The sequence below is a fragment of the Bacillus rossius genome, chromosome 7 (assembly GCF_032445375.1).
Source record: "Bacillus rossius redtenbacheri isolate Brsri chromosome 7, Brsri_v3, whole genome shotgun sequence".
NCBI lineage: Eukaryota > Metazoa > Arthropoda > Insecta > Phasmatodea > Bacillidae > Bacillus > Bacillus rossius.
Genome location: NC_086335.1, coordinates 41,206,328 through 41,350,506, shown reverse-complemented (window position 1 = coordinate 41,350,506; position 144,179 = coordinate 41,206,328). Strand labels below are relative to the sequence as shown.

The window sequence follows — 144,179 nt, the reverse complement described above, 5'->3', positions numbered from 1 at the left end:
TGTAAGAGGTAGAAATTGAGGCAGGTTTTTTAAATGTGTAGACAGTAACATTCCTCTAGTTTCAAAGGTTAAATGTGCAAAACTTTATTTGTGTAGAATAAAATTGTACATTTGTATATAAAAAAAAACAGCATGCAAACAAACATATACACTTAATTTGTATCAATATAAATTTTTATTTACATGTTCGTAATTAATCTCCTTGATTGTGTTTGCAAGATTAATTTTTTGTTACAAGTAAAAAATATATAAATGTTGTAAGACCACCTAGTGAAAAATGACCAAGCTAATAGTAATTACAACAATTATGTGAACAAATAACCATCAATAATATAATACACTATAACTCTAGTGTGTTAAAATGTAGTAAAAATTTATGTACCTACTTAAAATAATTCTTAAGTGACAGGATTTAAACCTGGAAACTTGTAATCCATAACTACGTACAAACCACTGAGCCAAATAAACATAATAATTTACTGTGAAAAATATTTCATTGTAGGTAAGTGTTTGTATCCTAGGAGTGTAACATCTTTTAAAACTTGCAATATTTATTTTTGTGACTATTAAATTTATTACTAAATGTACTCGTGATTACATTGATGATTTGCATTTCAAAGTCACCATTAATTTAACAGATTTTCATTATTTTTCATACACATAACACATTTCGTTTTCATTTTATTAGATGCAGTCTGTATACTCTCATCATAATTCTTTACTGCTAGAAACAGTAACAAGGTAATTTTTCTCAAATAATTCATCAGAAATATTTCAACACTCCAAATCTGATCCCAGAACATATTTCATCACATCAAAATTCAGTATTTAACAAAATATATAGGTAATTCATAATAATCTACATTTACTTATGCCTATTATAAATTGTGGTGAGTAAGAAGCTATAAAACAAATACAATTAGTCACTATGTTCTGTCATACAAACTACATCAATTGACATGATTTTTTTCTCTAAATATTTCATCAACATAAATAGGCACTTCAAGTATGTTTTATAATGAACACATATTTGAAAGCTAAATAAAAAGCTGACAAAAAATACACAAAACTTTATTTTTTACTACAGGCATTATCTCATTACTATTTTGCTTTAATTGCTTTTTTCAATGCAAATGTGTAGGAATTGTTTTCCCAACTTGTAGCTGATCATTTATTACATTAATTTACATAAAAAGTAATTTAATATTTTTTTCTGTAATTTTACATATTTGCGAAGTTTCAAATGGTTTAGAGTTAAGTCTCCTTAATGAAATATGTACATAAATAAATTTTGTTACCAAGATATTTATGTAAATGATATAACATTATTTACATGTTGGTTAATACCACCTCTATTAAATGTTAAATTTATTTATTATACTGTTGCCATTAGTTTTTTTTTTATATAAGTCATTTTGCACAAAATCCTGGATAAAAAGAATTAGTGTGGCAGCTAGCCATGAAAATTAATACCATATTTTCTTTATCTCTGAAATTTATATGGCATATGTATGTGTGTGTGTGTATATATATACATACACACACACATACATTACTATATATTTGTACGAATAAAATATAAACTGCATGGCTTTCAATATCATCACACTTTAATGTGATTGTTAAATGGACAAAGTCACAAGACCCACTTGGCTGACCCAGCCACAGGCTGGAAACAGTGGATGATGATGCTTAGTATAAATTTTGGTGTGTGGTAGACAAATACAGGTTATAAATTGAGGTAAAACTAAGCATGACTCCCTAAATACTTCATTTGGAGCTAACAAGACATATTTTACATCACTAGATTATTACTTGTTACCATGGGCACCCATACCTGGGGCAAAGCACCCCCCCCCCCCCCCCCCTTGATAGAGAAAGACAAAAATGTAGTTACGTATAAGTCGTCCAACACTGAAATATTTTCACGTAGAAGATTTTAAATATATGTACCTACTTACAAATCACCATTTGTCTTCCAAAATATTTAAAACACCATATACCTCCAGATCTCACTTCCCCCCCCCCCCCCCCCCTCAAAATATCACATGGGTGCACTTGCTTGTTACATAAGTATACAAACACATTTGTAACTTTTCCATGCATCTGAATTACTTAGTTTGATATGCTACATATTTTCTATTCATGTTGAAAACAACTGTGGTTAGGTTCAGGTTTTTTTTTGTTAAACTGCATTAAATCACTGTGACCCAATTATGACCACAAAACATATTAAAAATTATAAAATGCACAAATATGTAAATATAATAAGAACATAGACAATTACTTGTGAATGTAACAAGGGACAACTCTTTGCAATATGACCAGAGTTATTTATTTAGTTTCAATTTAGTGAAAAACCAGAGAAAGAAAACAATACAATGAAAGAATGAGTGATCTGACAAGCTATGGAATGTTTGCTAATTAAAGATAAACAAAGCAATGACAAATTCATTAAACCAGAAAATGAAGTTCATTAGGTGTGGTTCACATCAAACATGCTTTTATTCAATAAACGATGAGCAATATCAGGAGCCTTATTGTTTTCCTACAAACATAATACATCCAATAACATTTAGTCCTGTCAAACAGTTTTAGAAGTTTTATCTTGCGAAGTCATAAGTTTTTGTTAAACAATTCTGTAGCAAACACACATTCTGAAATTATCCATGACTGCAATTTACAAGTAAATTATTTCATATGAAATACAAAAGATTACTATCACTCCAAACACACCCCACAATTTATTTTTTTGCTAAATCTAAATTAAATGACACTTCCTTCAAAAAATCTATAAGCCTACTATTTATGTTACAATTTTTTTCCTTTTCTTGCACACTTTGTTGCTGCTTCTTCCAACACGTTTTTTACTTAGCTGTCGATTGAGATGATTCAATCTTTAAAAAGTCCTTATTCTTACAAATGAAGCAACCAATTTCTTCTCAACAGCAGGCATTTTTACATTACTAAACCACAGCACGAAAACAAAATCAAAACAAGCACGCAATTTCACAGTTTTGTTTACTTTGAAGGTCTAGCGGATACGTCATATCACGGAAATACCCGAACGACCAAACTCGTTTTTCTTCTGTTGAGACGACCTGGTATCTAATGACCTTGGCGTTTGCTATACCCTATGAAGTGTCCCCACCCCTGAAGCTGTGTTCAAAATGTTTGCTATGTTGGCAACGTTGCCAGTATTTGGTTCTCGGCTATTTATCTAAATCATCGCTGACTTTGACGCATGCGCAGATAAACAGCAGCACTTATTTTAGCGCGGAATTGTGCTGTACTTCTACGTTTGATTTTTATAAAGTTTAGTTTCTCTCAGTATTGTGCTTTAAATAATAAAATCGATGGCAAATTTAGTTTAAAAATTACGAAAATAGCCATGTTTATAGAATAAATCGACCGAAGAATATATAAGACTGTATTTGCAGGACAAATACTGAGATTTGATTCAAAGGGAATACTATCAGAGTTCAATTTATCCTGAAATAATCCATAAATTTGGTTTCATCCTGACTAGCAACTGCTTCATTAAATGAAAATCCTCAAATTCTTTTGCTTTATATTAAATTCAGGAACCCATTGCTTTTTACGTTCATATATACTGTGAGAGCCAGCAGAATATTATCATCGTCGGAATCATCAATATAATTCCACGGCATGCGTCTCCCAACATCGCGAACTAGACTATCCTGTGTGGCCATCTGGCACAGCGAACATAGCGAACATCGCAAACGTAGTGTACCTTGTTGAGTGTAGCACTCGCACAAGGGGGCCGAGGCCAAATGCAGGACACGACAAACTTTTATATATAAATACTAGGTCATGTAATGTCATCTATTCCAAGCCACTATAAAATGATTTTAGAGTAAGAATTTAAGTATATATTTATATACTCGTAAATTAGTAATAACACGAAAAAATCAGAATAATTAATTTTCGAAATCAAAAAACAAATTGAATGTTCCAATCAGAGCTTTTAAAAAAAAATTATTTTCTTCCAAGTATCTTAACATTTAAGATGATAATAGTTATTCCATATTCTCTACTTAACCAGGAAGGCTCCTGGAAAGGGGAAACTATGACAACCAGCAAGACCCCCGAGTCCAAGATAAATTACTCCAAACTCCAAGCTCCCTCGGAAAGAAACCCTACTCAGGGTATTAAGTAGTGCATAAAGCACGATACACACCAAGAACTGCTACGAGTTGAGGTGCAACTTAACCCTCAGCCAATTCATTCTCTTATCGACTCAGTAGCTAACACCAGTTATGAGTACAAAAGTTTTATTCTTGCGACAGGTACCCCTATAAAGTCGTAACCCCAAACTGCCGATCTGGCCAAACAGGGAATCACCCTCACCCTACAAGGCTAAGCCAAAGTGCAGATGTAGAGATGGAGATTCCCTGCTTAATAGCAGAGATCCTCTAAGAAGACTTCATACTAGGCAGAGAGGAATTGGCTCACACAGCAACAGGAGATACTGTACTTCGAAGCGAAGACTATTCACTTCGGATAAACATCTCGCCAAGCTGTTGACTGAACCACCAAAGAAATTGGTGTCTAAAATCCCTCGAATGAAGGCAACATGGGCCACCACATTCAAGAAACCTATGTGGAGCCACCCGCAGACAAGCCTACATTTGTGCTGGACTGGAGGTAAGCACCCCCAAGAAATTTCCCACCAGATGCTGCCACCACTACACTGAAACAAACTAACTCAGGCAGTTGTTTTCAGTGGCACAAGGAAGGGGAAACCCTGAAGGTGATGTCATCTATGCTATAATGGTGACAACCACAGAGTATCACATCTCTCCATCCAAAGTTCAATTCGAATCGAGAGCTTTACCAACACCTGACACCGGTCCGGCTGCCTCCCCGTCAAAGCTATCAAGTTTTTGTGGAATGGGTCTCGGGGTTTGCGTACGGCCAAGTGGCGGGAGGCAGGGGCGTGTCCGTGGAGGTGATACTTGGGCTGTTTAGGTCACTACAAATGATACACTCCGCTACGTGAGGTGTGTTTTTATTACATATCAACCTTTACATGGTGTTATCGATCCCCTGGCCGCGACTGTTCGAGATTGGTGAGCTCTGTGCGTGCACGGCTGTTCAGTGATGACCCCGCTTATAATGGTGCGAGGGGGAGTTTAACGGAGAACAATATGTTGTGGACGTTGCTGCTGAGATGGGGCTAAGCGCGCGACAGCTTTTAAGACCTGCACGGTGATGCACAGCTGGTGGGGGTCATAACTCCCGCTCTAGATGAGGCTGCGGAATTGGCGCGAAGTTGACCTCTCAACGTTGTGCGAAGACGACCAGCCTCTTCAAGCTCCTGGTGGATACTGCCGACTCCGTGTAGTGCGGTGCTACAGCGGGCCTGCTAATTGCACGCCAAAAGTGCAGTGCGCGGGGAACAGATGCGGCCAAGTTAGGACATAGTTGCACGTTGAACAATTACAATAATAAGTAAAAATGTTTTAAGAATTATATATTCCATAGTTTATGTCTGTGGGAGAAAACATGAGCCCTTGAATGCTATAGTCCGGCAGGAGCACATTGCCACACCCGGCGGAGTGCTTCCACCGATGTTGCCGGTAGTGGTGCTAGCTGCGGGTCGTTCGGTGCACTCACACTCTTTGCACCATGTTGCATGCGCGGGCGTGTTCATGGCACACGGCTTTGAGAGGCGTCGGTGAGGCATCGCAGCATGTGCGACTAAGAGGCGCACTATCGGCTGGCGTCACACCTTGGAACAATGACCTCCTGGAAAACTCTTCACCTTCCACCATGGAGGAATAAAATGAATCTTTCCAAGGACTTCTTACCCCAACACTCCCTAAAGCATCCCGAATGAAGACTGTGGAGTACAGTGGCTGGTGTAGAGGGGTCAACCCTAGGAAAGAAGACTAGTGTGCTTGCCCCAGGCATGTGCAACGATCCGAGCCAACACCACAGAGGGATGGGGGCGAATTGTCATGAACATCATTTTGGCCTCTGCCAGCACGACATAACTAGCACCAAGTGTGTGGTACATATATTCCTTCACTATGGGAGAAGTAGTATCACCCCCTGCCCACAGATGGCAGGTCTCTATTAGAATATATTAAGCAGACTTATAACATTGTCAATAGACATCTAGAGTACCTACCTAAAAATGTGATAATTATAAGTATGGTTATAATTTATTATGTGTTTGGAGAGATGTACAAGACCTAAACTTGTTGTGTCCTATATTTGACCTCGGCCTCCTCTCTCTGCAACCAACATGGCCGCTTCACAAGGAAAGCTGTATCCCAACAGACTTCTCTACACCAGCCATGGGATATAGGCTACGAGTGGTGCCGCAAACATATTATAGATGGCAGCACGCATCTTTTCGAACGTTTATAGCAGTGCATATGAATTTATTAAGGACTGTATAATATAAAATGTGTGTCAGTGCTATATATGTTATAAGTAAATAATATCCTAGTGTGTGAATTACTGTGGAGGGCACAGGATGGTCTGTTTTTCTGTATTGGGGAAAGATTGTCACTTTGTCAGTGTCCAATGTCTGAAGAAGCTGTATATAAGCTAGGTCGAAATGTGCCTAGCCAGAGATCCTTACCCCAGAGAAATCTGGGGAAATATAGCAGTATTATTGAATTGGTGTTTATTTTCTCCTCTCCTCTCCTCTCCTCTCCTCTCCTCTCCTCTCCTCTCCTCTCCTCTCCTCTCCTCTCCTCTCCTCTCCTCTCCTCTCCTCTCCTCTCCTCTCCTCTCCTCTCCTCTCCTCTCCTCTCCTCTCCTCTCCTCTCCTCTCCTCTCCTCTCCTCTCCTCTCCTCTCCTCTCCTCTCCTCTCCTCTCCTCTCCTCTCCTCTCCTCTCCTCTCCTCTCCTCTCCTCTCCTCTCCTCTCCTCTCCTCTCCTCTCCTCTCCTCTCCTCTCCTCTCCTCTCCTCTCCTCTCCTCTCCTCTCCTCTCCTCTCCTCTCCTCTCCTCTCCTCTCCTCTCCTCTCCTCTCCTCTCCTCTCCTCTCCTCTCCTCTCCTCTCCTCTCCTCTCCTCTCCTCTCCTCTCCTCTCCTCTCCTCTCCTCTCCTCTCCTCTCCTCTGCGGCCTTCGGGATTACGCTCTAGACTCCTTTCCCCCCCCTTGGAGCGGCCTTTCGGGGATTTCGCTCTAGGCTCCTGTTACTACCCCCCTCTCCCCTATCTACGCTCATGCCAAGCAAGAGGGCAGGTTAGACCAATATCTGTGTGTCAAGGAGCAGCTGCCAACCTACCATTGGGACCTGTCGCCCCACCTCATGCCACTCCATCACCCGACGCTGCTGCCGGGACACGTCAAACTCTTTATCTATACATAATATGTGTATGCAATTCCATGATGTATGGTGTAACTGTGCACACACACATATATATACATATATACATATACATACACACAATTGGTATCAGAGTCCCTTGTTAACACTCTCCACAGGCTTCATGCATGGACTGATAGCAATGGATTAGAAATATCCCCGGCGAAAAGTAAGATCATGTTTTTTACGAGGAAATATAAACCACACAATTTTCCACCCTTCCAACTGCTGGGTACAACCTTACCGATTGTGACAGAAATTAAATACCTCGGAGTGGTATTAGATCATCGTTTGACGGGTAAAGCCCACATTAAATATCTAACGCGTAAATGTCGAAAGCGCATAGATTTGTTAAAGCTCTAACACACCGCACGTGGGGTGCAGAGGCGAAATTATTAAAATTATTTTATATTACCACTATTCGGTCGGTGCTCGACTATGGCTGTTGTGTTCTCTACAACCTCTCTCCCACCAGGAGTACTGAACTTGAGAAGATACAGAATAATATTATGCGGATAATTTTAGGTGCCTTCCCTTCGTCACCTATCCCATGTATGCGATTCGAACTGGGACTTATGCCACTAACCCTCCATAGAAAGCACTTACTGGGGAAACTTTGGATACGCTCAAGGGAATCTCATGTTGCCGGTTATATGCGGGCGGTAGACAAACTGGATTTGGATATTCCGGATGCTCTTAAACGAGCAATGTCCCATATCGTTTCTACACCCTGTTTAAACAAATATGATATGATATGATATTACATTTCAACCGCTGCAAACACAGGTCATAGGTAGTAAGGAACAACCGTCATATCTAACCACTCAGGAGTTCTACGAAAGCATGAATCAAGTGCCTTTGCATCGAACCATATATACAGATGCTTCCAAAACAGACAAAGGGGTAGGAGCTGCATATTATGACAGTCACAATAAAACTACAGTGTTATATAAACTGCCCCCTATAAATATTATTTACTATGCTGAGGTGTATGCGGTATATAAGGCGTTGCAATATGTGCTACGAGAAAAAATTCAACAATCTATTATTGTGACAGATTCATACAGTTTAATTCAGTCTCTTAATACCACCCCCCTTACGAGGGAACCTGTGGTTTGGCTTATAAAGGAACTTTCGCTTACCTTGTGTAGACTTCACATCAGTGTACAATTTTTCTTCATACCTGGTCATATAGGGATTCATGGTAATGAAATGGCAGACCGCCTGGCCAATTTGGCTCGATGCTGTGGTAGTACGGTCCCGGCGGTATAATATAATGTCCTTCTACCTTACCTCGGCTGGCTCATTATGAAGGAATGGGATGCCGTATGGAGACGCTATGCCAGGGATAACGCAACAGTTTACGCGCCCTTATATCAACACAGACCTGTAAGCACGGATATCGTCTTTAACAATCAGCCGCATCACCTCGCTGTTTTATCATTTCGACTCCGATCCAATCATACCGCGGCCCCAGCCCACTTGCGTAAATTCGGTATTCAAGACAATGCTGACTGCACATGTGGTGCTGTACTGGCGGATGTTAATCATTTACTATTTGACTTTCGTTGTGCCCATTCGCGGGATCACCTCTATGCCCAACTTAAGGATCTTAACTTGCCTTTGCCAATGGCGTACCTCTCCTTGTTGTATACGTCTACTTGTGAGGTCTGTATAGTGCTATCCAATTTCCTATTAGAGAATGACATCCACATATGAGTTAATGGTAACACCATTGGGTCCCCTGTCCTTGGTGACCGGTGTATTATATTAACATTTGACCTTATTCCATGGTCTTCTTTCCATTGGTCGATGGGCCTCGACCGAGAAGATAGTTAGCAATGAATAGTTCCTGCTAGGTAATCCTACCATGCCCCTCTGCGTACGTGTGCTCCGCCCGGTATAGATTTCAGTTGGATAACGCCGGTATTGCTCTCTAGAAGAGGCGGCTTCAGCAGCGAGACATTGAAGATATTCTGGTTGTGAGGAACCATAAGCCGTATTGACCACGTGTGAGTATTGTTCTGGTTGTGGGCGAAAGCCGTTAACCAAAAAAAATCCTTGTAAACAGACAAAACATACTTCTGCTGTGTAGGGAGGCAGTTTGCAGTCTGCACTGTAAGTGTGGCATGGTCGAAGATTATTGACAGGCAAAACATACTCCTGCTGTGTAGAGAGGCAGTCTTTAGTGTGAGTGTGGCAATGCGTGGCATGGTCGAAGATTACTAACAGGCAAAACATACTCCTGCTGTGTAGGGAGGCAGTCTTCAGTGTGAGTGTGGCAATGCGTGGCATGGTCGAAGATTACAAACAGGCAAAACATACTCCTGCTGTGTAGGGTAGTAGTCTGCAGTGTGAGTGTGGCAATGCATGACATGGTCATAGATTATGATAGGCAGCTACCTAGTAACAATATACTTAGATTTAGGTATATGCTGGCTGGCAGCCTGGCGGGAAACGACCAGTGCCACCCAATGCTAAGCAGACAGCAATGTCCAAGTTCCCATCCATTGCTTAGTAGTTTATTTCTACTCTGTCCAACTCTTCTTCCAGAACCAAGATGTTTCCTGTAACCAACCTGCATGCATGAAATTTTGCATCCCACATGTAAGTGACCAGGGTTTCCCTGTGTCTACGCAGGTTTTACCTGGGCCCAGCTCAGGGACGCAACAACAGGGGGGGAAGGGTATTTTGCCCCCCCTCTGAAACCTTAAAGTGGGGGCAAACGGGGGCAAAGAAAGTACTGTGTAATCAATTTTTAGATAGTAAAACTCCTTAAATAGTACCATTTTCCACCTTGAAATACAAATTTTCCCGGGGATCCTTACCCCAGAGAAATCTGGGAAATACACCAGGAATCTATAATTGGGTGTATTACTTTCTGCTCGCCTCTTCTCCTCTCTCATTCTTTCTCTCTCCGCTTCCTCTGGAGTAGCCTTCGGGTTTACATTCTGGAATCCTTCGCTGGAGCAGCCTTCGGGATTACACTCTAGAATCCCTCTTCCCCTGGAGCGGCCTTTCGAGGATTACACTCTAGGACCCTCCTCCTGGAGCTGCTTTCCGAGGATTATGCTCTAGGACCTTTCCCCATCCTTGTTCACCTGCCCAGCAAGAGGGCAGGACGCAGGCATCTTAGACAAGCGCCAACATCCGAAAGACAAGGAGCAGCTGCCAGCATACCAGCGGGCTTTTCACCCCACCTCTAGCCACTCCAGCACTGGATGCTGTTGCCGGGACACGTCAACTATTTCATAAAAATTAAACAATATTACTGAAACACAATTATGTAAGGATCACTTGTATGCACTGTTCTCCTGGAATAGAAGGAAACCTCGAATAATGGAACAGTGATATATTCCGTTGGTTGGTCTCGGTAAGTTGCATCGAGAAAATTAACACTGAGATATTCAGCTTCGTTGATAGCAGTGGGATACAAAATATTCTATACGATTGGTAGGATGCGATTGTTAGGATAAAGATGATTTAATTAATAGTCTGTGAATTTATGTTAAGAAGTGAGCCTGTAATCACTAAAGGTTCGGTGGTCGTTTCTTAAGTTTTTAATAGTTACTATAGTTAGCTTAGGAATGATACCTATAGTAACTATAAGACACTTTGGTAGTAAATGAATGTTCAATAATCATATTTGTTTCTGTGTAGGTATATGCTTGAAATACACCTTATAGTAATCAGTACATTAGGTTTAGACCATACTATGAGTCTGGTAGTTCGGTACGTTTATTGTTTATGTTTGAAAGAGGCCTTTTATTAAGCACAGAGCATATTGAGTATATCTGCACTGTAGGCCTTTTGGTTTGGAGATACTTGGCATATATGCCTGGCATTGTACATAACCTGGTTGAAAATTATATCAGGTATCAAAAAAGAAGGCCTTCAGGTTTGGAGACCCTTGGTCTATATGCCTGATATTGGGCATGACTTAGTTGAAAGGAATTCCAAGAATAGAAAAAGAAAGCCTCGTGGTTCGGAGATGCTTGGTCTATATGCTAGTATTTGAAAGTCTAGTAGTAATAAGATGCAACGAATATAGCCTCTTTAGTAGGCATAATATATTGAGTAACATAGTTATATAGTCGGGCAGTTGTCTTGTACAAAGTTCTTGTTTGCAGCGAGGATGAATTCTTAAATAAATATTTCAGAGTCTAAATTACTTTTTTTTGCATCGATCTCTTTGCAGGCCAGGAAACACCACTATCTAAGTAAAGGGGGTATAATCCTCTTGGTAACCTAACGAAACTCCAGAAGAGTGCTTTGTATTCTTCGCCTAGGTGTGTACACACACACACACACACACACACACACACACAGACTTAGCAGCACCTAGGGATCGCCAATCTGTAGGCTCAGCGTGGCAGATATCATGGCGATGTAAGTACCACCACAAAGTATTTTTAGTTATTTTATTTTGTGTTAGGCAAGGATTAATCCAAGGATGGTATTGATACGAATCAATCAATATTTTATTAGGTAAAATTTGTTATGATTCTGGGAATGTTTTCAATATGGTGGATGCTATGACATTTGACAATCTAGGAGGGGGTATCGGTAGGTGCAGTAAACTGAGATAACTGAAGGTCCAGGTATACGAATCGGTATTTAAAGGGTAAAATTAGGCGAGGGGGTAGAAGTTAGCATACAATAATTGGAGAATCATAATTGCATGGAAACAAATAACATGGCTAGGGGTGGAGGAGGGTTCTTGTAGCAAGAATAAAATAATTTAGGGGGAGGGGGACTGGGGTGAGGGTGTTGTCAGTCGAAAGGAAAAGACTTGCGAAAATAAAATAATTTTTGGGTATGAGGTGGTAAGGGGGTAGGTGATGAAAGTGGTGGAGTGGTAAGGGGGAATAAAGTTCACATATGCATTGGTAATAGTGGTGGGCATCAGTCTGCTGGTAGCCTCCATGTAGGAAGACCAATCAGCATTTTTTTCCCTAACCATGTTCGAACCAAGGTCTCAAAGATACAAGACCAAAATGCATTTTTGTTGGAATTTTTATAAAATTGTAATTAATAATTTCTTATACATTTTAGATTTTTTCTGATTTTTTTTTGGTTTATTATACTGATTTCGATATGGCGGATATGATATCAATAAAAATGTCGGAATTTAAAATGGTTGGATTCAAAATGGCGGAAATTTCTAGAAAACATTAGTGGATTTGACATCATAATTAAAAGTAGCAGAATTCAAAATGGTGGAAAGTTTTAGAAAACAAAATGGTGGAATGTGACATAATTCTAAAAGGTGGAATTCAAAATGGTGGCCGGGGCCAAGGTCATCGAATATGGTGGTCGTGATGTAAAAGTACATTATGGTGGACTGACTATACCAATCCTCACTCTGAACCCTGGCGCAGAAACCCCAATTATATACTAATGTGCATTGTCATCATCTTCACTTACAGTATCTTCTTTGGGAGGTTTATGCAGGTTGAAGAAGAATCTGCATTCTCCACAATGATAATTTATTTTTCCTTTCAACTAAAACTTTATATTAGTACCAAGTTAATGCATCGCCGAGGAGGTGCTAAATTACTTTTCACTGATTACTTTTTATTTAATGTAGCTAATTTTTGTTTGGCATGCTGATTAAAACCATGATTCTCTTTTTGGTCAACGATTGTTTAGAATGGAAATACTTAATCTTGGTATCAGACACGTTTCTTCCCCACTCACATAACTTTTAGTACAAATTTGTTTGCTGAAAAAATTTAAACTTACTTTCGGCGACCAGTTCGCATAAGTTTATACTTCAGGTATATTCTGAAACGGCCTTACCATCACCGGCCATGTTAGTCCCTCTAGGAACAATGTCAGCCCCTTCATTTGGGAAATCATAATCACGAAAGCTGTCTTAATTCAATGAATCGATACTGGATATTTGTTTTGTCTGTAGTGTAGCAGCCCTTACGTAGGTTTTACCAAATATATCAGAAAATTGGTTTCGTGTGACTGGTATTAAAGGTTTATTGTGAATTTGTGATTACCTAGCCACTTCCGAATTTTGTTCGTGTAGAAATTTTATCAGAGGGTGCATAAATTGTAAATCTAGTGACTGTAATGTATGATAAAAACATGAATGGCAAACATACCATTACAACATATGAGCATACTCTATGACCTCTGTATTTTGAGAATGAGATTAATGTTCATCGAGCACTAACATGACACGGTCATCAACACTCGGTTTTATTATGGAAATGTATCGTCTAAATCAATTCGTAATCATATCCACCTGAAGTCATCCTGACTTATGGCAGTCAAAAATTATTGACCAGGGCGTATATTGATTCATTCTCAGTGACGTAGCCAGGATTTGGGAAATGGAGGAGGGGGGGGGGGTTGGTGATAAGAAGCATTGTCCCCCCCCCCCCTATTAAAGCTATTAGTGCTATTTTATCAGTTTTCGGTACTTAACTTTAAATATTTAAATGGTAAAAATATTATTAATTTTTTAATAAAAAAATGTTTGAGTGATGAAGTAAGAAATTAATTAAAGCTATTTTAATCAATCCAAGTGCCTTGTCCACGTCCACTCAAAATCATAAATCATGCTCGAAGATCGACAATACAAAAAAACAAAAAGGAATGAAAGGGGTTGGGTTTCGGTAGAACTGGCCTATACCTGGAAACAATAAGCTTTAGTTTGAAGAGTTACATGACACCATGTCATCACCATGACATGTCGTCGTCTCAATTCTATACACACACAGCGATCCTTACACTTTTGGAAGCCCAGGCAACACCTGCTTATAATTAACGCGCTGGTTAAATACAATAGGTGTAAGATATTTGAAGCTTGGGACCCGTCACGGCGTCACAACCTTATAGGTTCTGCTCGCGACAGGGATAGGGGAAAGGAAGGAGAATCGGTACGTACATCAAGTTTTACATTAATTATTTCCTTTTTATTCATTGTATGGAATTATAAACATTTAATTTAAAATTACGAACACTGTAGCCCCTTGCTTTTCGAGCAGCTGTAGTAGCTACATTTAAAGTTGAAGCATTTTTATTAACTTAAACTAAACATCAAATAACTATAATTTTAAAAATACTTATTTTTAATATATTAAGGTGTTGCTGGATGTACATATTTGTAGAAATATAAAATGTGCAATGTGAGAATATTTAAATTATTTATTAATTTGAAAAGTGACATTTATTTTATTTTAAAATTGTGGTGAAATCAAGACCTAGAACTACAAATGATAAAAAATAAAAGTTTTGTTGGAAACAAGTCCAGAGGGAACAAGGTTATTATTTTCGTGTTGGGATATACAGAGTTGAGCCAAGTAAGTTGAATGAAACGGAACTCATGACGTGATCTCGCGATCTCGCAGTCTTGTTGTAATGTCGGTGACCGCCAGGGGCGCGGGCGGTCAGCAGCCCGAGGTATCGACGTCCTTCACGTCGGAGGCGTCGAAGCCGAGGCTCGCGACGACGGACTTGAGCGCGGCCAGCACCTTCTCGTCGAGCACAGGGGTCCTCGACAGCACCTCCGACACCGTCAGCCTCTCCACCAGGTCCTTGTCCGGGTTGTAGCTCTCCTTCGTGAACGTGTCCACGGCGAACTGCTCGTAGTCCGTGGCCAGCACCGTCAAGTGACCCACTCCTGGAACACGGCGCAGCGTCGTTTCGGCCTGTAGCTGGTTCACCGATCTTTGTGAAGAAATATATATATATAAAAAAAAATGGGACTGACTACACAAGTGTTTGTGTTACCCAGCTGTGGAACACACAGATAAGTAACTTCTAGTTTATAGTCATTAGTAAGAAAAAAATTTAAATTTTAATACTTGAGTGCTATGCAATAATATCAGACAGTGTGCATGCATTCATAGAAACCATTTTCAATTATTTGAAGACATTTTGATCTTGTTCACTACTTTTCTGATGGTATACAGCAAGCCAATTCAAAAACAAATATAAATGAATAAGATTTTGGCTTTCCAGATGATCACAGTTAGTTTTAAAAAGCGTCCTATGTAAAAGAGCCCCATGATAATGACGGCGGAGAAGTAAAGAGAATGATATTAAAATCTGAGCTTCACAAAAAATTGTAGTAAATAAGCTCAATATTTTACAAATGTTGCTGCCAAATGAGTTAAATATTATTAATTAATTAATATACTATGCAAGCTTCAGCATCGTTGGGAAAGTTTTCTCCCAGTGCTCGGACTCCGTAAGTATCATTATGTGGTGCCAGCTGCAAATGGCAACAGTGCTTTGCTGTTAATAAATTCAGTATTTTCTGGACGGGAGAGTAATGGCGTATGTTGTGAAATTTTTAAAAATGTTAACACTATACTATCAGGAAACGATGAAAATTCTCCCGAGATATCGTCACAAGAAAGTATTAGTTTGGTACCTGAAAGCTCTAAACTAAGTGAATGAAAATTTGTGCTTTGCAAAGTAATTTCTAATGAGAACTCCATGTTTTGTTACTAGTGTATAATTAAAGAATTGTTATCTCCATGTGTTTTTCAAGTAATGGGATTGAAGGCACTAGAAAAAAAAGGAATATATTTGGACTTGGGCATGTGTCGTTTTGCCTAAAGGCGTTTTTCCTAATTTTAGGCAAAACACCGTTTAGGCAAAACGCCGTTAGGCAAAACGCCGTTAGGCAAAACTCCGTTAGGCAAAACGCCGTTAGGCAAAACGCCATTAGGCAAATCGCCGTTAGGCAAAACGCCATTAGGCAAACCGCTGATAGGCAAAACGCCGTTAGGTAAGGTAAGGTAAGGTAAGGTTAGGTTAGCTTAGGTTAGCTTAGCTTAGGTTAGGTTGTGTTAGGTTAGGTTAGGTTAGGTTAGCTTAGGTTAGGTTAGGTTAGGCAAAACGCTGTTAGGCAAATCGCCATTAGCAAAATGCCGTTAGGCAATTCGCCGTTAGGCAAAACGAGGTTTTGTCATCATAGTAACATTTTAGGCAAAACACCGTTAGGCAAATCGCCGTCAGGCAGAACTCCGTTAGGGAAAACGCCGTTAGGCAAATCTCCGTTAGGGAAAACGCCGTTAGGCAAATCTCCGTTAGGCAAAACGCCTTTAGGCGAAATGACTTTAGGCAAATCGCCGTAACGAATTCATGTTTAGGCAAACCGCCGTTAGGCAAATCACCTGTTACTCTTGGACTTGACTTGATTAAAGTGATATATTTACAGTTTCAATAAGTGATGTGTTGCTTTTACTCCCTGTCCGCTAATGGAATGTCGAATCGGTAGTGATAGGGTTATTTACAAGTTTAACTCTCCTACTGATGTTAATAAGCTTAATTTGCTTCTAGCATGTGTTTGTTGATTTTGCTGTGTAATATTAACAATTATTAAGCCCTTGAAAATTATTAAACAATAATGGGACCAAATTTCCTTCCGTGACAGTTCTTGAAGTGGTTTCATAACTGAAATATGTACAGTTATGTACAAATTAACAAATATGTTCGTTTACATGAATATTTATGATCCATTTACAATTAAAATTTACGGTGCACAACGGCTAACAAAGTAACTCAACGATTAAATTTAACATATAAAAATTAAAAAAAAAAAATAAACAACGGCTATACAGAGACGCACAGATGAACCCAGCGATGTGAATAAACAGCGACGACAGCACAGACGAACTCCGTAAGCCACAGTTGAGCGAAAAAACAGATATTTTGAAAACTACAACGATGATAGCGCATACTAACACTGTACATGATTCCTAAGATAACAGTTGCGACGTTTCGGGAAAGATCTATTCCATTATTAAGGCACAAACAGACTGAGGTTTGTTATGACGTATAGTTTTATGAGTAATGGCGTATGTCCAAAACTACTATTTAAAATGTCGTTTGTCAGTTGAAAATGTATTTAATGAACAACACTGAATTTGTTGAAATTCACATAGATACTGACTTTCTTTAAACAGATTTGTGTTTTGTTTGTATTATGTGTATGTTTGTTTACACTTATATTAACAAGGCACAGGGATTAGTGCAGAGAAGCTCACTCCAAATAGGAACCTGTTCCTGTAACAATACGTGTCAATATCGTAGTAAAAAATTGGGGGGGGGGGGGGGGGGGGGAAGTAGGATTGCCAGATTTATTTAGACAAACAATTTTATTTTACAAAAATTACAGTGGCAGGAATTTCAAAAAGCACTTAAGGGATCGTCAACTAGCCTAAAAACGAAAAGGCAGTCATGGGACTGTCGACAGAAGTGAAAACTTAAAGCTTTATTTTAAAATGTTCAATATGACATCATTTTTACCTCAAATGTACGCAAGAAAATGATTTTGGTATTATATCACTAGCATGTCGGTGACGCGAACCCATGCGTTTTGCCCCTATAACTTTAAAAATTAAAGAAATTAAGTTTTAAAATTGAAAAAAAAAAAATATGATCTTAAATCCACAAATTATCAACATTCACTACGTAAATAAATAAACAAAAGAAAATAGCTCAACGCGGTCAATTTAACTTCAGCATGTCGGTGACGGAACTCACAAGATTTTACCCATCCAAAAAAAGAGTCCAACACGCACATAATACAGTCGAATTTATACAATGTATTAGTGTATATATGTTTATACAAGTACACAGGCCGCTGGCGTCGCCAGTCTGGCGCAATACATCACTAGCATGTCGGTGACGCGAACCCATAAGTTTTTCCCCTACCAAAAAACGCTCAACAAGCGGCTAAAGAAGTTTTCACTTAAAAAATACTGTGGCCTGACGTTAATACGAAATGTACAAAAACACAACATAAATAGCAAACAATATCTATTTAAATTTCCGAAAGAAAAAAATGAATTGTTGGCAGTACTTATTTGGAAAAATATTCTGACGGACAAATGAAGTCAAGTTGTTAATCGCTTGGCCAAATGACGGACGAAAGAGTGACTAATGGACGGAGGCGACAGGCTAATTTAATCCCGCTCTAGCGTATTCAATCTATCTTCCAAATCACATTTCATAACAGCAAAGTTTCCAATGCCTATGTATTTAATATATTGATAACTGTGAAATTAGGGACAAGTTACCCTGCGCCAGGGCCAGCGCGTCCATATAAGCGAACTAGGCAACCGCCTGGGGCGCCAAGTAGCTGGGGGCGTGCGCAGCACGACACATAACAGATGATATAATATGTTTTAACGATTATTGAAACTAGATGAAAATGGATTTTTGTAACAATTTGGAATGTTTATATTATTGATATAAGTAATTATTTAAAGTCCACGGCGACCTGTTTATGATTTGTAATAAGAAAAAAACACAAGCCTGCTTACATTTGATTGTTGACAAAATATTAGGCTTACGTGATGTATTTTGAGGCAAGGACAATTTTTTTTGGGGGTGTCCGGCCGGGGGGGGGGGGGGGGGTCGCATTAATGTTTGTCGCCTAGGGCGCCAATTGACCTTGCACCGGCCCTGACAGTGGCGCAGACTTTACCTATCCAGGTGTCCTGGCCGGGGATCTGCCAGACGATCTGCATGGAGGACTGCGTGCAGGGAGACGACTGCGCCTTGCTGTGGAACTCCGCCTCCGCGCCGTCGGCCGTCTTCATGGTGACGGTGATGTCGGTGCGCGTCAGGTTGTCGTCAGGGCGCGGCGCGAAGCTCAGCTTGGAGCACACCACGCCCTCCGTGGGCAGCGGCAGGGACCCGTCGACCGCGCGGGCCACCACGTGCCACGCCCCGGAGAACTGCCGCGCACAACCACGTGACCTCAAGCAGGGGCGTAGTAGCCAGGGGTTCAAACCTCCCCCCCCCCCTTCCCTTAGCACCAAATCTTTAATTACCGTAAAACGGGGTGAATAGAAACAGTCCATTTAGAGATTCAGAAAAACGAAATCTTCAATGAAAAATCATTCTTAACAATGTTGGCGAATGACTTTAAAAATGTAAGGATTAAAAATTAATGGTTTTATTCATAAATACCTTTTTAGCAGACTGTTTCTATTCACCCCGCTGTTTCTATTCACCCCGTTTTACGGTAATTTCTTATTCATCACTCAAAACAAATTTCATATTAAAATTAATAAAATTTTTACCATTACAATATTTAAATTTAAGTACCGAAAACTGCTAAATTAGCACTATTTTACACCTTAAAATCCAAATTTTCCCGGGGGAGGACCCCCCGAACCCCCCGCTTTAATACGGGGGGGGGGGGGGGGGCGGCATGCTTCTTACACCCCCCATACACAAATCCTGGCTACGCCACTGACCTCAAGGAAGGGCCGCACGATCATGCGCGATCTCACTCAAACGTGAAAACATTTTTCAGAAAAACACTTCCGTACTAAGGTCCCGCCAGAGTTAGCGATGAAACACTTTCGTTATCGCAAAAAAAAAAAAAAAAAACATTTTTTAAATATATTTCGTGACTCAGGAGTTGTATCGCCAAGTGTTGTAAGAATTATTAAAAAAAAAAAAAAAATAGACCACTGTACGTTGACTGTTGTTGCACTTACGCCATCGTGTGCCTAAGTCATTGAGCGGGAACGGGGATTGAAAAAAAAAAAACCCTTTGAAATTCACTGTGCGCGACCAAAGAATTTGTCATAACTTCGCAAAGGAAAGGGTTACACGAATTACTTGTGCGTCGCCGTCGTGTGTATGTTGAGGTGCTCTAAAAGGTTAACTAAGCAGAAAATAAATACGTTGTCGAGTGAAAAGTTGTGCTTGGTGACAGTTTACAAAAGTTCTAAAACTTCTTGTTTCAGGCTGGGGGAAGGAACCGAGGGGGACAGGGGGGACGCGTTTCCCTGAACTTTTTGGGTGGAGGGGACTGTCCCCCCCAACTTTCTAGACCGTGATATTTTTATTTTATAATATTATTCTGCCCAACTTTATTTGTAATTACTTCACTCATCAAATTTTATCTTAAGGAAACAATAATAATTTTAACATCGATGTATCCAATGGTTAGATACAAAAACTGCTTAAAAAGCGTTATTTTGCACTTTTAAAATCAAAATTTTCCGGTGGAATGGGTTTACATGGCATCAAAATCAATATTTGTCCCCCCCCCCCCCCCCAACATTATGAACACAGCTTCGCCAATGGTTTCAGGTAACGCCGCGCAGTTACAGAAGCATTCAGCGCTAGAGGGAGCGGGAAAGGTCAGAGCGCTTAGGCCGGTTCGTGCTGAGTCAAAGAAGCGCCAGAACTTACAAAAAAAAAAAAAAAAAAAAAAACTAGTGTGGCGCCTTCGTAAGCTAGAAACATTTAGAAATAGCCCTTAAATAAAAGTAATTGTAAAATAAAAATGAAAAAAATCAACATTTTTTCTGAGGATGAGTCTTAAGGGGAAGAGATAGGAAACCGAAATTCGGCACGTTATTTAAGTTGTCTTTCCAAAAATTAAAAATAAAAAAAAGAATAATTTCTAAACGCCCTTGATTTCACAGGGTAACATTTTGTAAAGGCAAGTAACTATTAATTTCAGGCACCCCATTAAATTATATACTATGCTTTAATGAAGCTAAATTTTGACTGCGGAAAGATAGAAAATTGTTATGTCTGAAAAACTGTTGAAATCAAGATGATGTATTTTTGGTTTTTATCCTTTTCCGTTTTAGGTGACGCGACATCCGCTATTATAGTAGTCCGAACTACTGGGTTGCCAACTAGGTGCTCACAAAGTTGAGGAATGCCGGATTGTTGGGCTTAAGCAATTCATATACCACAATATTAGTTATAGCCACACCCCTGTCTCATCTGAAAAAAAAAATTGTTTTTGTTATAATATATTTTATCGCCAATTCTTAGCTGATGTGTTGTTAACATTTTTGTTTGACATTACTCATTTCATGATGATATTTTTACAATTCTTCCTAGTACAGTCCTATCAGGTTATTAAACTAATTTTTGAAATTAGCCTTCACACAAGTATAGTTTGTTTTAATAACAAAATTCTAACCAGTGTTAAATTAACTACAGGACAGACACCCGACCCGCTCCATGATTTAATTAAATATAGGTTGCCGGAAAATCAATTTGTGGAGTTGCATCGATGAAATGTATTTTTTTTTCTTTATCAGAAAAGCTACTATTCTTCAGAGTTACCAATGTTTTAACCAATTTACTTAAAACGTCTAACCAAGTACAGCACATATGCAATAAATAGAATTTTAATTTCAAATTCTCGACGCTCGACGTATTGATTGCAGGTAAACAGACAGAGAAAAAGCGAGAAAAAAAACACGTGAGGAGTCTTTCAGTACTCGCCAGAGATGTGTAACATCCAACCTGGTAACAAGCAAACTAATGGATTATAATGTTGAAAATACACTTACACTACGAAACTCGGACACGCATTTCAGCATTGAATATTCTTTAAAACAATGCCGAGCGTGATAATCGGATGTAGGCACGCAAATTGACGCGAATCACTAGTAGTTTCCCTATCCGCCGCCTATAATTCGTTGCCAGAGCAGCTATGTCGACAATTGAATCGTTTTGTTAGCAGACCTACTGCTAGAAAGACTTTTAAAAAAATACCAAACCCCGAACTTGAACTTTATTTTCGACAAGGAAGTTTATTAAAACCCCGACCATCTTGTTTAAACAGCCAATACTATAAAGTTTCCCTTTGGCTTTGTGAACTTTGGTTCGCGCCATCCACCACAGATGGCAGCACCGTTCGCGAAACGAGTGCTACGAGACGCCGTACACCGGGTTGTGGGATGTTCGCGCGTGAGAGGGCCCTGGGCGCGAGTCGCGCGCGGGTCGTTACCACAACGCCGAACGTACAATAACGCCGAATACCATAACGCCGAATGTCAAAATTGACCACAACGCCGACAGCTAGAAAACTGCTGTGTACCACAACGCCGAGAAATGATTTTGCGGGGAAGGGGGGCCACAGGAGCAAAATGAAAAACAGTTGAATGAATTTGTGTGCTAACCTTACCTAACGTAACCTTTGTGGCAGTCCTGCAATGACATATTTCGGCGTTGTGGTATTTCGGCGTTGTGGTATTTCGGCGTTGTGGTGCGTCCCCACCGCGCGCAGGGCGGGCACCCACCTGGTCGACGTGGAAGGGCGTCTTGCCGCCGAGGCGCGGGCGGTGGGTCGGCGGCGGGCAGTGGGCGCGCGCCGCCCCCAACACCGCGAGAGCCACGAGGAGGGTCGCGGAGAACTGCATGGCGCTTAGCGGGGGACACGGCGTCGGCGGGCCCCGACACCGCCTTAAGTACCGCGCCTCTCCAAGGTCGCGCTCGTCGCCCCAGGGCGAGGTGTGCCTTCTCGCACATCGCAATTACGTTTCACACTGTAAAAAGTTAGTAATTACGCGACACCTTGCGCAAGTTAAATTTCCCCCGAGGAACTGCTACGCTAGCTGCCTGCCTCCACACACGGCATGGTTTCAATTGTATCTGTTGTTTTTTTTTTCCTTCCTTAATTTAACGTCTCGCTGAGAGCGATGTCATTATAGGCGGTAACACAAACGGATGTTTATAAATAATTACCGGCCATGGCCTACAGTAAGAAACCATCCCATAATTTTCCTGTGCTGTATTCCATTCACAGTATTTATTTTTTCATCCACAAGGGAAACTCTTAAGTAGATCATTAGATCACTATTGCTACTGCAACAGTGGTTCAATTTTAAAATCCCTATAACTTATCTCCATTGTACAACTTTTTTAAAATTTTTACGTAATGTTTTCAAAACTTTTACACAAATAAAAATATATATTCTTAATGATTACATTCAGTTTCTGTCCAAGAATGTTTTATCTAAAATATAAACAAAAATTTTAGGAGACCTACCCACAAGAAGAACAGAACTGAGTAATTAAATCAAAATTTCGTGAAAAATTTTTAATACTGCTGGTTACTTCGATATGGTATTAAATTTTTGTAAAGTTTATTTTTTTTTTAAGCTAAACGAGCTGGGTCCGCAAAATCGTTCACATTGGAATTTATAAATTCCGTTAAACAATATTTTACAGCAAGGCGCGCAGAAATAAAGGCGTGCGTCCAAAGGGCACTTTGTAACTTATGGAGATGGAGAATGTCTTCAAATGATACTTCACAACACACATATTTGTGCTATATTTGTGAAAACAAATTGGACAATATTTTTTGATGGTAATGTAATAAATAGTTAAAGATACAAAAGATTATTTTATAAAATCTATTTTGTAAAAATATTTAATTTACTGACACAGTTCCGTCACTATTTTATTAAATGTGTGGCTTAGGCTATAAACTTTTCATCCTTATTCAACCCCATTGGGCTTGCCTTTCAAAACTTAAATGTAAAGCCAATGTTTATTCATTTATTTTTACAATGCTTTCGCGATTTTTGGGGGTTAATAGTGCCATATATTCAAGTTCACCTCCCCCCATCCTCCCTTCTTTTAAAAATTGGAATTTGGGAATATCCCTCCTTAGTGGTCAAGTACATTAAATAATGACTTTTTACTAAATTTTTTAGAAATTTCTAATACCAAATATTTTATCCTGGGCATTGATATGTGTTAAATATGTATGTGTATATATGTATAAAATATTAGAGATGCTTAAAGCTTGTCGATACTCTTTATATACGTAAACTTATAATAGTAAAAAAAAAGATAATTATTGTGATGGTTCTGTACAGAGCGTAACTTAAGCTTTTTTTTTTTGTTGTTAAAATGGGTAATAGATGATATATGATGATATGTGTAAATATGTGAGGGTTGTATTCTCCGCGTTACGAAAGAGTAGGCTTGATTATCGCAGCAATTGTTTGCGAAGAATGATGCTGTTGGCACGTTGGCAGACATGGACTTATCTGCCTCCGGCAGTAGGGTCCTCCGGAGTTGTCTCCCGCACTGGCATCATTGTCTGTTTATTCCCCAGTAACAAATCAACACTTGATTTTCTTTATACATATCCTAAGTAACATAAAATTATTTGTTCTAAATACTCTGTAAGCTTGGCTCACACTTAAGGGACCCGCCAACCTGCGCTAACGTACTGTGTGCAGAGATTCAGAAAGAAACCACGCGATTTCAAAACTGCTCTAGATATTCGAGTAGTGCCTTTTTACGAAAAAAACATTTAAGAATACGCTGATGGAGGGTGAATAGTTTTTTTTCTCTCCTGATTTTTAGGAGATACAAAAGGACTAAAACGCGTGTTTTTAGAATAATTACAGCCGGTACAGATTCTTGAAAGAATTAAAAGGACTTGCATTACATATCTTAATTTCTCCGCTATTTATAATGTAATGGTCACCGTTGTAATCTCACAGTTGACCTATGGACGACGAGAAGACTGCGCGCCAGTCCACAGCCTTGCGCTTAGATGCGATACCGCGCCAGAAGCAGCAGCGAGCGTTGCACTTATCCTCTCGCCTAACTCCGCCTACCCGGACACACATACGGTGTGTAGAGCTTCAGGAAAAACAACGCGATTTCAAAACTACTCAAGATATCCGAGTGGGATCTGCTTACGAAAAGCATTTAAGAGTTCGTTGAAGGCCGAAAAGTACTTTTGATTTCGGATTAAGTTTTTAAACCGTATTTTTCGAAGAGTTAAAATGGCTAAAACGCATGTTTTCAGAGTAATTTTTAGGCGTAAAACTACCAGTACAGATACTTGAAAGCACTCAAGGGACTTGCATTACACCTTTATCTTCATTTCTCGGCCATATTACGTTTGGGTCACCGCTCAAATTTCACAGTTATCCTGTGACGACGAGAAGACTGCGCGTCAGTTCAGAACCTTGCGCTTAGAGGCTATACCGCGCTAGAAATACCAGCGAGCGTCGCGCTTATCATCCCGCCTCACTAACATACATACATCCCTGACGAGGCGGGCCCCTTAACAAATATGGGTAAAATATGAGTAAATAGTTTTTTTTGTTGTTTTAATTGAAGTTTACACATACACACAACAATATAATCTGGGATATTTGGGACATAATCGGTCCAAAACATGCTTTAAAAAAATATATAAAAATATTTTTCGTTCATTTTCATTACTCGACGCGTATAAGTTTGACGTGTTGAGTGCGCAGCGCGGGAACGCTTGGCTCTCGGCAAGTCACTGTGGCGAGGCTGGCCACACCAAGGTGAGACCGCTTTGCGTCGCATCCTGGAAGTAAATGTGTTTGTAACCTGAAGCGCTAGGTAGTTATCTTGGCCGTGTCATTTCGCGGTCGCGGTTCCCACCGCGGCTGAGGGGGAACTTCCAGTGACGGATCCGGTAGGCTATAGCTAGTGAAGGAAAATAAAAAACAGGGGTGGATGAGGATCGTGTTTACCTATACACTACACTACAGTTTAAAAAAAAAAAACTAATGATTATCAAGTATGAGTAGCGATTAGAAGAAAGATGAGTCCATTTGTTAAAAGCTTCCACGCCTCCCCTTGCCGCTTTAAACACTTGTACCCGCCAATGAAACAGGTTCCAGAAGTAAGTGTGCCGAAACACGTGTTCACAAAAGATGCTTTGAACTTGAAAAACTTCCATTAAAAATAATGTATGCTTTTTTTTTTCACAGCCAGAATAATTTAAACTTTAAAGTATTCGCCTCGCTCGGCTGATGAATAAAAGTTACTATGTCCATGGAAATGTTATTTACTTACATAGTCAGAGAGGGTGGCTTAAGGGGAGCTTTATTTTATATTTAAGTTTTTAAACTTCAGCCACAGCATGCCATAGATAATGTGGTAGCTGTTCTTATACATATAATTAATTACAAAGACTATATCACTCAATCTGTTACAAAATATATGTCAGTGCTCTCATGTGCTTTGATTTTCAATTTTTATTCATTTAAGTGGTTTACGATAGGATTTAAAAGTATTCACGATGTAAGGAATCTCTCGTGCTGCGGGCTGTAACCTGGGAGCAAACACGAAAGTTCAGCTTCACAACTACCTATCCACAGTTGATAATTTCGGAACTGTTTAGTGTTTAAGGCACAAAACTCAAATGCGTGGACATATTCACAACGACAGTCCTAAGCAGACAAACTCGAGAAGACGGCTCGCTCGAAACGTGGACACGGAGGCGGAGGTGCCAGCAAGGCTGGTCACCCGCACGACGTGGCGTTCAACGGAAACACTTTGCGTCAGACAACTGCAATCGTTTGGCTCTGATGGCGCGTCCAGCCATCGGCATCGACGACAACGGGTCAGGCACCCTTCTCCGCTCGGCTGCCCAATAGGCTTGCAAACTTTCAGCCAATGGCGGATACAGAAAAATCTCAAGGGGGGGGCGCAGGTCTACCTCATCCACACACTACCTTGTTACGTCACCTTGGTTGCTTGGATGCAGTCAGAGATCTTTTTCCAAGCTCTATCCGTTTCATTTACATCTCTCCCGAATATTTGCTGTTGTTGGTGCATAATTGTGTGCTATATGTAGTTAAAATGGCCAATTGTGCAGTATACAAATGTCAAAATCACTACAGAAAAACTAAAGATTCTAGTCACATGCAAAGCTTAATAAAACTTTATTCAAACTGTTTCCAAGACATGAAGTCGTTAAAGGTAAGTGTATGAATGTGTATTGTATAACATCGGCAGCCGGGTGCACGCCCTCCCCTTGCCGAGAACCATGCTTGGTGCTGGGCTGCCCTGGTCAAGGGAAGGGGGGGGGCGCCCCCTTCGCCCCTCCCCCCTATGAATCCGCCACTGCTTTCAGCCAGCCGTGGGACGGGAAAACTCCAGGAAAACTCCAAGTACAGTATCATCTGGGGCCTGTCTCACAAAGGTGCCAGCTTTGTTAATTACTACTATAAAATTTTAAGCTAGTGCCATCACAAGTTCATACGAACAGGTATATCAAATAGATTTTGAAAATTTTCTACTCACAAGTAAAAGTTTCATTTATGAGTGACAAGTGTATAAATTACAAGATTTGGCAATATAACATCATTTAATGGGGAACCATTGTAATTTTTTTTTTAGTTGCAGCATAAATTTGTTTCTGATTTTTTTTAAACAATAAGATATAAACTATCCCCCAAAATATTTGTAAAATAATTAATAATAAACTTATATTTGTAAACTACCTAACTTTTGAGTACGGTAGAAAATTAGTAGTAGATGATAACTGTCAGCTACAAGTTTATTAGCTACAATTGTCAATAACCCAGAGTATTTAGGTAGCTTATAAGTAAATAACTTGTAAACGTCTGAAAATTTACTTGTCAGTGGTATGCATTGGCCAGTGCTGACCCTGGAGTTGGAGTGAGGTTGGAGGATGTGATCAATGGCCAACCTCCATCTGACATCATGGTGGCCATATTGAATGACCTTGGCCTTGTCCTTGACCCCAGAGACCATTTTTAATTCCGCCATCCCGAATTATAACATCACACTCGCCATCTTGAAATCGAGTGTCCCACTCCCAAATATGGCACACTGTTGTTACGGTGACATCACCATCGAGTTCCACGTCTTGTTTTCGTCTGCTAGAGTCTGATATATTGAATTTTAAAATAAAATCCGTCAGCTTGGATTCTGACATCACACCTACCATGTTGTTTTCATCTGCTAAAGGTAGTCACCTTAGATGGCATGTTTGCCACATTGGTTTCTGATGTTTGTTCCTATAGTGCATGCACTAACCTCGCTCTGTCTCGTACATGTAAAATCGATGTTCCATTACCTACCCTTGTTGTCAAGACCCTTATAGATATATTTAAATTAAATTTTTATACAAAATACATTGAAAACGAGGTGATTCCAACCATGACAGCTCGGACATCTGGAATGGAAAACATACGTTTTTGACCATACGGCCATCGAGACATTTACCAGACAAAAATTTAAATATTTTATAATAAAAAATAACATATTCAGACTTGTAGCATCTCCTGCTAGGGGGTGCTGCCTTAATCTTTGTTTTCAATACTTGTTACTAGGAGCACTAGTGTCACATGTAGTACATACATCCTCTGACAGAGGGTGCTGCCACTTATTGGTTTAATTTTTATCCGCTACAGTACAGAAGTATTTATAACCATGACATCTGCCATCTTATTGGACATCTTGGTGGTCATATTGAAAATATGGAAATCTCAATCTAAAAATTCGGAAAAATGTCAAAGAATCATAAAAAATAACCCATTAATAATTTGATTAATTCAATCGATCGAACTTCTTCCTAGTCAATGGAAAAAAGTAATTATGTAAATATTACCTCAATTGAATTTTACACCATAAAAATGCCAGATTCAAGAAATTAAAATAAGAAACACAATTTCACAGGTACAATATTTATTACATGTAATGTATACACTACTGCAAGTACAGAGACCAAAAATTATAAATTACTTAGCATTACTAGAGTTCTGCATCTGCTAACCACGAATTAAAGTGTGGCGGAAAGCCCAAAACATGATGTAGGATCCTCTATTTCTTCGTTTGAGAATTTTCTCCACGAAATACGTGTTGGGATACATCATAGGCTGAATCTATTCGTAATAGAAACCACAGCGAATAGGTATGTGGCACAAATCTTCGAGGTAGTAGTTCCTAGGCTCCGATTCGTGAACTTGGGTCAAATACTGTAGAGGGAGAATACAGGACAGCTCGCTCGTTTTCGCGAGAAGCCTACGGTGCTGCGCTCTCGCGGCTCGGCGTGATGACTACCCCTAGCTGCCGCGACCACGGCCGCGCCATACGAAAACCTCTGAAACTAAACTCGCTGAAGTACAAAGAGTAACGGTCAGAATTGAAAGGAATTATTATTAAATATTTTTTTTAAAATTCTATTGCCTTATAAAACGTAAAATTTTTCCCCAAGTCAAAATATTTCTCTTAGAAAAACATACTATCGTGAGTTGTAATATTTCCCACTTCCCGCATCAGTGCATCGCATTCATATAGCTATGAAACAGAATGATTATGCAAAATTTTTGTACCCTAAAAAGCCTATTCAATATTTCTTGCAGGAATGTCAAATTAAAAATGATTATATTGATTGAGAAACCCACTGAAATCGAAATGTGTGACGAATGCTTCAAACTTTTTGTTAACAAATATTTTAATGTCATAATCAATTGGTTTATAAAAGGTGTAAACGATGAATGCGGGAGAACCCGGAGTAAAGAAAACAAAAAAGCAAAAAAAAAAGTCATGCACATGTAAATTGTATGGAATATCTAGCATAGCAGTGGTTATACGGTATGATCGGGGAAAATAAACTTCTTGCTACCTATTTAGGTACAGCTGGATAAAATTTTACAAGAATATTTGTCTCTTGTATATTATTTGCCTTTTTCATTTACAATGGAAGTGAATCTTGTAAAACTTGTTCTAGCTCTGGTACCATTGTAATAATGCATTTATTTAAATATTATTATTTTAAAGTAACGCGGTATTAATACATATTTAATATTTATGGTAGCTTAAGATGGTGCAATTGTAAGTTCTAATTTAAGGATTATATTGTTTATTTACATTGTGTCAAACACTATGTACTTCTACATATTTATGTCATACTGAAATTATGTATTTTTTCATATCCCTTTAATTTTCAATATTATTTAAATGCCCATTTTTATTTAATTTCATAATATCGTGCTCAAATCTCTGTTAACTGTACATATAATTATTATATACTTATTATACACTATATGAACAACTGTAGGCCTACTCATTATATTGCACATATTCATAAAAAAACTTTTAACCAATAGGCTGTTGAACGATAGCAAATAAATAGTATTTAGTGGCTAAAAAATTTGGATAATTTAATTAATTCATTAGATAATTCCCTAAATGAACGAGGATTAACAATAGAATGCTTTGAAAATTTTTACTTCAATTTTCCTTGAAAATATGCTGTTCATTGTTAACTATTTTTTACATCGAAAGCAACTAACTTTTCAGCAAATATATTTACATCTGCATGGCCGCAAAGAATACGAGGGTCAACACAATTTTTTTCAAAAGAATCTGTTGATTAGTCTAGGTGCAATGACGAGTTGAATTTAATACATTTTAGCCTTGGAATGCATGGCCGTGGGTGCTGTTATCACGCCGAGCCGCTAGGTAGCAGCGCTGACGCTCTTCGCCCGCGCGGCTGTGCTATTAGTATAGAGCTGTCCTGTATTCTCCCTCTACAGTATTTGCTTGGGTCACATGGAAATGTTCTAGACACCAATTAGCAGTGAAACCTTTCTTAAAGATGTCACCGACGTTAACTTTATGCTTCCGTGTATCTTTTTTCTTTGTGTTGTGAAACACTGTTCGAAGCAGGTGATCTTTGGCTTTCACTTTCGTAGGAAAATGAACAGTGGAATTATATTCACTTAATAGTTTCGGCAAGATATCCATCCACTTGTAATTTCCGTTAGTCGTGAACTAGCACTACATCTTGGCGCGCAAAGTTCTGTTAAACCATTCGACTGCAGAGGCTTTACTATTACTAATTATAAAGTAGTTTTTGATGCCAAACCACTTCTTCTTCAAAGCCTTGAAGGTCGCAAGATATATTATTTGCCGAGTTCCGTCTTGCAGATGCCATTACGAAAATGTTTGCCATGGCCTTGGTTACATCGGTTGCATTCTCCGATTTCATAGGTCGGGCCCAAGCAAACATGCTGTACACCTCAATGACCATCAACATGTACTTGAAGCTCTTATTAATTCGGGAATATAGTTTCGTATCAACAAGGTTCACCTAGAACAATTGATCATGTCCTTGCACTACGACTTTGTGTCGAAGGTATTTCTGTCTTGCAGGAGTATGACGTTCGCGAGCAATTTCGATTGTATGTAACCAGCTTCCCTCAATTTTTCGAGTGTGGAGACTATTTCGTTGATGTGCGAATAGTTTCCTGCACTAAATGAAGCAAGTAGAACTACAAGATGACAGACCAATTCGTTTGGGTTGTACCAATACACATAGTCAAGTTCTGGATCTTTTCTAGCATTTTGAACCTTCACTGTGCAGCGCTAGTTCACCAAATAGATTAACGAGAATTTCTTTTTTTTTTTTCTTTCCATGATAATGGTTTTTATGTATGCCAATTTTTTTGGAACATTTTTGCGGTTATTTTTACTCTTTCAATTCTTTGTGAGGAATAGGCTTTAGGTTCCCTACCATACAAGTCGTACAGGCCTGGAGTTCCGTATATTTTTTAATCCTCTAGACAATATGATATTTCTTGGTAAAAAGTATATTTCTTAAGCACCAAGGAACCATTTTTTTGTTTTCTGTACACTCCTTGGTTGAGTAATTTTCCGACTCGTGAAAGATCTCAAGTATGTTCGAAACATTGCATTAACTTGGTGTCCACGTTTCCATAGTTTTTCTTATGCATAAACTGGGCACTCGTAAAGTCCTCTTCTTCTCGAGCTGGTTCGTATTTCCCCTTCTTTGTAGTTGACACCTCGTCATATAAATTCTGTCTAAATGGTAATGGGTGGTTCTTTCTTATTTTTAATTTTGTTAAAGAGACTATTGATTGGTTTAAATGTCGTTAATTTTACAATTCGCATGAGAGTATGGCTCTTCTAGAAAGTTATTTCACACTATCAGACTGTACAGCACGATAAAGGTTACTGGCCAAGTATTATATTGTACTGGCTAAAAATAGGTAGGATGACTGACTTTAATACTTTTTATTCATCCACAGTAACTTTATCGACTAATTCCATACACGAATCAATCACATTATTGCTGTGTTTAGGAATATCTGTTTTCGTTGCCAAGTGGAATAATGATGCATTCTGACTAGTTATGAAGGCCCTCAAATCGTCGTGCCTTTGTGCATTTGAACTTCGATCATGTCGCGAATGAGAGAACCCGAGGCCTCCAAGTAGTATATAAAAGCAGGGCTCCGGTCACTGGTTCGTGGTTGTGGAGCCTTGAAGCTGGTCAATCATCTTGTATTGTGAAATTACAGCTAGTGACTTTTTGGATGACCTTGAACACTACAGCCATCTTGGATTCTGTCATTTTTTTTGCCATCTTGAATACTAGAACTTCCCACCATCATTGATTCTAGAACATTGCACTTTTCGTTACAGCTGCCACCTTGGATGTTTATGATGTTATCATTGAACTTTTAATTATGGCTGCCATCTTGAAAATCTTTCATTATTATCCTATTTTAATGGGAAAAATTGTAAAATTTATAAAAAAAAATATTTAATAATATAATAATATAAAAATACCATTAAGACTTTGAAATTTATCGGCCATATTGAAAATCCTAAGTTTTATGCAAGAAATTAGGGGAAAATTGTAAAATTTACAAAAATATTTAACAAAATTTTAATAAAACATTTTCTGGGTCACAGAGTCCTTGGTTCGAACCCAGTGATGGCAATTTAATAAACCTACCTCTCTGATTGCTCATGGCAGACTGACCTCCACCACTTTTTACCTTGGCATGTATTAACATGTACCCTCTTTTTTCCTCGGAAAATACTCGTTTCTCGTTACCCCATTTTCCCAGAAATTACTAATTTCTCATCCCTCCAACTTTTATCTCATTGGCTACTACCCCACCTTATGCTTATTCCTGATTGGCCAGCACCCCACCCTTTTACTACTTGCAATGCCATTGGCTACCACCCCCTCTATACTTATTCCTCATTGTCTCCCCATTTATGCCGTAGTCTCTACATGTCCTATTGTCTATACCTCAACCCCGTCTTAATTTTATATTATAAATACAGAATATCTGGCCTATGCAACAAGCGAGATTTCCACATATTCCCTCAACAGCTTCTTAGGTGCATGTAGTCGGACTTAGTTTGATCTGCACAACTGGCAACCAGACTTAGCCTTATTATTCTCAAAACCAACAGTTTGACTTCCTATATTCTAGTGTATTTGTTCTATTCTCACATCATGTCATCCGGTCAAGATACCAACGAAGAATTAGATATGAGGTAGCTTTTAAGTTCCATAATATGAGGCCCTGCCAGTGGCAGGCAGAATCTAGCACCTATTCCAGCACCCATGGCAGTGGCTAATACTATATACGTGGAAAAAAGTGAAAATATTTAGTCTCTCTTAAGGCCCTGTCACACTGTCAAATATTTGTCTCCCATATATTTGACAATAGCATTGGAGGGGAAGAATTGAATGGAAAATAGCTTCCAATTATCTTCATTAAAATAATAACATGAAATTTTTTAATCACAATAATGTTCGTTACATAATGAAATACATTTTCAGAAATTTTTTTGAAGCTTTAAAAACATAATTTCAATTTTACTTATAAATTTTTTCTCATACGACAATCATATTAACATTATTTTAGTTTTTTTAGCTTTTCTATTGGAAGCGAAAATTTGACTTTGTGACAGGTTCTTTATCTAAGGTCTCGTATCTATGGTTGTTATTGTTTTTAGTTCCATTGGACGTCTGACTTTTCTAGTTGGTTACATTTTTTGTAAATAGGTGTTCGTAAATCAATGTATTTTTTAAGAAATTTGTTTGCGTCAGCTTGGCGCAAATTCTTATGGCTGCAATTGACAAAGTGAGAGTAATTGTCGTTGGAGATTCGGGTGGGTTGCAGATTTTTTTAATAACGGAATTTAAAAAATTATGTTCGTATGTAGGAATAATTCTTAAGTATATGTATGTTCTTGTGTACGTATCACGTACTTGGTAATGTGGGTTAATTTTTATAAATGTGACTTCATTATCAAAAGTTCATAAATAACTCCTAAAATTGGTTCACCAGGTAGTCTGTATGTAGACATCCTGTAGCATAAAATGTATAATATAAACAAATTTTGTAGCATAGTTTTTGAATGTCAACTGTCTATTTTTAAACATTTGTGGACAAAATCATTGTGGATTTCTATAGTGTAATTGCTCTTAACAGACAGATCATGTCAGAGAACTATGATAAACTAGGAACAGGGTTCGTCAAAAATATAGTATGAATGAATCACAGTTTTAAATATTTTTAATTTTTCTAATTTGGGCTTTATGCTAAAAAGATTATAAAAATCTGAAAAAAAAAAAGATATAAAATACTTTCTGTAGTTACTGCTAACTATTCTGTGGAAGAGCATTGCAAAATTTCAAGTAGTTTACTGTTTAATTGGCTTGTTAGGTACAGTTTTGCATCACATGCACATTCAACTGCTTACTTTATTAAATTTTTTAACATTAAAATACACTTACAACAGATTCTCCTAAGGACAATGTTCCTTATCATGTATCTGGTTTATATCAAAGCTTTATAATGTTGATCTTCAAAATTATAAAAAAATATATATACCTATATATATTTTTTGGTAATTGTACAGTTTCAAATCAGTAATACCTTTAACTGCATACTTTATTTTAATTTTTAATATTTAAATATAGGTAATTTGATATGTTTTTCAGAACAATTGTTTCCAGTAACAATGTCCCTTAATGTTTTATAGATCTAGCCTATTTCCAAAATCAAATACATTATTTTACTGTACAAATTTGCATCACAAAGACATCCAATTCCTTTCTTTATTTTAATATTTTATTTTTAAATACAACTGGAAATGCAATAAGGAACGATTACATACTGCCCTTTCAAATAATAGTTACTCATAACTATAGGAGTAATAACGTTTTCAGATTTTTAGAAATATTTTTAGTACGAAGCTGTACTTGTAAGTTCTTATTACTTTTTTTTTTAATAAGAAATCCTCTGAGTTTGAGCAGCTATTTTAAAGACATGTGTGTAAGTGTACAATTTGGCACACCTCGTTGAGGGCCTGCCTAGTCAGGGTTGTATTTGTATTAAAGCGATGGGATAAGTGCAATACTCACTGGTGCTTCTTGTCATTCATAGGGGACAACTATGAAATTTGAGTGGTTAACTATAACATTATATGGCAGAGAAATTAAGATAAGGTTGTAATGCAAGTCCCATGAGTGCTTTCAAAAATCTTTATTGGGTTTTTCATGTCGAAAAATTATTCTGAAAACACACATTTGAGCCATTTCAGGTCTAAAATTACAATTTTAAAATGAAATACGGAAACAGAACTACTCATCCGCTTTCAGCGCATTCTTAAAGGCTTTTTTTAAACAGACACCACTCTGATATCTTGAGCAGTTTTGAAATCGCGTGGTTTGTTTTGAAGTTCAGCACACCGTATGTGTGGCCCGTAGGCGGGACCTTAATGATAGTCATGCTCCGTGTTGCCTACGCAGGTGTGGGTAAGTCTTCCCTGACGCACCTCGTTTGTCACCAAGAGCCCATCCACAGCCCCCTGTGGACCATCGGGTGCTCCGTGGAAGTGAAGCTGCACGAGTTCAAGGAGGGAACGCCCCTGCAGAAAACTTACTTCGTCGAGCTTTGGGACGTTGGAGGCAGCAGCAGCCACAGGAACACTCGCTCCGTGTTCTACACTCCGACGCACGGTGAGTCACGTGAGCCAAATTTGTGTAGCTGTGCTGTACTGATTCTAGTACATCAAAATTGACGGTTTCAGGAAACTATGTAATGTTCCATCTACTGATACTTCAGTAGCCCCTTGTGCCTCTTAGCTTCGACAAGCTGAACCCAGGTAGCAGCACTTGAGCATGCTGTTCCAACAAATGTAAATTGTCACAAGAACTAACTTTCTTTAAAATAAACATACTTTCAGGATTGTTATAATAGTTGGATACATGCATTATGTGCTCTGTGGAGTTATGAAGCTGTAATTATATAGTACGTATACACTGCACATTCTGCTAATATTTACCTATTTCTAGCCTCTGATTGTTTGTACAGGTAGGAAAAACTGTACAATTTTAACTTTAATATCAGGGTTGTTACAGTCACGAAAAACTGAGAAAAGTTATGGAAAAGTCAGTGAAATCATACAATTTTTTGGAATTGCCTACTACGTATATGTAATACAAACCACACACTTTATCACGCACTTTTAAAATATAAAATGTTCAATTTGTTTATGAAAACTTGTTGGTTTCTCCTGTAATTTTTAATTATGTCATGTAGCACACACGACAGACAAGACAGCATTTAACAAACCATAATAGACCTTATCATGTGTCCCGCGATTTCAACTAATCAATAGGCACTGATATTGGAATAGTATGTCACTGTGATGTGTATTGAGACCGATACTTTAGTGATTTCGACTAATCTATGTGGGCAATGGATGGAAAATTTCTGGTAACTTCTATGGTGCGCTGAAATTATTTCATTATTATTTTTAGTTATTGATAAGTTAAAAAATACTGTTTATTTATTTTTTGTACTTTATCAAGCATAGAAACTACAATAAGCTAGAACTTTTAATAACTTTGAATTTTATAATTTCTGTTTCATGAAGATTCATATTTAATTTGATGTGGGGTTAACGAGGTTAAACAAACACATAGAAGAAGAAAAAACCAAAGTAAAATTACTTCCTTGTAAACATGGGTAATAGGCTATTGAATACCAAACCTATTCATTCAGATTATTGTCTTGCAGTTGGAACACCATAACTGTCATTTGTCTCCAAATGTTCCGTTGCAGTGTTTTCTGGTTAAATTTATTTGCATCGTGCAACACAAGTAAGTTAATATGGAAATAGAAAGGATATAACAAATGTAAGAACCAGGTATGTTAATTATTGTATTAATGTGTGAGCTAAACTGTTTAATTAATAAGTACTTAAAATATATACCTACAAATATAATATACCATGGGTCCACCTGACATGTATAAACAAAGATGGCAAAAATTTTGCTTTTTGTTATTTGTGTTTTGTCTGCTTCAAAAAAAAGGTAATACATGAATCGTCGATCGCCAAAATACATCAGGGTTTTTGTTGCCAAGACTGGGTCACGTGACCTTTTGTTTTAAAAAAATGCCAATTGTAATAAGGCCTTAGTTAGCCTAGGTCTATTTTGTCTTACCAGTAAGAGAGAGTGCTTTTCATTGTTCGCCTAACTATAATCAGAAATGTTTTAAGCATCGCAAGTAAAGAAACAAAAATTTTTAGCAGGGGCTCAGAAGTAAACCCAATTATCAGTTTAGATGAAATCTCTTAAATTGCCAAGCAACAGCATTAAAATGTTGTGAATGTTGATTTTTTTTTAACCTACTTATCTCATATTATTATTTTAATTGTTGTGTGCTTTACAAAGAGTACTTAAGTTAATGCTAAGACATGAACTTTCTGAAACATCTCTTGTACAAATTATCAGATTGTTTGTGCTGCATATATGTTTGATTAAAATTGCAGTTTGTGAACTGTCCAGAATAAGTTACCAAGTACAATTACAGTCATATGTAATAGACTGAAAAATGTTTTATATGAAATGGGAAACTTGGAAAAATCAGGACTTTTCATATTCAAAAATGTGTAGCAACTGTGAATATTAAACATAAATGGAGTTTAAACTTTAATGAAACATTTTATTAGTTTCATATATAATATAGAAAATATAATATTGAGTTGGGGAGTAAATAATATTTAATCCGTAGTAAGTACTTATATTACATGTTCGAACATCTATGATTGAAAAAGCCTGTGGGGTAATTACGTTCACTTGCTGGTTTGATAGTTCAGAATTACAGCATCTATTTCACTGACAGTTTAATGATTTCAGAGTAAGAAAACAAAAACTTGGAAATCATAAACAATAATATATCTTTTCATAAATATCCAATTATCTCAATACAAACAATGTCAGGTCTTGTGGAAATGTTTTCTTTTGTGTTCAACTTATAGCAATAATTCATTGTTACATCAAGTTTTTGTTATGTACATTATCTTTCAATGTACTAAATTAAAACAAGCATCATGTACACAGGATAGTTATACATGATCATGCCGTATGGATCAAGGAATGAACTTGGATACATGCTACAGAACTATTACCAAAATAATGCATAATTTAAAATGTACTTGCATAATAAAAGTATATGTCACATTGAAATACATTAGTGCCAGCCTATATAATTCATCATTTTTACATTGGGCCACGGTGGTATACGTTCTGGTCAGATCAATTGCCTTCCATCAAGTTGATTTGGGTTTAAGTCCTGCTGGGATCAAACTCAGAATTTTTGAAATGGGAAACATGGTGGATGATGTTGCTGTGGCCAGTTGGTTTTCTCAGGGTACATCTGTTTCCCCCTCCTATTCATTCCATTAGTGCCCCATCATCTTCGCATTACCTTTCATGGTCTCTAATGACCTTAGTGTTGATGAGATGTTTAATCCATTATATTTCATTTAATATTTTCATTCATGTTCGCCCGTATATGTTTTTCAAGTGTGTAGCCAGCTTGTGTGCCGTGCCAATAAGTAATGAAGGTTGATCTCCGCAGGTATAATCCTGGTTCATGACCTGACGAACCGGAAGTCCCAGCAGAACCTTCAGAAGTGGCTGGCAGAGGTGTTGAACAGGGACAGCAACGCTAAATCCCGCAACTCCAGTTTTGATGACTTTGACCCAGAGCAATTTGTGGGATCAACACAAGTATGCATTAGATGAAAATACGTTTCCATTTTTTTATTTATTGTGATTGCCATTAATTACTTATCTTTAGTTCATCAAATAATATAATTTGTCACCAGGTTTAAGTTCAAGACTATAAAATGGTCCTGAACAAGAGTGTGTTTTCTAACATTTAAGGTTTCCCAAACTTTTCATTTAAGACACGTAGCTCCCTTAATCTACAGATTATTTTTGGTAGCACACCCTCAAACTGTCATGTCTAAATTTAATTTTTATTGCTTTATAAGATTTAAATTTTTAAATTAAACTTTGGCAATCTTTATTATTAAAGCTATTTTATAAATAACAAAAAAAGTACTTTTCTCTTCCTGCTTCACCTTATTTTTCACTGATTCATGTGCCAAGACATTAGTTTACAATTATTCTTTAATTGTTTTTCATTATTTGGAGGAATTAAAACACTCTTGTTAATACCACAGAAACTTAAGGTAATTTTAATATTTTTCAGGTTCCGATTCTCGTCATTGGCACAAAGCTAGATCTGGCATTTGAGGTTCGAGCACATCCTCACAGACGAACATCAACCATAGCTGAGGAGTGTGGTGCTGATGAGATTTTTCTAGTGAGTTTGAGTATGAATATTAATGTTGGCCTCAGCAGGAGCTAGGCATGTGAACAAAGGGCATGAGATAGGCATGCAGTGGAATCAATCTGTTGTGTACTCCTATTTAATATTATTTTTGGCAGTTAAACTGCCTTTGCTTGATATTGAAGAAATATTTCTTCCATATTATTATTCCAAAAATCCTATCATTGATTACACTGCAACTTTAAGTGTGTAACTTATATATTATATTTGTGTTGGATTAAGCTGACGTATTGATTAATTATGCTGGGAATACTGTTGGTTATGGTATAGATACTGGAATGGAAATAGAATACGTACTAATAGTTCCTTCAGATTACCGTAATTGCATGCAAACATGTATGAATGGTTATTTTTATATATTTATTCCCCCAGGATTGCTGTCAGTCACGTTCGCTTGCTGCAGGAACGAGTTCCTCTGTGAAACTCAGTCGTTTCTTCGACAAGGTAATTGAGAGGCGCTTTTACGGCAGGGATGGCCTGAATCCGTTCTCGGACAAGCGGCGGCCAGCATCAGCGCTCAGCCCTAACTCCAAATATCACCATAATGACTAAATCTGTACCGTGTACAGCATAGCGTCATTAGCGTCTGCTTCTCCGTTGTTGAAGAGGCACTCGATTGTGCGAGCTAGTCTTCACAGCAGTGGCTTCAAGATGATGCTGTTCTGCCCCAACTGCGGCACCCTGCTGGCCTTGGACGAGGGTGCTCAGTGCATGCGATTCTCCTGCCTGACCTGCCCGTACATCTATAACGTGGTGCAGAAGGTGACCAGCCGCATCTACCCCCGTCTCAAAGAGGTGGACGACGTGCTAGGAGGGGCCGCGGCCTGGGACAACGTCGACTCGACGGAGGAGCGCTGTCCCGCGTGTGCCCACCCGCGAGCCTACTTCATGCAGATACAGACTCGCTCGGCTGACGAGCCTATGACCACATTTTACAAGTGCTGCAATCACGAGTGTGGCCACCGCTGGAGGGAGTGACTTCATAAACTTTATAATGGTTTACCTATGCGTTTGAGTTTCCATAGCTTTCCTGCAGAAAACATTGGGTATTGTGATTTTGAAAATTGAATATGCTTATGTTATCAAAGTGTTTTACGTTTGCAACATTGTATCTCAATGTTTGTCTTTGAAGGATTTTGTTTTGAACAAATAGAATTTCCATATAACAAGTGAAAATTCTAGTTGATCATGTTTTGTAAAGAAGTGAAGGTAAATTCAAAAATAATACAATAAATTTGTACTCAAATCATTAATTTAAGTTACAAGTGTATGGGTTTCCTTTCCTGAGATACGAGGTTTTTTTTTTTTCAACCTCCGATCGGCTGTAATAAAAAAAGGGAATGAATTGGGAAATTATTTTAATGTCAAAAGAAACGTACATCTTTTCTCTATTTTTCCACATAATCACCGTGCAGATTGAGGCATTTGTCGTACCGATGCACCAGCTTTCCAATACCCTCTGCATAAAATGATGCCTCCTGCCTATTCAGCCACGTTTTAACAGTGCTCTGCAGTTCATCATTGTTGTTGAAGCGTCGTCCTCCAAGCCACTTTTTCAACGTGGGGAAAAGGTGATAGTCACTCGGTGCCAAATCCGGACTGAAGGAGGGTGATCAAACACTTTCCATCGAAATCTTGCAAGGACTGTTGTGTTACTGCGGCACTATGCGGTCGGGCGTTGTCATGAAGCAAGACAACACCAGATGTCAGCATTCCTCTCCGCGTGTTGCGTATCGACTTTCTTAGCCGTCGTAGTGTCGCGCAGTATGCAGCAGCATTGATTGTTGTCCCTGGCTCCATGAAATCAACCAGTAGCACACCTTGGTGATCCCAGAACACTGTAGCCATCTGTTTCTTGGTGCTGAATGTCCGTTTGAACTTTTTCAGCTTGTTTGGAGAATAGGTGTGCATCCACTGTTGTGATTGAAGTTTTGTTTCTTCATTATCGAAATGAATCCATGTTTCATCACCTGTCACAATTTGAGTCAAAAGTGTTCACCATCGTCTGCGTAACGCAGCAAAAACGACAAGGCTGATGCCATTCGCCGCTCCTTGTTGATGTCAGTCAACATCTTGGGTACCCATCGGGCACAGATTTTCCTGTATCCGAGATTGTCTGTAACAATGGCCTATAGGGCTGACCTTGAAATGAGCGGAAATTGTTCAGACAGTTATGAAATCGTGAATCGACGTTTCTCACGAACAACTGCATCAACACTCTGAACTGTTTCATCTGTTGCTACCGACTTCCTTCCTTGGCCACCCTCATTATGAACATCAATACGGCCTTCGCGGAATTTCCGACACCACTCTCCCACAACGCCATTGCTCATAAAGTTTTCACCGTACACAACACTCATTCGGCGATGGATTTATGCTGCAGTGTGCCCATTCTGCCTGTAAGAAACGGATGACTCCACGCAGCTCGCATTTCGCAGTAAAGTTTATCGTTGCAGCCATGTTGACATTCCCATAACCAAGCTTCAACTGAGGTGTGAGTTGGCCGCTCCACATGGTTGGTGGAAGGGGGTAAACACTATGAGATGTGTCGATTCGTGTACGAGCGATTAGGGTATTGATTAATGGGCATGCCATGGAGAAATGAAACTGTAATCACACTGCAGGGCACTGTTAAAACGTGGCTGAATAGGCAGGAGGCATCATTTATGCAGAGGGTATTGGAAAGCTGGTGCATCAGTACGACAAATGCCTTAATCTGCACAGTGATTATGTGGAAAAATAGAGTAAAGATGTACGTTTCTTTTGACATTAAAATAATTTCCCAATACATTCCCTTTTTTTTATTACAGCCGATCGTAGGTTGAAAAAAAAAAAACCTTGTAGTTTCTTTATTTTGTTATATGTTTAATCCCTTAAAACTAGGATTTATTAATCATTCCAAGTATTTGTAATCATCATATGGAAAAAAGTGAGCCAAACAGAAAAAATCCCTTTCAACTTGCGTGCAGGTGCAAGTTGATATTTAAGTTTTTTTTTTGAACATTCTATAAACTTTTGAAACATTGTGAAAACTATGTACGAAACACCTTGTGTGTTTGTGTGTCTATATGTATGTATATATGTGTGTGTATATATATATATATATATATATATATATATATATATATATATATATATATATATATATCATTTGAATTGAACTCGCAGTTAGGTTAGATGCTGTGCCTATAGTGAAAACTCGCAGGAAAATAACATACCCATTTACTTCTATAAGTTAAAGAAATAAATAAATTTATTCACCCCTTGGCGCTACTGCTAAGGGTAAACTTAGTTTTACACAATTTTAAACTAGCTTAATATTTTGTGTATAGAGGGAGGAATGACTCTATTTTGTTATTCAAATTTTATCTTTTTTACCTCTTTCAGAAAAGGTTGGTTGTGTTAAAACATTTTTCTGACACAAATTTTAGAATATTTGGGAAAGTTTAACTTAAAAGGGATTTGATATTGTGCCTACCAAAGGAGTTTTTGATTTTTTTTTCAACCCCTATTTTAAAAAACCCTTGAGCTATGGGTTTGTGTAATCACACCCCAGACCACCCAGCTAGCAATTGATTAGCCTAGAAGTAGACATACATGTTTCATTAATGAATTGGGTGCTGAAAACTATATCAGTTCCAGGCAAAAAAGTTGTTACTGTCAGCGATTTGTCTACTGAGTAATCTCTCTCGGACACAAACTGTATTAACGTATTTTTATTGGTACTCAAAGAAAATTCAGTCATCATGGCAGCATCTTGCAATCACAAAAGCAAGTACGTACATGGAGAGTATCCGGATTGTAACCTCTTCACAGATTTAAATATATATATATATATATATGTGTATGTATATATATATATGTATATATATATGTTAACTGTTCGCAGGTACAGAAGGATGACTATTAACATACAGTTCGCAATTAAGACCGTGGTTTCACATGAACTCATGGTACAGCCAAAGGACTACAGATATCAGAACAAAACAAAGTTCACTCAGTCCTTGTGGTGGGCTGTTACTGATAACTGGTTGAAAAATTCTGCTTATAAGTTACAAAAAAAACTAACAAAACATGTTTATTTTAAAAAGTAACGCATGGTTCAGAGTGCTGCAGTTGAATGACAGCCTTGGGTGTGTATGTGTTTTTTGTCATGTCCAGTTTTGTTTCAAACATATACACAAAATAAGATTGAGCATTGTTAAGTGTACATAGTGTCTCCTCCCCCCCCCCCCCCCCCCCAATTCCCAAGAGTATGTAGAACTAGACTGGCTTCTAGACTTTTTTTTTATTTACTTGTGTTATTGAAGTGACTTCTCCATTCCATGTGCATGAAAGTGGCATCCTAGTGAAAAGTCTATTGCCCTGCGCTCTGCCGGCTTGAGGAGATGACACGTTTGTTTACCTTTGATGGTGCGTGTTTTCTAGAAGAATTACTTGCTGATTAATGTTTCTAATGGTAATGGATAATACTGTTAATTAAAATATAATGTCAGGTGGTATTTGTGCAATGTATAACTGCTTCAGTTATACGGTTGCAAACTGTACAAAGTCGTATTTACGTTTTCCAAAGGACCGTCACACATCAGTTACTCTTTACATATTTAAATTATTTATTGAAATAATTAGAAACTATAATGATTATTACAGGTATGAGCGTAAGAAATTTATTTGATTTGTCTTCGCAGCTGCCAAAAATGGGTTTTTAAATGCAAACGAGATGATTGCATAAAATCTTTAAAAAACAAGGACCGGAACACTTGTACAAAAATTACAAAGTTTGCTCTGATAATTTTCCATCAAGTTGCTACAAAAATCCAAATTTAACATCCCAGGCATAAGTATAACATTTACGTTATCACATTTATATGGTATAATCCGGCAACTTTGTTTTCGACCTGCGCAGACCCCAGTGTCAAGCGGCGGTCACGTGATTCTCTAGCGGAGTGGAGGGGATCAGTTGATGGTTGTGCTTCCTGGATACGCCGCTCCCGAGATAGTTCTTCGCAGGTCGGTTTATACGATACGGTTTGCGTTATGGCTTCAACTTCAGGAATTAAGTCACGCATTTCAGCCGGTACATCATTATGTGGACAAGCAAGGGAAATCGTTTACAATGTTGTAACACATTTAAAAGAACAGAAACGATTATATAATTTAAATTACGTCACAGAATCGGCAAGTGCGGCGACAGGTGTTTCGCAATCAACCATTAAAAGTATCATTGCGGAAGGTAAAATTAAAAGTAAGTAGTTTATCATTTTCCACACCCACGGGTAAGAACAAAGACCGAAAGAATTGAAGTTGATGACTTTTCCGAATGTGCGATTTGTAGAAAAATTCATGAATTTTATACCGTTAGAAAAACAGTGCCGACATTAAAGAATTTGACAAAGTCCTTACGAGATGACGGTATTGTGAACTGCAGCAAAGAATACTTGCGCAAACTGTTGAAACGTCTCGGTTTTCGATGGAAAACATGGTCTAGAAGAAAACTTTTGATAGAGAAACCTGAAATTACCGCATGGAGAGGAAAATATTTAAAAGACATTCGTGCGTACCGAAATGCAGGGCAGAATATAGTATATATTGATGAAACATATCTACAAGCTTCTCACAGTGAAAGTTCTTGCTGGCAACCCAGCACTGAACTGGGGGTCACAGAATCTATCGGTAAAGGGCAACGATTGATAATTGTGCATGCTGGTGGCGAACAAGGCTTTGTCCAGAATGATTTGTTGATTTCTAAATCAAAACAAAAATCCGGTGACTATCACAACTATGCAAACTTTGCAAATTTTTCATTGTGGCTAGAACAAAAGTTACTACCAAATTTGCCAACGCACAGTGTTATTGTTTTAGACAATACTAGTTACCACAATGTTCAAACTAATAGAAAACCTTCATTAGCTACTCAAACATGACATTCAAGATTGGCTTAGGGAAAATAGCATCCAATTTTCTCCTGACATGAACAAAGTAGATTTGTTATGTTTGGTGAAACTGCATCCTTCCCCAAAAATATTCAAGGTAGACGAAATCATAAACAAATATGGCCATGACATGATTCGATTCCTCCCCGCCCCCCTTTACCACCCGGATCTAAATCCGATTGAGCTAGTGTGGGGGGACATCAAGAGGAAGGTCTCTGGAAAAAAAAAAAACTCGGACAAAAAAAATATGTGAGAAATTGTTTGCTTCGTACTCCGTCAAACAGTGGAAAAAGTGCTGCGTACATGTTAAAGGTATTGAAGCTGAATATCAAAGCAACATCTTTAAAACACAATACTGGCCATGATGTTACAAGGTGCGCTCAAACAATGCTAACTGCCCAGGGCAGTACCAAGTCAAATCCAAATTTGTGACTTCTGCATTTGGCATACAAATAAATTAATGGGTACGTGTGTAAAGTGAATTTACATGAAATAATGTCACAGACAGACATGGGGTTGAATGCAGGCAAGTTAGTTAAAATGAGGGTTTAGGATAGTGGAGCATCTGCAAGGGCACTACCACGTGAAAAGGCAAGCAGGTCCAGCTACTACTCTTACTCAGGGCCATGACATGATCTAGGTGGTGCTAGGCTCGAAATCTCCCTACAAATACATCAAGTCTACTGAGAATATAGCAGCGAAGTGGGATCACTGGACATCCCACATGCCTGTATCACATATGGTCACTAGAAAGAACTATAGATTCTGGTAAGAGTGTTTTTACTAAGTGAGTCCCTATACAATTACAAGCTTGGAGGGTACATTTTGGATGTTAAGTCGTTATGAGGGAGTCGCTGTATGAGAAGGGTACATGGACCCAGTTGAGACTCCTCCCAGGGTGTGACGATCCCCATGTGAAGACGAGATTGGACGTTTATTGTCAACCTTTAATTATTCTGACCTGGCACACCTGCACAGATGGTCAACATGTGGTCAGAGCAACAAGGTTTTCCAACCATTCATTTATTTCCACAGTTGGTAATTACACGCCCTCATACACATACCAAGTTAAACTGCTACAAATGCCCCCTGGCATGTACCAGTTCAAGTAAGATGCAGTATAACCTTGTGGCTATTAGGTGATTATAGTACGTTTGTTTGAAAACTCCATCAAGGAAATATGTAATTAAATTGTCTGCAGAACAAGGCAAGCTCAGAGGATGTGTAGAATTTGATTTAGAATACCTACTTAAGATAAGAAAACAGAAGTAATTATCAGTGATGCAATAGGATGAAGTCCCCCAGAGTGTAGACACGCCTTTCCTCGGCCGGTTATAATGAGAGACTGCCCAGAAGAGAGCGATCTTGGAGGTATCATGGTGCCTCGGCACCCAAGTGATTACCAATATATGTATTTGATTAAAACATGCCACAAGTTGTTTAAAAGGAAAATCATACAACACTTGTACAAAAAATAGGCACATCTCTTCAAGCCCTGTTTACGTACTTAAATAAAAATAATAAACTAAATTCCAATACTCAAATTGGATTATGCGACAATACGAAGAGTGAAAATAAAAATGCATACAGAAACTTATACTACTATTATGTACATGTCATATTCTTAATTCATCATGCAAAATTAATATGACCTATAATATTAAAATTTTAAGTTCACATTCATCATGATACACTATTGACATTTGTAATGTTTTCATTATTTAAATAACTTATTTAACTTTTATTTTACCATCATTTATTTGAAGTTTAAAAAAAAAAGGTATTCAATTAGTAGAAATATTAACTCAGTATTAATTTTATTATTCTTTTTTCTTTCACCATATTCTGGCTAGAAAAACTTTATTCTTTGTATGATACTTAGGCATTTCCAAAGGTCACCTCACATATTTAAACAAAAAAATGACAAACACAGTGTTAAATGCAAGATCATCCTGCATTTTGACTACATGATGAAAGATATGAAGACACAAGACTACTCATCCCCATATTGCTACATTTGTGCAGATCATCAAAACTTAGACACTATGGTAGGAAAACTACAATTAAAACTTATTTTTTTATTTTTCAAAGTTTGTTTAGCTGTGTTAAAAATCAGTGGTGTACTGTGAGCCTTACATTAGAAAATAGTGTATTTTTGTGTATACATAAATAGGATTAACCTTGTCTAGGCCGTGTAATTTTGTAAAATAACCAGTACTTTAGAATACTATGTAAATAACGAGAACATAGACATGTGGTATCGCTGTAAAGTGTTGGTAAAATAGTGGTATTTGATTTTATGATTGTTGTACATGGTAAATGTGCATTAAGTTTTAATTAAAAGAATATTAAGTCTAGTTTTTTTGAGAACAATGAACTTGACTTTCAGGCCAAGTCGAGCCAAAGTTACTTGTTCGATTCTGCTCCAGTTTTTGAGTCTGGATTCATTTCTAATAAAATTTTTAAAAACCAAAATGTAGCATGCTGTAAATGTAGGTATTTACACTTAACTGACAGGGATTATGTTACTTGCAACAAGTCAAATGTTTGTATGTGAGTGTTATAAATAGAGTGAAATTATATGATCAGTTTGCATTCATAAAACTCAAGTAATTAACATAATCTTTTCCTGGGGCATGTGTTGTGTCTAGTTAAATATAAAACAAATTGAATTAATTAATACAGAGTACATGATTAATGCTTAAGAAAAGTAGTAGTGTAGTGCAGAACATACATTGCCAGTTTATGATAAGACAAATACAAAAACATACTAGCAAAACAAAAATAGGCAAGTCCCTTCAATTATTTTAAATTTAATTTTCAAAGTAAAATTTGTGATGATTTCAAAAGTTTAGTAAAAAATCATAACATGATGAAAATAAAAATCTCTAGCCACGACAAATAATCACATTTACTCTGGTAATTACATATATATTATATACATAAATACAAAAACAATTATAAAATTGAAAAATTGACATGCCAATATGTAAAAAGCATAACACTACACATACTGTGCTGTCAATATTATCAATTATTTATGGTTAGAATGATAAACAATTTGGGACATGCTGCTAAAAACAATAAAATAAAATAATGAAACTACTAGTACTGCACAATTTTCACTGAGCTCAACTAACATTTCCACAGATATTGCATCATATATTAACTTTATAGCAACTGAAACATTTTAAAGGAAGATATCAAATTATTTAAAAATAAAATTTAAGTCTTAAAACTACATGTGCACTTATAGTACCATGTATAATATATATATATATATATATATATATATATATATATCTTGGCAATACATAAGAATTTCTTCTGGGCTTGGTACATTATTTTTTCAAATAGTAACAACCACCATGGTTCTGAGGAAATCAAATGCCTGATGTAATGCATTTCTTTTTGCTTCATTTTCAGTCAGGCCAAAACCTATGACAGTGTCTTCATGGCTGCCTCTCATTCTTAAAGCAATAAAAATTTTACCTGGATAAAAAAAAAAGATGAAACATATTTGCAGTTATCATTCAAATTATTTTATACACATAAAAAAAGTAACACTAATCCTATAACTACTGAAGAAGTGCACTAAATACTATATTTTTTTTCTGGACAGAAAACCAACAAAAAACAACCAGGCTAAGTTTCCGCTTAAAACATAAAAGTGAATTCAGCCAAAGAAACTGACCTATGAACTTCTGATGATTGTAACCACTTTGGGTGGCTCATTTTTGCTTATAGTGATTATTATTGATATTATTATGATATATGATATATTATAATCTTTATGAACTTTATATATGTGTAATTATTTTGTAAACTTTAAATTAATGATGGCTCACTATTCAATAAACAGTATAGGTTATCAGTATTATCACTACTTTTTATGATATTGGCTATCTGAAAAATAAATATTATATCATTGGTTACCAGTTACACAATTTCAAAGTTGCTTGGAAGATAACGAGGGAAGTGATTGTGTACCGCGTCTCAGATTACTGCCGTGTAAGCACCACAACACTGTTGCTGTTGGTAATTCTGTGTCTGCTTCCTGTATTACTAGGATCCAATGAAAAAGTGAGGGGAGGGGGGAGGCCCAAGCTGACTCCACACCCCATTACGATGCTCCCTATTCCCGCACTACAAACAAAAGCAGCTGACCAGGGGTCATAACCAACACTCATGCTATCAGAAAATTTTTTTGCATTTTACAGGAATATAATCAAAAATACCTATCAGATGTGTCCGTACATTGATATGACACATCAAAATGTTACAGAGTTCTCAATAGGTCTTTAAGCTTAACATATTAGTTACAAGAAATATGCTGACAATATATTTAAAACCATAAAATTATTGGTTATTGGGTGTCAGATAGGTAAAATATTAATTATCTGGATTAGGTTTTTCCAGTATTGGACCATCACTACTTTGACTGACGAAAATATTTCATATGTCCGTATTTTTTATAACATGTAACTCAAGCACTATACTCGTAAAAGAACAGACCTTTGGCTAGCTTTACTTGGTTCATCTGTTGCTGGACGCTGAAAAACTGTAAGTTCCATAAAAAATTCCTTTCAACGTTGATACTGCATAAGTTAAAAATTTCCTGACATAAATAAAATAAGTTACAAATACAGTTTTTTTTATTTATATGTATTCTCTAAACCAAACACTGAACAATGCTGCCATTTAACAACGCAGTATCCTTGTCAAGAAGAAAACAAAAACTTCTCAAACAAATAGGTTCATCACTTAGACACAATATTTATTGAAGGTTCATTAACGAAATACCGCTGTTGCTTGCAATGCACAATACAAATGGCCAAGATACCGTTGTACTCTTGGCGTAGCCAACAATTTCCACAAAAGGCTCCACTTAGGCCTACACTGCTACCTGTGGTCACAAAATTCTAATTGAACAACATCTGAAAAAGTGTTTTAACAGCACATCACAGACCACAAACATAAAATTCTTTATCAACTACAGTGAACTGTTTATTTGATGAGCCACCACTTAACACCTTTACTCTCGCAGCCACCCTTCTTTAACGAAAAGGGTAAGAACATCTTTGAGACTAATTTGTAACTACTAATCAAAACGTTGCATAGAAAAATATCAGCCAATCTTGGCATATCGCAACACATATATGTATATTTACAAAACCTTTATCACACTCTGTCCCGGAGACAATTAGTCCGTTGCTCTGTTCCACACCTTTTTGATAAGTCACAAGTTTTTTTCTCATGCTCAAGTACATCTGTCTCTCTGAAACACAAATACACTAAAACACTTTCATCTGCCTACATGTTATAGAACCTTCGAGACCAATTCTTGAAATAAAATTGATATCATAAACAATACCAAAATATTACGTAAAACTCCATAAACACTTAAATAAGCCAGCAAAAAATAGATAAAAATAATTTTAAACGGCTCTATCAAATTAAAACAAGTAAATTACATGAACTAATATAAAAATATCCATAAAAATAGCATTGCTACTATACAAATATTTCAAGTATGTAGCAGCAGCTGTTATTTTCATGACATCAAACAACGTAACCAAGAATTGAATATGATCAGAAAAATAACAAATCTTTAATGGAAGTGTTTTAAAAGCGGGGAGGGCAAAAGCAGGCTTGCTACACCTCCTTCAACGAGTGATATACATCTTCAACTGGATAGACAACACGTTGGCCAACCGCACGAGGGTGGTAAAGTGGAGTACGCCACGCGCCAGTAACACAGCTGTTGGGAGTGGTGAGTTACGCGGACAGGCGGTAAGGGTGGAAGTGTGGGGGGTGCCAGCTCAGTGAATGTTATGTTGGTCACCCACGAGGATGTCGGCTGCGAAGACAACAACCAGGCGTTAAGCTGGGTCTATCAAGGAAAAAACACCAGTACAATGTTTTCCTGAGGCGTGGCGAGCTGCCTTCAAGTAGCCTGGTGAAGGAACTTTCACCGAGGTCAAGGCAGATTGGAAAGCCATAAAAAAGAAACAAGTGAGAGGGTAAGCCAACGCCCTAAATTAAGCAAGTCTTCTCGCACCAACTACACATGAAGTACATGTTGATAGGCAGATGCCAGACTGAAGGTCACTTTCCAGTTAGGCATGTAGGTGAGTTAACACACTTAATATTTAACTCAGATTTGAGACTGATAACAGTGAAACAGATTCATCACGTAGTTAGTGTGCTCATTCAATGTTAGCAAAGAGTGAAATGGTTGCAGAGTCAAGTTTGTCAAGTCAACTACTGATGGTAGGAAGATACCCAAAGAGTAGATTTCCAGTGACTCTCGGTTCTTGGGGAACAAATTTACACCAGCGTTATGACTACCGACAAGATTTTATGGTTTTATTTTTAGCCAAATTTCATTTTTTAAAACAGAAGACTTCGGTGTTATTGTATTATTTTTATAAAAGCAGTTTTTTTAATACTTACTCTACCAAAACAGTAGTAAAATATATATGCTGCATTTTTATGATAAAATAATTTGTAATGAATTGGTCTAAAACAGATAAATTTGGAATAGAAATAAATTAGCAAGCATTTTTGTTTTAAATGTAATAAAGTGATCCAATAAGAGATGCACAATAACACAAATAAGATTAATTATTCTAATACATGCACTTTGGTACAACTTTTTGTCCGGATATGAAATTCTGTGAATTTAAAACGTTAAAAGATTACTTTTTTCATGATATGAATTAAGTTTTGGTTGAATGATACTAAATTTCATGTTAAAACTTGCATTTCGGGTGTTAAGTGGTGTACAGACATGCTTTACAGTGTTATTTCGGTTTTATCATAATTTACCATATAATCTTGTTCCTAGTTATAACTTTCCTGCACATTTCATTGGTCTCAAAAAATGGCTTTAATGGTATCTGTAACCTGTGTGACAAGTTAATGTAATAGTAAATCTTTGAAAACAGTGGTCTTCCTTACTCTTCCCCTCCAGAACTACAGATGGAAAGGTAATGCAGGCAGGAAATGTCTGAACCCCTCCCCACCTTCCCCCACCCTTCAATAGAAACTTTGTTGTGGGTATATTTTCAGTATTAAGATACAGGGATGATCATTTCAGCTAAAAGTAACCATATGAAAAAATAACAGACGCACAACATACTTCCAAAACTTATTTTTAAAATAACTACCATGATTTATGATTATCTACTTCTCATGAACTGCAAATATTTGCTACAGCTTTGATACCCTAAGTACATATCTTTAACTTGATGAACAAATCTTAGGTGTATATGTATTCCTATTTTAATGGACTTCTAACTGTTACATTTATGGATACTCCTCAACCACCCGTGATTCGACTGGCAACTGCTTTTGTGTGTACTTTCTCTGGGGAGTCTATTCTTCAGTAAACACTTGACAAACAAGATTTTATTTTACGTAACATTGCTCAACAATAACGACCCGTATACAAAGAGGCAGACTGGAATAAAAAATGTTCAACATCCTTTTCTCTCCCGTCCAGATGACTGCACCAGAAGAGTTAGGCATGTGCCTGTAATTGTTGCTGCAATAACTAAAAATAAAAATACACTTAAATCTGGCAGGGGACATGATTCTGCCAACAGCATACATGAATTAAGCCTGCCGCATCCCGTCATGTAGCTTCTACATAGATATTTCAACTGATAGTTAACAAAATATAATATAAATAATAATAATAATAAAAGTAGTTATGCAAAATGAAGCGTGCCACGCTACGTTGCTAAGCTGGCGCGGGGGACTAGATGACTCACAGGTAGCTGCTGAGACGAGGAAGCAAAGGAAGTGGGCAGGGGACTGGTGACAACATGCTCTCTCTCTCTCTCCCTGGAGGCGACAAGTGGCAAAGTGGCATTTCTCCACCCGGCACTGTTACTATAATCTGGCAACTTTGTTTTCGACGGCAGTCACGTGATTCTCTAGCGGAGTGGAGTGGAGGGGATCAGTTGACGGTTGTGCTTCCTGGATACGCCGCTCCCGAGATAGTGCTTCGCAGGTCGGTTTACACAATACGGTTTGCGTTATGGCTTCAACTTAGGGAATTAAGTCACGCATTTCAGCCGGTACACCATTACATGGACAAGCAAAGGAAATCGTTTACAATGTTGTAACACATTTAAAAGAACAGAAACGTTTATATAAATTAAATTACGTCACAGAATCGGCAAGTGCGGTGACAGGTGTTTCGCAATCAACCATTAAAAGTATCATTGTGGAAGGTAAAATTAAAAGTAAACTTAGTTTATCATTTTCCACACCCACGGGTAAGAACAAAGACCAAACAAAAGTTACTACCAAATTTGCCAACGCACAGTGTCATTGTTTTAGACAATGCTAGTTACCACAATGTTCAAACTAATAGAAAACCTTCAATAGCTACTCTTAATCATGACATTCAAGATTGACTTAGGGAAAATAGCATCCATTTTTCTCCTGACATGAAAAAAGATTTTTTGTGTTTGGTGAAACAGCATCCTTCCCCAAAAATATTCAAGGTAGACAAAATCATAAACAAATATGGCCATGACGTGATTCGATTGCCCCCCTACCACCCGGATCTAAATCCGAATGAGCTAGTGTGGGGGGACATCAAGAGGAAGGTCTCTGAGGAAATAGGTAACTCGTTGGACAAAAAAAGAAAACTATGTGAGAAATTGTTTGCTTCGTACTCCGTCGAACAGTGGAAAAAGTGCTGCGAACATGTTAAAGGTATTGAAGCTGAATATTTCAGAAGTTATTTAATTATGGACATCGAAATCGACAAAATTATTGTAACCCTTCAATCATCATCTGATGAAAATTCAAGTGGAACAGATACTGCACATAGCTTCGACTCGGAATCCGACTCTGACTAGGTACGGTTAATATTTCCTATGGTTATTCAAAATATTAATTACTCTTTCTAATGGTTCTTTTGCAGCTGTATATGATAACAATGCAGGTTGCATAGCCTATGCGATTTAATGTTCTATTGGCTTGATATATTAATATTACTTATTAAGGGGAATGGTGTACTTATACCTCTGACAGCAAACATTTTGACTCAACTTGGTTGTCAATTTTGTTTACATTTAATTGACACTTTATGATTGCCGGGTGCATGTAATGTATAGTTTCTTGTCCAATGCCCTAAATAGAAACGCAGTTGTTTCTCAGAGGTTCCAATGTCCTATGAGACTTTCATTGGTGACAGTGAAATTTCATTAATGGGATATATTTAGAAAAGTTAAGTGCATGCTTCTATAGATGTGCCCGTGCATCTGAAGAAGTGGGAATGATATGTAGTTTTCGTAATTTTGAGGGTTTCCAAAATACGTTTCAGGAGTCTTTTCCCCCTCGATTACCGATATCGGACGTAGATTTCATTATTGTGTCAAACGCAACAAATATTTCCTTAGTGCAAATACCTTTCAGGCTCATCGTGAAGCGAGTGAAGTGCGTTTGTGTAAGTTGTCCTTGAGGGAGGAGTGGCCCTCCACTACAAGCAGACGATTCGGAGGGGTAGGAGGGGTGGAAGTTAGGGAGGGAGGAGCTGCGCGGAACAGAAACGTACAAGGTCAATTACTAAGTTGCCGGGCTATAGCTGCTGCGCTGGCTTTCTGTAGAGGGGGTGGTGCGGAGGTCTAAAAATAAACAAGAGAGACCATGATGTGCGAACTTGCGTGCGCACATGTGTGTGTGTGTGAGCGTGTGTGTACGAGAGACCAGGTTGTGAGTGTGTGTGTGTGTGTGTGAAAGAGAGGCCTCGTTGCTTGTGTGTATATGTGGGGGCTGGCCAGAAAAAAAAACACAAGCACTCTTCGTGTCTATTTTGAAAGGTTTTCGTGACGCATTATCGCGATAGTGTCTGAATGGCCCCTCAAAATCAGTAGTGTAATGCGTTTTGTTAAAGATTTGGGTTGTTTGAAGAGGGTGGTTGCTGGAGGGGGGTGGGGGAAGTAGCCAACTGCCGCCCCTTACTTCGCAGGGAGGATGGCAGACGCCCTTCCCCTCTTCCTTTTTTTTTCCTTTCTCTACTCCACTTACCCCCCCCCTTTTTTTTTGATCTTGCACGGCGACAGTGACAGCGGTAATCTCTCAGCCGAACTTACGCGGAAGCGGAGGCTTGGTCATGAGGACAGTTTCATTCGCGATTAACATAAAAACCGTTGCAGATATAAAAACATTCATAGAGACCTTTTCTATTCAAAATTAAATTTTGTCAACTTTATTCCATGCGTTTCTTCACTACAGTGCACCGTTATGGTGTAAATGAAGACATTTAAGACATTTTGGGAAGATTCATGTTACCTAGACTTGAATTTTCTATATTCGGTTATTTCGAGTATTCGTAGTTACGAGGACTTCTCTCGCCATTGTCAGCTCTCGTAGTAGCGAGGTTCCACTGTACTTAAAATTATACAATAATTTTTTTTTTTTTTTTGTTTTGTGAATAATCTTGCATGCCAATAAAAATGTTCTCAGCTATCACAAAAAAAAATATTTTGCCTTACATTTTACGTATTAAATTGCAATCATCATTTGGTAGGAAAAAACACTATACTAAATATTAGTGAATCATTGTTATACTGCACTTTATAACAGAGTGAGTGAAGACATTAGGACGGCTCTTAAAAACTAATTGTGTAACAGAAAAGAACCAAAAATACAAAAGCTTTTCTTCGTAAGAAACACAATATAAACAATTTCACATTTACTGGTAGAGAAAGTAATTCAGTCATCACTGTCACTCTCGAAGGATGAATCTTGCTGCTCCGGCTCGTCTTCGTCTGTAGTTTCAGAGGCGGCATTCCACAACTCGTCGTCTTCTGTGCCGTCAATTTCATTGGAAATGCCACACTTCTTGAAACTGCGGGTTATAATTTCTGGATTCACCATTCGCCAGGCAGCTAGTATCCACTCCAGAACGTTTCCTAACGACTGTCATTTTAAGTTCCCACTTGGTATGTATTCGTGATCATCACCGCACATCCATTCGGAATACAATTTTCGAAATTCACCTTTAAAAGGCTTGTTCACAGACACATCAAGAGGTTGGAGAAGTGAAGTTAAGCTGCCTGGAATAGTCGCAATGCCAGTTTTTAAACTAGTTAACTTTCCTATGACCCTCTCAGTTAAGTGGGCCCTGAAACTGTCCCAAACCAACAAACTCTTGCGTTTAAGAAGAGCTCCGGGCCGGCGATCCCAAACAGTGTCAATCCAGTCTAGAATAAGTTTCTCCTCCATCCACCCCTTCTCTTGGACACGGACAATGACCCCAGACTGTATTTTTTTCTTTTGGCACGGTTTTCCTTTCCAGTACAACATATGGCTGTAATTTCCGTCCATCTGCAGTGATTGCTAACATGACTGTGCACCTTTGCTTCTCGCAGCCAGTTGTTCTGCTGATAGGGATTGACTTGGCACCTTTTTCCGCAACCGTTGTTGCCATTGGAGAGTCCCAGAATATTGGTGTTTGATCTGCATTCCCTATCTTAGACAACAGGTAACTGTTATCCTTTTGGAGTTTTGTTACAAATCTGTGAAAACAAATTATCTTGTCTTCGTACTCAGCAGGTAAATGCTGGGCCAGTGACGTCCGCCTGCGTATTATTGCGAGACCATGCCGCCGCAAAAATCTCACACACCACCCTACACTAGCACGGAATCTACCGTTGGGCACTTCATATGTACACACAACTTCACGGGCTTTCATTATAATCATGTCCATTGTCACAGCAAAACCACCGCTACGTTTTTCGTTAACGTACTGCAGCACTTCCCTTTCCAGCTCGGGATGCTGAGCTTTTTTGCCAAGAAAAAATCGTCGATCACGAGAGACGTCAAAATCAACTTCTCACGTTGCTTCCGCCAGCCACAAACGTACGTTTCTGCAACGTCAAATTGCCGAGCCGCTGCGCGATTTCCGTTTTCTTCAGCGTATTTAATAACTGACAGCTTAAACCTGGCAGTGTAAGAAGCACATGAACTTACGGCATTCATCATCACAAGGTTTCAGCCTGCGTTATTGCATAAACACTGACGTGGGTTAAACACTTGGAACAGGGATGTGGCTGGTGTTAGCAGAGTGATTTACAGCTGAGGGGGAGGGCCATACTAAAAGGGAATGGAGAAAGAGATAGGGAGAGAAAATGAAGAGTGTGATGGAAGAGTGAGCTGTGAGAAATGCACTCTCCTGCAATCTTTCCCTTTAAACGTCACCCATCACCCGGCAGTTAACGACTACCACTCCTCCTCCCAGCCTCACCTTTTTTTGCAGTGTATAGCGTGCATCCTTGATTTTTTTTCTTTACTTGAGGGAAAAAAGGGTACGCTATACACGAGTATATACAGTATATTGGTAGTGAGAATAATGGTATGGTGGTGGTATTGATATATCAGTACCAAGGAAATTAATTTTCAGCCAATATTTCAACTACATACCTTCCATTGGTATAAGCTGTCTTATGAAGGGGTTGTTCTCAAACGTGTATGTCATATCCAATTCAGCCATAATTTTTTCAAACTTTTGCACAAGTTTTTCAGTGCTGCTTGTTTCGATATACTTCACATCATCCACAAGCTTATTCAGAGTTTCCGAGTGCTGACCAATGAATGCAAGATGGTAGCCATTTATCATAGCTGGGTTTGTGGATGGCTTCTTGGTTCCCTTCAAGTCACAGTACACAGCAGTAGCCATGTCTGTTAGTGGGTGCTGCAACAAACAACACACTGTACTGTAGCTACACTGTATTCATCTCAACACTTGTGGGTTTTGTGATAGCTGGCAAATCTTTTCCGACATGCTACTCAAATATAAATAATGCTAATTCAAAGTTTAAGTAAAATACCTATTTCTGTCTCCGTGTGCCTGTCTTCCCATTTCTTCTTCATAAAGGTAATTTTTTCTAGCTAATCGCAGAAGCTGGTACAGACAGATAATTTTTGTGTACATATAAAAATGAGCTTTATCTCTATCTCTCTCTGTGAGTGTATGTGTCTCCAAAATTATTACCCTTAAGTTTTTGTGCTGTTGTTTCACCTTCATGTGTACCATACAAATGCAAAATTTTTGAGAACAGTACAGATTCTTTTAACAAAATTTTTAAATAAGTAGGTAGGTATAAAGTATAAACATAAAATATTTACACTAATGATAGTTAAATGACTACAAAAATGAAAACACTTAAATTTCTAACAAAAAAAAAGTAAACTAATTTCCATCTGATTTATTAATTTTCCTTTATTTCTAATGCATAAAGAGGCAAGATTATACATGGTAAATAGCAATAACATGCAAGTTAATAAAACGCTTATGCTAAAATGTAAGCGAAAACACAAAATACAACATGTGGAATCTTTAATTTAGGCATTTATTTTTTATTATATAATTTATACAAAAATTATTTAGTTTCTAAGGTATAACTATATAACTATAGTCAAAAAGTAAAAAGTAAAAAACAAATTTGTAGTTTAAAAAAAAACACATAGTTTACAGTTAGGTAAATAACGTAGAGAATATGAGAATATCTGATACATTACAAGGAAATATATAAAAAACTAAGCTTTTAACATTGCATACTTGTTTCATTTGTTTTCATATATAATGGATTTAAATAACTGTAAAAAAAATAAAAATAATAAACTAAGTCATCAAATTAAAGCCCTGAAATAAATCTAATTTTTTCCTCCATGTTTTGATACATAAAATGTAACATATTCCAAATTTCAGTATTTTTATATTATTATGCACAATATTAATGATATGTACAACATTAATAAAAGTAAAAATGATAACAATAATACCTCAGATTTATTTACAACTAAATTAGTCAAAACTTTAAAACCTCGGCACAATGCATAAATACTAGCTTTCTAAGCTTCCAAAAATTGTTACAGCCTTGTAACACCAGGAGAAAATAACTGAGTAATACCGGCAGACGATGAAAAACACACAGGGTAGTTACTCTATATCCCGAATTTAGACTTCAAAACACTATGCCCCGTTAAGTACTTCAAGTTGTATTAAATATAAACAAATCCAAATGGTGGGGATAAATTGGGCAACAGCTTTAAAAAATGGCATTAGAAACTATATGGGTATGATTAAAGATAATAATTTTAAAAAGTTAATACATGTCAAAGTGTTACCTCATACGGTGTTGATTCTTGCGCTGGTGGTTTTGGCTTAGGAGTCAACACATCAGGAATTGTTTTCAGCAAACGGACTAGCATCTTTTCAGCAGCTAAATGTTTGGCCAATTTCTTTGTTCTTGCCGTAGCTAAATCACATGCAAAGTTATAAAGTTAAAATAAAATGTTAGTCATGAAATTGAACACAAATTATTACTGTAATACCATGAACTTATGGGATAGGTGAGGCAGAGTGATAACTGTATAAGTCGAATTCAGGTAAGTCAGGATACAATTTTGCATACAAATACATAAAAAAAATTACTTAATTGGGACAGGAAACTAAAGAAAACAATAATTTAGAAAAAAAAGAGTAATAAAATCTTAGATAACACAACAAAATATATTATTACATTACGAATTGCAAAAATGTTAACAGATGTTATTTTGATGTAGAAGGCTTCTAAAATATAACAGTCGTCTGATGGATTAAAAAAAAACTGTAACTGTCTTTAATGGTCTGTTACATTTGAAACCTACAAAAAGGAAAACAATGTTTTAAGTTGTAATGTTCGCACAGAAAATTAAGGTGATAAAACCTCTCTGGGCTCAAAACTACTTGTATACAGACTTTATACTCAAAAAATTATTTACTGTGGAGGAAGTGGAGATGCAAGTGAAATGAGAAATGATTGTAAACATTTGCTTCAAGTAAACACCAGATATTACATTCAATCAATACTAAATCAAAACTCAGGGCAAATATACACATTTAGCTAGATTTTAAGATCCCAGGAAAGGTTTTTCCCACAAGCTAATATGCTAAATTTAATTTTTAAACTTACTAACATAACTGTAATACCATTGAGACAGTAAAACTGATGGTAGTGTAGCCCAGGCCTGCCATTTTTATGGATTTTATAAGAGACATTCACTTATATTTCTAATAGTTGGGCCAATATTTTCCCATTAAAAGTATGTATGTTCTTGTAAATATTTACATTTTACTCTGCAATTGACACAGAGATGTCAGATGGTGAACAACTCCCATCACATATGGCACCATGACTCTTTAAAGCTTTATGTAAACATACCAAAAACATTTACACAAAGGTACCTTTTCATTCAAGCATTGAAGTACAGCAATATCTATGTTTTTGGAATGTTGAAAGATTATAAGTTTCACATCGGTACTCTGTTCTTGAATTATTTGTAGTTTGAGTTTTAAGTACCATGTTGTTTAAACAAGTTTATATTATTAAGATGAGTTATGAAAAAACTGACATCCATTGCCAAATGGATCTTTGTACAAAAAAAGGAATTATAAAAATTCTTAGCAATCATTAAAATAGTTGAGGAGTGTTAAAACAAAATGTTCAACTGCTTTCCTGGAACTCTAAACGAAATGGACAGGGTGTGTTCAAATATCTTATTCGGCACGAAAGTATGTACATTTTTCATACAGCAATTGATGGACAGCATAGCAAATTTAATCTTCAATATTTTTTTTTGTTTGTTTTAAAACCAGACAATAACATAATTGTACACGAAAAAATATTCATTTATTTACAGTAGAATCCCGCCGATGCGACCCCCCTCTGATGCGTCCATTCCGTTTATACGACCGTTTATTGAGGAACCGTGAAAAATTTGAGCAGAGAAAGTCGAAAATTTGCGTAAAATCGGCTGAAAAACAAGTCTGTTACACTTTGTTGGGCGCTATGTGTTCACGTTTATTTTGGCGAGCACTCTACTGTAAGCAGGCAGGTATACAAAAGATGGCTAAAAATAGATACCACCCCCATTCCTCTAGACTGCCCACGCTACCCAATACCGGTAAACTGCGCGCGAAACCTGATAGCATCTACGCGCGCGTCTATTGCCGTCCCGGTCCCGTGCGACAACGTATTAGGTGCTTCAAGTGTGCGTGAGAGATAAGATAAAGAAGGTGAAGCGGGCGAGACCTGCCAGCCAATATATTTGTGGGAGGGGGAGACAGAGATAAAAGAGAGCGAGCCCTGCAGCAAGCGGAAGTTGTGAAGATCGACATTTACCGTCACACTCTCGCTAGCTAACGATGCTGCTGGTCGGCCAGCCCCCCCCCCCCCCCCTTTTTTTCTCTCTTTCTCTCTCTCTCTCACACACGCACACACACGCGCTTACCCTACTTCTCACATTCCTGCATGTCAGCCAGACGGACCAGAGCGATAAGCGCCGCCAGACCACCCGTTGTGTCACGGGACGCAACCTTTTAAACACCACACTAATACAGCCCGCAAGAGACATAATAAACCTTTAATAAAAAGTTATCATTTCAATACTAAATCGTCCGATTTTTCTATACAAAGACGGCGAAAATGGACACACTGCACTGTGTTGAATTTTTTTTTCTCGGCAACGGGAGCTCCAATATTGCTTTCTAGGGTATCTTTTTTTCGGGAGACATCATGCTATTTAAATACTGTAATATGATTCTACTGTATCTCAATTTCAACAAACCTGTACTTTCAACATTTACCCCTATTACTTTACTTTGTACAGATAAATTACTGCAAAACTTAATATAAATTAAAATTTTGAATATTACATAATTGTTAAGATTTTTAAATGCCACAAACAGAATTTAGAAACATATATTAGTGGCAGGCCTGATTTAGCTCATGTGTGTACAAATTAAAATCTGCAATTATTATCTAATTTTGATTAATCATCATAAAAATATTATTTACAAATTCCACTCCATATCTGTGTAATTTACTTCTCAATTTCACAATCCACTAAGTTTCCACTTTTACGTAACTTACATTTAGGTAAATAAATATAGTTTAAAAAACTAAAGAAACATGCTTTTAAAGATTATCAAACTAAAAAGTAAAAAATAATTTTAAAATTAAATTTATGACAATAGTATATAAGCAATACTAGTATAAATGAGAAAAAAGCTTGAGGCGCTTTGTGCCATATTTTTTGAATATTAAGCGCCCCATGCTTTTTTCTCATTTATACTAGTACTAGCTGTACCCTGCCACGTTTCGCTGTGGCACATTGTGATTGAATATTTTTTTTGTTTTTCCACTGTATGCGTAGATATAAAGACTATCTGGTTTTCCGACTTGGGAACACGCAACATACAGTTGTCCATGTAAAAAGCAATCCGCATCTAAATCTAAACCACACAATTCTAAAGATTGACCTTGAGCTTCATTGATTGTGATTGCAAATGCCAATCGAATTGGGAATTGCAATCTTTTAAATTGAAATGGTGTATCGGTCGGGATCATGGGTATTCGAGGAATGAGGACATATTCACCTTTGAAAGGCCCCGTTAAAATCGTTGCTTCCACTACGTTATTAATTAATCTCTTAACTGAAAGTCGCGTGCCGTTGCAGAGTTTTGGCTGATTAATATTCCGCAAGAGGGTAATTGGCACACATATTTTCAATTTAAGTATGTGTGGTGGTATCCCTGGCTGATCAAGTGATTTTAAAAATTCCGTAGAACATATTAATTAAATTTAAAATTTAAATAAAAGGTATAGGGTCTAAGGAGTTCAAAAAATGAATAGCCTAGAACCATCTACATGCAATCCCACATCAAGTGGTGATAGACCCATACAAAACATAACCTCTACTTACGATTGATGCAATTGTTGTTATTGGCGATAGAACATATTAATTAAATTAAAAATTTAAAAAAATGTATAGGGTCTAAGGAGTTCAAAAAATGAATAGCCTAGAACCATCTACATGCAATCCCACTTCAAGTGGTGATAGACCCATACAAAACATAACCTCTACTTACGATTTGGATAACGGCGCAGCTCAATCGAGACACGATCACACTAAAGTACCTCATTCATATTGTATATATAGTCCCATACCGGTAAGCTTAGTCATTTTTTAATTATTGCACCTCACAATAAAATCATTCTCATTGTATATTGCCATTTCCCGCTCGCTTCACTTGACATAGTTTTTTCCATTGCTAAGAGAAATCCTTTGGCATGGAGAAACGTTTCCATAACAGAAAATTTGTGTTTTTTTGTTTTTATTGGTGAGAAAACACATTAATAAAATGGCGCAGTTACTTTTTCGCGGTTACGGGTATGTTGCTGACGTGAAAAGTAGATAAAAACAATCCTTGATGCGGGTTGTATATAATGGTAAAATTTCAGCTCGATCGGTGCAGAACTTTTTGAGTTTTTGAAGCGTACACAAACCAACATAACATTTTTATAGATATAGATTATAATAGCAATATATAAGATATAAGCTATAAGATAAGAATTATTTAATTTTCAAATGTATTGTACGAAATGTATTTTTTAATTTAAATGTATTTTTATCAATAGAGTCGAAAGAATATACTTTCAAATTAAATAAAGTTTTTTATTCTTTCTTGAAATATATATATATATATACATATTTGTGTAAATTATAGTCGTCAAGGCACAATGGTCGAGTAGCCTGATTGACCATGATATTTAGTTATAGAAACTTTTTTTTCCGACTTTTCCGGTGGATTTTCCCAAACTTTTATTTCATATAAACACTCTTCTGTTAAGATGCAATGTTCTGTAAAAATTTCAATCCAAACCATCGTATACTTTCCGAGTTTTGCGGCCAAATACATACGGAAGCTAAATTTTTATATATATAGATTGCTTATATACTGTCATAAATTTAATTTTAAAATTATTTTTTACTTTTTAGTTTGATAATCTTTAAAAGCATGTTTCTTTAGTTTTTTAAACTATATTTATTTTTAACTTTTTAGTTTGATATTCTTTAAAAGCATGTTTTTTAGTTTTTTAAACTATATTTATTTTTAACTTTTTAGTTTCATATTCTTTAAAAGCATGTTTTTTTAGTTTTTTAAACTATATTTATGTATAATTATCATAGGGAAATGAGTTACCGACACTACCTATTACCATCTGAGATAACTATTTGGAGTTGCAACGTCACAAAGAAATGGTAAAGTCTCTACGAATCATTTGCAGTTAGATGTATGGATATAATATTAAAATTTACCGGGGGAAAAAAAAACTTTTTTTTTTCGGCGTGGCCGGGAGTAGAACCCACGATCGCTGAATCCGAAAGCTGACGTCACAGAAGTCGCGCGCCTTAAACCGCTCGGCTAACGAACGTAATGAAATGGGTGGGACATTTTACAGTGATGAGTCACTCACTCTTAGTCAAAAGAGTTACAGACGGACAGACAGAGTTACAGACGGACAGACAAACATACAGGTGAAGCTAATATAAAGCATGTAAAAAAAAACTTCACATTTTTCTTGCATTCTCCAAACATTTAAGCTTGTTGACATTGATGGAGACGTATGCCCTCGTGTCTCGTGTCATGTTTATACCAGAGAAAAGGAAAATAACTAAAATATACTGTTTTATTGACCAGTAATAAAAAAAGGATCATTCCAGCATCACTGGTGAACCACAGAAAATTACCAGTCGCACAACCAGTACAAACTTAGGCTACATGCAAGGCTGATTTAGAAGAGTTTAAAGTTAACATGCAGGTTTTGACTGCTGCGATAAAATAATTTGCAATTGAAAACTTCCCACCTGAGCTCACCTGACTCTTTCTGCTTCGATACGGTGCAAGTTATTGTGAATAACTTTTCATGAGGCGGACCCTCCTCTCCCGTCTCGGAGAACTCAGCCTGAGGGAGGGACTTTGACCTGAGCGCATCGTTCAGCTTGCCAATGCTGTTCATGGCCGGCGAGGTGAACTCAGCAATGTCTTCTCCTTCCGAAGTAAAACTGAAAACACAACCGTTATGACTTTGAAGGAGATTTACCTATGCAGTATCGGCTTCAAAATTGTTTTAAACTATAAAGCTAATTGAGGGCCAGCCGACTGCATGAGATACCCTTAGCTGCCTATTGAAATAGAGTAAAAATACCTAGTCTATGGATGGTGTTACAGTAAAAGGATGTAACTCTCAATATTTTGAAAAATGTGATATTATGCCCATTAAAATGCCACATTTTGTTTCATGTGTAGATGAAACACTGTAACCCTGTAGCAATTTTCATGGAAGATATACAGTAATGTTGTGTTCAGTAACCCTCCAAAAATCATATTCTAGTGAAGTAAAATGCTATATGCCACACGAATGTGGGTTACACCTTTCTTCTGTAGGGAGATCTTTAACACGAGGTTACAACCTTTACCTTTGTGGGTTAAATTATTTTAGTTCCTGGAATCTTACTGCACTTGTGTAGCATTAAATACAATGCAATGAATTAAAAATGCCAGAATATTCAGGGCTAATTTACCTTCTGCCTACTAGGATGCCTAATAGCCAATAGGTCACTCTTTTAGTAAGCTACAATATCGTTACATAAATTACATTAAATAACCTTTCTAATGATTGAAAACATTTAATTTTTTTTTTTTAATCTTATTAGAATTGAAATATATATCCTATATCAATAACATAACTATTTTGTAACCCAGAAATGTTAGAAACTCTTAAAAATTTTATGCCCAAGCCCTATTATGTAAAATGTCCATTGTGAATTTTTTAAAATTAGTTTTAGCTTAAAAAAATATTTTTTAACACACAGTATATATTTTGTGTGGGTTTTAATACTATTACATAATAATGTTTCAATAAAAAAGAACAAAAAATATGACATTTTCTTTAAAAATGCAGTGGTGGTAGCTTCTGAGACCTACGTGAGAGCACGTGAAACATACACACACAGGCCAGGTTTTGTAGCTGGGAACTCTAGCTGTATTCACAAATTAAAAAGTTTATATAAACATTCATCAGTCAATAATTAACAATTATTTTGCTCTGCTGAAAATTTGTGTGAATGTGGGTTAACTCATTCTAATAACACAGTCAATATTAAAGACAAGCAGGCTTCTATAGGCTATATAAAATAAAAGCCGATCACTAATATCCAACATTAAGTATTTAACTGCAATACAATTAAAGAAAGTTACCTTTCATTCAGTGAAGCAGCATTATTGTCTTCTCGGACCTCTCTGATAACCTTCTTGGCTGGATGGTATGTCGCTTCCATGGATATGTGGAGACGTTCCAGAAGTGTACGAGCGGCATCATGCTTGGCTTCCTTCTTGGAACTGCCACTGCCGACAGCTGAAACGTTACATTTCACAACGCAAACACTCCACACTGATAACACAAATTACATTTACAAGCATACACATCAAAACAAGGCACACGCTTTTCAACCTATAGCAATACATTGAACTGGTATTATCTACAAACAATTAACGAAACAGCGATGGAATACACAACAGATAACGCACAGACCTGTTCCACTTACTTTATTTAATACCTGGGAATTATACAATTTCATGTGGTGCAGCTGCAAAGATGCTAATGAGGTCTTATTTTCCCTCTAAATATTATTTGTTTCCACATCATGAAAGTGCCCTCACTTTTAAAGATAAATTTTATTTTAAGAAAATAATAAAGTTAGTGTAGCTGTAGACCAAATTTTGGTACTGTTCACATGGCTGAACATTTTTGATACATATTTTTTTAGAAAGTAATAATCTGTTCATGAACTTCAGAAATTAAGTTTCCCTGAATATTCCATTACTTTGCAGGACCAAAATTACAATTTTTCCTGATGAACATTTCAAATAACTGACCTATTTTGCAATTTGCTGAAAGAAATAAAGACAATCAAGCTTCCACCATCCCTATAGCTGCGCTAGTATTATATATATTATATATATATATCCAAAGTAATACAACTTAAAACATTCATTCATGATTAATGACACAATACTAAGATAAAATTGACAAACTTCCCACATCACATGGATGTCCCGCAGAGTTAAGAGCATACAGTGGATGAGATGGCAGCCAAATCATATGAAACATTAACAAAACACGAACTGAACTAATGACAATTAAATCGCATCATCATCGGTGACTACAAATAAAAATAATTCAACAGAATCCCAGTAAGGTAAAAGTTGTGGTGCTGCCTGTGTATGTCTGTGAATGCATATTGCAGCCCACTGGAAGGAAGTCAATGCTGTTCATATTTGTATACTGCAGACTGCTGAGAAATATGCTATGTAAAACATGTTCTACAAACTAAGATATCATTTTATGAGACATCTATCAAGCAGATTAACGGAAAAAAAAAACACTGCAGGCCAGCTTAGTGCTTTGTGCACAGAGGCAAAGAGGAATGTGGTGTATGAGTAAGTGTTGCCAACAGAGCTGCTATGTTTCCACACCTCGTGCACTTTGCACTTACCTGAAAGTTCTCCAACACTGACTTGATACTTGAACAAGTTCTTGTGCGTCCCTCCTTGGTCGAAGATCAGCTTGTACAGTGGCATCGAGCCTTGTCGCATGAAATGCTCCTGCAGCATGGATACTGGTGTCTTGCTCATAGTGCAGCCTGAAACAGAAGAAAATCATATTTTACAGCTGGGCGACAGCAATATTTCTTAAGCAATCATCCTTCCATACAGAATCTGCCCAGGATTAAATTATATTGGACTGACTGAAATCTCCTACCCCCTTCCCCCTGAAATGGCCAGCTTGCTATAGGTGTGTGCCACACCAAGCACCCAATCCACAGACACTGGCACAACTGGATTCACTGATGTTCCTGTATTTTACGCTGGTACTAGCTCACATTCTCCTCTAATGTGAAACTTGACTGGGTATAGCGAACACCAGAAGATATATCACATCCTCAAACAGGATGTCCACACAAATATGTATAAAAATTTCCATGTTATTTCCATTACTTCCATGACTAAAATTACAAATTTTTTTTCAAATAATTTACCTATTTTGCAATTTTCTGAAAAAATAAAGACAATTCAGCCTCTACAATCCCTTTAGCTGTACTAGTTGAAACAGAACCTTGCATACACCTATTTACAGCATATGTCTATGCACTAAAACACTATCTGGAAAAAAAAAACCAGGTTCAAAGTCTGATGGCATAGGTACCAGACAGTGACATTTGCCCCTCAAATTACCATCACTGAGGAATTTACATTACTATTTTACAGGTTTTAGGGTAAATTCCATAACTTTCCATAATGTGGACTCCATTAAGTATGGTGTCTTCCAACTCCACCATTCAAGCAGCCTCGGTGCCGCCTCCCAACGGTTCCCCTGCCCAGGTTCAAACCACGGAGTTTCTGAATTATACGTTAAGTCTCACGATTATTAATAAATATATAATTTGTATAATTTGGGACATGCAAACTGGCATGTTTTTTATGTACTGATAAATATATTGAAGAAATTTAGCTAAATACGAACAAAATCATGCAACATAAACAGGAAAACAAACAACTGAAGAAACAACTATGATTAATTTACTATAATCCACAGCTTATGTGAATTTCCATAATCGGTGGCTACGAAAAACAATGTAGCATATCATTATCTCGCACAAATATATATTTTCCATTTCCAAGGATATTTTCGCACACAATTTGGTATTTGTTACAAAGTGAAAGGTAAGTTGGGTTAGGTCAACTTCACTTACATGCATTTAACAATTAATACTTAAAACATAATTAATGTAACTGACTTAACCTAACCAACCATTCACACAATTTTACAGTATTTTAAGAAGGGCTAAACTAACCCTCCATTCACACTATTTTACAGTATTTAAACATAGTTTACTTCACCTAAACAACAGTAAAAAATGTTAACTTCTTGAAATATTGGAATGCCATTAAACAGAATGATTAGAAAAAATGTCAAGAAGCAAACAAATCAAAGAATTTTTAGATATTTTCTCTGGTACACCCCGCTCATCAATGATTGGAGCAGTGCAATGTGTACAGGAGGGAGAGACGAGACGAGTATGATTTTTTTTTCCGCGACGTAGGTGAACGACTACATTGTTTCTTGTTTAGGAGTATCTATTAAAATCTGAAAATACTTTTATTATAGTTATGTTATGATAGGTTAGCTACATTAAAACATTTTAAAACACTATGGACGGTTAGTTAGGTTAGTATAGCTACATTAAAATAAACAGAGATATATAAATATTAATAAATAAAACCGAGGTTGGCCGAAGGTAAATGGTTCGGGTGTAATCGGGAATGGCAGAACTTTATGTGCGTCTTGATTTACCGTTCGTGAATGCCTAATTAATTTAAAATGGTCGATTAGGTCAGGTCAGTTACATTATTAATACTTTCAAACTAAGCAGACATTAAAAATAATATAAATTAATTTTAATGGTTGTTTAGTTTTAAAGTATTTATAATGTAGCTGACCTGACCTAACAAACCGGGACAAAGGATGAACAGTAGGAACTCACGTAATTTTTTTACTTATTACTTGCGCAACAAATAAAACATTAAAATTTGAAACGTTAAAAACTCAGATACGTTAGAGGCGGGTACATTCCTTTGCCATTAGTAGAAAATGATGTAGTCGTTCTACCTACGTCGCGAAAATAAAAAATCATAAACGTAAACAAGCAACAATGGTCGGTTCACCTACGCGGAAAAAAATCATACTCGTCTCGTAAACAAGAAACAATGGTGGCCGCCTGAATTCACAGGTATTGTGATGAAAATCTAAAAATTCGATATCTCCTAAAGTATTTGGAATTTCTTATCTCCGCCGGTTTTAATGTAAAGAGGAATTGAAAGAGCATATAATAAAAGTAATTTCAGATTTTTAGAATTATTTTTCGCAAATACCGCTACTCTACATGTTCAAAATTTAAAAATTCCATATCTCCTAAAGTATTTGGAATTTCTTATCTCCGCCGGTTGATTTGAAAAGAGGAAGTGAAAGAGCATAGAATAAAAGTATTTTTGGATTTTTAGCATTTTTTTTGGCATCTACCGCGATTGTAAATATTTACCCAGAATGATTATCAAGTGTTAGAAAGAAAACAAATTCATTTTCGAGATTTTTATTATTTTTTTTATGCGATTCACAATTACCTTTTCCAGCACTGAATGTAAGGTTAGGTACCCGACCTGTAGTTTGCAGGGTTCGCAGTAACCCCCTCCCAACCCATTCACAGGGTCAAACCCAGCAACACAACATTGAATAGAGTACCACAACTGCCTCCTAACATTGTCCCGGTAACTCCTACAATTTTTTGGGCAAACAGTTACTTCAAATACATTTGTAAAAAAAATTTTGAGTTTAAAATTCGGGAGAATACAATCGGAAGCGAAAGATTAATTAGCTTGGCCAGTATTGTAACATCTTAGCTTCAACAAGCAAGTAAACAATGTAAACAAAGATTCAAAGTCGAAACTAATTGAAAACTTAGCATTAAAAATTTAACCAACATTTTTAAATATAATCTTACGTATTCACTAGCAGCTAGCTCTAGCAACACATGACGAAAATTCACGAAGTAATCATTGCCGACACTCAAGTTCTATCACACGCAGAGACACTACGTAGTACGCATCCATGTAGTACGTATACAATATATACGTAACAAAATAACACATAAATGCAACCAACCATCTAAAACTAATTAAAATTATAACATAAAATAAAAAAAATATTTTTTAAACAAAATCACAGAGCAAAGAAATATAAATAAAAAAATTGTTTTAAGGCTATGGAACACAAATTTATCATTTTTGTTTCAGCAATTTTTCTACCATAAATATTCTGTTTCACTTCACGTTACTTGTCTATGCACTCTGGCAACAGTTCCCCTATAGAAAGCTAAATAGCTTTTTTGGGTAGCCTTATTTTCACAGACGAGAGAGCCAAACTCCCGATCGTGCAGCTAAGGTTTTTTTTGTTCATTGTAAAAGGTTAGGTTAGCTACATTATAAATACTTTAAAACATCGTGGATGGTTGATTTGGTTAGGATAGCTACATTAAAGATACTGTGAAATCATGTAAATGGTTTCCTAGCCCTGTATAGCTACATATTAAAAAGTTATTTGCTAAGCAACCATAAAATGATTTTACAGTATTTTTTAATGTAGCTATACTTACCTCATATAACCAACCATCCACAATGTTTTAAAGTATTTATAATGTAGCTAACCTATCCTAATCGACCGCAAAATTTAATGTCACACCGGTTTATACAATAAGATAGAATGGAAAAAAAAATGGGACCATGAACTTCGGGTGTGGCTCTCTCGTCTGTGAAAAGAAGGCTTCCCCGCTTTTTTCATGCTCTTCACTCTATTTTAACATGGAAATTATATGTCACTAATTAATGAAGTGAATCTTCTTTGTTCGCGATGAGAGTAAAATTTCAATTTGAAGGCCAAATATACATGCAAAGTTTTCGTAAAAAATTGTTTTGAAAGTTTTTTGATCCCAAATATAATTAAAAGAGAGCACCTACGAACCATTGTATGGTCTGTTGAATGAAATAAAAAATCAAATCAAATAAATGTTTGAATTGTTAAATAAATTGCTCTTCTATAACTTGAATTGAGTTACATGCGTTCTTTTATTTAATTCTAAGATTTTATTTTGTTAAAAATTTTATATCACTTATAACAGACAAGAAAGCTGTAATTTTTAAGGAATTTTCTTCTTGTTATGCAAAATACTCTTGCAACGAAATGTTATTTGAAAATCTCAATTTTTATATGGCTGTAGTGATAACCAAGGCTAAACTTATTGCATGTCATACATGCTCGTAGATGCATGTGACATGAAACATGGATAGTGTTTACTTTTTTAAATTACAGTGATAATCTGGCCATAAGAATTTGTGGATATTTTAGATTTTGTAAATACATTTTTTCATGACATGCCTTTGAGAGATGGATGTTCCAGTACTTTATTTTATTCTGATACTGGTTTTAATTGTAAGGCAGAATAATTGTACTAATGATAAAAGTGAAGAACAAGAAAGTTGTGGTTGTAATGCGTTAAACAGAGGAAGAGAAAGCGATGCAACTGTTTGTGCACAGACGGAAACGTATGCGAATTTTGACCATGACAAATATGGAGCAGTTGCGAACTCAAATAATAATAACCGAACAAATAAAATGATTTTTATTAAAGGAGGGGTTTTCACCATGGGTACTGATAAACCTGTTTTTGTTGCTGATGGTGAAGGCCCTTCAAGAAAAGTAACGTTAACTGATTATTTCATGGATGTTTTTGAAGTAAGCAACGCCGAATTTGAAATATTTGTGAACAGCACTGGTTATAAAACAGAAGCAGAGAAGTTTGGTGATTCATTCGTCTTTGAGACCCTTTTAAGTGAAGAGACCAAGGCAGGAATCACGCAAGCTGTAGCTGCTGCGCCCTGGTGGCTGCCAGTTAAAGGTTCCAATTGGAAGCATCCATATGGACCTGATTCAAATGTTAAAGGTACCTACTGAGTAATCATGATGGGTAATGAATGAGTTCACAAACCTATCACAGAAGCAGTATTAGCAGAATCACAATTTTGTTTCCCTACCCTTCATTATTTCTCGGTAATACTAGATAAGTGAGGCTTTGTGATAAATAAAATAGTTACCAGTAAAAAATCTGTGAACGAGTGTTGTGTCCTTAAAGAATTTTCTAGTATTTTACAGATTTAACTGTTTATTAGATTAGGTCAGGTACATTACACATAGTGTAAAAGGTAATTCTGATGGGGAGGGGTCGTTACCACAACGCCGAACGCACAATAACGCTGAATGTCAAAATTGACCACAACGCCTACAGCTAGAAAACTGCTGTGTACCACAACGCCGAAAAATGATTTTGCGGGGAAGGGGGGCCACAGGAGCAAAATGAGAAACAACTGAATGAATTTTTGTTCTAACCTTACCTAACGTAACCTTTGTGGCAGTCCTGCAATGACATTTTTTGGCGTTAATGTATTTCGGCGTTGTGGTAATTAGGTGTTGTGGTACACAGCAGTTTTCTAGCTGTTGGCGTTGTGGTCAATTCTGACATTCTGCGTTATGGTATTCGGCGTTATTGTACGTTCGGCGTTGTGGTATTTCGGCATTGTGGTGTGTCCCCGATGGGGAGCCTCTTTGGTAAATATGTAGTTGGGCGGTATTTGCGAAAAAAAAATGTTAAAAATCCGAAAATACTTTTATTCTATGCTCTTTAACTTCCTCTTTTCATTAAAAGCGGCGGAGGTAAGAAATTCCAAATACTTTAGGAGATATCGAATTTTTAAATTTCATCATATGTAGTAGAGCAGTATTTGTGAAAAAAATGTTAAAAATCCGAAAATACCTTTAGTAGATGCTCTTCAACTTCCTCTTTTGATTAAAAGTGGCGGAGATAAGAAATTCCAAATACTTTAGGATATATCGAATTTTTAAATTTCATCACAATTATACCAGTGCATTCATGTGGCATTCCGCATTGTTTCTTGTTTACGAGTATCTATTTTTTTATTGGATAATGTCGTCACGTGATTGATCGTGATAGGCCAGAATTCAAACGAACCAATACGTTATTATTTAGTTCATTTATTGTTTTAAAACGGTGTTTAATTACCGCTTCCAACTTAGGCAAGTTTTTAACGTTTCTAATTTTAAAGTCTTATTTTTTATTGTTGCGCAAGTAATAAGTAACAAAAAAATTTTACGTGAGTTTTTACTGTTCATCCTTTGTCCCGGTTTGTTAGGTCAGGTCAGTTACATTATAAATACTTTAAAACTAAAGAACCATTGAAATAATTTCATATTATTTTTAATGTACGCTTAGTTTCAAAGTATTTATAATGTAACTGACCTGACCTAATCGACCATTTTCATTAATTAGGCATTCACAAACACACGGCAAAATAAAAAAATGGCGACGGTCGAATGATAAACACAGGTCTTGTATGCAAAATAAGAACGGCGATATCTCCTAAAGTATTTGGAATTTCTTATCTCCGCCGCTTTTAATGAAAAGAGGAATTTTAAGAGCGTCTAATAAAGGTATTTTCGGATTTTTAACATTTTTTTTCGCAAATACCGCTCAACTACATATTTACTGCCTCTTTTCCATGTTTTTAAATTTTTTCCTAAGAGGATTTTGTGATACTTCCATTTTTTTACAAGTAGTTAGCAGGTTATTTACTAGGGTGGGTGAGGTTCTGAAATAAAAAAAAATCAATACAAAAATGTATTCATTATACTTCATATATAGTGTTGATACTTAAATAGCATTGTAAGAAGAGCACCTACTCTGGCAAAGAACCAAAAATACTGTGAAACTATGTAAATGGTTAGTTATGAGTTGCTATTATAATGTATTTATCTTAGCCTAACCAAAACATATTTTACAGATTTTTAATGTAGTGAACATTTTAAGATTTTGGAAAATAAATTTGGCACAAAGCCTTGCTTTTAACAATTTAACAGTCAAAATCTTTTGAACTGGTATAGTACATAAGGGCAGAGTGTCATTTCGCAAGACTTCTAGCCCACAATTTAACAATAGTGATGACATAAATATGAAATCACGTTATTACTACCTTTACATTATTCTGCATTATACTTTTTTCTTCCCACCCTTTGCCAGGTAAAAATTATTACCTACATCAACAGTGACAGGGTAAATGTTTTATTTCACCTTTTCCAAAATAAATTTTTAAAAAATTTAAAAAAAAAAAATGTGATTCAACCAAGAACTTTTATGGCAATTTAAACTAAGATTTTATATTAAGTTGATATCAACCTAGCCTTCTTAAAAATAATACAACCAATAGGAATGAAAATGACATTTTAAAAAATGTTAAAAACCTAACTATTTTGAAGTTATCTACAAGTTCTTTGCAGCGAGCAAATGTATAAATTGCATTCGTTGAAAAACTTTTGACAAAATGTAAATTTTGTAAAATACATTGTGTAATGTGAAGTTTGCCAGTCATACCTCCAAGGAACACCTGACATAGCCAATCCAAAGCCTCCGAAGTGGAAGCACCCCTGCTAAAACAATATTTACACAAAAAAATTTTCTACAATAAAGGAGCAAATAAAATCACTAAAATCATGCTCAACAAATTCTGCCCGCCACTTACAATGGGGACTATATATGTTTGGCAGTTTTTTTTTCTTTCAAGATTTTAACTTTTGATAACTTTGAATCAACAACTCAAATCAATCAGAGTAAAAACATATAAATTAAAATTTAAAGGAATACATACAATTATGCAGAAAATATTTAAATTTTAAATATTTAAGACATTGTATATGTTAAAAAGTAAATAGTATAAATCATTTTTATATGAATTTTTAACTGTGATAAACAAGAAGGAAGCAATTGCACCTCAATTTATACTAAACATGAATGACAGTTATTTGTGTTACAGATTATACGACTTTGCTGTAGACAAGATGTTAAGAAACTCAAAAAATACAAATAAATAAACACATTGCTGTCTACGAATAGTTCAGTACGGTTTGATAATATAATATATTATGTGTTATATATTAGATCTATACAGTTTTGGTACAATATCACAGGTTACATCTCAACATTCTAGTAACTCAAATTTATGATTTTATGAGACACTGTTAACGTGGTGTAATTTTAATTTTCACTAGAATATAATTTAATCAAAATCTTATAAAATCCTTTTAATAATGTGTCTAGTTTTACCATGGTGGAATAAACAGATTTGACTGCCCTTATGGCTGAAAGGCTAGATCTGGCTGGTTCTCTGTTTCCCGGCTGGGTTGGAGAATTTTCACACAAACATTTCAGGGAGAGGCTGGGCCTGATGGACTCCCCTGTTTGTGAACCTGACTGTAACATTTGTTAATTCTGTCTCAAATCTATATGCTATATGTGTGTCAGTAATGTATATCCTACAGTAGCTATTCACAGTGTTATATGCTATCTGGTGTAAATTGCTATTTACATCTCCATCTTAAGTATGATAAATAATATAGGACACCACATAGGAATAAAATATACAGAACCAAACAAAGAGATAGAGAGCAACAAAATTCGTAACTTGGAACAGTCACAAAGCAATCAACAGCAAAGACATTGACCAGGGGCAAAAAAACCCTAGGCATGAAGAATTGAAAAAGATTATGGGATGAAACTTTGACAAACAAAGAAAACAATCCTGAAGGGGGAGGGGGGGGGGGGAATTAAAATTAATTTAATCTGAGGGAGCATCTCTGTTTATAAAGGGCTTGAGATATATCTTTCTTGCCATTCCATCAGAAAAACTGTTTCATGCTCTCTTGTTGATAAAGAAATAAAACGTTTTCAGATGTTACAGAAAGGTTTAGAACTAGAACTTAAATAACGATTTGGTGCTACATTTAATTTTAAATTGTAATAAGACTTTGAACTGAATGATTTTGTATGAAAATTCACTTAGCATGTATATTTAACATTATAGTTAAAAAAAATCATGTATTCTTAATTTAAAATGTGAATAAAATATGAGAGAAATTTGAGAAAGTAAGTGTGCTCTCTCTGAAGTAGTTGTGACGTAAAGGTGAGAACGAGAGCACGTCCTATTAGCCAATTGAGACGCTGCCCAATCTGCACCTTGACTTTAAATAAGAGGCCACAGCTGGGTGTTAGTAGTATTTTTCTAGTCCTGCATGTAAATTAGTGCATTATTTAATGGCAATCGAATCGGGAATCCACTTCAAAGTGGTCCCAGGGGTGTATCGCCTCTTTGCTGCGGCACTGCTCTTGATGTCACCAAATGAACGACCTACATATATTGTGAATTTCACATAATCTTTTAATACATTGCTAGTACCTGCAATGTGTATTATGTTAGCAACATTCATGCATGACAAGTATGTGTTTATAGTATTATAGTATTTTCTGTGTTATAGTATTAAATTTTATTTATTTTACTGAAGAAGACAGTGACGAAGCCTTGCATGCTTGCAGTGTTCCTTGAAAGTTTGTTTGTTTGTTAAGGCTGGGTTTCACGCACCGTGTTGATTTTTTTTGTCATTACTTTTATTTAAGGTCTGTTTCTACAATTTTAACCCAGTACGTTCCAGCATTATTTATTCTGCCACAAATATTGAAACAGTATTCACTAAGTGGAAGCAAGTCTTTGTAATATTGTTATAGCTTGTGCAATTTTTTACATCCATGATATTACACCATTGAAAATGTTTGTGACGGATCAACAAATGCGAGGAAGGTATCAAATTAAAATTTTTCAAACAGTCGTTTAAAGATGTGATGACTAAAAAAACAGATTAACGAGGAGCTGGCTGCTGTTGAGTGCGGGCGCTTGTGGAATGACACGCGGATGTTGTTGCAGGCAGGATGGACCACCCTGTGGTGCACGTGTCGTGGAACGATGCGGCGGCCTACTGCAAGTGGGCGGGCAAGCGTCTGCCGACGGAGGCGGAGTGGGAGCACGCCTGCCGCGCTGGCCTGTCCGGCCGTCTCTTCCCGTGGGGGAACAAGCTGCTCCCTCGCGGCAAGCACCGGTACGCCATCAGTCGCCTCTCTGATGTGTCGTGTTACTGAAACATCATTTTGCTGTTCAGGGAATGGAAAGTTATAATTACATCAAAGATGTTCATTTCAGTCATGTTTTATATTTTCTGCAATGGAATTTTCATCCATCATTTTAAATGGCTCATAGTGTTTAAAGAGTACAGTAGAACCCTGTTATAACGAATCTGAAGAGAGTAGTTTATATGTTCACTATAGAGGGGAAACTTTATATCTGGGAAAACTTTTATATTGGCAATACATACTCAAAAGCAAAATCTTAACTACACATAGGCCTAAGCCATGAAAAGAACGAATGAAAATACTCAAAGCAACAGTTTTATGAGCAAATGCAGATAATATTTTTAATGAACTACACTTTCTTTTACCTAATGGTTCTTGGAAATCGGCGTATTATCCTTTTTTCGGGCATTTAATACTCTGTGACGTTATCGCAGCTTGAGAAAGAAGATTGTTCAGCTTGTTTAATGTTGTACTTAATGTGGATGTTGCAATTCCCAGTTCCTTTGCTATTAACACGTGCGGGACAGTGGGGTTGGAGTCTCCCTTTTCAATAATGTCCAGTTTATCTCGCACAGATACTGCTATACGTTTTTTAACACGTTTTTCACCCCTTTTTATGTACGTATTTCTTATTGAAGCACATTTGCAGCTTAATAACACGTAATTATTTTTACCGTCAAAAGTAAATAAACGAAAAATAACGAGTCTGGCGCATCAAAGATCACTACGTATCATTTAGTATCGCAGTTGCTAAAGCTGGAACGAAATTTTCTCACCCTTTTTTTTTTTTTTTTTTTTTTTTTTGTTTTGGTTTTGTTTTGGTTAACGGCTTTCGCCCACAACCAGAACTATACTCGCACGTGGTCAACACGTCTTATGGTCCCTCACAACCAGATGTCTTCAATATCACGCTGCAAAAAACCACCTCTTCTAGAGATCAACACCAGCGGGATCCAACTGAAATATATACCAGGCGGAGCGCACGTAGGCGGAGGGGCATAGTAGGAATACCTAGCAGGAACTATTCATTGCTAACTATCTTCTCGGTCGAGGCCCATCGACCAATGGAAAGAAGGCCATGGAATAAGGTCAAATGTCAATATAATACACCGGTCACCAAGAACAGGGGACCCAAGGACGTTACCATTAACTCATATGTGGATGTCATTCTCGAATAGGAAATGGGACAGCACGATACAGACCTCACAAGTAGACGTAAACAACAAGGAAGGGTACGCCATGGGCAAAGGCAAATTAAGACTCTTAAGTTGAGCATAGAGGTTATCCCGCGAACGGACACAACGACATTCAAAAAGTAAATGATTAACATCCGCCAGGACAGCACCACATGTGCAGTCAGAATTGTCTTGAATACCGAGTTTATGCAAATGGGCAGGGGCAGCAGTATGATTGGATCGGAGTCGAAATGATAAGACAGCGAGGTGACGCGGCTGATTATCAAAGACGATATCCGTGCTGACCGGTCTATGTCGATATAAGGACGCGTAAACGGTTGCGTTATCCCTGGCATAGCGTCGCCATACGGCATCCCACTCCTCCATAATGAGCCGGTCGAGGTAAGGGAGAAGGACATTATATGATACCGCCGGAACCGTACTACCACAGCATCGAGCCAAATTGGCCAGGCGGTCTACCATTTCATTCCCGTGAATCCCGATATGACTAGGTATCCAGAAAAATTGTACACTGATGTTAAGTCTACACAAGGTGAGTGTAAGTTCCTTAATAAGCCAGACCACAGGTTCTCGAGGAAGAGGGGTGGAATTGAGAGACTGAATTAAACTATATGAATCTGTCACAATAATAGATTGGTGAATTTTTTTTCGGAGCACATATTGCAATGCCTTATATACCGCATACGCCTCAGCATAGTAAATGGTAGTTATAGGGGGCAGTTTATATAAGCCAGTAGTTTTAGTGTGACTATCGTAATAGGCAGCTCCTACCCCTGTGTCGGTTTTGGAAGCATCTGTATATATAGTTCGATGCAAATGCACATGATTCACGCTTTCATAGAACTCCTGAGCGGTTAGATATGACGGTTGTCCCTTACTACCTATGACCTGAGTTCGCAGCGGTTGAAACGTAATATCATATGTTAAAGTATATTTGTTTAAACAGGGCGTAGAAACGATATGGGACTCTGCTCGTTTAAGAGCGTCCGGAATATCCAAATCCAGTTTGTCCACCGCCCGCATATAACCGGCAACATGAGATGCCCTTGAGCGTATCCAAAGTTTCCCCAGGAAGCACTTTCTATGGAGGGTTAGTGGCAAAAGTCCCAGTTCGAATTGCATACATGAGATAGGCGTCGAAGGGAAGGCACCTAAAATGATCCGCATACTAACGTTCTGTATCTTCTCCAGTTCATAACTCCTGGTGGGAGAGAGGTTGTAAAGAACACAACAGCCATAATCGAGCACCGACCGAATAGTGGTAACATAAAATAGTTTTAATAATTTTACCTCCGCACCCCACGTGCGGTGTGTTAGAGCTTTTAACAGATCAATGCGCTTCCGACATTTATGCGTTAGATATTTAATGTGGGCTTTACCCGTCAAACGATGATCAAATACCACACCTAGGTATTTAATTTCTGTCGCAATCGGTAAGGGTTGACCCAGCAGTTGGAAGGGTGGAAAATTGTGCGGTTTATATTTCCTCGTAAAAAACACGACCTTACTTTTCGTTGGGGATATTTCTAATCCATTGCTATCAGTCCATGCCTGAAGCCTGTGGAGAGTGTCACACAGCGTGTCCTGAGCTCCCTGATATGTTGTATTATAGGCCCATATCACGATATCATCTGCATAAGTAATGTTATAGGAAGTACGCCCAATGTGATAAACTAAGTCTTGGGTATACAAAAGAAACAGGAGTGGGCTCAATGTACTGCCTTGTGAAAGGCCAGTATAGACGATGCGTGCAGACGATGGAGTCTGTGACGTGATTGGGTAATAGTGTCGGACAGAAAAAAGAGCGTGTACACATTTAATAATTTGAGTGGGAATTCCAATATGGCACAACTTCTCATACAATACAGTCAAGTTAACATTATCGAAAGCGGATACCAGGTCGACAAAGAGCGCGGTACATATTTTCTTTAGCTTGAAGGCAACATGAATTTTGGACAATAAGGATAGAATGGCCTCGTGTGATCCAATACCTGGCCGAAATCCAAACTGCTCAGGCCGGATGAGCTTATTCTTTTCCAACCACCACTGTAACCGATTTTTCAATAGTTTTTCAAAAACCTTTGCAAGACATGAGCGGAGTGCAATGGGCCGGTAAGAAGTAGGGGCTAATAGCGGTTTATTCTGCTTCTTAATAGGAAGTACGATGAACTCCCGCCAGGCTAACGGAGTTACACCATGAACGAAAATGTGATTATATAGTTGTAATAAGTATGAAGTACAGTTCTCAGGGAGATTCCGGATCATCACATATGGGATTTTATCAAGTCCCGGCGCCGTGTTAGGAGTATGACGTATACAAGTTTGTAGTTCCTGCTGCGTAAAAGGCATAATTAAGGCAGTATGATCTATATACCTATTCAGGGGCGGCTTAGGCGGAGTGAAATGTATATCTGCATTGGGAACATAATCCGGGGCAATATGCCGCATAAAGGCCGGTACTATGACATCAGGGATAGGAGTCACATAAGAGAAATCTTTGCTAGACCGAAATTGTTTAAACTTCCTCCATAATTGTGGCAGGGGAGTAGACCGCGAAAACGATGTGCAGAAGGCGTGCCACTTTTCCTTTTTCACCCCCTTCCATGTCCGTTTCGCCACCGCCTGTGCTTTCTGTAATGCGATGTAGTTACTGAGAGTGGAGCAGTGTTTATAAGTTTTAAGGGCCATAAGGCGTGCAGTATTTGTAGTCTGACATTTATCATCCCACCAAGTGGGTTTACGTTTACGACAAGCGGTCTGGCACGTTATAGGGATGGCTTGATGAGCGGCATGCAAGATTTGCGTGTAGAAATAGTCGTAACATGCATTTACCGTTCCTGGATCTATGACCGCAAAAGGGGCGATATCGGCCAGAAGGCCGCGGAATTTACTCCAGTCAGCTTGACGAGTACGAAACTGGGCTGTTGCTGGAGACTGTTGAGGAGGTAAAGGTTGGCAGACCTGCGTAGTCAACAAGATGGGAAAATGATCACTCCCCCAATTGTCCTCTAAGACAGTCCAGGTAAGTTGCCCCGCGAGATCTGTAGAAATGAGAGTTAGGTCTATAGCAGTAGATTGTTGTTGGTAGCAACCTAACCGAGTGTGGCGTTTGTCATTCATGACCATATAGCTCGAGGTATGAAGAAATTCAAGCAACGTCCGGCCTGCTGCATCACAAAAAGCATTACCCCAAGAGGAATGGTGGCTATTAAAATCCCCACCTATCACTACAGGGGTGGGAAATTGGCGGAAGAAAAGGTCCCATGTATCAGCATCAATGGAGGAGTTGGGGTGGACATAGAGCGACACTATGGCCCATACGAAGTGTCGGTGATAAATCTGAATAGCGACAGCATCAATATTGTCAGCACGGGGTGGATATTGAATCGATATTTCCGCTACACTAAAATTTTTATTCACGAAAATAGCAGTACCCCGGTCAGGTTTGTGAGATCTGTATAGGTGATATCCTGGTATCCTGACTGTATATTTGTCCGTAAGTCTGGTTTCACATAGCAATATAATATCAACGTTGTGTAGGTGTAGATAGTGTTCCATGGGATATCGATTAGCGATCAATGACCTAGCGTTCCATTGTAGTATCTTAAGGTTGAAAGGAAGTGAGATGGTACAAGAAGATTAAATTATAGGTTCAAAATGCGGAGGAGAACCTCCATCAAGGTATCCTTGTTGACGGCGAACGTATGATCTGTCTTTGCAGTGCTGACCAAGCCCTCAATCATATCGACGATATTCTGGACTTTCTCATTAGGAACAGTGTGCTCGGTGCCTGTAGGGGTAGATGGCGGTTGTTCAAGGTTGTGTTCACCTGCGTGTGGATTGTGTACTGGTCCGATAGTGATGTCTGGCACTTCAGGACGGAACTGCGCGTAATATTGGCGAATGTCGCCATTTGTGTGGGAGTCCAGCGGAATGACGGGTGGGATCGCCTTGTAACAAGTGGTATAGCCATCGGGCCGTGTAGGCACAGTCTTACGTCGCATGGTGCTTTGGGTCACGTGAGCAAACGTCGGCTGTGGTGCGGGAACCTCTGCAGGTGTACTGTTGTAGGTGGAAACTGTATGTGGGAGATGGGGTTGCAGAACAGGGAACCCTATTATAGGATAATGGACCTGTTGTTCCGGTACACACGGACTGGGTGGTAACTTCTTTGTCGCATCTGCATACGAAAGATTATGATAAGCCATTAGCCGTTTGATTTCACGTTCACGTTCCCACATGGGGCAGAGCTTTTTATTGAGTGCCGAGTGTGGTCCCCGGCAGTTAACACATTGTGGTGTACCAACTGTCGGGCAGGCCTGTCCATGGACAAGAAGGCAGGTAGCACACCGAGGCGTCGTGGAACGACAGTTTTTGGCAGTGTGACCAAATCGGTGGCACTGATAACACATGGTAACGCTCTGGACTTTAGGGGTCACTTTGTATATTTCTTTAAAAATACTAATATATGGAGGCAGCGTTTGCCCTTCAAAGGTGAGACTGAGGAGCTTGATGGGTACCCGAAGATCCTGCCCATCGCGTTGGATATGCTTGGTGAGACGTTCCGCATGCAGGAGTTTATGGGTAGCGCTTTCATATCCGTCGAGGACCTCTTCCATACTAACATCCAAAGGAACACCATATATGATACCCTGTTTCCTCGTCAGACCCATGGGGATGCTCGCTCGCAGGTTCATCTTGCCTGGAGTATCAGAGTCCAGAAATTGATTGGCAGCTGTCGCCGTACTAAAGTACATTTTCAGCCGTTTTGGACCTGCTTGTTGGATTTGCAATATATAACGATTAGGGTGCAATCTTTTACCTAAAGAAATCGGGTGCAAGTTTCCAATATTACTATCAAGGGATTCCACTACTACAATGAAAGGACCGCTACAGGTATCAGGGTAACGTGCGCTCCCACCTGGTACATACCCACTTCCACGTTGTTGATCGGCCACCCGGCCTCGTCCGTCGCCGGACATGTCTTCGCCCAAGGAATTACTTAAACGGACGTCACGCTTGCATGATTTGTTTGTTCGTTCAATCAGATCACTGGTTTCACTTATGCTTTTCCGCTTTACATCATTGCGCGACACTACCTCCATACGATCATAATCAATGTCTTCCGCTAATACTGCATTTAACGAGTTGTCCAACTTAACCGCGAGTAAGCGCAGGAACGTCCGTCATCACTCGCAGTCAAAACCGACCCATCTCATTTTTTTTCTTTTTCTTTTTTTTTTCTTCTCACTTTCTATGGAAAAATTTTGTCCACAGAGTTCTATCTAGTGGTAGTCTTACGAACCTTACCCGATCAAAATGTCCGAAACGTGAACGATAAAAATGAGACGTAAAAATATTGAATTTGCTGCTATAATGTACATACGTATTTGTGTGGCGGTAATTTATTTATAATTTTGATAACATAATAAATGTACACGTGTTCGCCCATTCTTTAACTATGCAGGGAAAACTATTTTTTATTTTCACCTAACTGATCACCATTTTTGGCTACACGTACCCTACCGAGGCCACTCGAATACGACTTGTTTATAATATGAACAGTGGACAATCGAGTAGCGTATTGCTGAGAAAAACTTCAATGTGATCCAGAAGAGACGTTTTGTGAAAAAACTTTTAATTATATGAAAATATTTGAGATAAATGTGCATTATGTCGGCAAAATTTGTTCGTGGTACACGGGAAAACGTATCAACATTGACAAAAGTTGTGCGCTATATCCAATAAATTAATACATAACCTCAAATCATTTTGCCGGGACTGAGACGGAAATTCACAATAAACGGGAATTCATTATAGGCGGGTTCACTATAAACGGGTTCTACTGTATATGCATCTATATTTTTTTATAATTTGTATAAATATATATATTTTTTATTATGTATGTCATACAATCTAACTAATTTTCTTTAATGATATTAAACTATATTAAATAGGAAAAAAGTTAAAACACAATTACCTATAAAATAAAATACATTTTAAATAGTCAAAATGTGGTTTGAATAATCAGAATAAATCATAAAGTAATAAACATGTGTAAGACGGTAAGAAACACATGAAAAAAATTACCTAAATGTTTATTTTATGTAACAACTTCTAACTAAACAGTCTAGTATCTTTAAGTACATTTACATATGATCTTGATTTAAAAATATTTATAATGATGTAAAAATGCTTTAAATGGCTTATTGTGTAGGCCTAGAACGTGATGTTTGAAATTGCCATGACTTTACTGAATATTCAAACTTTATGTGGTGCACTGGCTGTAATACAAACATATTTCTAGACCTTGCTGTCATACACCAAACTTCTAATATTTTGCAAAGATAGGAAGTATATTCATAAAAAATTTTACTTAGCTGCAAAAAATGTTTAATGCTTGTTTAACAAATTTTCAAAGGTTAATATGGAACATCTAGCAGCCCAAGCACTGGATCTAAAAGTATGGCGAAAAAGTTATGTTATATTAATTTACAGTTTTCAGAATTTTAACCAGTGGTGTAAGGATTACAATAATTTTACCTGAATTTTTGTCTCCTGGCATGGTATTCAATTTATTCAGTCTGCTTAGGAAGGGTTTCATGGTTGCTATTTGCTACGGCTGTTTAATGCAGTTCATCCAGGCTTACCTGAACACTTAAATTAAACCTTTGAAACAAGTCACTTCTCCAAATATAGCCTTGTTTACACCTTGTAAAGTTGGCAGCAAATCAAGAAAAGTAGATCTGTAATTTTTCATAATGAAAGTGCAAAAACAACTTATTTTTTTGTTTATGAACATTAGCATGAAATTTAGTGTAAAGGTACGCAAATTTTTGTTAGTGACAATTTGACATGGTAATGTTGGATTAATTTGCCTGGGGCAGACGGATATTGAAATTTTATGTTCGAGCATGTTCCGTTAATGGTGAACCAAATCTAAAGTTATCCATTAAAAAAAAGTAACCATCTTAAAATTTTCGGCGAGGACTATTTTGCTCATAATAAGTCTGTACGTGCAAATTTTAACTGGCTGCATTTTTAAAAAGGTATCAACACAAAAAGAAACCCTAAAAGTATGTTTCCACATTAAATCAGAAAGCCTGGGATATTTTTGTTTAGTATTTCCAGAATTGTTGTAGTAAAGAAATTCTATGGATAATTGAACTCCCCAGTTAGAGCACTGAACTGGAGGCATGATTTTGCTATCCTAGCTTTTTGAATCCAAGCATTTGTGTTGTGTGAGCATCACACCAATAGTGGCGAGGTTGAGTGCATGTGTAAGCAATCCTTACTTAAATTATTAAAAATTACGAACTTACTACTAGCATCTACAAGAATTGAGAATTTTATTTTAATGATGACAATTATATCTCTTACAACATAACACATTAATTTACTAATTTATCACGTGTGGAGGTAAGTTCTTGCTTTAGAGGATGTAAACTCACCCTAGGATCTGATGAGCCTGGTAGTGGCGTATCTAGAGGTTCGCCTTGGATGGGGCACCTTGATACCAGCAGTTGGAGACTGGTGACTACAGATGTTTCACCTTTAATTGAGCTATTTTCTAAGTCCTGCTTCAAACTCACTTTCGATATTTTTGTGCTAGATGACGTGCTCAACATTGCCATGGGCCAGGTAATTTGTGTTTGCACATTTCGAGCATGTGAAACTGTCAAATTGTGATAATAATGAAAACTTTGCTTTCATACCAATTGGACTAATGTTCATAAATGTGTGGTTTTAGAACTACTTTTCTTGATTTGCTGCCAACTTGACAATGTTTAAACTTGGCTCTGTTTGCTAAAGGCCACGTGCAGTTGCGGGCAGTGACCTTGTACAGTACTGAGATGAGCCCGGCCGGCTGTGGCAGGGTGAACATATGGCAGGGCCAGTTCCCCAGCGACAACACGGCGGAGGACGGCTACACGGCGACTGCTCCGGTCACGCAGTTCCCCGCCAACGCCTACGGCCTCCATAACATGATAGGCAACGTGTGGGAGTGGACAAGCGACTGGTGGGAAACCAAGCACAAAGCCACACATCTGCACAACCCTGTGAGAATTTTTAATATTGTGTGATTGTGATCGTAATGGTTGGTTGGTTGGTTGGTTGGTTTCATGCTCCTGTGTTTTATTTATTTCAGTGTATGTTTATTTTGTGTTTTTAAAACTTTTAATAATTTTTAAAAAAATGCAGGTGTTTAAATCACTTAACCCAATCATTCAAGAGTAGTAAGAGTACTATATTTGACCCACCGTATTTTGTATTCATTGACTGACATAGTACACCACTACAAAAAATAGTGGAATTAAGCTCAGAATGATCTAGGTAACAGAATTTTTTTTATTTATTAATTTTTTTGGGTTGTTTAGAGGAACATTATTTTCCTTTCGTTATATAGTGCTGAGGCTGTTCTTTTATGATATACTTCTTTCACTTTTGCTTGGTTTAGGCATAAACTATCTCAAGTGGAAGAGATGGGGGAGGGGTTGTGTCTGGTTATTCTTGCATTTCAAATAATTATTTACTGTGCACACTTATTACATAAATTAAAAACAAAATTATGTTACGATGTTTTAGGATATCTGTAAATGGCAAGTTAATTGCAACAAATGAGTTTGAATAAATATGGATTTGGAAATCCTTTGAGACTTTTTAAACAATATGTCCAGTTAGGAGGTTCTGAACCGTTTAATCCTGAGTTGGAGTTGGGATGTGGCTAGGGCCGTTGAGGGAATCCAAAGGCCCAGGGGCAATTAAGTTTTTTGGACTCCAACCCCATTATTTAATGTACAACTTTTCAAACACCATAGCTTAAAAAGAATATCTAAAAACTAGTAAATGTTATATTCATTGTGCGTATCGCATAACTTACAACAGTCCCTTCACAGAGCCCGAATCCTGGGGATTTTGCCCCCCTTTCCCCTCCCTCGGAACGACCCTGGAGGCGTTGACAAAGAGTGACTGTGCGTGACGCAGGTGGGGCCTCCCGGCGGCAGCGACAAGGTGAAGAAGGGAGGCTCGTACCTCTGCCACGAGAGCTACTGCTACCGGTACCGCTGTGCCGCCCGCAGCCAGAACACCCCGGACAGCTCGGCGGGCAACCTGGGGTTCCGCTGTGCCGCCACCACCCTGCCCGAGTACTTACAGCCCCGCCGATAGGCTGTCTTCCTGCCACGACCCTGTAGCCCACCCGACCATCCATAAATGACTAACATAATGTACGTATTAATATTACACATGGTGAAATAGTGTACCAAAGAAAAATGATTTAGTGAATTACTATACTAAATTTGTTTACACAGTTTTTGGTATCCGTAAAATTGGCTATAGTCTACTAGCCCAAAACAAAACAAGTTTAAATTAAATGTTTAAACACATACATATATATTTGCATTACTTTTTGTGATCCATTTAAGGTTTGAAGCTCCATAAAATCATTTGTTTCAAAATGATACCATCTGATGTTTAATTGGAAGATAAAATAACTGTTATGTAATGGTATTTGGCTTTCAGTGTACTGTAATCATCAAAACAGCATAAATCATTCAGTTTTGACTTGTTGCACCTGAGTAATAGGATCTGTAGTTTCAAAGACTGGCATACAGTCTTTATGTTGTGCTGCATGTTGCTGTTGGGCGCTCCGCACATTGTTATTTCAAGAGAAATTACGTAACAAGCTGTAAAGCATGCTCGTCCTGTAGTCTGATGCGATGATCGGGTGTACTAGTAAGTGGCAGCTGAAAAGATTATATTTTGTATTTACTGCAAATTCCTTCAAATATATTGCAAATGTGTTGACTCATCTGAAATGAAACATGATTGCATTACTGAATTTCAACTGTAATAATTTGTGTCCAAATCATGGAATCCAAACTGTTTGCAATACCTACATCTTTCTCTCCAGAGAGCCAAAGCCTTTAGTGAGGGTAGTAATTTAATATCCAGCAAAAAAAAAAAAAGGTACATTGTTTTTAAATGAGAGATAACTTGTAAAGCAAACATGTTTCTGCTGCTAGCTGTAGGTTTCAATAGGTCACTTGGAAACAATAGTATTTCAAGAAACATTTAAGACTTGAACAGAATCATTTATTAAATATCTGTTAAGAAAAAAATTAAATACATTTAACTTAAATTCTAGGTAATCCTAGATGGTATTTGTAAAATACATTCCAGTTATATCATGAAATAGCCAGAGGCATTAAATTTTAACATGAAAATGTTTATTCTGTGTTCTGTTAGGTCTTGCATACTTATCTCCAAAGAAGTAACTACTATATTTTAACTTCAGAAACTTATAATTATGCTAAAGAACATTGTATCACACAAATATTAAATGATGAGCTGAACTGGTAAGCTAGCCCTTAAGAGGTCCGCCTAGTCATGGATATCTTTGCATTATTGAGTGTGATGCTCACTGATCCTTCCAGCACAGTATTGCAGCCAAGTGCAAGACTTTGGACTGGCACACAGTCTTCCCATTGTGCATAGAACAACTATGAGATTTGAGTGATAATGATAACATTATGTGGTGAAAAAATGAAGATAAAGGGTTTTTCATGCCCAAAAATTACTATGTAAACATTCGTTTTTAGCCAATTTTACTTGTCTATAAATACAGTTTAAAAATGAACTTCTCATCCACCCTCAGCATATTCCTAGATGCTATTCATAAACAGATGTCATTCTGATATCCTGAGAAGTTTCAAATCCCTTGGTGTTTTTCTGAAGCTCTGCCCATTGTATGTGTGCCCGGGTAGGCAGGGGTCTTAAGGAACAAGTCTCACTACTATTTCCCTCATATTTGGAAGGAATTCCTCACAACCACAATAGTTCTACCTTTGGTTACAGCATGCTCAGCTGTAATTTGAAAATCCTGTAATGTCAGTAGAGGTTGTCTTGTTATGGACAGTTTTATTTTAACTGTTTCCTGCTGTGCTAAATCATCCCACATTTGGCTCCACCTACTTGGGAGTTTATTTGCTGACGGGGAAGTGTTTAGGGCATCTCGAATGTAACTCAAAAGCTTTGGGATGTAAATTTTGTTTTACAAAGAATGAAAATGAAAGCAAGCACGACATAGTTACAGTACTTAAAACTTTATGTGGTATAATATAAATTTTTAAAGTATGATCCAAATAATCAGTTTTATACACCACTTGTGTAATGAAATGGCTAATGATCTCTGGCTTATTTGGTGTATTAGTGAGTCTGTCAAGTACAGTCGCAATCAAAGAAAATGTCGCAATGCTGGGCTAGCTGAGCTGAGTTTCGTTACAAACATTTTTCTAGATGTTGGACCATTTGATTGTTAAAACATTTGGTTTGCAGCAGTGCTCGTTGAAGGGAGGTGAAATCGAAGGTGTCAGTCTAAGCTTTAAAACAATTGTCTGCCAGATCCCAGTTTTTGAAACAAAAGTCCTTCTGAAGGTTGCGGGAGCGAATTATGATTGATTTGATAAACACCAGAAAAAGGTTCTTGCTCAGCTGCTGGCTCATACAAGCAATGAGGCTTTTTCTATGTGCAATCCATTTATTTTTGGTGATCAATCACCCAAAACAGCTTCAGGTAGGAGGTGCCCTTAAATCAAGATAGGCCTTTTTATTATTATTATCTTTTATGTCAGATGTCTATGCTATGTTTATGTATTTTAAAAGGGTTTTTTTTTTCCATGATACTTTGCTGTGTATTGTGTGCTGTAGTGAATTTTTGTTAGTGATACTAAGGTAGTGGTTGATGTCTAGTACCGTATTTAACCAGAGAAGGGTCGCCCCTTCGTATGGGTCGCACCCTTAATTTTGGGCAAAAAAATCTAACATTTTCACTATAAGGGCCACCCCTGCATATGCATCACATCATACATCTGACTTCACTAGAGTTCCGTGAATACAAGTAAAGTGTTCTTTTTTTCAGCTTATTGGCACGTAAGAAATACGACACTGGCATTGGCCCTCAGCTTTTCTTTGTTTACTACTGGAGGATGTGAGGCAGTCCACTACCCAACCCCACCACCCCATTTCCTAACAAGACAAAGGAGAAGACTTCTATTTTTATACCCTTGTTTCCGTTTCATCCATTGTATTTTATTACTCGCCTCTTCGTCTGGAGAAAGAAGATATGGCAAGCTACTCTTTGTCAGTTCCGTCTATAAAAACTAGTACGCAGTTAACTGCGAGGCTAGAGGAATATAAAAGGTGCTCTTATAAACACCAGCAATGGCTGCAGTTTTGCCACGGTATTTTCAGTCGGAAGCTTGGGAAATCTCATTAAAAAACAATAATGATTGGGCACCTGTCAAGATAGACACATTAATTGTGTGGATGCCAGTTCGTGGGACATTTACAAAGAAGAGAGGGATTGAGAACCATCAACATTGCCATCTGGCCTCACGCACACACATGTACACTCTCTTGCTCCCTCTCTGGCTGGTTCATTTGTAGATTTTACTCTCCTCTCCTTGTCCTCCCCAACGCAGCAACAGGTCGGGTTCACAGGTGCGCTGTTCACGGAACTTCACGTGACTGCTGAGAAATTTTGATTGAACAATTTATACTTGCTCGTGGAGTTATATTTATTAAAAACCAACATAGGTTAAGTATTTACGCACATATTCAACCTCAGTACAATATTTTATTGCAATCAAAAATTTGAATATAGGTAGCAATACATTTTTTTTACACTAAAAATCTGCATAAAATATGCGGCCCATACGCGGGTAAATACGGAATGTAATTTACTTAAAAATTTGTACTTAAAATTAAGCTGGGAGCCTGGAGACTATAGGCGTATTACCTGTGCTGTTGCAGAACCCCTCATCACTTTTGTGGTATGGCTTCCATTGTAAAGTGTTGTGTGTCACAGATAGGTATGTACAAACTTAATTGTTTAGTAATGAAGTAAGATGAGATTTGCCATGTGAGGGCCAGTACTGCAATCATTTTAAAAGTTTCTACGTCAATGGGTTGTTGTACATGCTAGTACTTAGAATTTTGAAGATACAAATCTTGGTTTTGTGTAAATTGACATTTCTGATATTTTAATGTTATTGAAATATTTTACTACAATTGATATTTGTTGTCCATTTTTATTATAACTGAAATAAAATTCTTTGTTTTAAAGAAATATTTATTGATTACCTTACCTTATCTATCATTTGTATACTGTAAAGGATATTAAAACACCCACCTGGTCAGAGGTGTATTTGCAGACAGGATAAGTGCAATGATTGCTGGTACTTCTAGCACAGCATCACCTCTAAGTGCAAGGGCAACTGACATGAGTGGTAACCATAACATTGTATGGTGGAGAAATGAAGATAAAGCCCCTCGAGTGCTTGCAATAATTTATACCGGATGCTTTGTCTAAAAATATTCTGATTTCACGTTTCAGCCATTTGCAATCTTCTAAAAATACAGTTTAAAAACAAAATACGGAAACAAATATTCATCCGCCATCGGCATATTCTTAACTGCTTTTCGTAAACATGAACCACTTTCATATCGTGATCAGTATTCAAATTTGTGTTTGTTGTTGTTGGAGCTACACACGCACTGTGTGCCCAGGTGGGCAGGACCCTGAAGTTAGTACAGGAACAAACTTTCAAAGGGAAGATGATAGATTACAAAACAAGGAATAAAAAAGACACACCCCCTGATTGTGACTAAAAATGCAAATGTAGGTTTCATGGATGGCTCACAGCAATACTGAATCCTTTGTTTAATGAAATTAATAATTTGAGAACTTAAATTTTCCCTTCATAGTTACTGGTTTGTGGTCAAAATTATACGTTGGAAGCACAGTAAAAACTGTTTTAACACTACCCCAAGAGAGAACATTATTGCAGCTTGGTGTAGCTGGTGCACATAACCAGCACTCAGCAGTCAACGAGTTAATACCAGGCCTGGATCAGCTTGTCTGTTAAAATATGTTGTAACATTGTTTTTCATAGTACAAGTTTGTCACAAGTCTGATCATGGTGTAAGTGAATGGAAAATCTGCAAACGTAAACTTGTTAATCATAAAAACTTATGGCATTTGGTAAAACAAGTTTTACAGTATTTTCCTATTTTGTATTCAAGTCTGCCGCACATCCTAGAAGGTACAGGAAAGGTAGCTATAAAGAAGAAAAAAAGTATCCAAGTTTTGTAAGGTTACTTACATAGGACATTACACAATAAACTTTTTCTTTTTGAAAACAAAGCATTTTCAAAACTTTATTTACATAACATTTCGTACATCAGGCCAAATTCCAGTACAAAATGATATTTTTCATTGTACACACATTTTCCTAAATATATCAAGTTGTGGTAGACATTTTCAAACAATATTTGTAGTAATTATCATAATTTGTTACAACAGGATTAAGTCAACTATGTCATTTATGTTTAACCTAAACTTTAAACTCAAAATTTAAATTCCCGACTGCCTAATAACAATAACACAACCGATCCTACCGATTAACCTAACTGAAAGCTAGCACAGCATAAAGTTACCATTCTAAAGCATCATTTCAAGAAATAATGGTTAGACAATATTAAATAATTATTTATTAGTGTTATTTAAAATGTTAAAAAAACAATTTTTCCCACTTAAAACATCAAACAAACAAATCATATGAGATACACAAGTATGAGTCACATAAAAATATTAAGAGACTAAAACCAGTTTAGACACGACAAACTGCAGTCATACCAAACAATGAATAATCGGTTAACTGTGTACAAAGTCAATTATGCCAAACCAACAACAAAGAGTTAAAATGAGAACCTAGAACTACCAAAATGAATAACTGTGAACAGATAAAGCAGCAAGCTCCAAGTTAAATTAAACTCTTAACTAATTCCAATCCTCTACATGCATTACAGTGCATGCTGCATGTAGAGGAAGCATTTAAATAATTTTAAGAGATTTTGCATATTGATCTACCATATTACAGTTATAATTTCTGTAAAATCTCAATTATGATGCATTTTCAATCAATTTTCATTTAACTTTATGATCAAGTATCAAATTCCTAAAACTTATGAGATTCTACTGTACATGTAAAAATTTTGAAAATATCACCCATAGACTTGTACGTTACCCACTACTACTACTACTACTACTACTACTACAAGTAAACTAAACACCATTATTATAAATAAAGATACTATATAATAAATTAAAACCGTATCCTGAAAAGATAATTACATTCACTACAAAATTAGAGTAATTTTAAGATGAAAGTGTCTAACAAAGACGCTACCATGACTGACGTACGACTAATCTTCTGCAGCAACGACTCAAAACTGTTGCCAGTGCTGGTTTATTGACTGTATCACAGTAGTGCTGAATCAAATGGCAAATACTTCCTGCAGCTTTCAGCCGAACAGCAACAAGGTGTTCTACAGACAGAGGTGGCTGGTCCCGGCTTCGAGTCCCCTACCTCACCGCCGTAGTCGAATGTAATTTCCTCGCCGGCCTCGATGTCTCTCACAGCAAATATACCCAGCCTGGGAACAGGGCAGTCCACTCGCACCGGCACGACGGCTGCGTTCGGCCGGCAGCTGTGGTTTATGTAGCGACCGATGTTCCCGATCATCGTGGGGTCGACGCACGTCTTGATGACCGTCCCACCCGAGAGGTGCTCCTTCAACACAAAAATGTAATTCATCTGCCGGGAGGTGGTGCGCTGAGCGCGTCTTCGAGCCTCTTCCTCACCGATCACCTCGCCGGCATATTCACAGATGAAGCCACCGATGGGGATTTTTGAATTCGTCTGCAATCCCAAGCCCTTCCCGTTTGATGTGCTGAATATTTCCAAAAATTTTCGAGGTCCTCGCTGTACCAAACTATTAGCACATTTACCTTCAAATGCACAACTACACTCACTGTTACATTCCACCACTGGCCCACCAAATTTGCCAGGCAACAAACAGAAATCCACGTAGTTCTGACCATACCTTGAGACACATGGACAACTTTCTTCTGAGGCACAATTCCCATCCAAACAATTGCAGCCCTTAGCATACTGGGCTTCAAAATCATCCATATCACATTCTGGTCCTGGTACGTTACAATCTACGTAGCTAACGTTCGGTGAGGTATGAGTATAATCATCAATCCCACAACTGTTCTGCGTGGAGAATTCCAACTCTCTAGATTTAGAATTATCACCCCCAACATCAACAAAATATTCTTTTTCCTCTTCAACATTCATAAATGCATTTTTATTTGATTCAACAAAACAACCACTAATTTCAGTCTTTGGTGTCGAATGATTCTCAAAATTTGACATTTCTTGGTCTTAAAAAAATACAGTAGCTAAACCCAATACATACACAGTCACAGAAGCGTTAATTAAAGTCTAAAAACTATCACGTATCTTCTCAATTTGGTCCAAATAACCTCACAAGTTATTTTTTTTATGTGTAATGTAATCAAATCACAGATGACCACAGCACCAACTTCAATAAATATCCACAAATTCCTACAGTTATATTCTTTTATATTGTGTCTTCAACTGGTAACTGAAACAAATGGAAAACCAAAATTAATAGAACTAAAAACCTTTTTTCCTTGTCGGCTACTGAACCAATAACACCAACAAACATCCAACACACAAAAAGTTGAAAACATAAAAATCAGGGACAAATGTACCAAGAGCCTACTCAAACCTGGCTTGCATAGTCGTGACTTTAAGGCAAGTATTGTGCCATCTGATTCGCCTAAAACATTTTTGCTTAGATCTTAACATTTGACTGTGCAAGACAGCCTTAGTCCAGTCCCTTACTCGTGAGAAGTCGCTACGATCCCTACTTTGCAAAAATCGGCAGGAATGACAAGTTTCTATTCCTGTGTTCATTCCGGTGCTCTTGCAGCTGAGTAATCTATGGCCGCCCTTGTGATTATCGAACAGCTCATACTGGATGGAATGGCATGTGGAAGCATCCACAAACCAAGGCTATGTCCAATTCACCATATATATACTATTGGTGTAATGTTCTTGTCCTTGTATTAACACCACAAGGGCTGTCTGAACTCAAAGTATGCAGGTATGTAATTCAACATATTGGTGTACTTCCAGATAAAGAAACTCCACCATTTTTAAATCTTTTATATGTGATATTTGATAACAATGAAGTAATTTAAAGACTTGTAAAATCAATTTCACTTGTTTTAACATACTGAATAAAAAATATTTAATTATTTAAATATGGAAGTTTTAACAAATACATGAACATTCATACCGGTCATAACTACAAAATAATCATAAATTAAATAGCAGTAAATTCATTATGTCCGGAATTAAGTACGCAAAATTATTAATTTCAGCTAACGTATTTTTGCAAAGAAATTTATTTGGTAAAAAAAATGTTTGGCTGGCTAATACCATTTGAATAGGCTAAACGTTATACCTGTACAAATAGTACACCACAGGGGCAAGCAAAATATGCAGGTCACATGTACAAAACTGTATATACTAGAATGCAGACACTGCCTAAAATGCAATTTTGAAATGAACAGTGCATCAAACCTAATACATAAAAAACTGAATCTTTTCAGGGATACAGGATAAATCAGAGGTAAACTGTATTGACAATACCCAAGAACAAAATGTGAATGGTACGCCAATTAACTGAGAACAAGACGAGAATGGATTGCAATCACAACAAAACTCTATTCTGATAATACAATTAGAACAGAGTTGTAAACAAAACTTAAACAATGCATCACAAAATATATACATATATATTTTTTAAATTAATCTTTGTGCTTGATTTCCTGAGACAGTTTCGAATAGTTACAATGCATACTTACCAACAGAATAATACTATTCAATTGGTTGAACATGAAGTAGTTTGATATTTTTAATGTCTTTTTCCCGAGCTTCTTATGTCACCCCCCATCAACTGATAGTAGACAACTAGCGGTACAGATACTCGTCTAGTTTACGTCTAATAATCATATTAAAATGTACAATAGAAACAAATTTTTTCGTATCCAGGATTAATGAATTCCCGTGATTAAGGTAGGTGCATGTTTTTTCCTTTCACTGTCAATTTCCTGCAATTCAAATTGCAAAAGCACTTTTCAAAAGCAAACCAACAAAATAAAAGTTTAGAATTTAGATGTCACACTTAAAATAAAAAAAAATAAAAAAAAATAGTTTTTCAGCATAAAAATTTATCAAGCAGGAAAATATTTTTATTTCTTTTATTTCTCTGTAAGGTTTAGTTTTTTGCTTTCCGTTGTGCAGCACGACACGACAAAATTAGAAATAGAATTGTTTCTTGTGGGCTGCCGAGACACATATTTTATCATGTTGATGTCACGGTGACCTTGTATTTCACCGGCTTCTGAGCCTGTCGGGCCCGTAGTGTCACGTTCATCATTGCATCGTGACTCCAGCTTGAGGGTTCAAACGACCAGGAGGAGACAAACGACGTGAACGTGTGTTCCAACACGACTGCGAAAGCTCACCTGAACTTGTTTGCGAACCCTCCGACAGGTGTTTCAGGCAGAGAACAGCCCCTGCACGCTGGACTTGAGCGACCCCAGACTGGACTGGGGCAGCAGCTTCGAGATCCCCCACACGACGACGCACACGCAGGAGGCCTTCGCCGTGAACTTGACGACGCGGCCGCTGAGGGAGGGGGGAGGCAGCTGCATGATGGGGGGGATGTCGGCCAGGGACACCTTGCCCCAGTTCTGCACGATGCCCGGCACGTGGCCGATCCCCACCACGCCCACCACCCGGGCCGGCACCGGGCCTGCGGACATGCGCTGGCTCCAACCTGCCCCCTCTACACATATTACACTCATTACTCATTAGTACAGTAATAAAATCTGACTTAATAAAACTTCCTGCTTGATAAAATTTAAAAAATTTCGAATCGGACCTATGTAAAAATATTCACCCTTTTAATACACTTTCCCTGTTAATAAGTTCAAATTTCTAAGTACCTTCAGAAACTTTTAAACTGGGATTTACTGCAGTTCCCAAATCAAAAAACTGTAATCTCCAGCATATAAGCCATAAGGACATTTGCTATGGGGAAAATGTGTGAATATAAGGAATATGTAGTTCAAATATAAAGAATATTTGTTTTCTTTGCTCACTCTCCGATAAGAATCTTCAACTTAACAGTATTAATTGACAGAAGAGTGTAAGGAGAATGGGGAATGCGAGATAATTATTGTGCTCACTGCACCCTTTCATAAACACTAGGAAAAGAGTTGCCTAGAACTTGTCGACCAGCAATTTTAAAGAAAAAAAAGGGGGAGAAAAGTTTAAACTACCTTGCTTTTGAATCTTGCAGTATAGAAAAAGAGACCATAATATTGTCAAACTAAGCGAGACAGATACAGAACACCAACAACAGGTGGATATTTAAAGTTGCAGCAATCCAAGCTCTTCCCCTCCCTATATTTTAAATATTTGTATAAAGAATCATTATGTTTTTCTGGTCAGGGATAACTTGGTTAAAATTATTGATATGAAATAAATAGTAACCGATCATATATCTAGAAGATATTTGTGTGTTAACATTGGGCTTTTATAATCATAAGTTAAACTAATAAATGTTTTCAATTATTTCTGATAATTTACTTTATTTTGGAAAAGCCAGTAAAAGTTATTTTTGCCTATTTTGTTGGTTGGTTAAGTTATCAGGTGTAATCGTGTATTTTTCTTTACTTAATTTGCAATTTTTTTGTCTGAAAGCATAAAATGGCTCAACTCACGTCAAATTCACATATAAATTATTTTTTTGAACTTCTGTGGAATAATATTCATATAACGGTAAGTAACATCAGTGCTCAACTAACGTCAAATTTACATAAAAATTATTTTTGTGGACCTCTATGGGGTAATATTCATCATAACTATAGAAGAAATTACATGTGAAACATATTTTATATTCTCGTCACATCTGTAAACAAAGTAGTATGTTTTTCAATCAAACCATAATAGTTGAAGGTGCCATAGACTAGTTCATCGATGTGTGCAACTGTATAACGTGCCTCAGCAGAGAGATGTGAACAGAAAGATGTCATATTTTTTCCTGAGTTTTTAAAATAGGCAGCTAATTGAGTCATTGACACATAATTCTGTGTGACTGTTAAAACAACTGTGAACAATTAAAAGTGCAAATTCCATAGTATATTTGTTTAATAGAATTGATGATTGATTTATAAATATTTCCGTAATAATTTTCGGCATTCTAAAATTTTATGCTTTTTATGCAGTACTGTGGAGTGTAAGTTCACTGCAACGGCAGCCATCTAGCGGAATGGCTAGTAACTTCCTCTTTTAGGCAAACGGGATTGCCTTGAAAGTGGCAAGTCTTAGTTTCAAATGTTAATAGTGTTGACGAAGATCCCGTGGACACGTGATAAAAAATAATGCGCTTTATATGTATATATATATTATGGATGGGTCGGTACCGGTTCTCGGTTCTCGGTTCCTACGGTTCTCAACATTTTAACCGGCACCGAGAACCGCAGCTAAAATGTCGGTGCCGGTACCGGTACCGGCAGTATAGCAAAACCCTTTACGAAAATAGTCCTTCTCTACAACTTAACTGCAGCATGAAATGGCTCAATTCACATATGAATTATTTTTTTGGACTTCTGTGGAATAATATTCATCTATAACTATAAAATAAATTACATGTGAAAATATTTAATGTTCTCGTCACATCTGTAAACAAAGTACGTTAAACAATCAAAACATAAACAGTTGAAGGTGCCATAGATGTGTGTAGTTCATAGATGTGTGCAACTCTATAACGTGCCTCAGCAGAGATGTGAGAACAGAAAGACACCATGTTTGTTTCAATTTGTTTTTAAAAATAGGTAGTTAATTGAGTCGTTGACACGTAAGGGATACTGGTGTATAAAGAACAATTAAAAGTGCAAAATTTCACAGAATATTTGTTTAATAGAATTAATGATTGATTTAAAATTTTCCGTAATATTTGGCATTCTAAAATTTTATGCTTTTTGTGCAGTGCTTTGGACTGTAAATTCACTGCATCTGCAGCCATCTAGCATAATGGCTAGTAACTTTCTCTTTTAGGTAAACGGGATTGCTTTGAAGGGGAAATTATTTTTTTTTTTAGGTAAAGTTGTGTATGGATGTGTAGATGTATTTTACAATTGGCCATAGAAAAGAGAGGGAGGGATAGAAAGACCACTCTCTGAATAACAGCTAGAACGCTATTTGCAGCGCTGTTGTGGCCGTGCACAGTACTAACTGTATAAACATTGGTGGAAGAATGACCTAAGTAGCTATTTATGCTAAAACCACCTATGTCACAAGCTAGCATTACTATTGAAGTTTGCAATCACATCTACAGCATTAAGAGGGTGGAGAGTTTTCAGCTTCTCAACATTTATTCTCTGTATCCATTCATTGTATACTGTTTCTTCGTAAACTGGGAAGCGGTGTCTAAAAGCAAATTTATCATCGCAACCAGGCACACAGCATTTTCGTACACGTGGTGGCATTGTATTTTACTTAATACGTAATTTTATACTCAATTTAACAATCTTACCTCAATGAAAATATGACCACTAAATAATTGAATAAATAAACGCCAGATATTTTCCAGTTTCCACCTACGAAGCAATAAGCAAGTAGCACGCAAATAACCTAAAGTCCTAAACAAAAATATGAAAGAAAAATTGCCGCCATTACAAATGAGCCTTGGCAACGAATCGTAAACAAACATTGAGCAGTGAGCACACTAGCGCTCTTACGGCCGTGCACACAAACAAAACGTTGTTCAAGCATCTCTCTAATGAGTGCACATCCCGTGCTATTGGCTGGTGAAACAAAATGCTTGTTGACACTTCTAAAGTATAATTATTCTGGCCTAATAGAGCAAATTGTTTATGGCATCAGAAGTGTGGCAGTAATTTACTGTTGACTGTGCAAACAAACTGAATTCAATGTAGGCAATAAGTTTGATGGACAATTTAATATTTTAATTCTTTGAAAGTTCACCATTATTGTAACATTTTCTTTTTATTCCTATGTTTTAAAGGAGGGTGTATGTAAATGTCTTGAGGTGATTGCTAGATTAATATACTAAATATTAGTTTTATTATGTGTTCTCTATATTATTTAGAATTATTTTTCACTAATACATATTACATTTGTAGTATGTTGGTTTGTTTGCTGTAGCTTGAAAACTATACTTAACCTTACTTAACCTTTTATATTGCTTTGATAGCCTATTTAAAGACAAACATTATGCCAATGCATTTCTTTGTAAGCATAGAATAAAAACATTGAAAATGTAAATATGGATACAGGCTTTTTAGCAATTTTTTTTTGTAACTGAAACAATAAATAGTTTATTACTTGAAAATCCTTATAAAAAAATGTGTAAATAATGCTTATTTTAAGTTTTAAGTGAGAACCGAGGACCAAGAACAGATATTTAAGAACCGGTACCGAACCGAGAACCGGGAAAAAATGGGAATTTACCCATCACTAGTTGTGTGTCCACTTATTAAATTGTTTTAAACACATGTAAAGTTTACTTTGTTTAATTATAATCCATTTGTTACTAAGTGGAAGGCAGTAAAAAAATATGAAAAATATGAGATGTTAGTTTTCCGAAAAAATATTTTTAAGAAAATTTTCTGAAAAATTCAAAATTTTCCAACAAGTTGTACTTTACAGAAATAAATTTATCTACTCTTTTACACAAACAGTAACAAATAAAAAATACAGTTTGTCTTTCTTTACAAACTAATGGCTCACTTAACATTTAAGAGTTGGTTAGAAGAACATATAACCCTCTACCAACAAAAAAATTCTTTAAATAATACCTTCCAATCGGCAGAAAATAAATTATTGTATGACATACTATCAATCTAGCTTCAATTATGTAAATCTAAATGGTAATGGGAGAAAGGAAAATTTTCCCACTCATATCTCTAAACAAAATCCTTTTGATTTTTTTTATTCTCAAAACTTGAGAAAAATCCTTGTTTAACGTTCAGGAAGATATAATATCTGAAGGTTCGCATATCCCTCAAAATAACACACATAATGTGTAGAGGTGGGACAATACCACACTTTCGATACTCGATTCCGTATTGTTTTTTCAGTTCGATACTTTCGTTACTTTCGATACTCCAGGGAAAAATATTTTCCCATTAAGTAACAATTATTACAAATAACGTATTAGTTTTAAACTATATAAATTCCCTCTTTATTACAAAAATACAAACTGCAAACAACTTTAAAGACTTGAGTAAAAAAATCAATATAAAAAATAGAAGCGAAATACAAACTAACTTCAATAGAGTTAGCCCTTTATTTTCCAGTACACTTTTTTTTACCACGAACAAATGTAAATAAAGACAGCGCTCTCTTAAATAAAATTGCCGCAAACAATGATAGTTCGCGCTGGTGGCGTCAATTTACGTCACTATACGACCGCTGCAATTTAAAACATTCATAATATCGATACAAATCTCTGGTACTTACCATACACGAGAGACGAGACACGTACTTACTCTATTATGTTGACTGTTATTACTAGGCGTGTTATTGTTACTATTGCGACGGATTGCGAGTGGAGTCAATGTGAATTTTAAGTGCTGAATATTTCTAGAATTTTTTTTTTTTAAATTTCCTGTGAATTCAATGTCAGAAGTGTTACGTACGAAAAACATAACTTCTTGAACACGAAACAAAAACAACTTAACCTTACTTTACCGTTTGTTTACTATTGGCAAGTTGCAGTAACGACTTATATATAATTTATTCTGATGTAAGCCTATTGGTTATCATAATTACGGCTAATAAGTTGTTCTAGTACAGTAGAACCCCTGTCATACACTTTTCATCAGAGGGCACAAAAATGATGTATGATGCGGGAAAGTGTATGAAAAGGGAATGGCAATAATACCGTATAAACCCACGTACCACCCGCACCTTTTTTCAAAAAATCAGGTTTGAAAAAGTAGGGTGCGGGTGTTACGTGGGTCTTGGGCCATTTTAGCGCGGTGACGAAATAACGCCGGTGCGACTGGAGGTTGCTGTGATAGACAAGAGGAGTAGAGGAAAAGGAGGGGAAGGAAGCAGCAGACAGTCAAGGTCACATTCCTCACAGCGTTGTCACGCTGCAGCTTCGCTGGTTACAAACGCGTGCTCCCACGCACTGTCCTATCCTCATTTGCAAAGTACCCAGTGGTTTTACACGTGTGTTGCTGTTGGCTGCAACTATTGTAATGAATCGTAAAAAGTTGCGTTCTTTCACAGTTGCGGAAAAATTAAAAATAATCAGTGAAGCGGAAGAAATCAGTAACCGTGTTGCTGGGCGAAAATATGTCGACGAATCATGTGTGAGGGATTGGAGGAAAAGTAAAGACAAACTGTTATCGGCCAGTGGCGATAGACGTGCGTTCCGTGGTGCGGTTGCAAAGTTTCCGGAGATAGAGGAAAAACTCCACGACTACATCAGGACAGACGGCAATTCGGGTGCGCTGTAACGCTGTAAGCACGGAAATGTGTTCGCTAAAGGCGCTGCAAATTGCTCGTGAACTTGGCGTGGGTGAAGGCTTTAAAGCAAGTAGGAACTGGATGCGCAGGTTCATGGTAAGAAAGGGTTTGTCCATGAGGCGGCTTACTACAATCTGTCAGCGTTTACCGACAAGCTACGATGAAAAATTAATAGCATTTCAGAGGCATGTGTTAAAGCTGCGGAAGCTGTAGAATATGCCACATTTAGGCACAAGGTTTTTTATTATGCATGTAATAAAAATAGTTTTTATTATGCGTGGCTAGGACTCGCGTACTTTATCGTTTATTTTGTTTGAACGAGGTCATTGCCCAGCGCACGATAATGGACGCGGAAGATTGTAACTGTAAACAGCTGGGAGCTGGGCAAGGTCACGTGCACACACAGCGTGTTGTTATCGTTCGCGCGCGCCGATGCCACGTTCTACTCGCGCGATGTTGCCACATTGCAGTTACCTGCCTTCTGTACACTTTTAACGCAAATGCTGAGGCTGTAATAAGTAGCATACCTAGTACTTTTTGGTAATTCTTTACGATTTGTTACTGTTTGAAAGGAAAAGAAATAACGACAAAGTTTTTTTTTCCATGCAGATTTGCAATAAAAACATTTTTTCCCCACCATGGCATTCTAAAAATAAGGGTGCGGGTCTTACCCGGGGGCGGGTGGTACGTAGGTTTATACGGTACATTATAATACAATTTTTTTTCAATCTAGCATACCATCACAATGTCAGATTAAACTTAAATACATAATGTGTAAATAATTGCATTATATTAATGGAAGGTATGAATTCATCATTATATATTATATACAAATAATAAAACCACCAGAAATGTAAAATACAGTCCATAAAGCTGACATGAGAAACAGTGGCCTTAAAAAATGTTATTAAGTACTTTCTTGGAGGGGGAAAAAGTCACCAAGCCTAAATTAGAAATTTAAAAAAAATAGGCTATTATAAAAAGAAAATCATAAATTTTTGCTTGTTTGTTTCATTTTACAAACAACTTTATGCAACAGAACAATTTTCAATAAAATTTAACTTGAGAAATGTAAAATACAAAACAATCCGATAGTAAGAAAACAGTAACAAACGGGTATATTCTGTTCAAAGATTAATGAATGCACAAAATATGAGATCCGTGCCTTGGTAAAGCGCGTGCACCATTTACATAATCATTGCTCGTTTGCGCCACTAGTCTCACTTGGTGCTGGCCATAGATGCTACTACCGAAGTGCACAGTCTTCCTGATACTATCCATATCAATGGTGCGATAAAGTTATTTTCTTACGTTTGCAAAGGTAAACATTGAACGTTTTTCAAAATAAAAGTATTAAAACGTAGTTTATCAGGAGGAATATAACAAAAAAATTTGTGAATTTTAGGATTTTTCCGTTTCGTAAAAACGTATGAAACGGGAAATTAATGATTTTGTAAGTGTATGTTCCGGGAAAGTAAACCATTGTAAATATAGTACTTTCGGCAGGACCAAAATTAATCGGCGTATGACACGCGAAAATGTATGAAACGGGAACGTATCATCGAGGTTCTACTGTAGTTGTATTTTGTACGATGGCGAATCAAAACATAATTCAATACAAATGAACAAGCATTTCGGTATTGAATAAATGTATCGAACTTACAGTTTCGATACTCGATACTTTGCAATACCGTCAAGTATCGAAGGTATTGAGGTATCGAAGTATCGAAAATCCCATCACTAATAATGTGAAATCATGTACTACCAACCTTTGGGTGAGTTTGCCACTGGTGTAGCAGCAAGCTGTAATGAGTGAGCCAAATACACATCTCGTTCATTAACGAAGACCGTGCCTAAAGCTGGAAATTCACCAGCCATTTCTGCCAACATCTCTTCAAGCAGATCTCGACGCTTGCAGCGCTCTATTTCTTCCTTGCTGTATCAACATAAAACAACATATATGTATGTTATAGGCTACTACGACATTCAAAATAAGATCTTAGGGGCAGGGCCATCAAGAGAAACTAAAGATCTGGGGCCACATAATTTTGTCTGGCCCCCTCCTATTTTCTTAATGTACAATTTTCCAACTACAAAAATTACAAATGTTACAAAGCCATAACTGTAAACATGATCTGCAAAAATTGCATAAGTTATAAGCATGTATTTCCAATAGATTTTATTAGCAACTGAATTTTATGTTTTGACTTACTATCAGGGTGAATACAATCTTAAAAAAATTATTTCAGAACTCAACTGGGCCACTCTCCGTGGCCCTGGTGGAGGGAAAACAAAATGTGTAGCTTGCTTCGACACCACTCAATATATTCACCTTCAATAAACTTTCTGGCTATGCAACAGCTAACACTGTTAGCTATCCAGGCATGCTTAGTCTCTCTCTCTCTCTCTATCTCCCCCCCCCCCCCCCCCAATTAACTCAAAACCTAGCATTTCGAAAAAAGCATTAGACTTGTTTGACACAAACTATGCCTGAAAACCAAGTTTCTACAGCTGGTTTCAACAACCTAATTGCAACTACAAACTACAAACATTTGCAATAAAAGTTTCAAACTATATTTTTTTGGTTTGACATGGCTTAGGACTTAGCTATTTGTTGAAGTCAACACTTGTGAACTGGTGTGATTATCATGATAGTTTTAGTAGCCCAGTGAAATAATAAGTTATTTCCTTGCTGAGCTTACAGAATAGAGCTTGTCAGTAAATACATGGTTGTAACAAGGTATAGGTCGGGTAGATATGATTTATGTTTGACATGCCACAACATTTAGATAAAGTTTAAAATTATAGTCATAGCAAAAAGATAGAAAAAATGAAGATGGCAGGGCCTAATCCCTTTTAACTTACCGAAAATTCAGATGAAACATTACTGAGTCCACATTAGCAAAATAGGTACCAGTTTTCCTTTTTTTATACAAAGAACAGAAGGTTCATTAAATTTGTAGCAATGTACATATAAAACCTATAGTCCTTCTTCTATTTGATCAGTTTGTTGAAAAAACACTTATGTTTTGTTTGTAACAATATTACTGATCAAAAGGTTTAACCGACTTGAAAGGAATTTTCATGACCTTGCTTAAAAGACACACAAATTTCATACTTTTCTCCATTCTGTTCATTACTGCACACCAGATTCACACAACTGAAAATTTTGGTATCAGTACCTTAATGCTTTGCTAAGTCAATTGAAAACCAACTATAATTAACTAATGTCACCAGCAGAAGTAACTAAAATCAAATTTAAACACCCCAAAAAAATATTACTACACAAGTCTTATAGACATGTCTTTTGATTTAACTTCCACAAAAGATTATGTTTTTTAACTACTGCATGAAACCAATCACCCTTAGATACACTGGACTTATTCATAGCGCTTCCTACAAAACTTATATTGATTCAAGCCAACTAACCTTATAGGTTCCTTAGACATCAGCAAATGCCAGGTAAGGCGCAAAGTTTGCCACCAAGACAAAGACGCCAACGCTCGCTTCAACGTTATTTGAATGGGTCGGTCGCCCAAGTGGACAAGGCATGACGGTACACGTTTGGCCTGAAAATAATGTTTAAAAAATGTTTACCTAAGTACAAATTCTAAGAACACAATGATACCAACTCAAATCCACGCCCTCCTGAGAAGCAACTTTCTTATCATACATTACTAGTAGTGATGGTTCGAATCCCATTTTTCTCGAATCCGAATCTCGAATCTGAATCCCAAACAGTACCTCGAATCCACCCCTCGAATCCGAATCCAGTTCTCAAGGGTTAATTATAAAATAATTTATAAGAGAAAAAATTAAACATTATGCAGAATTATTTAACCCTTTAAATTTTTATTTGAAAAAACAAGGATTTTGACACGGTCTGGATCAAGACGATTCCATTTTTGGTCACATATGTTTCCTGCAGTGCTGAACAAACGTTCAGAGAACACTGTCGCAGGTGGTGAACACAAATATTTTTTGGACAGTTTATGTAGCCTGGGTGAACACGCAGACTGAGTTTTCCAGTATTCGAGAATGTTTATTTCTGGGTTAACTGTAGGATCACGTAAGAATCTGGTCACTTCATCAATTGCTGTAGAATCCGACTTGGTGGATTTAAGGCATTCAGGCATTATCTGTGAGTACAGTGATTCATGTATACACGGAAATCGGAAAACGAAATTCAACATCCGACGGAACAATATTTTGTAGTTACCAACTTGACATTTGTTTAAAGTCCCAAATGAAGGTAAACGCTTTCCTGAAATATTTAATGGAAACTGAAAGGCGCCATCTTGTATTCAATGGTTTTAGGCCATAAGAAATATTGTTGTGCATCTTTTAAAATTAAGCCTCACTACAGCATAGTAATTAATATGCCCTAAGTTAAAAGTGACGGGGTGTTTTCTCTAGTTTACCCATTAAATTTTTTTATATTAATATTAGTTATTTTTTATGTTGCTCAAAATGATTGGCTAACAAATTCATTGGTTGGCCATCATGGAATTCTCAGATAATACATATTTTAATGTTGGTAGTCTACACAAACCAAACTTGGTCCTAAAAAAAATTCATAAATAGAATGTGTATCAGAATATTTAAAATTGAATTGCGATTAAAATACATGTGTACAAATACAAATGCATCCATGTTCATGAATATAAAGTAAGTTTCCCAAATCAGTACATGCTTCATCATTTTTTATATAATAACGAATTAAAAGTACAATACAGTAGAACCTCGTTAATCCGTGATGCGCTAATTCGGGAATCGGATAATCCGGGACGATTTAAAAGAGAAGAAAAAAAAGAGAAGTAAAAATTGTCAGCGCTTAAAATTAACGTCACGCGGGCCGGCGGCCTGCAAACACTACAAGCCATCGCGTGGGCCGCCAAACTCTGCAACGCTGTTTGTACCGACCCTTTGTGTCGCCCCCCTTTTCAGCTGTCACATTTGTTACTCTTTAAACTTGAGGGGGATGTCCTGACGTCTGCTTCCCGTCTCCCTTTGTTTGTTTCCACCCGCCAACGCACGGCAGGCGCCTGGCGAGTGACGTGTCTGGCTGGCATTCGGCTGTACGACGTGAAGGGGGGGGGGGGGGGGTGCAAGGTCAGCACGATCTTATCTTTCTCTCTTCTGCTGCTGTAAATGACCGTGAACTAATGGCTAGACATTTTTAAGCCGAGACACTAATTCGAAGACGGCCGGCCCTTACCGTGAACGGCCTTAACCCAGCTGCACGCCGGTGTCTGAGAAGCTTGACAAGACCTTCCGGGCTTTTAATCGCTAGTCCGTGAAATTCGGTAATCCGTGATTATCTCGGTCCTGACCATCACGTATTAACGAGGTTCTACCTCAATAGGATGTGTTCCAAGGAAAACGTAAACAGGCCAAGTAAATTGTAAGCATTTAAGTTTTTAAAGTACTACATTTATATCAATATTTTTCCTCGAATCCCGAATCTTTTCCCTCGAATTTCGAATCTTTCGAATACTAGAGATTCGGTGGGATTCGAGGATTCGACCGGCCCATCCCTAATTACTAGGGACAAGATTTTAAGGTGTTATTTTTAGGTCAATTTTGTTTTTAAAAATAGAGATTTTGGTGTTACCGGTATTGATTTTATTTTTATACATTGTCTTTACTCATGAATGTAGTAGGTATTTAACATATTATATGAAAATTAATATTTCTTAATACTTATTTCAACGAAAAGTCACAATTTTACTGATAGATGATGCCTTTGTCAGTACAATAATTTCTAATAAGCACATATCTGTGACAGAAATACAGTCAAACCGTTTTGTTGCGACCCCATTTATTGCGACCACCTCTCTATTACAACCCGATTCCGAGGAACCGTGAAAAAATTGCTGAAAATTCGAAGAAAATCTGACAGAAAATAAGTTTCTTGTGGTGAGTACAGTAGAATCCCGCTGATGCGGAAAAACGGACTTATAAACAGAATGGTCGCAATAGAGAATTCGGGGCAATTTTTACCTCACCCCCAAATACATCCAAATACATAAAATACTCGCGCTAAATGAATTTGCGTCACGCGAGTTTGGCTATGCTAGCCGGCTGGTGGTTATTTTCGTTCAAAACATGGCGAAGGAACTTGTGTGGAACAGGTAGAAAACATTCGGCTATAAACGAAAGATATAAGAATGATGCTATATTGAAATGCTGCGACATGTTTTTGGAGTAGATAATCACAGCGACAGACCGACAGGATGCGCTCCCGCCCTTGCCGTCAGAGATGTTTATTTTGACAGCTCAAGCAATTATCTTTTCCACGTCCCTTCGCAGCGTAAAAAAAAGAAGAAAAAAAAAACGTTGGAATGCAGACGGAAAAGTAACTACAGTATGCAGTAAAATAAATATATTTACGGCCCTGCTAAATTTTTCTATTCAATAAAATTCGAGATATGAGTGATTTTTCAGCAGAAACTGCTGTGTGACTAATAAACAAATTGTATTATAATAACTTAAACTTATAAAGTATTTAATAACAGCGAAGGACAGTCGTATAAGCCCATAAAAAAATTTATTTTACCGAGAATGGACTGTACAACCTGGCTTGTCGCACGCGGTGTGGGAGGGGAGGAGGATGCTGACAGTTTCTCACGCAGAAGGTTGAAATAAGGGAGGGAATGTGTTGAAATGTTAGTTGATAGAGGGGGGGGAAGTGTTTTTAACATGGTTTGTGGCTCTGGGAGGGATGAGCCTTGAAGAATTAGCCGGGGATGGAGAGGTAAGCGTCACGTCACGTATGACGTCAAGCCGCCGCTACCGCCAGTCTGGCCGGGCGAGTTTCTTAAGCTCTCGCAGAAGCTACCACAGCGGCTTTTCGTGCGGGCGGGTAAGATAACATGACAGCTGAGACGGCTTTTCGTGCGATAGTGGACGCGCCGAGCTCGGCTAGACACTGCCGCGTGGACAGTCTAGACGGGTGGTATCTATTTTTAGCCGTCTTTTGTATGCCTGCCTGCTTACAGTACAGCTCCCGCCAAGATAAACGTGAACACATAGCACCCAACAAAGTGTAACAGACTTGTTTTTCAGCCGATTGTACTCAAATTTTCGACTTTCACTGCTTAAATTTTTCACCATTTCTCAAAAAATGGTCGTATAAACAGAATGGACGCATCAGAGGGGGGTCGCATCGGCGGGATTCTACTGTAGCGTGTTACTGTGTTTCTCTTGCCCAGTGCTTTACTTCCGTAGCCAGCGCATATCTAAAAATAGATACCACTTCCTGTCGACCGCTGTCAGCGCTTGACAACCCCCATTCCACGTCCCTTTCCCAGCAGGGTGCAGATAAAGGTTTTTGTGGCAACGTGTTTACGTTTAGCTTTTTGCGAGTGTCTAGTGTGGTACGCAGTTAAGGCAAAGATACCTGCTGGATTTCTCTTGATTTTGATTACTATCGGTTGACAATACACACAACGACCGACTGGATGCACGCCCGCCTCGTCTCGTTTTAACTGCCGCAGCGATGTTTATTTTGACAGCTCAAGCAATCATCTTTTCCCGTGGGTTGATAGAAAAAGGTCGCTTCACCCAGCATAAAAAAAGGCTACGCCACTTATTCCCCACGCAGGAAACACACTGGCTGCCGTCTCTCCCCCGCATTTATCTTTCTTCTAACATTCCACGTCTCACCTCTCGCGCGAGCAATAACGAAGCGACCACGCTTTGGACAGTTTTATGCTTTGTTTGGTGACAGCAGCTTGATTTTATTCGCTATATTCCTTTTCATAGGACCCTTGCTATTAAAATACATTTATATTTAAGTTTGAAAGCTTGTAAATTCCTTGCCAGAGATGACTGAACTCGAACTTGGTGTGAAAAGTGACATATTTTGACCCCTCCCTCACCGCTTTAGTACCCCATTCATAATAGCCCAATTTTACGGGAGAAGGGATGGTGAAGTGAGCGTTTTCTCACTGAAGGTTTTTCAAAGGAAGCAAAGTGGGGGTGTTATAAGAGAGGACACTAGATGGTTTGTGTGTCTGGGAGGGGTGAGCTAGCCTTGAAGAATGTTACCGAGATGAGGGAGGGGTGAGTTTATGCGTCATGAAGCCGCTGCCGCCAGCCAGCCGGGCGAGCTTCGTGTGCGCCCACTCGCGTTGCAGAACCTACAGCTTCCATATTTTTTCAGGAAATGTACCATTATTTTTTTGTTATTCTTACATGAACATTTTGGAGGTATTAAAGCCGACACAAAAATACGCTGTGTGTTAAAATTAACAGATTTAATGATCTTTCATTTTTTTTTTTAATTTTTTTTTTCGATTTTCACATTTTGGTCAAAATGTCCAATTTTTTGACGGTTCCCGAGAATGTATTCGTAAAATCACTGCTTCGTTAAATCCGGGGTTCGTGACATCAGAGTTTTAGTGTATTTAACTACTGCAAGCAGAAAACGTACATGTAAACTAACCAGTAAAAATAAACTGTGTTTTGACATATTTTCTTTAGAGGTGGCCTTTTGGGCGACGGACTTGTCATGAAGGTTGAAGTGGGTTTAAAGCAAAGTTGTCTAGCATTGTGAGTGACAGCATCCTGCCATTGTACGGCTGGTTTCTTAGGGAGTAGCGGTTTTGGAAAGGGGGGGGTGTTCAAATAACCTGAAAATTTCGGAAAACATCTATTACGACCCCCCGCCCCCCCCCCCCCCCCCACTATTACGACCCTATTCCTGGGAACAGTGAGGGGTCGTTTCAGAGAGGTTTGACTGTACTCATAAAAATGAAAATAAAAAGGCAAATATCTATGCATTCGAAAAGTGTCCCGTCAGTTTTGTCGAAAGAGTTACTAGTACTAGATGCAAGATAAAAAAAAAATGTAATTGATTTTTTATTTAATTTCTTCTTTTTTTTAAACACTCTTCATGCCAAATAAATTACATTCATTGAATTAACTATAATAAAAGATTGAATTTTTGTAACTAGGCTTAGTTTTGTCAACCTGCTGGTTGATTTCATGATTTTAATTGTTATTCAGTAGTAAATAGTGTATTAACTTGCATTTCAGTATTATATGGACATGGTGTATTGACATTGCTTTTCTGTGTTATTTCGGTTTTATTGCAATTTCCACTATATAATCTTGTCCCTAATAATAACCAATAAATGTTACTTGGAAAAATTGAGAAACAATAACTACTTAATCATTGCCATCAAGTAAAGGTTGTTATATACTATTTAAACTAGGATAAATTAAGTTTCTTATTTTGTTACAAAATATTATTTTAAAGAACAATTATTTTTAGTACACTGCATTAAAGCTTTCAGAAGTGTTATTGCTTAGACATGAGCTGACATAAAAACCAACATTATTACCCTCTTTTATCGCATAATCGTCGCAACTATATTTTTGGCCGTCAAAATTGGGATAAAAAAAAACTTCTCGCGTAAACGTCGCATGATGTTTTTGGTCCCACTATTATATGCCGAACGCTTTGTGTAGGTATCTTTTCCGTATAAAACAATGTATTTTAATGTAGAAACCTAATATTTATTCGGACATTACCACTTACGTATTTAATTAACGGAAATACGAATTTGACGTATAGCTAAATGTTCTTTTACAGACATTTATAAAGTTATTTCCTTTATTTGATCGTCTGCGTCGTCGCGGTGTACCGGTGTAGGCATCTTTTCCGTATAAAACGATGTATTTTAAAGTAGAAATCGGACATTACCACTTATGTATTTGATTATCGAAAATACCAATTTGTCTGACGTATAAATTTTCTTTTAGACTTTATAAACGTTATTTTCTTTATCTGATCCTCTGCGTCGCCGCGGTGTACCGCTTATCAACATGTAGCCAGAGCAAGTAGGCATCATTCATGTTTGGTTATGTTGCTTCCCATTGTCATACTAGGGACTTAAGGGAACGTAACGAATAGAATGTCGGAGTGGGCGCCACCACGTGATATGGACACGTGGACTCGGCGGAGACTCCCTTCAGGACGTGACGTGACCCGTGTAGGGCTAGACCCGGTTCCCTTAGCAAACGATACCGCGCCAGTGGGCTCTTAAGGCGTCCCACACGCCTCGTGGTTCAGGAGCAGGAACACGTGGTCACCCGACTAAATACTCACAGGCTCGTCGCACTCCTTTTATTGCGGTAACATTACAAACAAGTCTCCAGTTGCGCTACGTCTACATTACCACATTAAACCTGTTAATAACACCAACGGCGGGAAAGAATCGGTTAACAGGCTGACCAGGTCACCTCGTGGCCTGGCCTCGTGAGTCTAAGACGCGGTTCATATTTAAAGGTTCGAAAAGAACTTAAATATTTATTGAAATGAATCGGCCACCCGGAGTAGGCCTCGAAGCTACAAAAAAAAATTTAGAAATTATAAAAAGTCCGGCAAATGCTAAGAGATCAGTTGAATGTAAAAAGCGCAGTTGCGAGGTGCTCACCAAGCGTCCTACCCTGAGTGACGAACCGAAGCGACTGAAGAGGCCAGGGCAGCATGGCGGCTGGAAAGCGCTGGATTTACCGTTAGTCTCTCCTGTTATTCACTACTACATATTTAACTACAACAAACACACAAATTTTTATAATAAAATCATAATTATACCAAGGCTTCCTTTAATTATTATGTTAAGTATTAATTATTTCAATAAGGATTGTTTGGCGTGCTCTTGTATACTCCATCTTTTTTTATATAAACGTACTTTCCATGAACGGGTTTTGTATTTATGAATAACTTTACCCAACAAAATAAAAAAAATTTCCCGCATAATCGTCACACCCCTACTTTTCATCTTGATTTTATAATAAAATGTGTGACGATTATGCGAGAAAACATTGTACAGTAGAGTCCCGCTAATCCGAATCCCGCTAATCCGAAAATCCGCCTAATCCGAACAGGGCTAGGACGAAAAAAGAAATATTTTTATAACAATTATGAACCTTGAAAAGCAAAGAAAAACAAGTTCTTTATCAAGTAATGTCATACGTTTATTAATATGTGCATAAGAAAATTATGATTTATCTATTTCTCCTTAAACTAAAAAGAAAAAAATATGATTATGTACATAGAACTTAAATATTTACGTATTTATATTATGCTAAATACACTAAATAATAAAGGTGTGTTTTGTGTCTGATCTTTAATATTTGACATATCAGATGTTAAATAGCCCACGCCTCATAAAGACCATAAATGGCATTATATAAGAAAATTCCGCCTAATCCGAATTTTCGCTAATCCGAACAGGGTTCGGTCCCAATTAGTTCGGATTAGCGGGACTCTACTGTATTTGTTCGGTAATAACATGGTGTACAGACTGCTAAATATATTTCTGTTTCAATATAGTTGTATTGCTAAATTAAACAAAAAAATTTAAAGAAAAAATCATATCAAAAGAATGTTAAAAGGCTACTTGTACTGAAAACAATGTTTAGTGAACATTCAACAAGACACAATACCAACAATAGTACTACAGTGAAATCTCATTTGTCTCATTACAGCATATAAGAAAACATAAACCCCATTTCATTGTTTGAGTAGAAATAAATAAATTATCTTCTTTTGTAAATATATATTTTTTTTAAATTAATGACTTGTTGATGAGGTAATTAGAGGTTGTGCCAGGAAAGGAATAGACTATGAAACCATAGAAAAACAGAAATGACCCTTCCTGGACTGGGATTGAACCCCTATAATGCTAAGTAAGGGAGGGCCGTAGGCGCCACGATACCTCGGAGAAAGCCCTGCGGAACTCGCCGCCCGGAGCCATGCCCAGCTGCTTGGTGAGGTGTGCCGACATGCTCAGCAGCAGCAGGTACATCACTCCTTGGAACAGGCCGTTCTGCTTGATCGTCGACTGGATTTTCTCTGCGCAACAGTGCATTGCCCAGTAGTACTGCGATTGAAAGGTTTTGACACTTCAAAGGGCCCTGGGCTACAGGGATACTGCAGAGCTGTCTGTAGCTTAGATACACTTGGCGCATGTTAACATTTAGTTAAAAAGGCACTGGATTCGCAATATCTACCCTGTAAACAATTTTTTTCATTTCCTTTTTACATTTAAATCTATTACTTGAAGACCACAGGTGTAAACAGTAATAACCCTCACACAAATGAAATATTTATACTGATTGTTGATCTTGATTTTTTTTTTTTACTTTTTTTTTTTAAACTTTTTAAAGTTAGGTTTAGGGTTTAAAATTTCTTGGAAGAATTTAAAAAACAAAGCAAGAACAAATTTTAAACAATACACGTGTGGCCGAAGTTAATGTTTTAAACATGTAATTATTAAAGGTGTATGAAAAGAGCATTTAAAATTTAATTTATAGCATCTATTATGTGATTTTTAGCATTTTATAGCATTTTCCATTTTGTGATTTTTAGCACTTTGTAGCATTTAAAAAAATTGTTTACTCACATTTATTTTTGTTGATTTTATTGTTGTAAATAATTAAAGGATATGTACAACGGCTACTTAATAAAGTTTTTAATGCCTACAGCACTACTTATCTTAGCTTATAACTTATTAAGTAATGACAGAGTGAATTTTAAAATGGAGTTTGCGGTTTTTGGGGATTTCAGTTGCATGTTTTGAAATTATTTAATAAATGTTGAAGTTACGCAAATAATCGCGGTAATTGAAAAATTTCGCATCTATTTAGCATTTATCGCAATTGTGAATTTCATACACCTCTAGTAATTATACATTAAAAATAGATCTTTATTTACTAAGTCCATGATTTCAGTGGAATATAATAATGAAATAATGGGTTTATGATAACTAAAATAAGATATATAAATTTTTAACTTATTTTTATCTTAAAAAAAAAATTGCCATTCTCCCTGTGTTTATCTTAGCACAGATTGCTAGGGGCAGGTATTTTTCACGAAAAGATCTGTAACACTTATTAGACTGCAAAAAGGTACACCCGCACCAATACATTCTTCCTTGTTATTGGCGGACTTTTGCGAGAGAAGTTGTTGCGTTATTTGACCGAGCCACTCAGGCCGCGTTTACTTCTGCACTGAATCACTGTGATTGGTGTTGTTACAATCAATATGTACCTGGGAGAAACTCACCCAATCACGAAACACAGATGGTTCTACAGTGTTTTAACTTTCATCTAGTCTCGAAATCTTTTAGCGGAATCTGCATACCCCTACAGATTGGACATACCTTCAGGTACAGTAGAACCCGTTTATAGTGAACCCGCCTATAATGAATTCCTGTTTATAGTAAATTTCTGTCTCGGTCCCGGCAAAATGATGTGAGGTTATGTATTAATTTATTGGATATAGCGCACAACTTTTGTCAATGTTGATACGTTTTCCCGTGTACCACGAACAAATTTTGCCGAGATAATGCACATTTATCTCAAATATTTTCATATAATTACAAGTATTTTCACAAAACGTCTATTCTGGATCACATTAACGTTTTTCTCCCCAATATGCTACTCCATTGTCCACTGTTCATAATATAAACAAGTCGTAATCGAGTGGCCTCGGTAGGCTACGTGTAGTCAGAAATGGTGCTCAGTTTGGTGAAAATAAAAAATAGTTTTCCCTGCATAGTTAAAGAATGGGCGAACGCGTGTACATTTAATAAGTTATCAAAATTAAACATAAATTACCGCCACAAAAATACGTATGTACATTATAGCAGCAAATTCAATATTTTTACGTCTCATTTTTATCATTCACGTTTCGGACATTTTGATCGAGTAAGGTTTTTAAGACTACCACTAGATAGAACTCAGTGGACTAAATTTTTCCATAGAAAGTAAGAAATTTTCGTTCCAGCTTTAGCAACTGCGATACTAAATGATACGTAGTGATCTTTGATGCGCCAGACTCGTTATTTTCAGTTTATTTACTTTTGACGGTAAAAAGAATTTCGTGTTATTAAACTGCAAATGTGCTTCAGTAAGAAATACGTACATAAAAAAGGGTGAAAAACGCGTTAAAAAACGTAAGGCATTATCTGTGCGAGATAAAGTGGACATTATTAAAAAGGTAGACTCCAACCCCACTGTCCCGCACGTGTTAATATCAAAGGAACTGGGAATTGCAACATCCACATTAAATACAATATTAAACAAGCTGAACAATCTTCTTTCTCAAGCTGCGAATACGTCACAGAGTATTAAACGCCTGAAAAAAGGAAAATACGCCGATGTCGAAGAACCATTAATAGAAAGTTTGTACATGTGTAGTGTATTAAAAATAATATCTGCATTTGCTCATAAAACTGTTGCTTTGAGTATTTTCATTCGTTCTTTTCTTGGCTTAGGCCTATGTGTAGTTAAGATTATGCTTTTGAGTATGTATTGCCAATATAAAAGTTTTCCCAGACATAAAGTTTCCCCTCTATAGTGAACATATAAACTACTCCCTTCAGATTCATTATAACAGGGTTCTACTGTATTTAGAAAATTTGTATCCCCTTACTGCATTTCTTACTTTGTAACTAAGTCCCAGAAGTATACATGTAGGAATAATCTTTTAACCAGTCCATCAGGCAAAAAATTTACAAACTTTAATTTGTGCCAAAATACAAGGAAAATTCATTAAGAAGTGGTTACGAAATACATAATATTCATGTTTGGTTCTGTGCCTGTGGTATGTATTCCACCTTAAAACAAATACGTATGAGAGCATGTATTATACCAAACTTTTTCACTGTTGTCAATGGCCTGTTTGCAGATGCTCCCAACCGAGCTGCAGGGCTCAGAACTTGTAAACATTGTGAGCATTAGGCACGAGAGCATGTTGTAACAAGCTCTCTCTCTGTCTGTGTGTGTGTGACTATACTATTATATATATATATATATATATATATATATATATATATATATATATATATATATATAAGGGAACTATATTATTTACTGGGGTCAGTTTCCTTTTTGAAGTGGTGGCCATGCACCAAGAATGTAGTCAGAAAGAGGGGGGGGGGGGGGAAGAGAGAGAGAGAGAGAGAGAGAAAGAGAGAAAGAGAGAAAGAGAGAGAAAGAGAGAAAAAGAGAGAAAGAGAGAGAGAGAAAGAGAGAGAGAAAGAGAGAGAAGGGAGAAAGAGAGAGAGAGAAAGAGAGAGAAGGGAGAAAGAGAGAGAGAGAAAGAGAGAGAAGGGAGAAAGAGAGAGAAGGGAGAAAGAGAGAGAGAAAGAGAGAGAGAGAAAGAGAGAAAGAGAGAGGGAAAGAGAGAGAGAGAGAGAGGCTATTAGCTTGAATGTACAATGTCTTTGTGATTGAAAAAATTTTTTAGGGAATCAGTGAATCACCCTTCAACAGGTTGGTCAAGGCTCAAGTCAAGGCTCAAACCCAGGACCTGAATGTAAGCTTGTCTAAATAGCATTACTAAAAATGCTCACTGTATTGGAAACAGAAAAACCTCAAATTGTACCCCACAGCTAGTCAGTATTAAAATAACTTATAGCAGTAATCCACATGGCAGCAGAGACGCTTGCAAAACCTATCCGATTAGCATGTGAGTCCGTGTCGACATTCAATTTCTCACCAGGTCCACTTTTAAAACTATCTACAGTACACCACCTCTCATTATTATTCCTATTTACTTACCTAAATTGATGTTCTTAGCTTCCTCCAAAATGGTTTTTTCATCAAGCTGAAGGATGTTAACTCTTGACTGACACAACTCGACCAAAACTACGTGCGGTTGCACTGCCCGAATTATCTAGAAAAAAAATTGGGAATGCCCATGCTATAAGCTATCATGACAATGCGTAAAAAACATTTCTAAAGAATTAATTTACCAAACGTAAATTTTGCCTTTCTTAAATAATTTTGCATATATAATATTAAAAATCAAAAAGATGATCAACACACAGATCACCAAGAGATTTTTTGGCCCTGGTACAAATTTAGTGACATCCACTGCCTCTTGTAAGAGGTACTTTCAATTATGACCACAGATATGCCAAAATACCCTACAGATAAATACAATGAATTTTAAAGAAACAGTCGCAATATTACTTATGATTTGATGAGGCTAGTTTTTAACTCAAAGAATAAGTTAAGAATGATATATAAAAATACAAGTTAAAAATTCACCTTAAAGGAGCATTTACATGGGCAGAGTAAACGGGATTGCAACTAGGGCAAGTAATGCCATCCCTTTCACTCTACCTGTGTAAATGCTCCTTCACACCTCAACAAGTAGCAAAAACCCACAGAGTATATGTATTTAGTTTATTTGCGCTCGTTGGGTGCATTGCCCCCAAACCCCCACATAGGGTTGAATATCTAAGTTATAACAGATTTAATTATAATAAAATTGAAATTAACCACATTTGTAGATCTCACAATTATGATATGCCTTCAGAGTTTGAAGGCTAGAAAGTTTCATTCAACCTTCAACATAAATAACGTGAGCAAATTAACCTTCCTTAACAATTGAAACCGAAACCATTAAGCTTTTATTGTTTCGAACACAACTTTAAACACCAGATAAGGTTAAAAAAAGAAAAAAACTGGTTGTCTGTAAAGTTGGTTTACGGACGATAGTTTAACGTGACGTCATAACAAAACATTGATGAAATGATTGCATACTTTTATGAATAAAATTGAATCATTTTTATTGAATTATCACTATATTGTATGGATACAAAGAAGGAGTGAAATGAAGTCTACATTTAATTGATAAATTTACTTTTATTTGCACTCATTAATTCAAATATGTTTATTACTTTAAAGAAGAGATTATTTTTACTATAACTTTTATACATGTTTGCTATTTAACTTCTTCCAATCTGTGTTATTCTGTTAAGGATAGGACGATGATAGGAAAAGTAGGAAACAAATGGGAGTGTTTCAAGGATGGTGTGAAGGAAAATGGCTTACCCAACACCAAGATGCAGTCAAAAATAATATATTTGCACCACAGACTCTGCAGCAATGCTAGGAGGAACGGGTTAGCAAAGAGCAATGAAAATGTTACATTGAAATGCACGAAAACAGAATTACGCCAAGGACTCGGTCGCAATGCTAGGAGGTTCAGGTTAGCAAAGAGAAATATAAAATAAGTGTAACGGGACAGAGCGAAATGGGACAATGTGCATAATGGGACACTTTTCCGTTCGTGCAGCCGGCGTTCATCGATTTAATAGACGTTGTCCCAAAAACTTTAATAGAAATTGAAGTGCAATGTGACTTGTTAAACATTTTAGAGTGCCAAACCCACAATAATTTTATATCATGAACTTGTAGCAGAATTTACCATAACCTAAATCCACGCACATTTTCAGTATAAACGTAAGCATCATAGATGAATGCATGCTTGATTTGAAAGCCGTGGAACAGAACGTACAGCTTGAATCACAGTCAACTTCCTAACCTTTTCCTTGGCGTGACAACACCCGCATAAAGAAGTTCGTGGCAGCAAACAGTAGATGACACACCCGGGCTTCATGTTTTAAATGCAAGTTTTGTAAATAATTGAAGAATATATATAATTGTCACGTTTTTAAAACGTCAACAAGTGATAATTTATCCATTTATTTAGAAGCTTTGTATGTGTGTTTAATGCACAACAAATACTTGTAATTTTTCCACATTTCTCAGTTAAAGTTTAAGTGGTGACAACTCGGAACCCAAACAAAAGTATTTCTCCCATAAGAAAGCATGTATTAGGCATCTAGTGCTTATTTTAATCCAGAATATTTGTGTATTATACATAGTCATCATCAAGCAAGGTAAATTCTATAAAATTTGACTTTTGTGATCCAGTAATTCTATTTTTCTAGATGTAAATACACATAAATAAGAACATTAAAATTGACCTTAAGATTATAACTGTAAACAAAACAAACTTGCTTAAAATGATTATTTCAGATCACACAAAAAGTAACCTTGCTTTAAGATGGATGTAAATATGTAAAACAAAAATTATCCTGTTTTAAATATGTATTTGACATTTCAATACATACTTTCTTATTGGAGAAATGTGTTTGTATGAGTTTTGCATTTTTACTTCAAATTTAACTGATAAATGCAGAAAAATTACAAGTCATTGTTATGCATTAAGCATACACAAAACTCCTAAATAAATATAAAATCATATTATGTAGTCAAAATTTTAAAAATTTGAAAGAATTAAGAAAAATATTCAATTATACTTGAAACACCCATTTAATATAAAAATTTTAATACACGTTTATAGGATGGATGAAGTCATTATACTTGGAAAGAATATACGCACTTTCAACTGCCTAAAATATGTTAAATTTGATTATTACGTAATCATCATGGAAAAATACATGTTAGATTAGTAATACATGGCATACGCACGAAACATTCAGCTTGAATTGTCGAGAACGCCATGTTTTTCTATATCTTTCCGTTGCAAACAATATTTTTCTGACAGAAGAGTGGCCATTTTTTTTATGTGTCACATGTTATTGTAGTCTATGACTATGGCTATGGATTATAGAAGAATCATTATATTGCCATGACAATTCTTCAATAACAATGCCACGATGTACCATTTTGTTAAGTTTTTGATAGTTTTTAATATTTTTTGGAGGTTTCAAACTTAAAATTTCAACTTTTTTGGACTTTTCCCGTGGTCACGAGACGAGATCTACCTACTGTCAACGTTTCAAATATCTAGCTTGTCTGAAAGTCGGTTGGAATTTTTTAAACATGAGTCAGCGAGTCGCACATCGAGCAATATATATATGCATGTATTCAGCATTAGCTAAAAATGTTACTTTTTAGTGTTTATACTTCTTTAAACTTACTAAACAATACAAATAGGTATTAAAAGCTCTACTCGATTGCAGGAGAGCGAAATCACCCAAAATTTGTTACTAAAACATTGTTACTTTCCGTTGATGGAAACAGAATTGGTCGTAGTTATGCAAAAAGGAACCAACCCACATGAAACCTATTCTGAGTATTTTGAAGTTAAAAGTTAATTATAAATTGTAATTCTCCTATAGATAACATAATGTGGGTATAATTTTAATGGTCTAGTATAAATACTGGTGTAATAATAGCAACGACGGTACGATTAACCTTGTACTATTATAATTTATTTTCAAATAAAATACAACAAAATTGTGGGGTTGGTTCCTTTTTGCATAACTACGTCCGATTGCAATTTTTCTCTGCCGGGCCGAGAGAGACAGGCGTGTACCCACCATGGCCACGTCCTCCTGGCTCTCCGTGCTGAAGTGGGCGGTCCCCACCAGGTACACCTTGGCACCTTCCGGCGTGGTCAGCAGCGTGACCGTGTCGGGAAGGTGCCTGTCTATGTCGGGGTCCGGCGCGGCTTGCACCGAGGACACAGAGCGCGAGTCCGAGGCGTTGTCCTCCACGTCCGTCTCTGCCCCGGAGCCGTCGCTGTCCAACTCCTCCGCGCCTGCGCGTGCGACACACGTAGCTCGGCCATCACCCACCCAACTTCGTCATGCACAGACGCCAGTCCTCAACTGTTCTCGGCAAACACCAGATAGAATATCTAGAAGTACTCGAAAAATACAAATCAACCAGCAAACTATATTGCGTTTTTGAAGCATGGGCCGTCATATGTAAAAACATGTTACTAACATAAGAAATGTGAGATCAAACAATATAACATTAATTTTTTTTCCTCCAATCCGTTTAGGTCGTACAGTGATGCAAAATTCATGCTAAATAATCTACGTTCGGTAAATTTACTGTGATAAAAGAACAGATTATTGTAATTTGAATTAAATTTGTTTAAATTGCTGACTGTGGGTAGAGACAAGGTTTTATGGTTTCGTGTTCGGCCCGAGTTGGGTTTTTTAAACTGGAGGTTACAGTGCTGCTGTTTTTTATTTTTTTATTAATTCTGTTCCTTTGTGAAGATAGCATATCATTTAACAACTGTAACCCTTAAATGATTCACGATACTCATTTCACCAAGACGAGTGCCATTTTCAATTATACATATATGCACTCTTTTACAATATAGTAATTTGTAATAAGCACGTCAAACTACTCAGAACAATAAAAGCAAATCACTGCATGTGCGTGTGTGTGTTTGAAAATTGGACTGTCCTAATGTAAAAAGGAGTTATTTACTAATAAAAGTTACAAGATAAAAAAAAATTATAATTTCCAATATTTTTTTGAGAATAAACATTTTGATACAAACTTCATGCTAAATAAATTAAATCATTGAATTTAATTTATTAAAAGATTACAATTTTGAGATTTCAGTTGTCATTCGAAACCCTATTAATTAAATTATTTTAGTTGCATTTCAGTGCTTTATGGTGTTATATGATGTATTGACAATGACATGCTTTTCGGTTTCACTTCTGTTTAATCGCAATCCACCATATAATCATGTCTCTCTCTACCTTTGAGTTAATCACGGCTTGAAACAGTTGCTCAAAACCAGTGACAAGAGTTTTAAAACCAAATCTTACAAGAATGTAACTGCTACATTTCTGGCACAAACGGAAAGGACACAATTTGCCGTTCCCAACTTTCATAGATGGAACATTGTGTCTGCGGGTTCATTTAAAACATTATCAGTTTTCAACTTAGTGACCAAAATCTGTTTTGTAAAAAAAAATTGTAACAGCAGTCACAATTAGTGAGATAAAGGGTATAGATACAAAAATAAGGTTGATTTACACACACCTGGTCTTTCAAATGAATTTCTTACACGTCAATATTAAGTGATCTTATCATCTCATGGGAATTACTAATGCACAAGAAACCCACTACATATTAAATACACATACCAAATTCAAGATAAAACAAAGCAAAATAAATGTTTGCATTAAGGCATACATGGTTACAATCTACTATTTGTTTACTACCTGAGTACAAATCTACTACATGTTTTAGCAATTCAAAACACAAACTAGACTGGAAATATCTGAATGTAATTTGAATAACTAAGAAATAAACTGTGCTGCTATGAAATTTTTTAAATGAATCTTAAAATATTTAAATAAAATATAAAAACAATTTAATAAAATATGTTAAAAAATAAATTAAATAAATATAAGAAGCCTGAATACTTCATCACTTTTAACAGGTTCATAAGACTACATATTTAAATAAAAGAATTTTACTCTACAACTTTATTTTTTATTATTCTGTCCAAACACAAACTAAGCACATCATCTTATTGTAATCATGAGAGAAACTGACTAACAAACAATCTTGGTGAGCACCTTTTTTTTGTTAGGAATATGAAAATATCTGCATTAACTAGCATTTAAAATTAATTAGTTTTCACATTAAAAAAATTGTCCAATTCGAGAAGAAAAAAAAAGGTTAATGCAGTGCAACAATTACGTTGGTCAATACCAAAAAACCTCACCTAACAGTATTTTGTTTGCCTTCTTTCGTAACCGTGTAGTCATGGTTAGAATTAATAGTCACCTTGTGTTTAACACAACCATGCTAATCAACCAGCACTCTCACCAAGTCTGCCTGCGCAAGTGAACAGAGGGAACACAGCGCGGGATTAAGAAGCCTTACGAGGAGTCAGAGAAGGCTTACGGCAAGTCCACCACTCCGATAACACAAAAGCACACACCTCAAGACAAAAATGAAGACATCACGTTCATTTTATTTTTTATACCAAATTTAAAAATAACTGTTGATAAAAAATTTAAATTAGTTTTTATTTGGGAAACACTTTTAACCCCGTACAAAAAAACGTTACCACTAACCATTAAGAAAAACATTGGTTCAAGTTCAAAGGAAATTCTGTAAGTTTACAAGATTATAAAAGTCCATCGTACCTCTCCCTTGAAGCATGCCGTAATTGCCTCCCTGATTATACATTATTAGCTTTAGCTTATTTTTCTAAGAAAAAATAATTAAAATAAGTTTAAAAGATACCTCCAATAAGTAGAGTGGCTCAGATGATTAGAACCCATTTACATTATATTAGTTTCAAAAAAACCATACTCAATAGGTCAGGATATTAATAATTTTGTTACACTTCTTATCATATAAGGGCATGAAACAAAATAGAACTTGGTGAAACCATCATTCACTTTTAGCAAACCCTTGTTGAGTGCCAGCCAGTGATATAACATTTCAGAAAATATACTGTGTGTCATGCACCTGTACCGAAAAATTGTTCTTGTGGTAACTTGAATATGAGTATTTTTCTTAAATTCAAAAACCAAAAGTGTTTCTAAAACATTCACTAGTAGAGGACTGTGCCGGAAATTAGGGATTAAGGCACGTTTTATTTAAAATGTTGTTATCATAAATATTTTTGGAAATTTTTTTTTTCTTATCTTATATCTTTACGACCAGGCCCTCAGCCTCTGTTCTCAGAGGCGAGCTGTTTTTTTTTGCAGCCTAATACTAGGTTAGCAGTCTGGCTAATATTTCTCCCGCCTAGAGGTACGTCGGAGGCCGGTAATTTAATTTCTCCGCATGACTACTTTTGTCTACAGCAGCTCGTGGAGCAGTGCTGAGCCCTGCTAACTCTGTCACGAATCGGTATAAGGTTCACTGGCAGCAAGACACGACAGGAGGATCCCGTGGGCCTTGCGTCCCACAGACCATGCGTTTTTTGAAGCCATCCCCCCCCTGCTCCCCCACCCTTTCTTCTCAGAAGTGAAGCCAGGAGCGATGACCGCTTGTGAACTCACAGGGAAGGTAACCGAATTCAAGGCCATCTCAGGCTTGACAGCCGCAGATACGATTCTGGACTTTAACGACATCTAGCGACGGCTGTGGTCACTAACGCCACTTGTGGGCGTCGGCAGCGCTGACACCAGCGCTTTCGCGCGGAGGTGACGACAACCTTTCTCCCCCTTATGTCTCGGGCCGCTAGGTGGCAACACTGGTTACTCCATATACTCCTAGCAGTGACACACTCGTCGGCCACAAGTCGATTTATTAGTGCTTCTTCACACCACCAAACGATAGCGCCTAAGTCGCGCAGTCACTCCAGTAAGATCTAATTTTTTTTGACGGACACCTTTGGGTGAGCTCTGTAATTTTCGGCTCAGAGCCTAACCCCCCTCCCATTCTCTAGAGATCCCACGCTTATTATATACTGACGATATCCCGCGCTGAAGGGACTTCGGTGCGCGCCTCCCGACTGACTGGTACCGTTTGTAACTGCGATCTTCGGCGAATTATCGGCATCTCGAATTATGTAGTCTTCTCAGACTATAGGGATGATGTCCCTATCTAAAAATTAAGATTAACCAGTCAGTAGTTTAGTTAAAAGTAGAGAAACTTAGTATTTTTTTATTAAATCATGAAGACTTCCGTGTCTACCGCGAATCGTGGTTCGGGTTTTCCGAGACAAGACGCCCTCTCATGAGCGTCAGGACCAACACCCTGTTTTGGTAAGTCTGGACGTCATCACCCCTTTCATTTCCCTTTATTGGCCTTTTGCCCCATTTAAGTATACTGTCTGGAAACAGGTCTGATTCTTTGGAATTTGGACTTCTGTTTCAGACAGGGTTCCAAGTTTGGGGCAACCAAAATCCTCTGCCAGAACCTCTGGAGTCGGATCCTGAGCAGAATCCACCATCTTTAGGCCTACTACCTTGATCACCGTCTACCTACGGCCCCGGGTGATACCCGCATCATTCTATCATTTTCTTTACGAACTCAAAAATAGTGTAACCCAGTTAAGACAGCGGACAGTTAAAGCAGTTCGAGGAGAGGAAATTTATATAATGTTTTGCAAGGACTATATGTACAACCTTTTAAGTTAGCAATGTTAATTTCATTCATGTTTTTAAATATTGTAATTTTTGTAATACATTCAGGGCCGGCCCTATCATAAATAAAGTTAAAGAATATAATAAGTGTAATTATGAGGAATTTATGTAAGATCACTTATCAATGAAAAACAGATGTTACAAAGGAAAATTTAATCTATAAAAAAGAAAGAACAATGATTAATAAAATAAGGAAGTCTATAGACGTAACTGTTGTTTTTATTTAATTAATCTATAATAACGATCCTTTTTCTCCCAAGTGTTCCTAGGGAGTCACTAAATTCTCTTTGTTTACTCCAAGTGTCGCCTCTGTTGTTGACTTTTGATAGTTATTAATTGTGGGCCCCAGTACTAAGAGTTTCCAAATCTTTTTATCTAATTACTTAATTATTCTTTAAGACACTTGGGGTATTACAGGACTTAAAATGTTTGCAACCTGACTCATCACTGTCAATATTTCTACAGTACATGTTCCAGCCATGAATTATTGCCAATTGTCTTCTTACAGACAAGATTGTTATCAGATGTAAGAGGTATGATATATATGTTTAGGAACGTACACGGGGAAGAAGGGGATACTTCCCCCTCCCCCTCCCCCTCCAAATCAAAGATACTAATTTTTTTTTTATCTTTTCCCCCCTCAAAAAAAAAGTAAAGAATTTGAAAGCAAACAGCAGGCAAAGAGGTTCTATCCTCTTTCCCCCAGTCCAAAAAATCAAAAATATTGAGTTTCATGAAGTGTATAATGTAACAATTGTCAGAAGCCCACCAAAATGTTCAGATTAAATAGACCACACTAAATTCATGTGACAATCTGAACTGCTGATCTAGTTAGGTCTCAAGCGTACTACAGCTACAAAAACTAAAATTCCTTATAGTGATGCATTCTTTGAACAAAGTCCAAAATCAAATAAGCAAACAAACCTCCATCGCCATCGCCTTCTGTGTCAATACTGTGGCTCCCCGAAATCTGATCTTCTGCCTTTGCAGAATTTTTTTCAGGCCTCTCACGAGATTCATTGTGGATGAAGTTTTCAGAAGAAATTGACGTTTTCGATGTATCGCGACCGCCATCAAGACCACGTTCTAGACTCAACAGTTTGCCAACTTCATCAGCCGGGGACGACTTCTTCTTCCCAGGCTGTGATAATTCAACTGTTGCGTGCGTTGTGATGGGAGAGCTTCTAGAATCATTTGGCGAGTCCGATATTCCTTCATCTGTGTAAAAATAACAAATATTAATCTACCAAAAAATATCTCACAGAAAAAAATTCATTTCCATAACATCACAGTGCACCAAGAACTGATAATTATAATGATAAAAACCACAATAATAAAGGCTGGTTTTTTACATCACACGAGGTGGGATCAAACCTGTTACTCTCGTCACATGTTACATATTAGCCATTGTCGCCACCAAAGAACCAATAATATCCTGAGAAGAAAAATTAAGTAAAGAAAATGTAGCATTGCATAACCCTGCCCTCTCCAAAGTTATAAATATTTTTTGAGAGGAATAAGTACTGTTGTTTGACATTAAGATTGATCAGCTTGTTATAGAGGTACAAGTTGAAGGTGACCTAGTTTCATATTGTATTTAATCATTCACAATATTCTAGTAATTAATTTTTATATTTAGTTAATTTATTTTGAAAAGCCATTTAAGTACATTTTTAATAATTTTCACATTGCTTTAATGCCTATATTTTATGTTTGTTTCCATTTAGAAGTTTTTATTGTATTGATATAACATTATATAATATTTTGGTAAAGTTGAGAATTTGGTTATTGATATCAGCACAATTAACTGGCACCATTGTATTTAAGGATTGTGGACCCAGCAGAGAAAATGTCCTCTGGACATGAAGTCAGCCGTGTGGAAGCATGAGTCATATTCCCCTTAGTGCAATTACAAATAATACCTGCACTTAGTTCGCTCTCAGCATCAGACATGCTACGAGATGTTAATTAAGTGGACACAATGTGTCCCACATGCCAGCCTCACAGTAAGTTGTGAACACATGGATGAATGTAGAAATAAATACTTAGATTTATTATGCACCACTGCATCATATGCCTCTCATGCACTTAATATAAAAACAAAACTTAAAAGCCTAACAGCACAACTGATTGTTCATGGTGTCCAGAGCCACCTCGTGCTTGGATGAAGTCTTCACGTTAGTGAGCAAACTCTGGCTAGCAGATTGCTATTTAAATTAACCAAGAAATCAAAAACCCAAGTAAGATCCAAGGATAGATAAAAACTAGATGTATTAAAGAAGTAGGGATGACGAAGAACAGTTGCAATACAAAGATGATGAACTCCTCGGTGGGGATGCAGTGCGGCTGGGAGGAACGATGGCAGCAGAGGCCGCTGAACCGCGCATATGACGTGAAGCTGAAATAACCGTTTGGTCATTCAAATTTGTGCCGTAAACGTATTGTGATAGAAACACTTTTTCCCTCCTATATTTACTATGTTATTTAAGCCCCCAAAACATGTGGTGGATTTAAATATAAATAATACTGTTCATAAATTATTTAATACTTATGGGACCTTCTGCAAGTTAGGCAACGTTTCTGTAGAAGTATAACTTAAATTAAATAAACACGTAGAATGTTTGCAGGATCCTGAAAATAGCACATTACTTGGGAAAAAATAAAGAAGGTTTACAATGAAACGAGGGACTAACCCTACTGCACCCTCTTGCCGTAGTTTGTGGGATTGGTAGCACGCTATTCAAAACAAACGTCACACGCAAGTCGCTGGCGGGAGGTTTGAAAGTGCCATGAGGATAGAAGGGGTGTGAAGTCCCAGATGATGCCAAAGTAAGGACAGATTTGCCATGCTCTGGCACCAGCAGTCAGACAGTTTATTAGTTACACAGACTTTTGGTGCTTTCTGTGTATATTTTTTAAGATGGGAAAAACTGCAGGCATTAGTTCCTTACAGGAGACATAAATTTATCAGGTTATTGTGCCTGCCAATCCAAGTGAGCTTTGCAGTACTGTTTGTTCTTTTCAGAAATGTCCAGAAGTATAGAAAATGCCTTGATGTAAGAACAATGTATTTTATACAGCATTCTTTGTGAGAAGCTGTGTTGTGATTGGCTGATGGAGCCAGGCAGTTACTTCCCCCCTGCATGGTTGGGCGTAGTTGTATTGGTTCTTTAGTTATCTGCTCGATGTGGACTACTTAGGTCGCGTTTGGCAATGGCTTACGCCAAATAATAATGTAGTACTCAGTGACAAACTCAATGACTGTGGTCTGGACTGTGCTGGTAATAAACCTTTTCGGAAAATATAACTAGAATTTTTATGACTATGACGCCAGCGATCAGCCCACGATGAGGCTTCTTAGCCACCATCCTAAGGACACAGTTGTCTTTGGTTGTCCTGAAAACGCCAAGCAACCGCAGGACTAATTTGGAAGTTCGTATACCAACGTTATACTTTAGAAAGATAGTGAAAGAGAATTCTAAGCATAATAGAGATTGTAATTTAAAATAAGTTATACAAAACAAACTGTATTTAAATATAATTTCATAAATTTTAAAACCCCACGTTTAACATATTTACGAACAACATACTATTTTAATTATTGCAAAAATTTTCCCTAGGAACTGCTGCAATGAATCTTGGACTAAAAACCACAAATCAAACAAAATATTTTAAGTCGTATAGAAATTACTAAATGCAACTAATTTTAAACCTGAACATAATCAATTCTCAAAAAGACCTTTTTCTTTAACCATTGTCGCTGCAATCAAATATTTCTATGTCAAACAACTACTACACGACAAAACAGAAAACATATTTCATTTGAAAAATGCATACCCTAAAATTTTCAGTAGTAGAATTGAACATCTATACTGGCATAACTAACATGTCACTTCCTTTCTACTGAATCGTGCCACACTATTCTTTAACTGCTAGTGCAGGGCAGAACGGCGTCTACACATGCAGCTACAAAGGTATGTTCAAAAAGTACTCCGGTTTGTACAGATTAACAAAAATTTGTGCCTTTTTGGTGACAAGCTTAACTTACAACAGAGGACTTCAGACTCAAAGAAAACAATATTACAAAGACAATATACTAAGCAGTATTTAAAATCATATAGAGCAAACCTTTTTATCTACAAAGCAACCACCAGCACAAAAAATACGAATTTTAATTCCAATGAGGAAAATAGAAAAATAATTATAGAATCTTTTACATAAATACAGGCCACTTCTGATAATGAAGCTTTCATCAGCAAAGTTTGTGCCTTCTAATAATAGTGCTTGCTGCTTGAACACTGAGTACCTACTTCACACTTGTTTCAAAGCTCGTATGACAAAGGAAGTGGCAGAAAACATAATACGTACAAGGATTTAATGTACTATATTAATGCTGATTACTATCAAGGTGGTGTCCACTATTGGTCTACAAGTGTTAAAAAAATCAGATAAAATCCAGAATAATTTAAGTTTCTACCACAGTGCTTACACCACTTTTAAAAAAAGTAGAGGAGCAGATAAGTTGTGCAGAGACAAACTGTTGATGCAGGAATGTTCATATTCTCCTAACAGAAATAGCTTCACAGACATTAACCACTTTTTAGAAAGTACTCAACTCTGGACTATGAAGAAAAGTTTACCAAGGGAGTTATCCCATTCCAGTTCATTATTTTGTCTTTACATTTAACATTTTTAAATTTGTAGACATTTTTTAAGTGGATTAACTTTCATGAAATGGAAAATAAATAGGCCTACATCATGCATACTATTTGCGTGATTAACATCTGAAAGTGGTATTTTTAATGCTTTTATAAAGTACAGATAAGAATATTTAAATGGATTACATGTTTAAATACAATGCTCCTCATAAATGAATGGTATGGTTTTAATTTCTTACAGAGAAGATTATATTATTTTACTTAGATGTCAATTCCTCACAATTTTGAGAATTTTGAAAGGCTTGATAAAATTTAATAAATTTTGTTGAAATTCAGAACATATCATGAAGTATCAAGTAAACATGGACTTTAAAATTAATTTTTTTTTAGTTCTGTAGTCCATTTAATTCTTCTTATATAAACTTAATAAAAACAATAAAAATACAACTTTTAGCAACTAATCATGCAAAAAGTAGATAATGTATATACTTGCAATTTTGTAAAAGTTAATCCACTCAAAAAAAAAAGTATATAAGTTTAACATAACTATAAAATAATAACCAGGAACAGGACAAACCCTTGTAAGCTTGTAAACCTGATGGGTATCACATACTTCATGCTCAAGTACTTTTTGAACAACCTATAAAACAAATAGGGAGAGGAATAATAACATTTGTTGTACTTTACATGCTACAAAAAATGCAGGAAATAGGCATCAAGTCCGAATATTTCAAAATACTTCCACCTGAATACCAAAAAAATTAAACCTTCAATTTCTTCACTCTCGCTATCATCTTCATCGCAACTTGTATCTCCGCTACGCTTCCGTTTCAACACTTTTGCATCAGAGTCACTCAGAGTTAAATCTCTGGTTGAATCTGTAGCTGTAAATGAAAACCCTGAAAATGATTGTCAAAATACAGCTAAATTATTTAAACTGCTCCAATCAAGAACTTATTATAATTTATAATATAATCTTTCAAATATCATGAAAACGTTTTAATGTTGAACAACATAATATGCATAAAAGAAAATAAATTACTTAAAATATCTAACTACTGTACCTTATTTCGCAAAGGACAAAAATATATATTTGAAAAATATTTACTCATTTTAATCTAAATAGGATGTTAAATATGTATTTAATTGTAGATGATATCTTTAATGTTTACTTTGGTCGAAAAAGTAAAGTACTCTACACCAGCGATTCCCAAAAGATGTTCCGTGGAACCCTGGAGTTCCGTGGCAGGGTCACAAGGGTTCGGTTGAGTTAGGACGAATGTCATGTAAAACAGGCACTATTATTGTCAAATAACTTTCTTTGAAGGATTTGGGGTTCCGCCAAAAGAAAAGTTGATCATAGGGTTCACAGACCGAAACAAATTGGGAACCGCTGCTCTACACAATTATCCTAATGTGGTTACATGTAATGAATGCTGCACTTTCTTTATGAGTAAACACATTACTCAAATGAACATGGTTTCATGTGCTTACATGCTTTCAGTGTGATCTACAAAATATGTTGTAAAAGCTTTATATAAGATATTTAGCCACAGTTTTTTTTTTCCAAGTCTGGTAGAGAATTTTACAATTTATCATTTGAATGTTTTTCAACATTCGGAAATTTTCACTGTATTACAATTATTAAATTTATAAAATCAGCTAAAGTGATGTTCATTATAATATGCAAATGTAATTTAAAACATTGAGATACATAATACTGTACCAGGAATTTTAAGTTAGTCCCCAAACAGGATTGTAAATCTACTAAATACAAAAACACGAACACTCAAATTTAAATTCCATTTCATCAAAATTTGTCAAGGAGGATCATAGTTAAATAAAGGGATAACAGCATGAAACTATAAACACACGAATTCACACACATATGCATATACTTATGCAGGAATCTGATGTTTCTCCTCAAAAAAAAAAATATGAATATAATGTTCTTTTATATAGTTTAAATATCTATTAGTATAATAAAAGCCCTTTAATCTGGCATGTCCTGTGCCACAGTCATTACGAATTATTGATTTTGCTAGATTATCAAACATCAATTTTGTTTTACTGGGAATACCAAAAAAATTCATACACAGTACAATGATCTTTAAAACAAGTTGTAAAAATCTGCTCTATGGCTGTATCCTGTAAGTACAAATTGTACCTAATATTGTGGAAATGTGAACTGTAACCTATCCAGTAGCCAGGCAACCATTCAGGGCCACATGCCTAGCAGGCCATCATTGACCTCTTTATTTTCATTTCCCTTGTTTGTCTAGTTTTCTGTGAAGAATAATTAATGCAAATTAATAGAAGGAACAGTTGCAAGTAGTCATTATGTTATTTAAAGTGCTGGTCAATAACTTCTGATTTTAATTCAGGCTTTTCATATCATATTAGAAATTTTTTTTTTAAATTTTATTGCTTTTTTTTTTTTAACAGAGTTAGATTGTAGGCATATTTAAAAACTAACTAGAGTGTACTTTATCAGGAAAGAATATCTAGATTTCTTAAGACAAATTACCCAAATCATAGTCGAAATTCAAGTTTTAGGTTGGCTTAAAAATGTTGTTTCAAAGAGTTTATTTTCAAATTTTCCAGGGTAAAACTCCCGAACACCCTTCTCTCTGAGGACTATTTTTTCCCCTTCCAAGACCCCTCACTGTTAGACCCCTCTCCACATGTTACAGCCCCTCAAAAGTAAATGACTCTGAGCCCCACATAGTCTAGGACTGCCACTGGCTAGCTGCTCGATCGATGCTGGATTACAGAATATGCACACACACAGAATACCAGATTAAAGAGTGCCTACTGTAGTACATTTTTATGTTTAATTTCTACTGGCTCTATAACTTCACTGAGTACAAAATTTCATCTCAAAAAAAATATACCAAAGTTGACATTCTGAGAATTAAAATACATAATTTTGAGGTTAAAGTTGACTATTGCGTCCAAAAAAAACTGACTAAGTCCAATAAACTAACTGTAAACTAACTGTTTCTGTTCCCAAGGAGCACTCTTTATAAAAATTTTAAGTTTTAGATCACTTACATTTCGTAAATTTTTAACAGCCTATAGTTCTAGTTGTTTTGCTAACTAAAAGAGCAATACTTTTCTAAACACTTATATTCACATTTTTAAGTTTTGCATCAATTTCACATATCTACATTTTTTTTGTAAATATTTAAATACCCATAGCTCTACTTTTATTATTTTGTAAAATTAATTCAGGCATGTTTTTCTCATATGCAAACAGTACCTACATTGACATAAATATAAAAAAAACATAACAGTATAGTCACACTCCGAGCCTACAATATTGTTGAAACATATAGATATATTCTACAGAATTAAAATGTATTCATATCTAAAATAACAATTGCAAATTTAGTACATGTTTATAGGAGCTAACCTGTCAAAATATCTTAAATATTTCAAATACTACAACATTTGAACTCTACATACCTACCTAAACTACATTCATTTACTACCCAGTACGTGCAAACCCTTTCCAAGTTCTATGCACGCACGCACGCCCACGCCCATGCACGCACACCCATGAACGCGTACCCATACCCGTGCACACACACAAACACAAACAAGCATACACACACACACACACAAACAAACAACTGGTCAGAAGAACTGAACAAAAATGGAGTGGAATGTAGATCAAGATCACTCAAAACAGTTTTTGTCTAAAATTAGTACAAAATCAGCAGCTGAGAGCTGGGTAGGAAAAAGGTCTGATGGTAGCAGCTTTAACTTCTGTATTCAAGTAAATTACATAGTAGAATCAACATTTTTAAAATATTTTTGAAGTACAGTGAATAAAAAATTGATGTAGAAAAAAAAGGAAGAGTAGACCAACATGAAGAGAAACACTTAATTTCATGTCATTACATACTTGTTTATATCATCTCTCAAACTTTTCACGTTTTCTGTAACAGAATTGCAAATTAGAGTATGCCATATTTTTTTTGTGGTGTAATTAATAGGTTTGGAATAAATTTTAAACAAAGGTTGCATGTCTGGGAATTAAAATAGTGGTGTAAATAAGGGAACAATGTGAAAAATTAAATCACGTCACAGTGTATTTCAATTTAAGGATGTTTAGGCAGTAATCAGTATTCCAAGGATTTAAGAATTTTGGCTTTTAAATAAAGTGAAATCACATAAATTATAATTATATCATAAAAAGCTGATACCATTACTTTAAAAATTAAGTTTTAGGTTTATAATCTTTTAGTTCTTATTTTGTAGATTCCCTCAATGTTAAAATTAAGCCACTAATTATAAATTTTTTTAGCAACAGTTAATTTTAATTCAATGAAAGCTACATCACTGGAACGGCCTACTAGTTAAACAATGTACATATATAATGTAAATTATAAAAAATGAGCTAAAAGGTAGAATGTGAAAATGACAAAGCATTAAGACTTCCTAAATGTAAAATGAAGAAAAATATTTTTGAGGTAGGTGTAAAAAAGACGTTAACAAGTGAAATGTATTTAAATAAAATGTAATTTTCATTCATTCCAAGCAAACCCTACCAAATACTCTTTATGTCAATTACGCAAATCTGTCCAGTAAATAGATTATGACCCAAATACTAATCATACAACATCTACAGAACCAAAAGATATACTTTTAAATAAAACTACATGTGATGCCAATTTAGTGGGGAAAAAGCAAACCTTTAAATTCATCTCCACTTTCCAGGAGATTATATTTTCTTTTTGATGCACTGCTTGGACTTTTGTACAAGACACTTGGAACAGAATTATCATTTACTGAATCATATTCTGTATCATTATCATTTCTAACCGACACAAACTGTTCAGGTGAAAGTTGAGAATTATTAGAATTAGAATATGAAACATTTGAATCCTCTAAGATTTCTTTAGAAATGTTGCAAACATTTACATTGTGCTCAACTGAATCCTTGTCCACATCCACATGAAAACCTGGAAAATGCACACATGATACACAACAATACATTCATAGCAGATGAACCCTCATTTTATGCTAAGGTTTCTTGTAAATAATGACCCATAAATTATCACCATCAACACATAAATTTAAGTACATGTGAGTATGTGAGAATACAAGTGCCATATTGTCTCTCTTTGTATGTATCTATATTTTTTTTATTTTTAAGGGTGTGTGTGTGTGTTAGCTTTGAATATATATACTGTATAGAAGTCACCAGCCCAGGTTAATATTTCTAATACGGTTTTGAGGTAGTAGGTTAATTCACCGCCACAATCGCCACCATCTCTAGGACATCGACTTGTGGTGGTCCCTAGCGGACAAGTGTCGAACTCTTCAAACACCCCTTCCCCCTCCCGTTGAACGACCTTGAGCTGCAGTGAATGATGGGTGGGGGGTGCGGGGAATGACAGCGGGCGACAGAGCTGCGCTCTAACGCGTAAATAACAACTAAGACGATACAGGGTGTTACGGCAGCGCACTGCAGCGGTGATGTTCCCAAGCTGCTCATCATACGCTTCTGAAAAATGTAGAGTAAATCCTATCCACTCATGACTTCTATACAGTATATACATATTCAAAGGTGTTAGTAAGATGGGATGATAGGTGTGATGCTCGCTGGTGCTTCTAGTGTGGTATCTCCTCTAAGTGCAAGGCTGTGGACTGGCATGCAATCTTCTCATCATACATAGGATAACTAGGCCTATATAATTTGAACAGTGACTGCAAAGGGCGCCACACACGATCAGTCCAAACTGACAGTTTAGACTTACAGTCGGAACTAAACAGCCAGAACTGCCGTGTGTGTGTGCAAGGACGTTGGACTGAACAGTTTGAACTGATGGACTGACGGACTGATAACTTTCCATCAAATCGGACTGTGGGCTCGAAAGCCCAGTCAGAACTGCAGTGTGGGGGTATAGACATTCCGTCAGTCCAAACTGTCAGTCCAAGCAATCAGTCCATTTAATCAACAGCTGAGCTTCGTAGCAGAAGTCTTTGTTTATATAATCTTTGTTTGCTTTATTTCTAGGTTTGTGTCATGGAAAAGGGAGAGATATAGTTTGTGTTTATTGTGAAATAGATTTATTCCTCTGAAATGGCTTCCTGGTCGAAAGATTTTCTTGCTAATTTTATAGAGTTGTGGCATGGACATGAATGTTTGTGGAACATCAAAAGTAAAGATTAACACAACAACATTAAAAATAATACCTAACCACAAGACTGATCGTGTGTGGGGAAAGCTTCAGTTCAGTCCGAACTGAGCGCATGGACTGATCGTGTGTGCAGAGAGCCTCAGTTCATTCCAAACTGTAAGTTCCGACTGAACAGTCCGAACTGATGGTTTGGACTGACGTGTGTGGGGGGCCTTAACATATTCTTAAATGCTTTTCGTAAACAGACAACGCTCTGATATCTCAAGCACTTTTCAAATTGCATGGTTGTGTGTGTCCAGGTAGCGGGCCCTCACATCTCATCAACAGTGAGGTTGCCAGACAACACACAACTACACAGATCTGGAATACTGGGGAACAACTCAGTTGGATTTTACATTACCTGGGGTATTCTCCAAAAGTCTGCATTTTGGTGGATTTTCCGAAAAAGATTTTTTTCAAACACTAAACTTGTTAATGTTAAGCCTATCGAAAACCTTCCGTTTGGTTGTCTACAAACTTAGTTTTCTAAATTAAATGTTATTTATCTATTAGTTAAATGAATTTCTAAGGGGTTAGTTATAATAAGCTGAAATAAACCTATGTTTTGTACTTTTGTATGTGACCCTCCCTACTATGGGAGGGAGATAAGGGCTTTAAAGAGGAAGTGTAGGATCCTGCATGCAAGGGCCAAGAAGACAGGAGGGGGGACAAATAAAGGCAGAGATGAAGGCATTGGGAAAGAAACTGAGGAGGAAAACAAGGGAGGCAAGGGAAAGTACATGGAAAGGCTAATGGGAGAAGGGGGGAAAGGAAATGAGGCGGACCTTTAAAGCTACGTGCGAAGGGTGAAGGGAGAGGAAGGAATAGCAGTGCTCAGGAGAAAAGAGGGGTAGGAATGTATGGAGACAAGGAGAAGGCAAATTTGCTACAGGAGCAATACCTATGTTTTTGTAAGGTTGGGGAGATGTGGGAGGGTCGGAAACATGTTAGAACATAAAGATTTAGAGATACGGGGGGGAAGAGGTACAAAAGGGGTCAGGAGCTTGAAGGGGAGGAAGGCACCTGGACCAGACGGGATAGGAAACAGCCACCTTAATTTCGGGGATAAGGAGGTATATGTAGATACCTAACGGTGATGTTCAAACAATCCCTGGAGGAGGGGAAATTGCCAAAACAATGGAAAGAAGCGGTAGTAGTACCAATTTAAAAGGGAGGTAGAGATAAGGCCAATTCGGCGAACTACAGACCAGTCAGCCTGACTTCCTGTGTAGGGAAAGTAATGGCGAGGCAGATGGGCAGTTTTGTGGTGCAGGTAATGGATGACTTACGTTAGGAGGTCAGGACAGTATAGATTCTGGAGAGGGTTCTGGTGTGAAACCCAGATGGCAGGTTGCTGGAAGATCTGGTGGAAGTGCTCGACAGGGGAAAGCAGATAAATGCAATATTCATCTAATTTTGACACAGTATTCGATAAGGTACCGCACAAGAGACTAATGGAGAATGTAGAGTTGCTGGTTGAGGATGAGAGGGTGGTAAATTGGGTAGGTGACTTCCTGAGGGCTAGAGGACAGTGGGTTGAGGGTGGGAGGGGAAGAGGAAGTGATGTCAGGAGTGCCACAGTGGGACATCTGTTGTTCACAATAATGATGAACGATATTGGAGAGGGCATGGAGGCCATGATGAGAGCATTGCAGATGAGGTGGTGGGGGAAGTGTTACATCTGCAAGGTGACATGAGGAGACTAACGATGGGCAGAGGAGAATGGGATGCCGCTGAATGTTGAAAAGATGAAGGTGGTTAGATTCACGAGGAAGGTAACGAGAGAAGTGTTTGGCTGGAAGGGGCAGAAGATAGAGGCCGACGATTTTAAGTACCCAAGGGTAACCTTGCAAAATAACCTGGGATGGGCAAAACAGTTTCAACAGGTGGTGAATAAGGACAGGAGAGCACTGGGGTTGCTTGGCATGACCCTGCATGAGTAGGCAGGAGGGTAAGGGAGAAGGCATACATCACATTGGTCAGGCCAGTGATGGAGTATGGGGCTGTGATCTGGGACCCCTACATAGTTGACTATGGTAAGGGAGCTGGAGAAGGTGCAGCGTAGAGCAGCAAGGTGGGTGTTGGGTATGTTGAAAAGGAAAGGGCAAGAGAGGGAAATGCACAGTCTATCAGAAATGATTAAGGAGTTGTGTTTGGAAGCATTAAGGGGAGGGGAAGAGTAGGAAGGTTAGTCAGGTTCTTTAAGCTGATAAAGGGTGAGGAGGGTTGGGAACAGTTGTGAACTAGGGTGCACACAGGCAGAGAGATCATGGGTGGAAGCTCCAGTGGCAATTGAGGCAAATGGTAAAGAGATGAGACATGTCCTTGGGAGGACAGGGAGGGAATGGAATGGACTGGAGGAAGGAATGCTGGGGTTGAGATGCAAAGGATTTGAGGATATGACTAAAAGGGGGGGGGGGGGGGGGAGAATGAGAGAAAGGAGAGGACTCCGTGCCACCAGGTAAAAGCCCAATTGCGAGTGTACTATATCAATCATGTTAAATTATAAAACATGTTAATTTTTGTAACTGAATTTTATATTAATATTGAAAAACCAAAGTGGGTCACAGACTGGGTTTTTTCAACTAGGTTGGGTACATGGCTGCCAACCTAGGTTTATGTTACAGTGCAACAGTTTAAGAGGTCTTCTGAAGAAAAAAAAGTAAAAAATGTTCCTTTATATCTTGAAAATTCTATTTGAATTCTAGGAAACACTGGTTCTAATTCCATGAGGTTAGGAGAGGCCTAAGCCCTTATTAATGTTTGTTAGAGAAAAGCAGAGCCCAACAAACATGGGCAACAACATGGGCAGACTTCTGTTGCAAAAAATGTCCATAAACACCATCCCTCCCACCAAAAACATTACGAAGCCGCACATCTCTTACCTTCTTCGTCGTCATCACTGTCTTCCAAAAATGTGTCTTTTTGCGCGTCGTTTGCGTTGCTTTCCTCAGAATGTAAAATGGGTGTTGAAACTGCAACTCCGCCATCCAAAGGGGTCTCTAGTGAAAGTTGGCCGTTACGTTCGGAGCGTAATTCATTAATGTTTCCAGGATAATTTTCTGAAAATTCCTTTGTTGCATGCGTCAAATTTTCCACTTTTCTCCCGTCACCAGTTGCCATTTTTTTTCACCTGTAACATAAATACATAACCTAAACATATGCTTGCGTTAGCTAAGCGTTCGAACCAAACTACAACAAAATATTTAATCATTACAAAAAAATCATATTTAATTACAATCCATTCTTACCTACAAATTTAAAGAACCCACACTCACCGTCACTTCTTTATTTGTACCACAAGCCAGTTTTAAAAATACATCACAAAATCCTGCCCATTTCCCAAAGAGAAAAGACTGACTCAATACTCTCTTTTCTATGGACTGACTTAAAAAGAGATAGCTCGTTAAGTAGATGGAGTGATGAAAAATTCCAGAAATAGACAAAAGGCTTTATATTTATAGCTGACAGTAATTTCGCAATTATCGTATTGCATAAAATAACTTATCAAAGTTTTAATTATTATAGTAATCCAAAAAATATATATATTGTTTAATCAAAAAAATGTATTTAATTTCAAACCACATTTCAAGCAGTAACAATTTTTCCTACCCATAGAGTAAATGCTATCAATTCGATTTCTAAGTTTTATTATTTGTCAAATATAATCCCTCTCGATTTCACAATCAATGCCCTCCTAACCGTTATATTATCTGTTCACTTCAGCTCGTTATTCCCCACTTCTCCATTAGTCAAGCAACTTATATTATGTGCCTTAGAGTTTTTACTTTTCCCATTGATGTGAGACCTATTTAAAGCATGCATCATCACTGTTTCAATTTTTGATAAAATCGTCAAGGAGTCGGAATATTATGACAATGCTTTTGCACATTTAGCATTTATATTTAAACATTGAAGGAAATAAATTTTTGATATAAGTTTTCATTAGAAAACATTAGTAACACATCAAATAATATTTAATTTGTGTGTACTTCACTACAGAAAACTCAAATGTTTATGTTTTAACCTTATCTATTTTATCAAACAGTTGACATCATATTTATTTTACTTTAAAATGTCCGATCAAAAATCACTGGCACTTAAGAATGTTTATTCTAAAATCACTCAATGTCTGCCAAGTTCCAAAGTTCACACTCCTCACTGGAGCTAGGCTGAACAGTGGTTTACCCCTTACCTCGCGCCTGTCCACACACAGTCTCGCACCACTCAGTCGCAGTATTCTCGTGATCCAGTCGAACTCCGCATCGCGCTACTCGCAGGGGTAAGTCTTTCACCCTCTTCGCCGCTGTCGCAAATCCCTTCGCTCGCGGAACTCCCGGAACTTCGGAACAGTAGTGGGACTCGTTTGGAATCCACTCGGAACTCGGCACTCATGAGGCACTCCGCCGAAACTCTCGCGGCATTCGCCGCGGAATTTCCACAGCACTCCGCGGATCTCTTAGCGGGACTCTTGCCGCGCTCCTCGTGGAACTCCTCCGGAGGCCTGCGTTGCTACTTAAGTACCTTAGAGGTACTCCTTCTCGAACCGACGAGAGTATCTGTGGTGAGTCGCATCATCCCGGGCAAACTCGACATCCGAAACATCGAGAATAGGAGTGCTTGTTCATGCATGAGCCCGCGGAATTTCCCAGGACCGTTCAGCGATAGATTTCAGCACCGAGGCAGGACGATGCTGCTTAATAGAGGGGGAGGGGTAATGAAAACCCTTGTAATCTGGCCATGCACAGCATGCCTTGTATCAATGGATGGTGCATGACGTCAGTGGCCATGCACCACTTCTAGCCAGCTCCGAACCTGGCATCGCGGTGTTGGTATCTTGCGTTTGTAACAATATTATATATAAAAACTTTACCATCTAAATTTAATGATTCCTGACACGTTTTAAATCATATCCGAAGTTATCTGTCGAAATTTATTCAATAGAAATTGTTATTATAAATAAATTATTTATAAATTTTATATATATAGGTAACTGTTCTGTTTTATGATACATTATTACAAATTAATATATTATATATAAAACCTTACTATCAGTTTAATGATATTTGACAGGTTTACAAACATATCCGAAGTTATATGTCCAAATTTATTCAATGGAAAATTGTAAAACTATATTTTGTAAAACATTACTATCCAAACTGTACTACACATAAAATAGATAAATACTTTTCAACTCTACAAAAAAAAAATTTCCCTTTATCTGTGAAGTTTAACCTCTAATACAGGTGGGGTTCTCGCTCCATCGCGTGTGTGCGTTTTAAGAACAAAATAAAAATAGGCAAATCTCTCAGTTAAACAATAAATTATAATTAATAAGACAAATAATAAAATGGTACACAGATGAAGGGCCTAAATAATGTCACGACTAACTGATGCTGTCCCCGCTACCTACAATGATTTTTACGTGATTTTTGCTTGGGTTCGAGATCTCAGGGAGGGTTCGGCCTTGTGGCTATGACATCGTACGGCCGAAGGCCACCCCAAAGCCCGACCTGCACCCGCCAGTACTCGGCTCCGCTAACGGAAAGCACCCCTAGCCATGGCCCACCTGAGTCAAGTGAGCGGACCGCAGCCCAAGGTAGAGAATAGCGAACCATTTTAATTACACATGCAACGCACTCCCCGTGCCTACAAAATTCCCCACACAATAAATAATTAATCAGATACAAACAAAAGCCCCTAACTAATAGAGTGCGACGTAGGAGTGCCCGGGTCACTCACGTGTAGCTTTCTACTAAAACAGCTGTGAGTGCAACCCTTGCGGCCTTCAGCCTAAATTCAGAAGTGAAATGTGTGACGTAACGCAAACCGCCACAAATTAGCATTATCATTCGCCACTGGAGTAGTTATCAAGAAACAGACAGTCTCCAGCTTGACTCTAATATTCAAACTTATTTTAGACAAACTTATTAAATGTCATTTCTAAAACATATATAGATATTAAGTTATTCATTAAGTTTTATTGTATGAATATAGAGCCACTTGCTTTTTATTATTAATGTATTTTTTTA

General features: G+C 37.1%; 7 protein-coding genes across 14 annotated transcripts; 3 read left to right on the top strand and 4 right to left on the bottom strand.

Moving 5' to 3' along the window:
• Positions 1-14,261: 14,261 nt before the first annotated feature.
• LOC134533892 (uncharacterized) lies at positions 14,262-22,531 on the bottom strand. The gene is made up of 3 exons (XM_063371668.1): positions 22,396-22,531; positions 18,813-19,065; positions 14,262-14,990 (listed from the first exon to the last, which is right to left on the bottom strand). The coding sequence occupies exons 1-3, from the start codon at positions 22,513-22,515 to the stop codon at positions 14,758-14,760; spliced, it is 606 nt and encodes a 201-aa protein (XP_063227738.1). The 5' UTR covers positions 22,516-22,531; the 3' UTR covers positions 14,262-14,757.
• An 11,112-nt stretch (positions 22,532-33,643) lies between these two features.
• LOC134533890 (rab-like protein 3) lies at positions 33,644-40,649 on the top strand. The gene is made up of 5 exons (XM_063371666.1): positions 33,644-33,850; positions 35,496-35,705; positions 38,617-38,768; positions 39,256-39,369; positions 39,769-40,649. Exons 1-5 carry the CDS (start codon positions 33,805-33,807, stop codon positions 39,946-39,948), a joined length of 702 nt encoding a protein of 233 aa, XP_063227736.1. The 5' UTR covers positions 33,644-33,804; the 3' UTR covers positions 39,949-40,649.
• Positions 40,048-40,649, top strand: LOC134533891 (DNA-directed RNA polymerase III subunit RPC10). Its single transcript, XM_063371667.1, has one exon. It carries the CDS (start codon positions 40,048-40,050, stop codon positions 40,372-40,374), a length of 327 nt encoding a protein of 108 aa, XP_063227737.1. The 3' UTR covers positions 40,375-40,649.
• A 7,573-nt stretch (positions 40,650-48,222) lies between these two features.
• On the bottom strand, positions 48,223-71,446 carry LOC134533889 (RISC-loading complex subunit tarbp2-like). Of its 3 annotated transcripts, none has more exons than XM_063371665.1 (7): positions 71,107-71,446; positions 67,740-67,886; positions 66,442-66,598; positions 65,059-65,246; positions 59,484-59,614; positions 57,777-58,047; positions 48,223-48,821 (listed from the first exon to the last, which is right to left on the bottom strand). In XM_063371665.1, the coding sequence occupies exons 2-7, from the start codon at positions 67,876-67,878 to the stop codon at positions 48,679-48,681; spliced, it is 1,029 nt and encodes a 342-aa protein (XP_063227735.1). In that variant the 5' UTR covers positions 67,879-67,886; positions 71,107-71,446; the 3' UTR covers positions 48,223-48,678. The 3 variants fall into 3 exon arrangements, with proteins under 3 accessions (XP_063227735.1, XP_063227732.1, XP_063227734.1); XM_063371662.1 differs by having other exon boundaries at positions 70,803-71,441; XM_063371664.1 differs by lacking the exon at positions 71,107-71,446 and adding an exon at positions 70,426-70,957.
• Positions 71,447-72,091: 645 nt separating this feature from the next.
• On the top strand, positions 72,092-92,206 carry LOC134533888 (formylglycine-generating enzyme). The gene is made up of 4 exons (XM_063371661.1): positions 72,092-72,797; positions 77,677-77,848; positions 86,952-87,135; positions 88,061-92,206. The coding sequence occupies exons 1-4, from the start codon at positions 72,242-72,244 to the stop codon at positions 88,241-88,243; spliced, it is 1,095 nt and encodes a 364-aa protein (XP_063227731.1). The 5' UTR covers positions 72,092-72,241; the 3' UTR covers positions 88,244-92,206.
• A 1,055-nt stretch (positions 92,207-93,261) lies between these two features.
• Positions 93,262-141,651, bottom strand: LOC134533887 (traB domain-containing protein). 6 transcript variants are annotated; one of them, XM_063371656.1, is made up of 12 exons: positions 141,426-141,651; positions 141,033-141,280; positions 136,657-136,926; positions 132,724-132,855; positions 128,223-128,516; positions 122,751-122,971; positions 119,170-119,284; positions 115,320-115,456; positions 107,017-107,156; positions 105,357-105,523; positions 97,545-97,834; positions 93,262-95,590 (listed from the first exon to the last, which is right to left on the bottom strand). In XM_063371656.1, exons 2-11 carry the CDS (start codon positions 141,268-141,270, stop codon positions 97,578-97,580), a joined length of 1,971 nt encoding a protein of 656 aa, XP_063227726.1. In that variant the 5' UTR covers positions 141,271-141,280; positions 141,426-141,651; the 3' UTR covers positions 93,262-95,590; positions 97,545-97,577. The 6 variants fall into 6 exon arrangements, with proteins under 6 accessions (XP_063227726.1, XP_063227725.1, XP_063227728.1 ...); XM_063371655.1 differs by having other exon boundaries at positions 141,399-141,541; XM_063371658.1 differs by lacking the exon at positions 136,657-136,926 and having other exon boundaries at positions 141,426-141,565.
• Positions 94,399-95,280, bottom strand: LOC134534539 (histone-lysine N-methyltransferase SETMAR). The gene has a single exon (XM_063373022.1). The coding sequence runs from the start codon at positions 95,278-95,280 to the stop codon at positions 94,399-94,401; it is 882 nt and encodes a 293-aa protein (XP_063229092.1).
• Positions 141,652-144,179: the final 2,528 nt, after the last annotated feature.

Excerpts from the sequence above, each read along its gene's own strand:
- LOC134533892 (XM_063371668.1), bottom strand. The coding sequence starts at position 22,515 with ATGCAGTTCTCCGCGACCCTCCTCGTGGCTCTCGCGGTGTTGGGGGCG. Across the intron at positions 19,066-22,395 it reads CGCCCTTCCACGTCGACCAG|TTCTCCGGGGCGTGGCACGT; the intron begins GTGGGTGCCCGC and ends TGTGCGCGGCAG. Across the intron at positions 14,991-18,812 it reads CGGCCAGGACACCTGGATAG|GAGTGGGTCACTTGACGGTG; the intron begins GTAAAGTCTGCG and ends GCCGTGTTCCAG.
- LOC134533890 (XM_063371666.1), top strand. The coding sequence starts at position 33,805 with ATGGCTGCAATTGACAAAGTGAGAGTAATTGTCGTTGGAGATTCGG. Across the intron at positions 38,769-39,255 it reads AATTTGTGGGATCAACACAA|GTTCCGATTCTCGTCATTGG; the intron begins GTATGCATTAGA and ends AATATTTTTCAG. Across the intron at positions 39,370-39,768 it reads GTGCTGATGAGATTTTTCTA|GATTGCTGTCAGTCACGTTC; the intron begins GTGAGTTTGAGT and ends TTATTCCCCCAG.
- LOC134533891 (XM_063371667.1), top strand. The coding sequence starts at position 40,048 with ATGATGCTGTTCTGCCCCAACTGCGGCACCCTGCTGGCCTTGGACGAG.
- LOC134533889 (XM_063371665.1), bottom strand. The coding sequence starts at position 67,878 with ATGAGCAAGACACCAGTATCCATGCTGCAGGAGCATTTCATGCGACAA. Across the intron at positions 66,599-67,739 it reads CAGTGTTGGAGAACTTTCAG|CTGTCGGCAGTGGCAGTTCC; the intron begins GTAAGTGCAAAG and ends GTAACGTTTCAG. Across the intron at positions 59,615-65,058 it reads ATCGAAGCAGAAAGAGTCAG|CTACGGCAAGAACAAAGAAA; the intron begins GTGAGCTCAGGT and ends CATGTGATTTAG.
- LOC134533888 (XM_063371661.1), top strand. The coding sequence starts at position 72,242 with ATGGATGTTCCAGTACTTTATTTTATTCTGATACTGGTTTTAATTGTA. Across the intron at positions 77,849-86,951 it reads CTCCCTCGCGGCAAGCACCG|GGTGAACATATGGCAGGGCC; the intron begins GTACGCCATCAG and ends CGGCTGTGGCAG. Across the intron at positions 87,136-88,060 it reads CCACACATCTGCACAACCCT|GTGGGGCCTCCCGGCGGCAG; the intron begins GTGAGAATTTTT and ends TGCGTGACGCAG.
- LOC134534539 (XM_063373022.1), bottom strand. The coding sequence starts at position 95,280 with ATGAATGTTGAAGAGGAAAAAGAATATTTTGTTGATGTTGGGGGTGAT.
- LOC134533887 (XM_063371656.1), bottom strand. The coding sequence starts at position 141,270 with ATGGCAACTGGTGACGGGAGAAAAGTGGAAAATTTGACGCATGCAACA. Across the intron at positions 115,457-119,169 it reads AGCTAAGAACATCAATTTAG|AGAAAATCCAGTCGACGATC; the intron begins GTAAGTAAATAG and ends ACTGTTGCGCAG. Across the intron at positions 105,524-107,016 it reads ATGTCTAAGGAACCTATAAG|CAAGGAAGAAATAGAGCGCT; the intron begins GTTAGTTGGCTT and ends ATGTTGATACAG.